This window comes from Budorcas taxicolor, chromosome 1, assembly GCF_023091745.1.
Source record: "Budorcas taxicolor isolate Tak-1 chromosome 1, Takin1.1, whole genome shotgun sequence".
Lineage (NCBI taxonomy): Eukaryota > Metazoa > Chordata > Mammalia > Artiodactyla > Bovidae > Budorcas > Budorcas taxicolor.
In genome coordinates this window covers 212539534-212683712 of record NC_068910.1, presented here as the reverse complement: position 1 = coordinate 212683712, position 144179 = coordinate 212539534, and the positions used below count along the sequence as shown (strand labels likewise).

The 144179-nt window shown below is 45.1% G+C and overlaps 3 protein-coding genes across 3 annotated transcripts; 1 reads left to right on the top strand and 2 right to left on the bottom strand.

The window, feature by feature from the left end:
* Positions 1-14836: 14836 nt before the first annotated feature.
* Positions 14837-15586, top strand: CLDN14 (claudin 14). Its single transcript, XM_052647562.1, has one exon. The coding sequence runs from the start codon at positions 14885-14887 to the stop codon at positions 15584-15586; it is 702 nt and encodes a 233-aa protein (XP_052503522.1). The 5' UTR covers positions 14837-14884.
* A 48279-nt stretch (positions 15587-63865) lies between these two features.
* On the bottom strand, positions 63866-90497 carry CHAF1B (chromatin assembly factor 1 subunit B). Its single transcript, XM_052646629.1, has 13 exons — positions 90372-90497; positions 89013-89145; positions 88197-88314; positions 87099-87202; positions 82765-82861; positions 80607-80691; positions 79054-79147; positions 70170-70239; positions 69945-70069; positions 66824-66971; positions 65626-66057; positions 64907-65001; positions 63866-64040 (listed from the first exon to the last, which is right to left on the bottom strand). The coding sequence occupies exons 1-13, from the start codon at positions 90495-90497 to the stop codon at positions 63940-63942; spliced, it is 1728 nt and encodes a 575-aa protein (XP_052502589.1). The 3' UTR covers positions 63866-63939.
* Positions 90498-101727: 11230 nt separating this feature from the next.
* Positions 101728-143174, bottom strand: MORC3 (MORC family CW-type zinc finger 3). The gene is made up of 17 exons (XM_052643403.1): positions 143099-143174; positions 128470-128542; positions 125810-125942; positions 124699-124913; positions 124014-124161; positions 122429-122576; positions 120289-120417; positions 119958-120080; positions 116794-116891; positions 115069-115173; positions 114387-114509; positions 114205-114279; positions 113279-113324; positions 111960-112126; positions 107713-108601; positions 104286-104443; positions 101728-101881 (listed from the first exon to the last, which is right to left on the bottom strand). Exons 1-17 carry the CDS (start codon positions 143135-143137, stop codon positions 101728-101730), a joined length of 2823 nt encoding a protein of 940 aa, XP_052499363.1. The 5' UTR covers positions 143138-143174.
* Positions 143175-144179: the final 1005 nt, after the last annotated feature.

Below are 144179 nucleotides of genomic sequence, written 5' to 3'. Positions count from 1 at the left end.
CATGGGCGCCCAGGACCCGGTGCCAGGGAGGGCACCTGCTGGGTTTGCTGGTCTGTGGTTACCGTCTTGAACTTCTTAATCATTTTTGAACAAGGGATTCATTTTCATTTTGCACTGTTTCATCTGCAAGCTCCTTATGTGGACTTCTGCAAGCTGGAATCCCAGATTCGGCCCAATTCATTCTAAACTTCTCAAACGTTTTACAAATACATACATCAAATCAGCACTGGCCTCTCTCCAGGACTGACCCCATCATTTCTTGCCACTGCAAGTATCATTCTTTGGAGCCAGAAAGAGTTTTGTCTTCAAGGGCCACCCAGTGAAAGCTAAATGCCCCGGGGGGTAACTTCTTGGCTGATATTAACACTGCAGGTGGGCTGAATGCCCAAGAGGGGCTGGAATCCCAGAAAAAGGACCCAGGTGGTAAGAACAAGTTTGGGGGTGGGATACTGGGAGGGCAGGAGCCAGAAGGTGGAGAGGTGAATCAGGAAACTGCCTCTTTCTAAGATGCTTAGCCATCAAAGAGGCAGCTTAGGGGTAGATAGAGCTGTAGGGTCAAGGATGGACATGGGACTCGAGTGCAGCTAGGAGTTGTGGATGGAGAGGTGGTTCTGATGGCAGAGGTGGTGTGAGGGTGAAGGCTTTTAGGTAGATGAATACAGCTGTCTCCATCTTGGGCTGCCCAGAGAAGGCCCCGAGTCAGCCAGCAGAGCCAGCAAGCAGAACAGACATCAGTACTGTGCCTCTTGGCTAAACAATTTCAAGCTCTCTTTTGGGGGAAGGTGAGGGGAGGATTTTGATAAATTCGACTTCGTATTTCTTTCGTTCTTGTTGTTTGTCTTTATCACTGATCAACAGTGTTGTGTTAGTTTCGAGTGTTTTTGGCAAAGTGATTTAGTTATACACCTGTATCTGTTCGTTTTCAAATTCTCTTCCCATTCATTACAGAATATTGACAGTGCTAGACGTTACGCCCTTGTTGGTGATCTATTTTAAATATAGCAGGAACTCTTTGAAAGCTCCTGATAGAACCTTTACAAGTCACATGAATTAAGGCACCGATTCTCAAACCTGACTGCACATCCCAGCACCTGAAGAGAGGGGGGATGTTAAAAGTTCCCATATTTTCTGAATGAAGCAATGAATGAATGGATGGACCATGCTGTCTGGAGTGGCTGGGCCTTTGGGGTCTCCTTAAAGCTCTCCAAGGGATGCTGACCCATCGGGAGAGTGGAGAGCTGCTGAATTCAATTTCCTTGGCTGGAATACTCAGAGTTGGGTGAGCAACAGGGTGAAGCCTAAGCAGCCTCCTACTTGGGGGAGGCCCGGCCACCTCTCACGCAAGCCAGGAAGCTCCCTTCCAGCAGAGACCTGCCCCGCAGTTTATTTGTTGAGCTGTCTGGGGTCGCACAGAGCACACGCAGTGTGTGCATTCCCGGCTTGGGTCATATGCAATCCCGCCCCTGTGTCTCCCAGCCGGTCTTCCAAAGTACGAAGCTACTGTCCTGCAGTTCCCTCTGTTCTGCAGAGAAGAACAGGATGTCAGGGGACAAGGACAGAGGGTGGCTTAGGAAAACACAAAGCGGAAGAGTGAGTTCCAGGGCAGGGTGTTTATCGCACGGCGCTCCTGTCGGTGAAGGGCCTGAAGGGCAGAAGGGAGAGCCAGGCGAAGACTGACTTGCCCGTGCCCAAGTGGGTACTTAACAGGCATGTAACTTGTGTGCCGTTCCTCTTTCTAGCCCTCTGTCTCTTTCTCTCAACTTCACGGGCAGAGAATAAGTCCTTAATTAGGGAAGATGCAACTTCTCAAACCACGCTGAAACCACCAGATTACAGACTGTTCTAAGTCATTCATGGCGGTTCCCTATCCACTGCTGGCTCTGCCCACCAGTTGCTGAGCCCGTCCCCTCCCCAGCCGTTCCTTGCACCATCACTGATGGTCCCACCCACCCCCGTTGTCTTCTTCGACCTCTCGCTGTGGCCCACCAAGGTTACCGTGCTTTGTGTCTCAGACTCCAGCCACAGCCTCCCATCCTTCCAGCTCATTCCTCCCTGTCGTTCCTCCCCTCCTCCCCAGCACCATCCTCCACCCACCATTACAGCCACTCCCCTGTGTGCACGCCAGTCTCCCTTCTGCTCTCTCCCTTCATCATTTCTCCTAGAAGAATCCCCAGTCCTTTACCCTCCCTGCGCCCATGTAGTCCCACTGGCTGGAGGAGGCTGTCCAGCGGCTGATGGTCACAGAACCCTCAGGGGCCCTGGCTTCACACGAGCATCTGCTGCTGACCTTGTCTTAGTCCATCAAGCTCCCGTTCTCCAAGGTAACCAGCACCTCCCTCTCCTCTGCGCAAACCTTAAACACCTTCCCCACCCTTTTTCTCTTCAGTGCATCTCCTTGCTTCCTCTTCCCCTGAGAAAACCAGGACACTCAGAGTGCCCCGTGGCCACGTCCCCCAGGCTCCCTGCATTGATTCGCTCTCCTGTTCCAGCCTGAGCCGGCCTCTCCAGACGTGTGCCAGGGTCCCTGATGTCCTCTGTTCAAGGACCTCTCTTCAGCATTATCAATATCTGCTTCTTACGGAGTCACTTCCGAAGGGAGGCAAACACGCTCTGGGTTCTCTCATCTTCAAATCGACAACAAAACAAGCATCCTCTCTTGACCGCACATCTCACCGGCAGAGATGCTTAACTGTTTTGTGTCTATTTATTGTGTTTTTGACATTGTTGTTGTTTATTGGACTGGTTGTTTGTTTTGCCTTGGATTCAATGAAATGAAGCCAGTGTCTCTTCTCCAAATAATACTTTAAGATGTGTAAAACGATACCCAGGATTGCGAAGGAAGCCATTTATATTGAAATTCGGTTATCAAACATGTTTTAAATTTATTATTTATTTATTTGGGGTTGTGCTAGATCTTCGTTGCTTTGCCTGGGCTTGTCTTTAGTTGTGGTAGGAGGGCTTCTCCTTGAGGTGGCTTCTTTGGTTGCAGATTTTAGCAGGCTTTAGGGCGTGCAGGCTTCAGTAGTTGTGGTGTATAAGCTCAGTTGCTTGGCAGCATGTCGGATTTCTTTTTTAATTGGGACTGTCTTATTTTTTTAATTGAAGGATAATTGCTTTACAGAATTTTGGGGTTTTCTGTCAACCAGCAACATGAATCAGCCATAGGTACACCCCTGTCCCCTCCCTTCCAAACCTCCCTCCTATCCCATCCTTCTCGGTTGTCACAGAGCCCCTGTTTGAGTTCCCTGAGTCATACAGCAAAATCCCATCAGCTATCTATTTTGCATATGGTAATGAAAGTTTCCCTGTCACTCTTTCCTACATCTCACCCTCTTCTCCCCTCTCATCATGTCCATAGGTCTGTTCTCTATGTCTGTTTCTCCACTGCTGCCCTGAAATAAATTCACCAGTACCATCTTTCTAGATTCCATATATATGTGTCAGAATACGGTATGTATATTTCTCTTTCTGACTTCCCTCTGTATAACAGGCTCTAGGTTCGTCTACCTCTTTAGAACTGACTCAAACGTGTTCCTTTTTATGGCTGAGTAGTATCCCCGGGATGGGGGAACCTGGTGGGCTGCCGTCTATGGGGTTGCACAGAGTCAGCCACAACGGACGCGACTTAGCAGCAGCGCACAGTGTTCTGTTGAATATATGTACCACAGCTTCTTTATCCATTCATCTGTCAATGGACAGACGGCTGCTTCCCTGTTGTAGCTATCATAAATAGTGCTGCAGTGGACACGGGTGCATGTGTCTTTTCCAATTTTGGTTTCCTCAAGGTATATGCCTAGGAGTGGGATTGCTGGGTCATATGGTGGTTTTGGCATGTGGGATCTTAATTCCTGGATCAGGGATCGAACCACAGTGTCCCCTGCACTGGCAAGCGGATTCTTAACCACTGGACCACCAGGAAAGTCCCTATCAAAGTATTTTAATATCATTTTGTCAATGGTAATTTATGCTTCTCTATCAGACCTAGCAGGGGTCTTATAACTAGCATAGTTTTGAAATAGCAACGATGGTAGCTGATCTTCCCAGATACCTGCAATGCTGGTAGAACCATGATTTCTGTTGGTGATGAAGTCACAGGCACTAATCAGATCACTGTAAGGGGGTCATTATACAAGGACATGCTTTTCAAGGAGAAGATAGTGAAATAAATCATGCAACTGTTTTTCCCATCCAAGCTGACTGATACCGTGAATTCTATGGGCCCTCGACCCCAGATTAAGAACCCCGATCCTGCAACAGTTGCCTCATCTCCTGGTTCACTTGATGGTCCAAATCTTGGAAAGAATTCTCCAGGCTCATTATGTCCTGTGCCCCTCTCTGTAGCTTATCCTGAAGCCACACCCATCACTTGGCAGAAACTGAGCTTGTCAAGGTCTCCAATGTCCTTCATGTTGCTCAATCCAACCATCATTTCTGGGGCTCAGATGACGTGATTCATCTGATGACTTGACCCAGTGGGTTGTGCCCTCCAAGTTGGAACTCTCCTCACTCACCATTCTCGCTCTGGGTTGCCTGCTCCCTCCCGCCACTCCCTGTGGTCCCCGGCTGGCTCCTCCTCCTCACCCCCATCTCTGCTGTTGGAGGCTTCCTGGGATCAGTCATCAGACATCTGCTCTTCCTGGTCCACACTTGCTCCCTAGGGGCTCTTACCCAGTCTCACGGCTTCTTTCCATCCTGCCCCTTTTTTTCCCCCCTATGCTATGAGGCTTGCAGTCTTGGTTCCTTGACCAGGGCTTGAATCTACGCTACCACAACGAAAGCACCAAGTCCTAACCACTTGACCACTAGGGGATTTCCTCAGTCCTGGCTCTCTGCTGTTGAGTTCCGAGTGGACTTCCCCACTTCCGTGCCCTCCCCGGACTCTGCACTTATACATCCAACCACAGTGTCCCCCTCCCCCACCAGATGGCAACAGCCATCTCAACCCAGCATGTCTAAAACCAAACTCCCCTTGTCTGCCCTTCACCCTCCAAACGCAGGTCCTCCCACTCCCCACTGTCTTCACCCTCAATAAATAGCAGCTCCATCCTTCCAGTTGCCCAAGACCTTGGAGCCACTCTCACCTCCAATATATCTCTTCTCAGCACCCACCTTTGTTACTGCTGGCATCTCTTACCTGGGTGATTGCAGGACTCATCTATGAGTCTCCCTGATTCAGCCCAGGTGTGACCTTGGACAAGTTACTTCACCTCTCCAAGCCTCCAAGTTTCTCCGTCTGTAAACAGGGATGCCACGCACGTTGGAGATTTGTTGAAGGATTAAGTTAATGCCAGTGAAAGCAGGTAGCCCGTGTCTGGAATATCATGAACACTGAACTGTGATTGTTTCTACCCTCATCATTAATAACTCACAGCTTCTGTGCACCTGGGCTTGAAAGGCTAAATTTACAGAGAACGTGCATTAAACATCATTTTTTAAATGCCTTTGTTTTTGGCTGTGCTGGGTCTTTGCTGCTGCTCAGGCTTTTCTCAAGTTGCACCAAGTGGGGTTTACTCTAGTTGCGATGCCCAGGCTTCCCATTGCGGTGGCTTCTCTTGTTGCAGAGCAGGGCCTCCAGTACGCGAAGGCTTCAGTAGCTGCTGCTCCAGGCCCCTAGAGCACAGGCTCCATAGTTGTGGCTCATGGGCTTAGCTGTTTAGCAACATGGAGGCTCTTCTCGGATCCGGGATCAAACCTGTGTCCCCTGCATTGGCAGGCAGATTCTTTACCACTGAGCCCCTAAGGAAGCCCTAAAGATCTTTTTTTTAGCAGTATTTAATTTAGCATTTGTACATCTCAGCCTTATGTTCTCATTTGACACCATATTTTTAGTCACTGCTGTATAATCCCAGTTCAATGGTCGAATAAATCATTTTCTCAGGTTTACAAAATCCATCACATAGTTACCTTGTTCATGGATGTTTCCAGCCCAGCTGGAAGTAACAATGTCCTGTTACTTATTTCTGTTTTGATGTAAGTCCTAAAGGGAGGGCCCTCTGAGATCTACTGGATTTCCAAGAGAAAGCTTGGACAACATAGGAGTTGCCTTATCCAAATCTGGCCTGGACCCCAAATTTGGGTTTTTATGGTCTATGAAACCAAGACATGTTGACTTAAGAAAACCAGACATGCAGGCCGAAAAGGTCTGCTATGTCCCTGAATGCAGCCCAGCCAATTACACAAAAGTGAAGAACTGAGCCCCCCAAACTCTTTGTGGGGTCAGTGGATTAATGCACTTTTCCAAGCTGGAGAAGCTGAGTCATCTGGCCGCTGTTTGGGTTACTCACGGTAGTTGGCACTTGCTCTGGAGTTTTTACAACCACAGAAGGGCTTCCAAATCCCCCTTCCCCATGTCCTCTCTCTCCCTGGATTCTGTCCTCCACACTTTGGGATGTGAAGCCATTAGACCCTGCTCAGTGTCTGCTCTGGAAGGGAACTCACTTCTCATATTCAGACATGGGTGTTTGTTTCTTTTTTTTTTCTGTAATTCCCCGGGCCGCCATTCAGTGATCCTCTGTGTTGGTTTCCCGGGGCTGCCTTAACAAAGCACTGCAAACTAGGTGGCTTAAAACAATACAGATGTATTCTCTCACAGTTCTAGAGGCCAGAAGTCCAAAAATCAAGCAGTCAGCTGGCCCTTTCTGCGGGCCACAAGGAAGGATCTGTTCCAGGCCTCTCTCCTCCTTTCTGACGGCTGCTGGTCATCCTTGGCTGTCCTTGGCTTGAGGCAGCATCACTCCAATCTCTGCCTCCGTCTTCAGATGGTGTCATCCCTGTTTCTTCATCTTCCCGTAAAGACACCAGTCTTATTGGTTTAAAGATCTACCCTACCCCATAGGTCCTCATCGTAACTAAAAGTTACATCTGTAACGGCCCTATTTCCCAGTAAGTTCACATTCTGAGGTCTTAGGGGTTATGGGGCTTCCCAGGAGGCTCAGTAGGTAAAGAAGCCGCCTGCAATGCAGGAGATGGAAAAGATGCAAGCTCCGTCCCTGGGACCCTGGAGGAGGGCATGGCAACCCACTCCAATATTCCTGCCTGGGAAATCCCATGGACAGAGGAGCCCAGCGGGTTACAGTCCATAGAGTCACCGAGTCAGACACGACTGAAGTGACTGAGCGCACGTACACAGGTCACGTTAAGACCTCGGCATCCCTTAGTGGGGAAACACAATGCAACCCGTAGCATCTCTTACATAAAGCTCTCCTAGAGAACACTCACACTAGCAGCTATCTAATCATCATCTAACACTTTTGAAAATAACCATATAACCTACGAGTTTGGGTTTTTTTGGTGTTTTTTGCTTTTCTCGTATTCTTCTTCTATGGCAGATTTTTTTAGTCACCTGTCCCCTGAAAAATGAATATAACATAGCCAATCTATACGACTATCTTGTCAGGAAAAAAAAAAAAAAAAAAAAACCTATGCAGAGGCACCAGGGTATTTTAGTAAATGAAATTCAATCACTTCATTTTAAACATGTTGATCTACTACATTTTTAATGGATTCTAATGAAATTTGGTGAGTTGAAATGAGAGAGAGAATGCCTCCTGGGAAACGGTTTAGGATTTTACGGTCATGGTAACTTAAGCTTGTAGATTTCACTAAATCAATAGTTGGTTCAATCTCGCTGAGTTGAAAATGGCCTCTGCAAGCATTTAACCACATCCCATGACTTTTATTCATATTATCACAGGATTTTCCCCAAAACCAGCTCTTGTTATGAAAAAATAGATTTTTCGTTACTCCTCCAAAATAGAGGGGAAGTTTTCATCTATAAACTGTCATTCTATATGATTTGAGCAAGATATTTCACATCAGTTTTCCTGAATAATATCAACTATGCAAGCAGTCATAAGTTCACTATATAATTCTTCTGTCTCTGCCTCTTATGGAAAGACTGCAGTTCTTCCACACTGTGTGTACATGGCATAAACGTCCTCATAAGCTTAAAATACAGATGCCTGCCAGTCTGAAAAATAACCCAAGGAAAGTTACAGAAAGCTTGGAATACTAATGAAGGAAACTTTGTTTTTAGAGCCAAAAAACCCACAGTCCAGCCCATCCTAAATGAATATGAAATGGTTTTTCCAAGGTACGGCTTGATCACTTTGTCATAATTTTGACATATTTGCACAAAAAGAAGTACTAAAATAGCACCTTTGGAGAATACCTAAGTTTCTAGGAAAGAGATCCCCTCCCTTTGCACATTATGAAGTAGCAAGCATTCAGCATGTGATTTAAGAATTACTGGCTGGAATTATTTCATTCCGATAGTGCATAAAAGCTCTTTTTCTTTTCTCCTGTTGGGTAGTTTGGGTAATGTAGCTCATATAGATGAATCCAAATTTCCCTGGAGTTTTTATTTCCCAAGGTTTAGCATTTATGAAATATCTAAGCTATAATGAAGTCTAATTGGCGTGACAGGAAAGATATTACATTTTGAATAATTTTATTTTATAATGCAGTATAGTTGACCCAGTGGTAAAGAACTCACCTGCCAAGGCAGGAGATGCCAGAGACACAGTTTCAATCTCTGGGTCAGAAAGATCCCTGGAGAAGGAAATGGCAACCCACTCCAGTGTTCTTGCCTGGAAAAGTCCAGAGGAACCTGGCAGGCTACAGTCCATAGAATCACAAAAGAGCTGGGCATGACTAAGGGACTGGGCACGCACGCATCATTGATATTGTTAAATACTGTGTTAGTTTCTGGTGTATACAGCAAAGTGATTCAGTTATACATATACATGTATCTGTCAGTTTTTCAAATTCTTTCCCACTTATCTTATTATCACAGAGCATTGAGCAGAGTTCTCTGTGCTATACAGTAGGTCCTTGTTGGTGGTTGTTGTGTTCAATAGCCCAGTCTTGTTGGACTCTTTGTGACCCCATGGACTGCAGTACGCCAAGCCTCCCTGTCCTTCACCATCTCCCAAAGTTTCCCCAAGTTCATGTTCATTGCATCTGTGATGCCGTTCAGCCATCTCATCTTCTGATGCCCTCTTCTCTTTCTGCCCTAGATCTTTCCCAGCATCAGGGTGTTTTCCAATGAGCTGGCTCTTTGCATCAGGTGACCAAAACACCGGAGCTTTAGCTTCAGCATCAGTCCTTCCAGTGAATAATCAGGGTTGATCTCCCTTAAGATTGACTGGCTTGATCTCCTTGCTGTCCAAGGGACTTTCAGGAGTCTTCTCCAGCACCACAGTTCCAAGGCATCAATTCTTGGGCATCTTGCCTTCCTTACGGTCCAGCTTTCACAGCTGTACGTGACCACTGGGAAGACCATCGCCTTGACTATACGGACCTTTGTTGGCAGAGTAACGTCTCTGCTTTTCAACACGCTGTCTAGGTTTGTCATAGCTTTCCCACCAAGAAGCAATCATCTTGTTGGTTATCCATTTTAAATACAGCAATGTGTACATGTTGATCCCAAATGCCCAATCTACCCCTCCAAACATCGCAGTTGGTTGAACCAGACATCTTTAATTGCTGAACATCAGAGCTGGGGCAACTCAGCATTCTTTCAGAGCCCACAACCATTGTGCTTGAAAGGCAGCTCTTCATTTTTCTGATAAAGCTCTAGGAAACAAAGTCCAAGGTGTCTCAGGGGATCCAACACGTGTCAGGAGCCTGTGGAGCAGTCCTATAGGGGATGGCCTGTTCTCAACTGGCTGTAGATCCACTGTGACTGCAGGGCAGCCAGAAGCTGAAATGAGGTGCAAGAGCTCAAGTCATCTAGCTCTTCGCCAAGGCAGGAAGGCCCCAGTGGTTCTGGGGTGTAGAACCTTCCACACACTTGGCTCGCCCCTGGCATCCCGGGTATAACCTGCACGGCCTCTGCTCCAGGGCTGACATGCCCTTCAGCCATGCAGGTGGAAAGGACAAAGGACATGTGTCCACTGCAGAGCTCTTCACAAGAGCGGCCGAAGAAGCCGGGGCAGTGAAGAAGCAGGAGCAACGGCCGGGCAAACAACCCGCACGTCCCTCGTCCTGGCGAAGCTCCCCGACTGGCCAGGGCTGTTGAAATGACCTAATTCAGAGGCCAGCTCCAAAGTTGACACAGCTGGGGTCCAGGCAGGCGGGGAGGAAACCCACCATGTGCTCTGGGTTCCTGTCTTGTTTTTGTTTTTTTTAAAAAATTCCTTCCTTTAAAAAAAAAAATGTAGCTCACAGACAACAGAGGAAGGAGACAACATAAAAGTTTATATGAAAAAGAAAAGAACCCTCGCCTTTCGGATGTGGCGCTCATGAACCGGATGCAGGGTAGGGGCCCACGGCCACTCTGCTGCACTTCACAGCTGCCCTTGGCATCAGTTTCCAGCCCTGGGCTTCCCTGAGACTTTCCCAGGGCACATCAGTGAGTCTTGCTGGCCCTCCTATTTGTGCTCATTCAATTCCCCCCAACATCAAAATTATCCTTTTAAAAAATCAACCCTCTCTCATCATTGTTCTATTAAACTTTCAGCAGACTTCCACCCTCTAAGCCCACTTGCCAAAGTGATCTGACTTTAAGCTGTCCTTTGGCAAAATCGGGGGGGAGGATGTCTCCAGTCAAATAAACTTAGGAAATGCCACACACGAGACTTTTCTGGGAGTTCAGTGCATGCTTGCATATGGCCTATGATGAGAGGCCCTACCATTACCAGGTTTTCTCCAACATACCTGTCAAAACCATGGTTTTTCCAGTAGTCAGGTATGGATGTGAGAGCTGGACCATAAAGAAGGCTGAGCGCCAAAGAATTGATGCTTTTGAACTGTGGTGCTGGAGAAGACTCTCGAGAGTCCCTTGGGCTGCAAGGAGATCCAACCAGTCCATTCTGAAGGACTGAAAGGACTGATGCTGAAGCTGAAGCTCCAGTCCTTTGGCCACCTGATGCCAAGAGCCGACTCACTGGGAAAGACCCTGATGCTGGGAAAGATTGAGAGCAGGAGGAGAAGGGGACGACAGAGGATGAGATGGTTGGATGGCATCACCGACTCGATGGACATGAGTTTGAGCACACTCTCGAAGATGGTGAAGGACCGGCAAGTCTGGCATGCCGCAGTTCATGGAGTGACAAAGAGTCGGACATGATTTAGTGGCTGAACAACAGCAACCTGGCATTTATGTCTTCCTTGAGACATCCTACCAACATAGCACCTCAAGAAGCAGCCACTGGGAAGCTTGGCCCGAAATCCTGCTTGCCTGTGTCACTAAGCCACACACTGCTCAGCCAGGGGGTGCTTCCAGGGCTGTGAACCCCAGCGCAGGGCCCAGTGTTTCTTCCTGGAAGTCGTCCTCTTGTTACATGCAGCCCCACCCATCCAGCTGGTCAAGGTCTTTTCAGAACCTGATCCTTAGAACCGTTATTTGTCCCAAACGCACATCTCTCTGAGCACGTGCACGTCTGCAGGAAAAGGGTAGCCCATGGGTGAAGCCAACTGCAGACCAGCTGACCTCTCCACACACCAGCCCCCCTTGGGAGGCCATGCTTGGGCAAGTTTCCTTCTGAAGCTCCAAGATGAGTGGTTTCCAAGGATTCATTCCTTTGAGGTTGTTTTTCCATCCAGGGGCCCTAAAGTGAAAAGTGGCTGGGCTGGGAAGTTGAATTATGACTTAAGACTAGTAGCAGCTGCTGGTAACTCCGGGGGAAGTGGGTGGAGAGCTGGGGTCTGGGAGTTGGGGGCTCATTAACACTCACTTTTAGCAACTCCTGCTGGCAGGAGTTTAAATATAGCAATCTAATGGTTTCTAAAATTAGCAGTCCTTGCTCTCCATAAATATTTAGAAGTCCAATAAACTCCGGTCCCCCTCCCTAGACCAGTGGGGTCAGCAGTCTTAGCGTTCATGCCACATTCTTTAGGCTCAGGATACTGAGCGATTGACCTTGACAAGCAAGATCCCGGAGGAGCCTCAGAAGGCCCGGGATCAGGGACAGACAGTGCAGCCACCCGGCTGGAGGTGGCCTTGAGGGAGGATCCCCGAGGTCATTTGAAGAAGTCCTCAGCCTCCGGACTCCCTGGAGTAACTGATCGTCCTGGTTTGCCTGGGACTGTCCCAATTTCAGCACTGAAAGTTCCCGACCCTGGCCACCTGAACCACTGTAGAAAGATATCTTTGGAAGAGGTGGGGAGAGTCAGCTACAGAGGATATACTCGTAACACCACTGCTAACCCTCACTCTAACTTCAGTCCTGCTGAATTCAAAAAGGAGGAAGTAAACCAGGGAAAATTCTAGCCAGGCCAGAAAAGGAATTTTCATTCCTGCACCCCTGTCCCCCCATGTGGAAAACAGGGCAGCGAACAGCTGCTGTTCCACGCATCTGCTCTGGCGCCCCCATATCAGAGCGGCCCCCTCTGCCGGCCCTGCCGCCTCCCTGGCAGTGATCTCAGCTGGCCCCCACCCTTCCCTGGGCAGCAGGGGCTGGGGGGGGTCTCCCCCACCCCCCCATCCCACCACTGCAAGCCCCGGATTTCCTTCCCATTTAGATCAGCACAGTGTGTTAAGCAGAGTTCCCTGTGTTATACAGTATGTTCTCATTATTTTTTATTTTATACATAGTATCAATAGTGTATATGTGTCCAGGCCCATCTCCCAGTTCCTCCCACCTCTAGGCATAGATTTTTAAATCCAGCAAGATTATTGTCGAGGTCCCCAGAGGAGGCATCACCTGTTACTAACCCAATCCTGCATTATGATTTAGTGGGAGGATTTCTTTACGACAGACTCAGGATTAAAGCCAAGAGGTCCTGGGGAACCCCAAAGACAGATCACAGGAGGAATTGCCTTGGGAGACTCCCTCTCAGCCCACTTTTGCTTCCTGCTTCCTTTCTGTGCTTAATTGCAGAATACTGCCCTGAGAAAGAAGGAAGATGGGGAGGGGGGGGTGCCTTCTGAATTCTCAGCAGTTTGGGTTGCTGTAGTGACTTGTCACCAGCTGAGACCCTTCCCTTTTCCTCCCTTCAGAATCAGAAGACACTTGGGGGCCATGAGGTCCCTCGTTGCTGGGTTTTTTTTTAATGGTTTATTTGTTTTATTTATTTTTAATTGGAGGATAATCGCTTTACAGCGTTGTGTGGGTTTCTGCCGTACATCAGCGTGAATCAGTCACAGGCATACATATGTCCCCTCCCTCTTGACCCTGCCTCCCACCCCCTACCTCTCCCATCCCTTGAGGCTGTCACAGCAGCTCCTTCATTTTAAAGACAGGCCCCTAGTCACCCAGAGGGTGGGGGTGGCCCTGCGCATAGGACTCCTGACTCTTCCAGCAGGAGAGAGGAGCTGGGGTGTCCACTCGGGTGCTTTCGCTCCCCCTCCCTTCCTTCCCTTTTCCCCCCTCCCTTCCATCCTCTCTTCTCCCTCCTCCGCCCCATCTCTCTCCTTCTTCCCTTCCAGTATTTCCTGAGTATCCTCTACATGCCTGCCACCACTTACTACACACGTGCTGGTTCCTTGCCCTCAAGAAGGGTTTGAGATTTTGCTGTGGTTAGCACATTTTGGGGGCTTCCCAGGTAACGCTAGAGGTAAAAAAAAAAAAAAAAAACCCGCCTGCCAATGCAGGAGACATCAGAGGCTCCGTTTCGATCTCCCGGTGAGGACAGTCCCCTGGAGGAGACCTTAACAACCCACTCCAGTTTTCTTGCCTGGAGAATCCCATGGACAGAGGAGCCTGGCAGGCTACAGTCCCTGAAGTCACAAAGAGTCAGACACGACTGAAGCGACTTAGCATGCGTGCATGCACGCACGCTCAAGTGTCCCAGATGCAAACCTTTTAAAAGGCAGTTCTAGGAATGGTCTTAAAGTGAAAATAGAAGAAAACTAAGGGATTGATTGAGCATTTGGCAAGACAAGGAATTAATTTAATGAAAAATGATTTCCTAATGAGGATGAAATGGCTCTGCACACCCCCACCCCGTATCTGAAAGCCAGGTTGCAGTCTCTGTCTGTGACAAGCCCACCCCTCTTCAGAGTGGTGTCAGGAGAGGTGCCCTGCCTTGGAGGGGAGGGCCATTGGTTTATGGTCTTGGCTGTAGCACCTAAGAAGCTGATGCCTTGGTAGTTCCTGACCCTTGGCATTAGGGGATGATCTCTAAGGTCATGCCTGGGATTCTGGAAGGCAGCATCTGACCTGCCCAGGGTGCCAACCCCCTCCCTTCCTGAGCACACAGGGAAGCCTCCCACTTTCAGAAAATGACTTGTCCTGACAGGCACTCTAAGCTATTTTCTAAACCATAGGCAGCACAGGCTTACGAGTCCATTTGTTAACAGTGATCAGTCCATTTGTCGATTTAGCAACCTCCAGTAAGTACATGAGTGACTCTTTGTGACCCCGTGGACTGTAGCCCACCAGGCTCCTCTGTCCATGGAATGCTCCAGGCAAGGGTTTGGAGGGCATGGGTTGCCATGCCCTCCTCCAGGGGATCTTCCTGACTTAGGGATCGAACCCAGGTCCTCTGCACTGCGGGCAGATTCTTTACCCTCTGAGCTCCCAAGGTATCCCTAACAACCTTAGTGAATCACTGATCGAACAGAACAAAGTGCGAGTCTGCAGCAGTCTAGTCTGAGGATAGACATAAGGCAGAACTTCCCACGTGCAGCTCGTAAGCACTGAGACAAGTGGGGGCCCTGGGCCCCTGGGGTCCTTGGAAAGCACAGGCCGGCCTCATGACCCTTGCTCCTTCTAGCTCTGGCCTTCCAGGGAAGCTTAGACGAAGCAGCTCTCCTTGCACCCAATCAAGTCTCAGAAGCTTTTTTTTTTTTAATATGTTAATCGTGGTACCAACGGCCTATGGAAGTCTGGCATGCCTGGAGATAATCTTTAACCCGTTTCCTGTCTCCCCGCCCCGCCTCCGGCTTCATCAGGACTCCAGCGGGCGCCCGAGCGAGCGGGCAGCAGCCGGCGAGGCCATGGCTAGCACCGCCGTGCAGCTCCTGGGTTTCCTGCTTTGCTTCCTGGGCCTGGTGGGCACGCTCATCACCACCGTCCTGCCGCACTGGCGTCGCACGGCGCACGTGGGCACCAACATCCTGACGGCCGTGTCCTACCTGAAGGGGCTGTGGATGGAGTGCGTGTGGCACAGCACGGGCATCTACCAGTGCCAGGTCTACCGCTCGCTGCTGGCGCTGCCCCGCGACCTGCAGGCGGCGCGCGCGCTCATGGTGGTGTCCTGCCTGCTGTCGGGCGCCGCGTGCGCCAGCGCCGTGGTGGGCATGCAGTGCACGCGCTGCGCCAAGGGCACCCCGGCCAAGACGGCGTGCGCCGCGCTGGGCGGCGCGCTCTTCCTGCTGGCGGGCCTGCTCTGCCTGGTGGCCGTCTCCTGGACCACCCACGACGTGGTGCAGAACTTCTACAACCCGCTGCTGCCCAGCGGCATGAAGTTCGAGATCGGGCAGGCCCTCTACCTCGGCTTCATCGCCTCGGCCCTGTCGCTCATCGGCGGCACGCTGCTCTGCCTGGCCTGCCAGGAGGAGGCGCCCACCCGGGCCCCGCCCCGGGCCGCCGCGGCCCCCGCGCCCGCCTACCGGCCCCCCGACGCCTACAAGGACAATCGGGCCCCCTCGGCCGTCTCGGCCTCGCACAGCGGGTATAGGCTGAACGACTATGTGTGAGTGCCCCCACTGGGGGTCGGGGTGGCCTGTCCTCCCCCCGCACCCCACCCCCCATCTTCCGGAGCGCCCCCCGCAACCCTCGAGAGGCTGCGAGGACCTAGCCTGCCCACTGATGGATTCAAGGCCCGCCTGCACCAGGTTTACTCGTGGACTGCTTTAGCATCCAAAGACATCAGGCTGAACGACTGTGTGTGAGTCCCGGCGTCGGGGGAGGGCTGTCTCCACCCCCCTACCCCACCCCCCATCGCCAGGAGCCCCCACCCCGAGAGGCTGCAAGGACCTAGCCTGCCCACTGATGGATTCAAGGCCCGCCTGCCCCAGGTTTGCTTCTGGACTGCTTTCACGTCCAAAGGCATCATGTGAACCTGAGGAAAGGGGCTTAGAACCGCAGGGAAAGGGGGAAATAAGAAGAGGAGAAAAGCTCTCCATACCGAAGGCTTAAAAGTAATCCTTGCTGGTTTTGTATTTATTCTATGTATTTATGTGGTGGTTTATGACAGCTGAATAAAAAAGCGACTTGGGAGTTTGGTCAGTGGAGTTTGTTTTGCAGTCCGGGAAGAAGGCTTTTGGATGTGGTTGTCTGTGAAATGGACAATACCCATGTCTGTTTCCAGGCTGTTATTCTGTCCCCTGAGATGCTGGTAACCATGGTCAGCCCACTTCCAGGCTCTGCCTGAGGCAGGATGGGAAAGCAGAGGAGGGCTGGGCTGGTGCTCATCCCAAAGATGCCCGAGAGACATCACCAGAAACTGCCACCCTGTCTTGGCTTGAGAGGCCGGGCAGGAAGTCCAGGGTTTTTTTGGGAAAAAAAAAAAAAAGGTAATTGCCATAAACCGCAGAAGAAGGGCAATGCCATTTTCTACCCTTGCACAGTAGGGCCCCACTGGTAAGGCAGCAAAAGTCAGAAGGAAAAAAAAAAGAGTGGAACGCGCCTGGCTTTCCAGGCATTGGAACGAGGCCCAGGTAGGAAGGCTGCTCACCCCCGGGGCAGGATGTCACGGGCTTCTTTTCTGGGGACAGAAGTGTGATGGCAGCTACTTCCAGAACAGACGTGGGAGCCTGCTGAGGCTCTTCCAGCTGGAAAGAACCGCTGGAAGGGCCAGGTGAGGCTGACTGCCTTAAGGACCCTGACCCTGCTTTCTGGCTGTGATCTAAACCACACTCACACACACACCTGCTGTTACCCCATTAGCCAGGGAGCTTGTCTCTGTTGACGTGCCCCGAAGGCACCCCACTCCAGCCTCTGTTTGAGCCTCAAGCTGTGATTCGGAAGAAAGCACCCCGTCCCGGGAAAGGGCTGTTGTTGTTGAGTCCCTCAGTCGTGTCCAGCTCTTCACAACCCTGTGGAGCAGCTGAGTCTGAGGGTTGTCCCGTGAAGCCCCTCCGTTCTCAAGGGGTCTTGGAGGAGGGCCACCAGGGCTCCAGCTGTCACTCTCTGCAGGGAAGAGAGCCACAGAGGGTCAGCATGAGCATGGGGCCAGGTGGCCAGGCTTGCTGGCCTGGCCTGGTGAGTCCCTGGCCCGGGGACCAGGGGGGTGGAAGGGGAGGCCCCCCCAGCCAGGATCAGGAAGCTGGACAGGCCCAGCCCTGCCACTCTGGATCCAGCAAGGCTGGAGGTTGCCGGATGCTCCCCTGACTGCACACTTCCTCCTGACCAGGTTGTCGGGGTCACTGAGAAGGTCACAAGAAGCCCAGCTGCCATGTGCTTCCCTGAAGGCAGAGCCTCCCACCAGGAAAGTGTGTGCACCCAGCTACCCTCTTCTGATTCCTTTAAGCCTCACCAGCTACACCTAATAAGCTGTACCATTGATGAGATCTCACAACAGGAAAACCTTTTAGCGACATGAAAAATCGGGGTGTAAAGGACAGTCCAACACAGACACATTTCTTTTCTATTTTGTGCTGACCTCTAGACCCCAGGCAACAGGGGCCTCTTCTGTTAGGAAGGAGAGGGTACCATACATTTTAGCCTCCATCTAACCCCGGAGATGCAGGAGACACAGGAGACTTGGGCTCGATCCCGGGTGGGGACATTCCTCTGGAAGAGGAAATGGTGACCCACTCCAGTATTCTAGCCTGGAGAATCTCATGGACAGAAGAACCTGGTGGGCTACAGTCCGTGGGATCGCGAAGAGTCAGATGTGACTAAGCGTGCATGCCGGCAATCCTGGAGAAGCTAAAAGGGTCTGAGATATGCTATCCTATTTAGGTCAGGGATTTAGATCAGAAAGATCATCATTTATTTATGAAAAAACAAGCAATTTCTACTCTTCAAATTATATCTGAATCAATAAAGAAGAGAAACAAAATTTCCTTAAAATAAAGTATATTCTACAGTCCTTACTTGATCACAATTTAGAATATGTTTAGTGAAGTTGTTCTAGTTAATGGATCGATTACAAATTTAAAGATAAAAATAGCTTTTAAAAATTTGAAGTATAGTTTATTTATAATGTGTTAACTTCAAGTGTACAGCAAAGTGATTATTATATATTTTTTCAGAATATTTTCCATTAAATGTTATTATAAGATATTGAGTATATTTCCTTGTACTATACAGTAAATTTCTCTATTTTATATATAGTAATTTGTATCTGTTAATCCCGTACTCTTAATCTGTCCCTTTCCAGCCTTTGGTAACCATAAATTTGTTTTCTATGTCTGTGAGTGTGTTTCTGTTTTGTATATAGATTTGATTGTATCATTTTTTAGATTCCACATGTAAGTAATAGCATATCTGTCTTTGTTTGACTTACTTCACCTCATATGAAAATATCTAGGTCTATCCCTGTTGCCCCAAATGGCAATATTCCATTCTAAAATAGCTTTACCAAACTCTTTCTCTGAATTCTGTCGTTCCTCAAGTAAAATATTTTTCTCTCTTCTTATCAGGTGAAAGACTAATAATAACATGATTATAATTTATTAAGCACTTACTATGTTCCAGATATACCTTTTATTTACTAATTTGATCCAAAAAAATACATGAGAACCCAATGAATAAAGACTATTTTAACTCTATTTTACAAAGTGAAAGTGAAGTCGCTCAGTCGTGTCCGACTCTTTGCAACCTCATGAACTGTACCCTACCAGGCTCCTCCCTCCATGGGATTCTCCTGGCAAGAGTACTGGAGTGGGTTGCCATTTCCTTCTCCAGGCCATTTTACAAAAGAGGACATCAAAGTTCATAGAGATTAAATTATTTGCCCAGGGTCGCAGAGCTAGTGAGCAAAAGACCCAGGATTCGAACCCAGACAGGTAAGCAGGAAGCACACACACTAATTCAAGTAGAAACGTGTGTGTGTGTGTGTGTGTGTGTGTGCACGCTCAGTCATGTCCAGCTCTTTGCAACCCCGTGGACTGTAGCCTGCCAGGCTATGGAAGCCTCCCTGGAGCTCCTCTGACCATGGAATTTTCCAGGCAAGAATACTGGAGTGGGTTACCATTTCTTACTCCAGGGAACCTTCCTGACCCAGGTTTCAAACCCGGTTCTCTTGCCTCTCCTGCAGTGGCGGGCAGTTTCTTTACCACTGTGCCACCTGGGAAGCCCACAGGCATGACCCGTAGCCTAATTACTTTGACGTTCAGACTATTTCCAAACAGGTGAATCGTTTCATGACTGTATCTAGTTCTTTCCAGAGCCATCACTCCACAAAGCTTCTGTTAACTGGGTTCTGGCTGGATTAGATGAAACGCAGAGGACCCATAGGTCCAAGCCTGAATCCTCATAAAAAGCACGAAGTGACACACACCTGACCCTGGCCCACAGCGGGCCCACCAGCGAAGACCTCCAGTCCCTCCTTCTCGTAAGTGGGTAAGAACGCTGCTCCCGGTTTTCTCTTGCTCCCTTGCTCTCATTCACACCCAAGACACGACCTCAGGTCCTGTGATTCCCCTTTCTTGTCACGTGACAACCACCAGGGCCAACCTGCGAATGCCTGTTTCTGCCCATAACCAAGGCTGTTTTGACTGAGGCATGGTCTCCTTTCGAGGTACAAAGCATAATCCCAAATTTCAGAATGAAAAGGAAACATGAGCCAGACTCTGATGTGTTCCAGGAAACTGCTGTTATGAATGTAAATTACCCTATGACCCTCATGGGATAAGGAATGCTATATGTCTTTGCTTCCCTAAATCAAATCAAATTTGGCTCCGATCCAGAGAGGTCTAAACCCTGCCATGTCTCCCTGTTCCCTCCCCTGCCTTTGGGAGGCACAGGGCCCCAGCTCTCCTGGAGGCCCTGGACTTGCAGGAGGGGGAGGCTCAGCCTTTAGTCCTTAGGGTTGCCCTGGTTACCTGCTGACTGCCAGGTGCTGAAACCTTCACAACCCAGAGCTGGCAATGCTGTTCCCAGGTCACAGCCCATCCGTCCTCAGCCACTACCCAGCCCCTCCCTTGCCCTTCTGTGTGAAGGGGAGCTGGAACCTTCTCCCCCAAGGAACACTAGACCCAGGCCCAGTCTCCAGGAATCCACTTCCTGAAACGGATTCACACCCCTCCCATACTCAAAGCACCAAGATGTCCTCCTTCTTGGATAAGACACCCTAATTGCTTGCTGCTGCTGCTGCTGCTAAGTCGCTTTAGTCGTGTCCTACTCTGTGCGACCCCATAGATGGCAGCCTAACAGGCTCTCCCGTCCCTGGGATTCTCCAGGCAAGAACACTGGAGTGGGTTGCCATTGCCGTCTCCAATGCATGAAAGTGAAAAGTGAAAGTGAAGAAGTCGCCCTAATTGCTTAAGCCTTCTGAAATCAATAGTGTTATGCCCTCCTCCAGGGATCTTACTGACCCAGGGATCGAACCCGCATCTCTTATGTCTCCTGCACTGGTGGGTAGGTTCTCTACCACTTGGACCACCTGGGAAGCTGAAGCCTTCTGAAATAAAAAAATTAAAAAAAAAACACACGAAAACCTCTGAAATCCCCAGAGAATCCTCCATTCATATCAGCCACTGTTGTCCTGCATAGAAATAATTTGTGAACTATGGTGCGTTCATAATGTGTACAATAAGTCCCCTACATACGAACCTTCAAGTCTCAAACTTTTAAAGATGCAAATATGCATTCACGTGCTGTCACCTAAGGCAGTTCACGTGTCTGTCGTACGTGGCCACATGTGTGCGCTTCCACTACGAGCGGCTGTGCTTCTGTGTGATTCCCTGGGCAGGACTGTATAGAGCACAGCAGCGCCGTGTCCTTAGTTCGAGTCCAGGATGCATGAAATCAGCACTGCTGTAGCCGGCACTGCCAAGATGCCTCAGCTGGTGTACTGCACTGCTGGGCTTTCCAGAGTACTGTACTGGAAGATTACAATGTTTTCTTTAGTCTTTGATCGTTCTTTACGTATTATTGGTATGAAAAGTGTATAGACCTGTTACAGTACAGTCCCAGATGGCCATTTGTGTTAGTTGGGTACCTAGGCTAACTCTGTTGGAGTTGTGAACAAATTGGACTTAGGATCTAGTTCTCAGGATAGAACTCATTCATATGTAGAGGACTTACTGTGTACCAAAGATGAAACTGGGGTCTGCACCCTAATTGGCCACAAAGCCCCGGGGCCATTCTGCGTCTCCTGCCTTGGGCCCTCTGTGCTTCCTCGCTCCCAGGTGGCGGGAACATCGCCTGTGACGACTCAGTTCAGTCGCTCAGTCGTGTCTGACTCTCTGTGACCCCATGGACTGCAGCACACCAGGCCTCCCCGTCCATCGCCAACTCCCGGAGCTTACTCAGACTCAGGCCCTTTGAGTCGGTGATGCCATCCAGCCATCTCATCCTCTGTCGTCCCCTTCTCCGCTTGCCTTCAATCTTTCCTAGCATCAGGGTCTTTTCCAATGGATGGTGACAATCCGGGCATGAGATGGGGGCCTGGACCAGGCAGCAGCCGTGGAGAGGGGAAGAGATTGGCATGTGCCTGAAGGCGCACAGAGGTAATCACATTTGCTGATGGCTTGGTTGTGCGGTGTGCAAAAAGAGGCTTAAAGGGGGGGTGCCAAGATTTGGGACTGAATTAAGTGGAAGAATAGGATCCCCATTTCCTGAAAGGAGACTCTGGAAAGAAAGAAAGGAAGAAGGGAAGGGGAGGGGAGGGAGGGAGGGAGGGAGAGCAGGAGGGAAGAAAGAAAGGAAGAGAAAGAAAGAAAGGGTTCGGTGAGGTAAAATTGTTTGGCGTGTGTTTGATCTGAGCTGCCTCGAGAGGAGATGGCCACTGGGGCCTCACACGTGTGAACTTGGAGCTGAGGGACAGCCCCACGTGGGGCCTCAGCCCCGGATGCGATTAGCCGCGCAGCTAGAAAGGGTCCCGTGGGACGCGAACGCAGATGAGCCACCAGAGAGGCTGAGGTTCTCACTTCTGGGGCTGGGAGGGCGAGGGGCATCCGGCAAGGCAACCAGAAACACCCCGTGAGCTAGGAGTGCCAAAGAGGGGCGGCTCGGGAAGCCAGGAGAAGGGAGCCATCCGCAGTGTTCAGCCACCTCCCTCTGTCTTCAGGGAACGCAGGACTTAGCCACCGCGATTGCTGCGTTTCCCAGATGAGGAAATGGGGCTTTGGAAAGAAAGGCAGTGGCAGACTTTCCTGGTGGCCCAGAGGTTGGGAGTCTGCCCGCCAGTGCAGGGGACGTGGGTTCCGTCCCGGGTCCGGGAGGAGGCCACGTACCACGGGCAACGGAGCCCATATGCGCCACAACCACTGAGTCCTCGCGCCCCAGAGCCGTGCTCTGCAATAAGGGAAGTCACTGCAATGAGAAGCTCTTGCGCCACAACTAGAGAGCGCAGCAGTGAAGACCCAGCACAGCCAAAAAGAAAACTAAACAGATGTATAACGTCATTAACATGTAAGTCCACAAGGACCATGTTTCCAGGACCTCTTAGTCATGGATTTTATGTTATATATATATATATATTTGAAAGAAAGGGACTTGCTGAGGACTGCTCCATGAAAAGAGTAAGCTGCCTGGTAGGGAAACATACACACAAGATTAGAAAATTCTCATTTACAGTTGCAATAACCCTTAAGAAAAAGATGCATGTTCCTGCTCTTTCTGCAGAAACATTAAGACAGGCCTAGTTACAGGTTCTTCCCTAGATAATAGAACTGAGTCCTCTCACTGAGGTTTATACTGTGCACTTCTAGAAAGGTTTAGTGATTATGGACTCGCCTCAGATTAATATTTTCAATATAAAGGGAAAAACAAGGTAAATATGTAAGATTTCAAGAGGAAACCATTATACTGAAATATGTTATCAAGATATTTTTTAAATATGGCAATAGTAATATTCGGACTCCTTTATTTATGCACGAAATGACATTATCCAGAAAGAAAAGTCTAATAAACACTGCAACTTCAAAGCAATAATGAGTATAAAGGATATTTTAAGAAATTTGCAACAATTGCAATCTGATATGAAAATATTTGCAATTTTTGAAGTCTCAAGGGTTGGAATACCAAAAAAAAAAAAAAATATGTAAAGCAACTTGCTCAGGTGACTTGAAGACACTTAAACTCCTTGAGCGTGAGAAGACATTCCTGAAACCGGAAATCCAAATCTCCTTCTGCACATAAGTGATTGTTCATTAAATGCTGCCTGGGGGCCCTGGGATGGGGGCAGCAGGACCGCAGGGGAAAGCTGAGCACTGTTCTTGAAGACGCAAAAGCCTGGATCCTCCATTAATGATACCAGGCAGGGCCGGGGGGGCACAGGGGCACAGAGCCTTCCTGTGTCCCTCATCTCCTTGATTACAGGAAACAGCTGACTCATTGGAAAAGACCCTGATGCTGGGAAAGATCGAAGGCGAGAGGAGAAGGGGGCGACAGAGGGTGAGATGGTTGGAGGGCATCACCGACTCAATGGACATGAGTTTGAGTAAACTCCGGGAGTTGGTGATGGACAGGGAGGCCTGGTGTGCTGCGGTCCATGGGGTTGCAAAGAGTCAGACATGACTGAGTGACTGAAATGAACTGAACTGAACAAGAGATGGTGAAGGACAGGGAAGCCTGGCGTGCTGCAGTCCGTGGGGTTGCAAAGAGTCAGACACAGCTGAGCAGCAGTAACACAGGAGGAATGGGGAGACACTTGCTAAACCAAATCAGGCCTCCGGCCTAGGCAAGCCCATCGCACATTTTTTCTGCAGAAAATGTCCATTTTAGACAAGTGAAATCATAATTGGCAGAGCTCTGAAACTGAACGGCCACCGAGGGGAGAGAGAGAAACAAGCAGAGAAAACCCAGGCCGGGGGGTGTGGGGTGGGAAGGGATGACAAGTAAGTGAAACGGATTTAACTAAGACTTGGAAGTTTTTAAAAAAAAAAAGCCACCGCACTTCTCCTCTACAGTATCCTCACTCTTTCCTACCCAAGAGAGACAGGAGTGTGTGTGTGTGTGTGTGTGTGTGTGTGTGTCTGTGTGTGCCTGCGTGTGTGTGTGAAAGAGAGAGAGAGAAGGAAAGAGAGAGTGAAATCTGAGGTCCTGTAATACTTGAAGCCATTTCTTGAATCACAAGCACAGAGCCATTTGCTGGGCAAATATCCAAAGGAAAACAGAAATTTCATTCTAGTAAATTATTTTAAAACTGGCTTTTGCAGGTGCGGGTGGGCAAGGCATTAGCAAACAGCCCATTTCCTGCCAGAGAAAGGCCAGTGGAGGTCACCCCGTAAATGTGGAGGGCCCAGCCCCCCCGGGGCATGTCACCTGCACCCTCCCCTCCCCTCTCACTGGGCTGGTTCTGCCCCAGGAAAGCTCAGCGCCATGCACACCTTAATTCTTCTCTCTTGAGGGCATTTCTATTTATGAAGCTCAATAAATGTCAATAAATGATTGACAGCCTGGAGCTTTCCAGCACACGGGAGCCCCTGCAGGGAGCATCACCGGCCTCCAGCTCTAGGGAGGTCTGGATTTTTTTTTTCAGTCATCCCAGGCATTCTTCCAAACTAAAGAATTTGCATAGGATTCCTATCCAGCATAATAAATAGCAAGAAGGCAGGACTTAACAGCCAGGAAAACACTGGAGAGTTTTGGTTGAGTGGCTTCAACAGGTGTCTGGGAAGCTGGTACCTGCCGTGGGTAGGAGCTCACTGTGACCTTGCTGATAAGGAATGGAGTCGAGGGGCTCCCAGGACAGAGGAGAGGTTGTGGGAAGGGGCAGACCCAGTGCTGCCCTTGGGAGTGCTTGACCCCAGCCCTCTGCTCGGACAACCCTCTCAGCAGGAGGGGTCGTCTCCTTTCCATCCGTAGCTCCACGGATATTTCTGCTATGACATTCATCATTCACCTTTGTAGGGTTTATGAATTGCTGCATAATACCCGAGCATAAGAGGAGGGCATGGCAACCCACTCCAGTGTTCTTGCCTTGAGAATCCCATGGACAGAGGAGCCTGGCAGGCCACAATCCATAGGACACAACTGAAGCAACTCTGCACGCACGTAAGCGCCAAGCGTAAACATATCACCTGCCTTTGTTTTCTTTTTTAATTAAAACGTGTGGTTCTGTTTAAAACCATAATGAGATACCACTACATGCCCATAAGAATGGCTAAAATTTAAAGGATTGACAACATCAGATGTTGACAAGGAAGTGAAGCAACTGCAGCTTACATTCTTGGGAGGTGGACTGTAAATTTGAACCACTGCTTTGGTAATTCCGAGGGGGCACTTGGGGGTGCTTCTGGGTGCTGGTAACATCCCCTCCCTCGACCTGGGAGGTAGCTACACAGCTGTGCTCATTCTGGAATCATGTATCCAGATGGACACCAACAATTGAGGTACTCTCTTTCAATGTTTCTCTTCTTTACAACTCACGCTATGCTTGTCTTCTTTCTCCACTAGACTGTTCTAGTCCCTTTTTGTACTCCCATACCCTTGTACGGGAGTGAGGAATCATAGTTCCTCCACAAGGGACTTGTGATTGAAGGCATGGCTTTGGGCTTTACAAAAGAATGCCGCTATTGAATCCCTTCAGATATGCCACGCATACATTTTACCTAGGACATTATTTTATTCGAGGCTTCCCTGAGGGCTCGGTCAGTAAAGAATCTGCCTGCAATGCAGAAGATCCAGGTTCAATTCCTGGGTCAGGAAGACTCTTCTGGAGAAGGAAATGGTTACCCACTCCAGCATCCTTGACTAGGAAATAAATCCCGTGGACAGAGGAGCCTGGCAGGCTAAGGTCCATGGGGTCACAAAGGGTCAGACACAACTTAGCGACTAAACCACACTGCACAGTATTTTATTTTAAAAATCCATTTGCACAGAATTTCTTGGGATCACATTGTGTGGAACACAAGGCCTCCTAGAACCATGGGCCACTCCACTAATGGAAACTCCACTAGAGGGGAGGAGAAAGAGCAGGCTGATGGACTTTATACGGTGCCTGAGAACCCATCCTTTTTCCCAAGTGGCGATTGACCCTCATTTCACCAGGGGAGCCAGTGGTAGACCGCAGAAATATACACATGCTCCTTCCATGCCCAAATGCGGCCAAGGCTATGATTAAACCGGGGTCTTTGAAGAGAAGCTCTGAAGTATGATTCTGGTGCTCGAAAATACCTGCATACAGATGCCTTTACACAAAATTTTTTTCATGAAAGCAAAGGCTTTCCATTCATATGAAAAGAATTTAAGCTTCCCCCATTTGATCATCTCCAAATCTTCAAACTTATTTACGGCCACTCCCATCTCCTGCTTCCTTTGTGCTCCTCTCTCCCCCTCTCAAAAGCCGTCTTCACACGAACTAGGGTCCCCAGCCCTCCAGATTTCTCTAGACTGCCTCCTCGACTATCTCTCTCTGTCCCGTGTTGTTCAATTCTTTCACATCTTTCCTGATTTTCTATTTGTTCTATCCATTATTGAGATGCAGCTTTCCGGGTGGCTCAGATGGTAAAGAATCCGCCTGCCAATGCAGGGCACTCAGGTTCGACCCCTGAGTCAGGAAGATCCCCTGGAGAAGGGCATGGCAACCCACTCCAGTATTCTTGCCTGGAGAATTCCATGGACAGAGGAGCCTGGTGGGCTAGTCCTTGGGGTCATGTAGAGTTGAGGTAGCAATATTGAAACCTCTGACTGTAAATTGGGGACCTATTTCTCCTTACAGTTCTGTAAGCTTTTACTTCATGTATTTTGAAGCTCTGTTATCAGCTGCATAAACTAAGAATTATGCCCTATTCATCTAAACTTAACCATATCAGTAGTCACCTTAAATGTAAATGGTCCAAATATTTCAATTAAAAAAAAAGAGGTTGTCAAAGTGGATTAAAAAGCAAGACCCAACTATAAGATGCCTATGTAGAAATCCACTTTAAAAATAAAGACAAGTCCATTCTCTATGTCTGTGTCTCTAGAAGAGGGTAGAGTGAATTGAGAGAGAAAGTAGCATTGAAATATGCACCTTAAAATGCGTAAAATAGAGAGCTAGTGGGAAGTTGCTATACAGTATAGGGAGCCCTGTGATGACCTAGAGAGGTGGGATGAGGGGATGGGAGGGAGGTTCAGGAGGGAGTGGGTATGTGTATACTGATGGCTCGTTCATGTTGTTTTACAGCAGAAACCCACATAACATTGTAAAGCAATCATCCTCCAATTAAAAATAAAATCTTTTTTCAAAAGACAAAGTAAGTTAAAGGCAAAATAATAGGAAGATACACATTGTTAACACTAATTTTTTTAAAAAGATGGAGTGGCTATATTAATACCAGACAAAACAGGTTTTAGACCAGAGAAAATTAACATGGATGTTAAAAGGTTAAAATAATGATGACGGGGTCATAACAGTTTTGAACTCTTCTGGATACTATTCACTCTTCCAGCTCCTTCTCATAAAACAGCGAAAGTAATCTTTTAAAATTGGGAGCTGCCAGCAGATGGTGATTGCAGCCATGAAATTAAAAGACGCTTACTCCTTGGAAGGAAAGTTATGACCAACCTAGACAGCATATTAAAAAGCAGAGACTTTACTTTATCAACAAAGGTCTATCTAGTCAAGGCTATGGTTTTTCCAGTGGTCATGTATGGATGTGAGAGTTGGACTATAAAGAAAGCTGAGCACCGAAGAATTGATGCTTTTGAACTGTGGTGTTGGAGAAGACTCTCGAGAGTCCCTTGGACTGCAAGGAGATCCAACCAGTCCATTCTAAAGGAGATCACTCCTGAATAATCATTGGTTGTACTGATGCTGAAGCTGAAACTCCAGTACTTTGGCCACCTGATGCAAAGAGCTGACTCATTGGAAAAGACCCTGATGCTGGGAAAGACTGAGGGTAGGAGGAGAAGGGGGCAACAGAGGATGAGATGGTTGGATGGCATCATCGACTCAATGGACATGAGTTTAGGTAAACTCCGGGAGTTGGTGATGGACAGGGGGGCCTGGCGTGCTGTGGTTCATGGGGTCACAAAGAGTCAGACACGAATGAGCAACTGAACTGAACTGAGTTCAGGACAGCAGACTAAATTCAAATGTTTAAGTGCCTTGCCCTCCCAGGACCTCATAAAAAAAAAAAAAAAAGGACAAAATATAACAACAAAGAGAATAGGAGAGGGGACATCAGGGTTTTTTTAATTCATGAAGATAGAAAGCTAATATGAAAAATATAATTATTGAATCAGGATGGTGAGAGACACAGCTGAGCGTACAAGTGAGAAGTCTGCAGTTAAGAAGAGGGACTCACCCTATGGCAGACCCTAGGGATATTCAAAATGAAGGCTTGCAGAAGAGGAGAAAGGAGGTGAGAATGCAAAATGTCAGGGGATTCCTTGTTTATTGCCTCTCCCTAGCCCCACCACACACACAGAGCACATGAAAGCAAGTGGACAAACTAGGGAAAGAATCATTACCTGGGAAGAGGGAGGTAGTGTGGGTGCTTCTACTTTGGGTATTTGAGAAGTCCTTGGGGGTAAAACCAGCTTCCTGCTCCCTCTGGCATAAGGGAAGACTTCCTTTTGCCAAGCCCTGCTTCTGCAAATAACACTTCTTGCCAGCTTCTGTATTGCTTTACACTTCAAAGAAGCATCAGACATTTGAGGAAAGCCTGCAACGTGCAAGAGAGAAAAAACTGACACCAGAGGAAACAGATAGTTCAGAGAAGAGAAGGTTTTAAAATCGCTATTCTATATTCTCGGAGAAATTCAAGATCTTATTCCATCCATAACAACAGAATGCCATGTAAAAGATAAGAAAATGGAAAAGGCTCTTAAGCGAAAGCTTTTCTAATAGAATACATTTTTAACAGTTAAATAGAGGAATTGGAACATAAAGTAGAGAAAATGTTCCAGAGCATAACAAAGATTAAAGTACAAATAAAATTGAACCAGAAACTAAAAAAAGAATATAAAACATATGAAAGACACAAAGCATCATTTTAAGAGGTGAAAAATCTGACAACTAGGAGTTCCTGAGAGCAATAAAGGAAAAGGATCAGTGGAAAAAAACGGTGGAAAAAATTTCCCGAAACAGAAGGGAGACCTGAATTTTCCAGATTGGAAAGGGCTTAGCATGTGTGAAATGGAATGAATAATCAAAAATTTACACTAATAAGATACATCCCCATGAAATTTCAGAACATCAAAGTAAAAGAAGAAAAGACTTTAAAAAAACCCAGAAAGAAAAAAAAAAAACCCTCCAGATCATATAGAAAGAATAACTGGCTTTTTCTCATTCAAAGCAGCCCTACGTTCTCGTTAGTCCCTTTCTCAGCGTTCTGTCCACTCCCCTATAGGCCTTCTTAGACTGTGTGACTGTCTTTATTAATTTACATATATGGGTTTTTTTTCTGTCTCCTCCATTAGATTCCAGGTCCTTCAAGGCAGAAATTTTGTCCATCTTATTCATTGTTGTATGTGTGAGACCTGGCAAATGCCTAGGCTGAAAATAAGTCTGTGTTTGAATCGGAGGGAAGCAGAGAAGGCAGGAGGCATGAGCCCCTCTCTGGAAAGTTAGCAAACCAGCACTGACTCATGCTATGGTGTAAATGACTGCTATCTCAGCAAGTTCAAGTGCCTGAGGGTGGAGGGAAAGGGGCACCAAGATTTACTTGGGTCCTTACACCACATGACAGCCTATCCAACGAAAGAACATTTTTGGAAGAGGTCTTAGCCCAAAAGCTGCCTTTGGAGCTTGAGTTAAATTCAGTCCCTTGTCTGCCTTTTCCACAATGGCCAGGCCACACTGGCATAGAAATCCTCCTCTCTGATGCACCCCTTCCATTTCAGCCACCTGCTTTTTTCCACTCCTGAAACACCAAACTGCAAAGCCCAAGCAGTGTATGAAGGCCTAGGTCTTACAGGATTAAGAAACTCTACCAGCACACACCATGGGTTCCACGGGAATATTTCAAGCAGGTGAGACTGGAGGACTGAGAAACTGAGAAAGTGTTAAATGATGGCTGGTAATACTATAGGAAGCCACAGAAAATTGCAAGCAACACATTTTGAAAAGAAGAGAATCTTTTTAATTAAAATGTAATAATGACCCAGTAATTTCACCCCTAGGTAAATACCCAAACTAATTGTAAAAGGCTAAAAAAAAGAAAAAAGAAAAAAAGAAAAGAGATACTTAAACAAACCCTTGTACATGAATGTTCATAGCATCACTCACATTTTCCAAAATGTGGAAAAAATCCAAATGTCCATTAACAGGTGGATAATTAACAAAATATGGTATTGGGTTGGCCAAAAAGTTTGTTCCGGTTTAAAACCCTGAACAAGCTTTTTCTCCAGGCCAGTGTGTCCATACAGTGGAGTATTACCCAGCCACAAAAAGGAAGAAGGGACGAACACATGCTTCAACGCGCATGCGTGTGTGCATGCTCAGTGGTTTTAGTCGTGTCTGACTCTTGGCGACCCTGCAGACTGTAGCCCGCCAGGCTCCTCTGTCCACGGGCTTTTCCAGGCAAGAATACTGGAGTGGGTTGCCACTTCCCCCTCTAGAGGATCTTCCCGACCCACGGATAGAACCCGCGTCTCTTTACGTTTCCAGCATTGCAGGCAGATTCTTGAACACTAGCGCCACCTGGGAAGCTTTAATGTTAATGCACCTCAAAGAAAACATGCTAAGTAAAAGGGACCAAACACCAAGGTCACTCACTGTATGATTGCAATTATATGAACTTGCATGATGTCCTCAGGATTTATCCACATGGGCATGTACCAAAACTTCATTCATTTTTAAGGCTGAATAATATTCCACTGTATAGCTAGACCGGACGTGCTGTGTATGTTCCCTGCTGGACCAGCTCAACCAGATGGGAGGTTCCCAGGGCTTACGGGGGAGAAAAAGCCTGCTTCAAGCCTTAGAGAAAAGGCTCTCAGCTAACTCAGCATCGAGCTTTCTCACAGCCCAGGAACTCTTTATCCGTTGTTTCTTCTACCTGGAATGCTCTCTCCCCTAAATCGTCAAATGGTTTATTACTCTCCTTCACTCACGCTCCTTCTCAAATGTCAGCTCCTCAAAGATGCCTTCATTTCCTCTCTAGGAAGATCTGGAAGCTGCTGACCAGTGGCAACTGTTGGATAAAATACGTGCTAAGAGGAGAAAAATCTTGCAAACCAGGCTGCTCCAACTCAACCTCTCTACCTGATGCAGAGGAATAAACTGAAATCCAAGGGTAACCCCCTCGTGCACAGAACGACATCAACCCAGGTTCCAATAGAGTCAACAAGTTCAGAATGAAAACACAGGGTGAGAGTTTCCAGAAGGCTGCTGTCCACAGCCTTGCTCCCCCTTCCAAACCCCCAAACAACTGAAGATCTAAGCAGAGACTAGAAACTATCAGCATGCCACATTCCAGAATAATACTACGGGGATGGCTCAAATAGTGCTCAGGAACACAGAAAGACAAATTCCTCGAATGTTACTTTTGAACAACCCAGATAATAAACATGTCCAAAAGTTTAGTCAAGCCTCTTTGCAGTGTACCCATCTCTCCACCTTCACCCACAGGTAACTACTATATGGTGCTCTTTATAGAAAACTCCAGACAGATCTTAATGTTCTCATCACACCCAGAAAGATAATTAAGTGATATGATGAAGGTATGAGCTAAAGCTACAATAGTGATCATATTACAACATATAAATGTATCAAATCAACACGCTGTACACCTTAAACTTTATACATAAATTATATATCAACTTTGAAAAAGAAACTCTAAAAAACAGGAACAGGGATAATTATACTTTGTCACTTCTTATCATTATGACTTTTATGTTCTTTTTTTTTTTTTTTTTTTTTTGCCTTACTGCAAAATTTGTAACCTCCAGAACAATGTTGAGTAGAAGTGTTGAAACTGAGAATCCTTGCCTTATTCCCAATCTCAGAGAAAACAACTGTCTTTCACCATTGGATACAATATTAGTTTGGGCTTCCCTGGTAGCTCAGATAGTAAAGAATCTGTCTACAATGCAGGAGATCCATTGGGTCGGGAAGATCCGCTGGAGAAGTAAATGGCTACCCACTCCAGTATTCATGCCTGGAGAATTCCATGGACAGAGGAGCCTGGTGGGCTACAGCCCAAGGGGTCACAAAGAGTTGGACATGATGGAGCAACTAACACACTAGCTTCAGTCAAGTATATTTTAGAGAAGACTATACGAATGGATCAGTTCAGTTCAGTTCAGTCTCTCAGTCGTGTCCGACTCTTTGTGACCCCATGGACTGCAGCACGCCAGGCCTCCCTGTCATCACCAACTCCCGGAGTTCACTCAAACTCATGTCCATTGAGTCGGTGATGCCATCCAACCATCTTATCCTCTGTCGTCCCCTTCTCCTCCCACCTTAGAGTTCATGAATTCATGACTGTTTGATAACATATTTCTGTTGCCTTGTCATAGGAATGATAACTTGACTGGGTGTGGAAAATTGGGCCATACAGAACTCCTCAAACAAAACCTTCATTAGACACTGTTCCATTTTCTTTCTTTCATTTAAAACTGCTAAGGATAAATCTGAAGTTAGACAATTTTCTTTTAGTATATAACGTTATTTTTGCTATATGCCCTTTAACCTTACCCTTTCAGTAATTTCACTCAGACTTTATAGTTCTTTATTATTTTTGTCCTAAATAATGAAGGACTCAGTGTACAAATGTGTCTATGTTTTGCTTCATTTCAGGAAATTCTGGTTTTTATTATACCTTTTAGTTTTTTTTCTACTCAACTTGTTCTGTTATATTTTTTAGGTCTACAAAATTAACTGTATGTTGGATATTTGGGTTGTCAGTCCTCCACATTGAGCACTGCTTTTTTCAGATGGAAAGGGTTATTATCATGATCACAGTGACAGCTTCATAGAAGTGTGTGTATGTGTACCTAGACAGATCAAATGGCATGCTTTGCAGATGTGCAGTTTGGTATACTTTAATTATACCTCAATAAAATTGAAAAAAAATCACTTAAAATGTAAGCTGTTTGAGAGTTAAAATAAATATAAGTAACTAGAAATGAGGAAGTCATAAGATAAAATATCAGCTTTGAGTCTTTAATCTGTTAAATATAAATTACCTCTAAATAAGGCAGACATTCTAATTGCAAGAATATAATTGTTTTAATTCCTGGAAAAGAAGAAACTGTTTTTAATTGACAATAGTATAAAGTAGGGAAAAAAACTCCAGAACAAGCAAATAAAATTGGAGAAGAGGAGGACAGATGCTCTGTTTTTCATCTGTCATAAGAGAAAATAAAAAAGAGATAATTGTGTTACTGAAACTGATATATTGTGAGAAAATAGGCTTAAGTATATTGTTTAAGTTATAAAGGTAAATTTGAAATCCAAACAGACTATATGCCTTCTAAATTTAAAGGAGAAAAAAAGTTAACATAGCAAATGATTAGAAATAGGAAAAAACAGAAAGGAAATATTAAATACACACACACAAATATTTTTCAGTTAGATGTGATCATTTAAAAAATAATCAGGCAAACTTACTAAAAGGTAAGAATTTTCATACTGGAAGGCAATGGCACCCCACTCCAGTACTCTTGCCTGGAAAATCCTATGGACGGAGGAGCCTGGTAGGCTGTAGTCCATGGCGTTGTTAAGAGTCAGATATGACTGAGCAACTTCACTTTCACTTTTCACTTTCATGCATTGGAGAAAGAAGTGGCAACCCACTCCAGTATTCTTGCCTGGAGAATCCCAGGGACAGGGGAGCCTGGCGGGCTGCCGTCTATGGGGTTGCACAGAGTCAGACACAACTGAAGCGACTTAGCAAGTATATGCCCATATATTAATACTAAAACCAAATAACTTAGAGAAGCTGAAAGCAAAATTACAAGCAAAATGATAGATAAATGGTGAGTATAATCATGGCAAATAAAAATAAAGCAGGGGAAAACATATAATATTAAAACTAAGGAAACTTGAATTTTTTGAATGAAAACTAGGTTATACATAACGGCCACTTCATCATGGTCAATTTTATAGTCCATAATGAAAAAGTCTCTCTCATGAACTGGAAAGAACTGGCAGGAGCACATTCATAGAAAAACATTTTAAGTCACTATTATCAAGTAAGGCCAAATAAAACAAAGTGGGGAAAAAAAAAACCCTCAGATATAAATGACCTGAATAATAGGATGAAGAAGGTTGATCTTATACATATATGTCTAATTCTGCATCCTGAAAAGAAAGAGAAAATACAGTACTCTGTCTTTTCAAAAACAATGGCAGTCTTATACAATTTTATAATATGCTGCTACTGCTGCTGCTAAGTCGCTTCAGTCATGTCCGACTCTGTGCGACCCCATAGACAGCAGTCCACCAGGCTCCCCGGTCCCTGGGATTCTCCAGGCAAGAACACTGGAGTGGGTTGCATTTCCTTCTCCAATATATTAGATCACAAAGAAAACCTCAATAATTTCCAAGAAGTGAAATAGAAACCACATTCTAAAGCTATAATAAAACTAAAAATAATAAAGTTGAAGCAAAAAAAATATTAATACCCAAGCTATCGGAAATGTTAAAAAAAAAGTCTGTTTTTCCTTGTTTCAAAAAGGAAATCAAACTAGAACTGCAGCCTATCTAGGAAATTACAATAATGAGGGTATTAAATATCAAACCCCAGGGGATAGGGTCAAAGTTGAAGGCAAAGTAATAATCATATCCTTAAACACTTCTTGCAAAAATGAACCACGAACTTGGGTTGGGGGGGACTAGAAAAATTAATACAAAACTTATTGAAAACATAGAGAAAAAAAAATAGAAGAATTGATAATGAATTCAAGATTTAGGGTTTTTGCAAAACAAAGTACAAAGACCACAAACCAGCTTGATCACTTTTAGGAAAAGAAAAAAAAAGATAAGGATGAGAGAACACAAATACATAAAATCGAAATTAAGCAAGGGAAGAAATTATTAAACAGTACTTTTGGCAACTCTTGCCAGTTAATGGTCTTCTGAGAAAGTGCATCTTACATAGACCTGGACTGAAGAAAAGATGGGAAAGCTAACTCAGTAATTTGGGGAAAAATAGTAAAGGCTGACAGTGAACTGTTCCCCCACAAAAGCCTCATGCTCAGATGGGCTGATGGCAAGTCTTTCAAACTTTGAAAGAACAAGCACTTTCTAGGCTGTTTAAACTTTTCAGTGGCTGGTGGTTCCTCCCACTCAAGACAGTTGTTAAGTGTGGAGGATAAAGGGAGGCAGAGTGCCCGCTGAAACTTATCAGCACATTTGAATTTGGAACGGCCTTCCACACTACAGGTTCCGATCGCAGAAGAACCATATAACCAGCCAGTGATGCAGCCTGGGGAGTGTGAGCTCACAAGTGGTAGCTGATGCCGTACAGGTGACCTACTAGCTCACCCCTGTGAAACTCACAGGAGAAAAAGGCAAGAGGGGCTTCTTCTCTGGTGGCACAGTGGATAAGAATCTACCTACCCATGCAGGAAACATGGGTTCCATCCCTGATCTGGGATGATTCCCGCTTGCCTCTGAGCCAGGGAGCCAGGGGCTACAGCTGTTGAGCCTGTGCTCGAGAGCCCAAATTTGCTGCAATTCCTGAGCGCACGTGCCGCAACTAGCGAAGCCCTTCCACCCAGAGCGTGTGCTTGGCAATAAGAGAAGCTGCTGCGATGAGAGGTCCAAGCACTGCAACTGGAGACTGACCCCATCACCACCACCACCAGAGAATAGCCCGCAAAGCAACAAAGACCCAGTACAGCTCAAAATAAAACAAATAAAGTCATTTTTCAAAAAAGGAAGAGAAACATCAACACAGAAGGATGGACGGAAGAAAAACAGCCCAAGAAAGAAATCTAGGAGGACTGAGCAGAAATTTAGACTCAGTGTGGCTTGACGCTCAAGTCACTGAAACACAGACCCAGGAGAAGTGACCAAGGGCATGAACTTGATGTGGGCCATTCAGTAGGGAGGTTGGGGTGATGGTAAGAACACAGTCAACAAGCCCCAAATGGAAAGCATGCCTTTCACAGTTACTGAGCACCTGTGGGAGGCCAGGCACAGAAAAAAGGAAAGGGTGTCATTCCCACCAGTCGGCAGTGGCGGCGGCGGCCGGTGCACTAAGCGTGGCCGAGAGCTACCCCACGTCCGAGATCAGGGGCAGTGGCCTAGAGTGCCAGGCTGCGACGGCCCAGGAACGGCCAAGAGGAGTTACCCCGCGTCCAAGGTCAGGGGTGACGGCCAGAAGGAGCAACCCCACACCCAAGGCCAGGGCGGCGACCGGGAGGAGCAACCCCACACCCAAGGAGTAGTGGCTGCTTGGGCGCAGGAGGGCCTAGAGGATCCATCCCACATTGAAGGTCAGGAGGGGCAGCGGGAGGAGATACCCCTCATCCGAGGTAAGGAGCAGCGGCTGTGCTTTGCTGAAGCAGCCGTGAAGAGATACCCCACGCCCAAGGTAAGAGAAACCCAAGTAAGATGGTAGGTGTTGCAAGAGGGCATCAGAGGGCAGACACACTGAAACCATACTCACAGAACTGTAGTCAATCTAATCACACTAGGACCACAGCCTTGTCTAACTCAATGAAACTAAGCCATGCCCACGGGGCAACTCAAGACGGGTGGGTCATGGTGGACAGGTCTGACAGAATGTGGTCCACTGGAGAAGGGAATGGCAAACCACATCAATATTCTTGCCTTGAGAACCCCATGAACAGTATGAAAAGGCAAAATGACAGGATACTGAAAGAGGTACTCTGCAGGTCAGTAGGTGCCCAATATGCTACTGGAGATCAGTGGAGAAATAACTCCAGAAAGAATGAAGGGATGGAGCCAAAGCAAAAACAATACCCAGCTGTGGATGTGACTGGTGATAGAAGCAAGGTCCAATGCTGTAAAGAGCAATATTGCATAGGAACCTGGAATGTCAGGTCCATGAATCAAGGCAAATTGGAAGTGGTCAAACAGGAAATGGCAAGAGTGAACGTTGACATTCTAGGAATCAGCGAACTAAAATGGACTGGAATGGGTGAATTTAACTCAGATGACCATTATATCTACTACTACAGGCAGGAATCCCTCAGAAGAAATGGAGTAGCCATCAGGGTCAACAGAAGAGTCCGAAATGCAGTACTTGGATGCAATCTCAAAATCGACAGAATGATCTCTGTTCGTCTCCAAGGCAAACCATTCAATATCACAGTAATCCAAGTCTATGCCCCAACCAGTAACACTGAAGAAGCTGAAGTTGAACAGTTCTATGAAGACCTACAAGACGTTTTAGAACTAACACCCAAAAAAGATGTCCTTTTCATTCTAGGGGACTGGAATGCAAAAGTAGGAAGTCAAGAAACACCTGGAGTAACAGGCAATTTTGGCCTTGGAATGTGGAATGAAGCAGGGCAAAGACTAATAGAGTTTTGCCAAGAAAATGCACTGGTCATAGCAAACACCCTCTTCCAACAACACAAGAGAAGACTCTACACATGGACATCACCAGATGGTCAACACCGAAATCAGATTGATTATATTCTCTGCAGCAAAAGATGGAGAAGCTCTATACAGTCAACAAAAACAAGACCAGGAGCTAACTGTGGCTCAGACCATGAACTCCTTATTACCAAATTCAGACTGAAATTGAAGAAAGTAGGGAAAACCGCTAGACCATTCAGTATGACCTAAATCAAATCCCTTCTGATTATACAGTGGAAGTGAGAAATAGATTTAAGGGCCTAGATCTGATAGAGTGCCTGATGAACTATGGAATGAGGTTCGTGACATTGTACAGGAGACAAGGATCAAGACCATCCCCAAGGAAAAGAAATGCAAAAAAGCAAAATGGCTGTCTGGGGAAGCCTTACAAATAGCTGTGAAAAGAAGAGAAGCGAAAAGCCAAGGCGAAATGGAAAGATATAAGCATCTGAATGCAGAGTTCCAAAGAATAGCAAGAAGAGATAAGAAAGCCTTCTTCAGCGATCAATGCAAAGAAATAGGGAAAACTACAGAATGGGAAAGACTAGAGATCTCTTCAAGAAAATTAGAGATACCGAGGGAACATTTCATGCAAAGATGGGCTCGATAAAGGACAGAAATGGTATGGACCTAATAGAAGCGGAAGATATTAAGAAGAGATGGGAAGAATACACAGAAGAACTGTACTAAAAGGAACTTCATGACCTGGATAATCACGATGGTGTGATCACTCATCTAGAGCCAGACATCTTGGAATGTGAAGTCAAGTGGGCCTTAGAAAGCTTCACTATGAACAAAGCTAGTGGAGGTGATGGAATTCCAGTAGAGCTGTTTCAAATCCTGAAAGATGATGCTGTGAAAGTGCTGCACTCAATATGCCAGCAAATTTGGAAAACTCAGCCATGGCCACAGGACTGGAAAAGGTCAGTTTTCATTCCAATCCCAAAGAAAGGCAATGACAAAGAATGCTCAAACTACCACACAATTGCACTCATCTCACATGCTAGTAAAGTAATGCTCAAAACTCTCCAAGCCAGCCTTCAGCCATACGTGAACCGTAAACTTCCTGATGTTCAAGCTGGTTTTAGAAAAGGCAGAGGAACCAGAGATCATGGAAAAAGCAAGAGAGTTCCAGAAAAACATCCATTTCTGCTTTGTTGACTATGCCAAAGCCTTTGACTGTGTGGATCACAATAAACTGGAAAATTCTGAGAGAGATGGGAATACCAGACCACCTAACCTGCCTCTTGAGAAATCTGTATGCAGGCCAGGAAGCAACAGTTCGAACTGGACATGGACCAACAGACTGGTTCCAAATAGGAAAAGGAGTACGTCAAGGCTGTATATTGTCACCCTGCTTATTTGACTTCTATGCAGAGTACATCATGGGAAACGCTGGACTGGAAGAAACACAAGCTGGAATCAAGATTGCCAGGAGAAATATCAATAACCTCTGATATGCAGATGACACCACCCTTATGGCAGAAAGTGAAGAGGAACTAAAAAGCCTCTTGATGAAAGTAAAAGAGGAGAGTGAAAAAGTTGGCTTAAAGCTCAACATTCAAAAAACTAAGATCATGGCATCCGGTCCCATCACTTCATGGAAAATAGATGGAGAAACAGTGGAAACAGTGTCAGACTTTATTTTTGGGGGCTCCAAAATCACTGCAGATGGCGATTGCAGCGATGAAATTAAAAGATGCTTACTCCTTGGAAGGAAAGTTATGACCAACCTAGATAGCATATTCGAAAGCAGAGATACTACTTTGCCGACTAAGGTCTGTCTAGTCAAGGCTATAGTTTTTCCTGTGGTTATGTATGGATGTGAGAGTTGGACTGTGAAAAAGGCTGAGCGCCAAAGAATTGATGCATTTGAACTGTGGTGTTGGAGAAGACTCTTGAGAGTCACTTGGACTGCAAGGAGATCCAACCAGTCCATTCTGAAGGAGATAAGCCCTGGGTGTTCTTTGCAAGGAATGATGCTAAAGCTGAAGCTCCAGTACTTTGGCCACCTCATGCGAAGAGTTGACTCATTGGAAAAGACTCTGATGCTTGGAGGGATTAGGGGCAGGAGGAGAAGGGGACGACCGAGGATGAGATGCCTGGATGGCATCAATGACTCGATGAACACGAGTCTGAGTGAACTCCGGGAGTTGGTGATGGACAGGGAGGCTTGGCGTGCTGCGATTCATGGGGTCACAAAGAGTCAGACACAACTGAGCGACTGAACTGAACTGAACTGAACATGAATAAAGAAAAACAGTTTATTCATCAATTTAAAAAAATTATTGAAGGGCCAGGGAAAGAGGGAAAGTCCCTGGATTCTTTGTGCTGGGCTCAGTGTCCAACTCTTGGTGACCCCATGGACTGTAGGCCTCCAGGCTCCTGTGTCCATGGGATTCTCCAGGCCAAGAATACTGGAGTAGGTTGCCATGCCCTCCTCCAAGGGATCTTCCCAACCCATGGATGGAACCCAGGTCTCCCCCATTGCAGGTGGATTCTTTACCATCTAAGCCATCAGCTCGGTTAAGTTCAGTCACTCAGTTGTGTCCGACTCTTTGCAACCCCATGAACTGCAGCACGCCAGACCTCTCTGTCCTTCACCAACTCCCGGAGTTTACCTAAACTCATGTCCATTGAGTTGGTGATGCCATCCAACCACCTCATCCTCTGTTTTCCCCTTCTCCTCCTACCCTCAGTCTTTCCCAACATCAGGGTCTTTTCCAGTGAGTCAGTTCTTTGCATCAGGTCGCCAAAATATGGGAGTTTCAGCTTCAACATCAGTCCTTCCAATGAATATTCAGGACTGATTTCCTTTCGGATAGACTGGTTGGATCTCCTTGCAGTCCAAGGGATTCTCAAGAGTCTTCTCCAACACCACAGTTCAAAAGCATCAATCCTTCAGCACTCAGCTTTCTTTATAGTCCAACTCTCACTTCCATACATGACTACTGGAAAAACCATAGCCTTGACTAGATGGACCCAAGCCATCAGGGAAGTCCATTTCTCAAGTCTAAAGCTACCCTTCTGTGGTCCGCTAGATCCAAGGGCTGGGACCCCTTTGCCATCAGACTCCAGCAGGAGGTGCCAGAGGGAGCCAAGCCAGTGTAATTAACTGCCCCTAGTTCTGACTCCGGGCGCCTCGGCTTGCCTTGTATCTCTTTGTACCTCTTCAGAGTGGCATGGCAGCCAAGTAGATTCTCCTCAAGATCTAAGCTCTGACTCCGAGGGGACCCAACTTGTGCCCTCTCTTTTCTCCTCATTTCCCTAGTGGCTCAGGGGGAAAGAATCCACCTGCAGTGCCGGAGATGCACGTTCAGTCCCTGCGTCAGGAAGATCCCCTGGAGAAGGAAATGGCAACCCGCTCCAGTACTCTTGCCTGGAGAATCCCATGGACAGAGGAGCCTGGTGGGCTGCAGTCCACGGGGTCACAAAGAATCAGACAGGACTGAGTGACTGACCATACTCGCAGGATAGCAAAGACAGCAAAATATATAATATACACACACACCAGGCCAAGCTCAGTATCTCAGTTATGCGTACTGATACAGTCCCTTAGTAAAATATTAGCAAACAGATTACATAAATATACACTGTAAATAAAATGATTTATTCTAAATAGATCTCAGGTCTCAGTAGGTCAAAAAAAGTAAGACTACCACAAGGAACATTAAGACAGACAGACTTTCACAGCCTGTCCTTTTTTTCAGTGGTTTTTTTTTTTTTTGAATTGTAGTTGGTTTACAATGTTGTGTTAGTTTGAAGAGTACAGCAAAATTATTCATATATATATGTATATCCTCTTTTTCAGATTCTTTGCCATTAAATAGGATATTGAATATAGTTTCCTGTGTTGTACAGTAGGACATTGCTATTTATATTATATGTAGTAGTATCTGTTAATCCCAAATCCCTAGTTTATCCCTCCCTCTCCCTTTCCACCACCTTTTCTAGCTACAGAACGAAGCAGAAAACAAAGTCAGGAAAAAAAGCATTTCTTTAGATATCAAACTAGGGGACCGGCCTTGTTGTTGAACATTATTATGGAAGCGTTGAACTAGACTATTGAACAGTAGAATCAAGAAGAGAAATAAATCACTGAAAATCAGAGGGAAAGTTATACTTATTTCCTGATAACACGGTTGAAAGCCTAGAAAATCTAGTTCAATAAGATGGTTGGTTAAAAAAGAAACAGACTTCCCGGGTGGCCCAGCGGCTAAGACTGCAGTCCCAGGGCAGGGGGCCTGGGTTCGGTTCCGAGGACATTGGAACCCACATGGCGCAACTAAAGATCCCACATACTGCGACTGAGACCTGGTGAAGTCACATAAATATATAAAAAACAGATAAATAGATAGATGAGAGGGAGATAGAGAGGGATGGAAAACTTTTAAATAACAAGCAATAGCCATTGTATTCAGATCAAGGCAGGCTCTGCAGAAACTGCGGCAGTTGTTGTAAGAGAGAGCAGTTAACACAAAGAATTAGTTAAACAGGTATTGGAGGGTGGAGAAAAGGAGATGGTGATCGTAGTAGGCAGATAATGTCCCCCAAAGATGTCTGCATCATGACACCCAGAACCTGTAAACAAGGAGGGTGACAAGGCAAGAGCAACTGAGGTTACAGGTGGAGTTAAGGTTTTAATCAGGGGACTCTAAAAGCCTCTGATGCCGGGAGGGATTGGGGGCAGGAGGAGAAGGGGACAACAGAGGATGAAATGGCTGGATGGCATCACCGACTCGATGGACATGAGTCTGAGTGAACTCTGGGAGTTGATGATGGACAGAGAGGCCTGGCGTGCTGCGATTCATGGGGTCGCAAAGAGTCGGACACGACTGAGCGACTGAACTAAACTGAACTGAATAGAGGCAGTGCCCTAGATTCTTCAGGTGGGCCCAGTGTACTCTCAAGGGTCTTTATAGGGGGATGGGGTGGGGGGGATGCAAGGTGGGGGACACGCTGCGGAGGGGACGCGGGGAGGAGGCACCAGCGGAGAGCTGGCAGCCTGAGAAGGACTTAGTCCAGCGTTGCTGCTGGCTTTGAAGGTGGACGAGGGGAATGAGCTCAGGAATGAGGCATCTGGAAAAGGCAAGGATTCTCCTCAAGAGCCTCCGGGAGGAGCCAGCTCTGCCAACACTTTGACTTCAGCCCAGGGAAAGCAGCATGGGACGCCTAACCTCCACAACTGTAAAATGATAACTTGGTGTTTTTCTCGATGTTTTGGCCATGCCCTGCAGCACGTGGGATCTTAGTTCCCTGTTGTTGTCATTCAATCGCTGAGTCACGTCTGACTCTTTGTGACCCCATGGACTGTAACATGCCAGGCTCCTCTGTCCTCCACTATCTTTCAGAGCTTGCTCAAACTCATGTCCGTTGAGTCGGTGATGCCATCCAACCATCTCATCCTCTGTCGTCCCCTTCTCCTCCTGCCCGAAATCTTTCCCAGCCTCAGTGTTTTTTCCAATGAGTCGGCTCTTTGCATTAGGTGGTCAAAGTATTGGAGCATCAGCATCAGTCTTTCCAATGAATATTCAGGATTGATTTCCTTTGGGATTGACTGGTTTGATCTCCTTGCTGTCCAAGGGACTCTCAGGAGTCGTCTCCAGCACCACAGTTTGAAAGCATCAATTCTTTGGTGCTCAACCTTCATTATGGTCCAACGCTCAGATCCATATATGACTACTGGAAAAACCATAGCTTTGATTAGACGGACCTTTGTCAGCAAAATGATGACTCTGCTTTTTAAGATGCTGTCTAGGTGTGTCATAGCTTTCCTTTCAAGGAGCAAGGATCTTTTAATTTCACAGCTACAGTCACCATCTGCAGTGATTTAAGAGCCCAAGAAAATAAAAGCCAGTCACCGTTTCTGTTTTTCCCCCATCTATTTGCCATGAAGTGATGGGACTGAATGCCATGATCTTAGTTTTCTGAATGTTGAGCTTTAAGCCAGCTTTTTCACTCTCCCCTTTCACCCTCATCAAGAAGCTCTTTAATTCCTCTTCACTTTCTGCCATTAAAGTGGTATCATCTGCGTATCTGAGGTTGTTGGTATTTCTCCCTGCAATCTTGGTTCCAGTTTGTGATTCATCCAGCCCAGCATTTCTCATGATGTACTCTGTATATAAGTTAAATAAGCAGGGTGACAGTATACAGCCTTGATGTCCTCCTTTCTATGACCAAGGATCAAACCTGTACCCCCTGCATTGAAAGCATGGAAGCTTAACCACTGGACTCCCTGGGAAGTCCCTATTTTGCATTGTTTTAAGCCACTAAGTGTGTGACCATTTGTTACCAGAGTCACAGGAAACCAGTATGGACAATGAGTTAATACAAAGAAAGTAACTGCAGGAAGCAGCTGAGCTCTGCGGTGCTTGGGAGCAGGGGAAGAGCTGAGAGGTCTGGAAGCTCAAAGCACAGGTCTGCAGAGCTAGGACCACTGAGGGTTGCAGGGGGCTGGCTCAGGGGGTGCAGGCTGGCACCAACACCAGGGCCCTTGAGGGCCCTGCAAGGTGTCACCAACAGGATGGCAAGCAAAGGAAGATGTGAGCTCACCGTCTCTAGCCTTGTGGTCTCCCTCTGAGCCACTGCTAACAGAAACGAATGCACAGTCAGCTTCCAAGGGAGAAACGTCATGAGAATCCCCAGGTGGTCCAGTGGTTAGGACTTGGCACACTCCCTGTGGGGGGTGGGAAGAGGAGGCCCAAGTTCGATCCCTGGTGGAGGAACTAAGATCCCACAAGCCTTACGGTGCAGCCAGAACAAACAGAAAAAAGGAGAAATGCAAGGACGAGCATCCCTGTCTCGCCCCTAATCGGAGAGGTGAAGCTTTCCGTTTTTCTCCACTGAGTATAATGTTCCTTGTGGATTTGTTGTACGTAGCCTTTATTAGGTTAACGTTATGTTGCTTCTGTAGCCAGTCTATTGACGATTTGTATATGAAAAGAGGTTTTTTGTCAAATGCTTTTTCTGCATCTGCTGAGATAGTTGTGTGATTTTTATCTGTCATTTTCTTAGTGTGAGGTGTTATGCTTATTGATTTGCATCCACGGCACCCCAGCGATGAATCCCCTTGGGTCACGGTGTGTAATCTTTTCTATGTGTTCCTGAATTCGATTTGCTAATATTTTGTTGAGAATTTTTGTATCTACATCCATCATGAATATTGGTCTATAGCTTTTCTCTTGGGATGTCCTTATCTGGTTTATCAGGGCAGTGCTGGCCTTGTGGAAAAAGTTTGGAGGTACTCCCTCCTCAATTTTTTGGAAGTGTTTAAGAAGGATCTGCGTTAATTCTTCTTTGATGTTTGATAGAATTCGTCTGTGAAACCATCTGGGCCTGAGGTTCTCTGTGTTGGGAGATGTTTGGTTTCTGATTTAATCTCTGCTCATTTGGTCTCACCACTCTCACTTGACTGTGTTGGAAGGGCTACCTAGAGCAATTAGACAAGGCCAAAAAAAATCAGGAAGGAAGAAATAAAATTGTGGTTTGCAGATGATCAGATTCTGTATACAGAAAATCCCAAGAGTCAGCCCCCAAAAAAAAGCCATTGAAAGTAATCAATGATTTTAGTAAAGTTGCAGGATACAAAATCAACGTGCAAAAATCAGTTTGAGATGGATCTTTCCATCACTGGCAACAGAAACACACCCTCACTGATACATAAAGCTGCAGTTATTAAAACAGTATCAGTAGACATATCCCTAGGTAGATTTATGGGACAAAAAAGAGAAAGAGATTTATGGACATAAGGAAATGTATGAAATAAAAAAAAAGTGACTTCAAACTAATTGGAGAAAGATAAATTACTCGAGGAAAGGTGTTGAAGTGCCTGGCCAACTTTGGAAAATAAAGCTTAACTTTCAACTTCACTTCTGACACTGCAATAAAATAAATCTCATAGAGATCAAAGATTCACTCTTAAAAATAAATGATAAACCTAGAAGAGAAAGAGTGAACATTTTTATAGTCTTGGGGTGACAAAGGCCTTTCTAAGCAGAAAGAGAAAAAACAAACTTAACTATATACAATGTAGAATTTAAAGCTAGCAAAAATTACACATAAAAAATCAAGACAAACTAGGGAAAAAATAATAATACATATGTAAAGGCACTCAGATAAACTGATAGGAAAAAAAGCTAAAAAGAAAAATGGGGGAAAGATGGGCATAAAAACGGCCAACTAAAAAAAATTAATGGGTGACTTCCCTCATGGTCTAGTGGGTAAGACTTTGCCTTCCAATGCAGAGGGTGCTGGTTTGATTCCTCGTCAGGGAGCTAAAATCCCACATGTCTCATGGCCAAAAAAACAAAACATAAAACAGAAACAATATTGTAACAAATTTAATAAAGTCTTTAAAAATGGTCATCATCAAAAAAAAACTTTTAAAAACTTAATGGAAATTCCAAATGAAAGCAAAGTATTTTTTAACTACCAGCTTACCAAGGATTTCACTGTGTGTTAAACTGACACCTGCATGGCGGGTGGGAGTGTGGACCGGTATGAGCACTTAGTAGGCATTTGATGACACAGGTCACCCTTTGACAGATGCGTATCCTTTGACTTGGTGGTTTCTAGGCCTTATCCAGAAGGAATACTTTCACATGGGAGCAAAAGTAGCTGCACAAGATATCCCTTGTGGCATGTGTCTTCACTCGTGTGTGTGTGTGTGTGTGTGTGTGTGTGTGTGCTCAGTCGTGTCTGACTCTTTGCAACCCGATGGACTGTAGCTAGCAGGCTCCAATGTCTGTGGAATTTTGCAGGCAAGAATACTGGAGTGGGTTGCCATTTCCTACTCCAGAGGACTGACCCAGGGATCAAACGCGTGTCTCCTGAGTTGGCAGGCAAATTCTTTTACCTCTGAGCCATCTGGGAAGCTCTTGTTTTCTTCATTACCAAAAAAGAAAAGGAAAAAAGTGACAAGATGACTCAGGGGAGCCTAATGGGGGGAAATGATTAAGGAAACCATGCTAAGACCACTAAGCACCTATTAAAAACTCTTCCCAGGCTTCCCTGGTGGCTGAGTGGTCAAGAATCCGCCTGCCAATGCACGGGACATGGGTTCAATCCCTGGCCTGGGAAGATCCCACATGTTGTGGAGCAACTAAGCCTGTGCACCACAAGAGCTGGTCCTGTGCTCTAGGGGCCAGGGGCTGCAACGACCGAGTCCACATGTTGCAACTGCTGAAGGCCATGTGCCCCAGAGCTGGTGCTCCCCACAAGAGATGCTCGAGCACCCCAACTCGAGAGTAGCCCCTGCTCGCTGTAGCTAGGGAAAGCCCGTGCCCAGCAATGAGGACCCCATAGACTGTAGCCCACCAGGCTCCTCCGACCATGGGATTCTCCAGTCAAGAATACTGGAGTGGGTTGCCATTTCCTTCTCCAGGGGATCTTTCCAGCCCAGGGATCGAATCTGGGTCTCCCACATTGCTGGCAGACTCCTTACCCCCTGAGCCACAAAGAAGACCCAGCATAGCCAAAAATAAACGAAAAATCAAACTCTCCCCAAGGTCACAAATGGCCATGACTTTGCAAAAAACCACTGGCCAGTTTTGCTGTCCTTAACCTTGCTCGTTATGGTCACATGAGAACCACCCCATCCTTTCCGGAACTCTGTTCCTTCGACCCTAGACACGTGGTCGCCAAGCCCTCCTCCCGCTCGCCACCTGCTCTACTGCAGTCTCTTTGCTCTTCTCTTCCAGACCCAGATCTTCTTCTTTGGCATCTTCCTCTTCCTCGACTGGTGAGCTTGTTCAGTCCCTGATTTTAAAATTTCATTCACATGCTGCTCTTCCAGAGTGCCAGGTCTGACTACTCCACAGCCTCCTCCATTTCCCTACTCACAAGTCTCCTAGCCTCTCCAGCAACGCGGCTGAAAGAGAAACCAGGCTCTCTTCCCAAACTGAAAGGTTCCCCCATCTCGATCCATGGTGTCATTGGCCCCTTAGTCCTAAACTTAGTGTCGTTCATGTCTTCATCTTACAACAGTTAGGCAGTAAGACGCTGGACAGATGCTGCTAGTTGTACACCTGTTGTCCTTTCTACCGTTTCTCCGTACCAACAGGATTCCAGTCTTGTTGGGAGGTAGCCCTGGGCTTCGCTGGTGGCCCAGAAGGTAAAGAATCCGCCTGCAGTGCCGGAAACCCAGGTTCGATCCCTGGGTTGGGGAGATCCCCTGGAGAAGGAAATGGCAACCCGCTCCAGTATTCTTGCCTGGAGAATCCCATGGACAGAGGAGCCTGGCGGCCTATAGTCCATGGGGTCACAAAGAGTTGGACACGACTGAGTGACTAACGTGATGATGACCAATGTACCCAGAAAAACACATTTATATTTCCAAGCCTCATATCTAGACCTGGGCCAATTAAATATAAGTGGAAGTTGCTAAGGCTTCTGGAAAGCCATCTTTAGCATCTTTTTTATCAGTCCCTGGGTCACAGATGTGACATTGGTGGTATGCAGCCGCTTTATGACCACAAAGAGACATACATGATGTAGTTGTGCTTTGTGTTTAGATCTTTCAAATATCCAATAGCAAGTATATACAGTAAGGTGCCTTTTTAAAAGTGACAATTTAAGCTTAATTGATTAGTTACCATTTGTCCAGAAAATTGATGTTAGCCATCCTTGTGTTTCTGCATTCCAGGTCCAGCTTCTTTGTCCTCCTACACTGGAAATTAGGGAATTTCCTGGCAGTTCAGTGGTTAGCACTCTGCACTTCTACTGCAGGGGGCCCAGGTTTGATCCTTGGTCAGGGAACTAAGGTCCTACAAGCTGCCTGGTGCAGCCAAAAAAAAAAGGAAAATCAGCTACGAACAGACTAATCAATGTCCTCAAGACTCAGTAAACCATAGGATCCTCTCCTGTTCCCTTCATCTTGAATGTTGGCTGGCTGCAGAGTGATTTTTTTTTTTAAGGAAAAAAAGGAAAACTAATAAATCTGAGAGCTGTCTGAGCATCCAGCAGTTGACACCTTCTCTGATCCCCAGGTTGGAAAATGGGAAGCCAGTAACTGATGTACACAGGAGAAATCCCGACTGTAACTGGTTATGAAGCTCATAAATATGCACCTCCAGGCACCCCGGGAGGTGGCCACAGTGTTTTGTGTTTCAGAATGTCATTGCAAAGGGGGCCCACTTGTAAAAACACTTTTTTCCACTGAGCATTAGCACCACCGAGAGGGGGATCAATCCGCTGGACTCGTTACAAGGGAACAAAAAAAGAAGAACCTTTCAACCAGGCATTTTATTGACTTTTTAACACACGCTGGTCACCGCCTTTTGGTTTTTGCATTTCCACAGTAATTTCCTCTCTTTACTCCACTTTTTATCTCCAAAGGTACATTTTCTTTTTTCTAAGTGGACTAAATAAATAAGTCTGTGAAAGGTTGACTTCGTAGCAGGATATGGGGGACATGTTGAGCTCTCCGAGCAGGAAATGTACTTGCCAGGGAGTCGATAAAGCATCTCTCTTTGGAGGTGTGTTTTGGAATCTGGGAAACAGCCCGAGTCTGTCTGGCAAGAGGAATAGCATTCAGCAGCCCTGGGGCTCGGCAGGACGCTCAGACGCGGATGCAAGTCTCAGCAGAACAGCCTAGAAGGTGTTAGTGATACGCTGAGAGCCCGCAGGGAGGGGAGTGCCTGGTTATATATGATTCCCGATGATGGGGGCTTGTGGGGCCTCCCACCACCTGCCTAATTCTTGGAAACCTTTCTCTCCTGAACCAAGGCTTTGGCTTCCATTTGATCTGGACGTTTCCAGAAGGTGCTATCTTAGGGATAAGGTATGGCCGTGCAAGTTAAAACCCCAGATGGCATCCATGTGATTTATGTAACAGACGCCATCCTCCTGGTGTTAAAGCTACAGAAAAAAAAAAAAAATAATAATAAGAAGAAGAAGTCTGTTTGCTCCCAGCTGCAGGGCACATTGGCAGGTGCTGTCTCTGGCTTGGATGTCACGTCAGGCAAAGGGAAGCCCCCACAGGCAAGAGAACTGGGCCTCCTTTGAGCTTGAGCTTCTGCTTCTTCCTGGCAGGGCCCCCGCCCCAAGTCTCAGGCTGGATGCTGGTAAGAGCAGCTCCCCGCTCAGAGGACCTTGAGATGCCCGGGCCCAGGTTTTCTCCTCTGTAACCGAGGGCGCTGACAGAGCAGCCCTGAAGTCCCAGCGCCCTCTGTGTTCTCCGGCTGCCAACACTTCCTCATTCTCAGGAGGCAGGGAGAGCGGTGGGTGTGCAGGGAGCCCTTCCAAGGGCCCCTGAGACTCGTGGCATCTCTCCCTCTGGAGGGAGAAGGGCAAGCACGGAATCACTAGATCCAGACAGGCCTGCAGGCTGACCTTCAGAATACCCAAACCAGTTGCTATTTGTATCCCCAAACTGGTGTGGTCTGGGGGAAAACCCCAGGAGCCTCCTCATGGGTTTGTTCTTTTTTCTAATTGGAGGATATGCTTTATTGACTCATTAGAAAAGACCCTGATGCTAGGAAAGATGGAAGGGGGGAGGAGAAGGGGACAACAGAGGATGAGACGGCTGGAAGGCATCACCGACTCGATGGAAGTGAGTTTGAGAGAACTCCGGGAGCTGGTGATGGACAGGGAGGCCTGGCGTGCTGCGGCCTACGGGGTTGCAAAGAGCTGGACACGACTGAGCGACTGAAGGGAACTGATGGAATTCCTTTACAACGCTGTGTTGGTTTCTACTGTGCAACAGGGCGAATCTCTCATAATCATATATGCCTTCCCTCTTGAGCCTCCACCTCTGACCCCCCCAGCCCAAGCCATCACAGAGAGACAGGCTGGGCTCCACGTGTGATACAGCAGCTCCCCACTACCTGTCTATTTCACACGTGCTCATCTGTATGTGTCAACGTAACTTTCTCAGTCCTTCCGACCCTCTCCTTCCCCTTCTCTGTCCACGAGTCCCTTCTCTACGTCTGCATCTCCACTGCTTCCCTGTAAATAGGTTCACAGTATTCTTTTTCTAGATTTCACACATATGCATTAATATATGATTTTTTTTTTTTTTTGCCACATTGAGTCTTAGCTATTGCATGCGGCATCTTCCCTTGTAACGTGTGGGCTCTTCACTGTGGTGCACAATTTCCTCCAGTTGTAGCTCAAGAGCTTCCCTCTAGTTGTGGTGTGTGGGCTTAGCTGCTCCATGGCTTGCAGGATCTTATTCCCTGACCGGGGATTGAACCCATGTCCCCTGCATTGGAAGGTGGGTTCTAAACCACTGGACCTCCAGGGAAGTCCCTCTCTTTATTGTTTTGAACGCAGGTAACCTTCATCTTCGGATGACTCGAATGGGCACCAAGCTAAAGCAAACTACTGTTCCTCCTGCTGGAGTGATTTGTTCAGAGCCAACAGGACTACATGTCCAAGCCCAAGTAACAGGGACAGGGACCTGGGTAGGTTGGTAGGAAGGGAACAGGTGATGGAAGGTGAGAGGTAGATGAAAGGGACAGGGGAGTATGGTTATATGGCAGGGAAATGGTGCATGGATGGATGGATGGATGTTGGTTGGATGATGGCTGGGTCATGGTAGGTGGATAGGTGGATGGGTGAGTGTGTGGCTACAGGAAAGAAGCCATTCTCATAATAGGTTTTTTTGGCCACATCGGGAGCAGCATGCAGAATCTGAAGCTCCCTGACCAGGGATAGAACTCCTCCCCCTGCAGTGGAAATGCAGTGCTTTAACCACTGGATCGCCAGGGAAGTCGCTTCATAATAGCTGTTAGAGAGAAACGATCAGTGTTCACAATGATTCCAAAAAATCCTCTGGCTAAAGAGCAGGTTAAGAGACAAATGTTCCTCATTGGTTTAATGTTTTCCACCTTGTGAGTTTGCTCTTCGCAGAACTTGTCTCTTTCAGCAAAGTTTTTATTATTTCCCAGCTGTCCTTTGTAGAGTCGCATGACAGAGCCTTTCTTACCTTAATGGCTCATTCATTCAACAGCTGGAGAAGGCAATGGCACCCCACTCCAATACTCATGCCTGGAAAATCCCATGGACAGAGGAGCCTGGTAGGCTACAGTCCATGGGGTCTCGAAGAGTCCAACAGGACTGAGCAACTTCACTTTCACTTTTCACTTTCATGCATTGGAGAAGGAAATGGCCACCCACCCCAGTGTTCTTGCCTGGAGCATCCCAGGGACGGGGGAGCCTGGTGGGCTGCCGTCTATGGGGTCGCACAGAGTCGGACATGACTGAAGCGACTTAGCAGCAGCAGCAGCAGCCTTCAATAGCTATTTATTCATTGTCTCGCTTTTGACAGGCAGCCCATGCAATACGTTTGTTCTATTTTTTTTACCTCCAAATAAAAGGGAAATCCTGACAGTCTAGGCAGACAAAAAACATACAAGCAAATTAGTTTATAATCACACACCGTGATCAGTGCCATGAAGTCATGACAGAATGACAGGCGGGTCTCATCCGGGAAGAGGTCAGTGAGGACCTCTTGAAAAGAAGACCTGAGGGTCAGCAAAGAGCCAGGTGGGAGTACAGCAGCGAAGGGGCCTCCAGGCAGTAGATGTGGTCTATGCAAAGGCCCTGTGCAGGCAGAGAGCTCGGTGTTCAGGTTAGATGGACAGCCAAGATGGCCCCAGTGTGCTGTCCAGGCTGACCTCATATATGGTGCATTGGCACCATCCCAGGGTCATCAGTTATCCTAATGTATCTACCCAAAGTGCCCTAGTTGGGGCAATCTATTTCAGGGTCACCCTGAGGATGAGAGGCAAGTGATAAACACATCAGAGGGGACTTTGGGAGCCAAGCGCGCTGGCTGCATGAAGCATTCTGTCTCTGCACACTGAGAAACCACTGGATAGGGCTCCTGCAACTTTCTCAGGTACCAGGTACACGCAAAGGCAGCTGGGAGACCCAAGACCAGGAATTCCTGTCTGTCCATAAGTCAAAATATCTTTCCTGAGCATATCAGACACTATGCTATGCACTGGAGATTTTAAAAATGAAAAAGAAAAGACAAACAAATGGCTAATAAGCACATGAAAAGATGCTCAGCATCCTTAGTCATCCGTGAAATGTAAATCAAGAGCACAATGATAATTACCATATGTACTTGTTTCTTTAAGATTTTTTTTTTTTTTGGATGTGGACCATTTTTAAAGTCTTTCCTGAATTTGCTACAATATTGCTCCTGTTTTATGTCTTGGTGGGGGTTTTTTGTATGTTTTTTGGCCACGAGGAATGTGGGATCTAAGCTCCCCGACCAGGAATCGAACTCACTGATTGACCCGGTGCATTGGAAGCGGGAGTCTTAACCACTGGACCACAAGGAAGTTCCTGTATTCATTTCTTAGGACTGCCGTAACAAAGAACCACGAACTGGGCAGCTTAGACGACAGAAAGGTCTGGTCTCGCAATTCTGAGGCTGGAAGGCCGAGACCGTGGGTGTGGGCAGGGTTGGGTCCCTCTGCGGCTGTGCGGGCCCCTGAGGCCTTTCTCGCGGGCTTCTCCATGGGCATCTTCGCCCTGGGTCTTCATGTTGCCTGCCCTTTGTGCATCTCCACCCCTGTGTCCAGGTTTCCCTTTTTCATAAGAACACAGGCGTGTTGGATAAAGGCCCGCACTAATGACCTCGTTTTAACTCGGTTGTCTCTGTAAAGATCCTATTTCTAAATAAAGATCCTATCTCTAAATAAAATTGCATTCTGCGGTGCTGGGGTTAGGGTCCCAGCGTACCTTTTTGGGGGGCACAATTCAACCTATTGTGCTATTGTTGTTGTTCAGTTGCTCAGTCGTGTTCAGCTGTTTGCAACCCCATGGACTGCTGCACGCCAGGCTTCCTTGTCCTTCACTGTCCCCTGGAGTTTGCTCAAATTCATGTCTGTTGAGTCAGTGATGCCATCCAACCATCTCATCCTCTGTCGTCCCCTTCTCCTCTTGCCTTCAATCTTTTCCAGCATCAGGGTCTTTTCCAATGAGTCGACTCTTCACATCAGGCAGCCGAAGTATTAGAGCTTCAGCATCAGTCCTTCCAGTGAATATTCAAGGTTGATTTCCTTTAGGATTGACTGATTTGATATCCTTGCTGCCCAAGTGACTCTCAAGAGTCTTTTCTAGCACCACAATTCAAAAGCACCAATTCTTCAGCGCTCAGCCTTCTTATGGTCCAACTCTCCTCTCTGTACATGACTACTGGGAAAACCATAGTTGACTATACGGACCTTTGTCTGCAAAGTGATGTCTCTGCTTTTTAATATGCTGTCTCGGTTTGTCATAGCTTTTCTTCCAAGGAGCAACCATCTTTTAATTCTGCGGCTGCAGTCACCATCCGCAGTGATTTTGGAGCCCAAGAAAATAGAACTGATGACGGACTCAGATGGATACTTGTATCCTAGGGTTCATAGCGACATCATTCATACCAGCCCAAAAGTGGAGACAGTCCAAGTGTTCATAAACCAATGAATGAACAAGCACAATGTGTTATGCCTGTACACTGGAATATTATTTGGTCATAAGAAGAAGGTAAGGTCTAGTACATGCTGAAACATGGATGAACCTCAAAAATATTATGCTAAGTGAGGGAAGCCAGTCACAAAAGGACAGATAGTGTATGATTCCAGTTATATGAAACATACAGAATAGGCAAATTCATACAGACAAAGTAGAACAGAGGTTGCCAGAGGCTGTGGGGTGAGAGGAGTGGGGAGCTGCTGTTGAATGAGTATGGAGCTTCTCTTTGGGGTGATGGAAAAGATCTGGAGAGGGCGGTGGTGGTAACAATATTATGAATGTAATTAACACCACTGAGTTGTATGCTTTAACACACTGTTGCTCAGGGGATTTTTGCAGAAATTAATGTCTGTGGTGATTTGTTACATAAGTGACATGATGCTTCAATAGTATTGAAGCATCTCTGGTGAATAATGTTCTGGTAACAAAAAAACATTGATACATCTTTGACCATAATAAGTTAAAATGGCTAAAAGGACAAACCTTATGTTTTATATATGTTATCATAACTTTGGGCTTCCCTGATAGCTCAGTTGGTAAAGAATCTGCCTGAAATGCAGGAAACCCCGCTTTGACTCCTGGGTTGGGAAGATCCCCTGGAGAAGGGATAGGCTACCCACTCCAGTTTTCTTGGGCTTCCCTTGTGGCTCAGCTGGTAAAGAATCCTCCCATAGGTGGGAGATGCATCCCCCTAGGCTGAGCAGGGATGGAGCACAGGGTGGAGAGCTCCCCATCTCTGGGAGGGTCCAGGTTAAGGCTGGGTGAGATGAAGCCTCAACGCACAACAACCGCGCTTTGGAGCAGGGGGAATTACCTGAGCAGGACTGCTGGTGGTGGTCAAGGGCCTGGCCCTGGGGCTCAGTTTTCCTTGAAGCCAGTTCAACCTCTGCCCCTCATACAGTCCAGCGTGGGCACCTACCCCTCCTGGGCCTCGGACCCTCCTCTTCCTGTAAGAAGGGCAATTGGCCGAACATGCGGGAATCCCACCACGCTGACGGCTTCCAGCGCTGCAACTCCAATCTCTAAGGCCCTCCTGGTGTGCAGTCTTGGAGTTTCATATCACAAGTGAATAACCACAGTCATCAGAGCCAGAGTCACTACAAGGACTGTCATCTTGATCTCTGGAATGCTCCTCGATTGTGGGCTCCCCTTATTCCCACCCCACGCCAACATTCTGGCCCAGGCACATCACCACTGCTCGGACCATTGCAGTCGCCTCCTGACTGGGGTTCTCTGCACCATTCTCAGTGTGCATGCAGAGGGCTCTTTCTAAAACACAGCGGGGAGTGGGTGCCTATGAGGGGTTCCCCTTTGTACTTTGAATATATTCAGGCTCCTCTCCATGCTTAACCTGCCCCCATCTCTGAACTCATCACACACCATCTACTGGCTGGTTCGCAAAGCTCCAGCCACATGAGTATCAGTCCTATCTGTCTATTCCTGAAAGGTCAGGCCTTCCCACCTTGGGACCTTTCTGGCTGTTTCTTCTACTCACACCTCCTCATATTTCAAGCCTTGGCTTAAATATCCTTCAAGTCAGTACTTCCCCTGCTGCTAAGCCTGCTAAGTTGCTTCAGTCGTGTCCGACCCTGTGCGACCCCATAGATGGCAGCCCACCATGCTACCCCCGTCCCTAGGAGTCTCCAGGCAAGAACACTGGAGTGGGTTGCCATTTCCTTCTCCAATGCATGAAAGTGAAAAGTGAAAGTGAAGTCGCTCCATGAAAGTGAAGGTGAATTCATGTCCACTTTTAGTGACTCCACGGACTGCAGCCTACCAGGCTCCATGAGATTTTCCAGGCAAGAGTACTGGAGTGGGGTGCCATTGCCTTCTCGAAGTCCTTGCCCTACCCAATCCTAAAGCCCTGTAGCGTGCACGCACGAGGAGGCGTCACACTCAGTGGTGGAGGCGATGGAGGTGTTACAGGAGCAGGAATGGCTGATGTGTTTGAGGCTCGGCAGGTGGGGGGCACCTACTCCATGCTTCTCACTGAATCGGCATTGCAAGTCTGTGAGGCAGGGGCTCACTGTCATCTCATGTTACAGGTGAGCAAGACAGGAAAGGCTCAGCAAGGCTGAGCAACAAACCCTTGGCCACACAGCAAGTGGCAGAGTCAGGGTTCAAGCCCAGACAGGCTGGCTGGCCCCAGAGCCCATGACCTTCTAACCCTGCGATTGCTGAGAACCTGGGTTCTGCTGGGTCCAGCTGCCACAGGTTAACTCACAGGTGCTTCCGCTTGTACCTTCTCATAGGAAACCAGCTCCATGCTATTTTAATAGTTCCTCAATTGCTCTTCGAGGAGCTGTCAGAATATCGTGTAGTCTCATAGATTAGAGTTATTTGGGTGGAGAGAGGGCATTCTACCTAAATATCTAAGAGATAATAAACTAACCATGAATTAGGGACCCAGATCTCCCGCTCTGCAGAGTCCAGTCTGCTGGTCTGCTCGCCAGACCATGAGCATTCTGTTTCCACGGTTGGCACAAACTGGTGGTTGTGGTGGTTTTTTTATGTGAATTTATTTCTTAGGGAAGTGGAGTTGACTTGTAATGTTGTGTTGGCTTCAGATCTACGGAGAATTGATTCCGTTGTCATATTTTTTTTTGCAGATTCTTTTCATTATATGGAGCTTCCCCTGTGGATCAGATGGTAAAGAATCTGCCTGCAGTGCAGGAGACCCAGGTTTGATCCCTAATATATAGATATCAAATATAGTTCCCTGAGCTATTCAGTAGGCCCTTGTTATTTACATGATGGCTAATTTTAAGTGTCCATTTAGAGAGTGTTTTGGGGTGAGAGTTACATTTAAATCTGTGAACTCTGAGTAAGTGGATTGTTCTCCCTAACCTGGGGGTGGGGCTCGTCCAATCAGTTGAAGAGCTGAGTAGAACAAAAAGTCCAGCCTCACTAAGCAAGAGGGAGCTCTTCCGGGTTTCCACTTGCCAGCCTTTGGACTGGAACTTCAGCATCAGCTTTCCTGGGTCTCTAGGCAGCTGGCCCACACTGCAGATTCGGGACTTGCCAGCCTCCATAATCTTGTGAGCTAATTCTTATAGTGAATCTCTCTCCTTCTCACTCGTGTATTTATACATATGTATAAATTGACATGTATGTATATTTATATACACATAAGTGTGTATAGTTATATACATACATGTGTATGTATACTTGTATACATAAATATAAATGTGTGTATATTTACATGAATGCATGCTCAGTCAACTAAGTCATTTCCAACTCTTTGCGACCCCATGGACTGTAGCCCACCAGGATCCTCTGTCCGTAGGATTTTTCAGGCAAGAATACTAGAGTGGGTTTCCATTTCCTTTTCCAGGAGATCTTCCCGACCCAGGACTCGAACCTGCATCTACTGAGTCTCCTGCACTGGCAGGTGGATTCTTTACCGCTAGTGCCACCTGGGAAGTGTGTGTATATTTATATGCACATATATATAAAGATATGTGCATATTTATATACACACATATTCTATTGTGTACTTGTCTGGAGAACCCTAGTATAGTGATTAAATATGTCCCCAGGGATTGCAAAATTTCTCCCCTGAGAAAATGGAAGTCTCAGTTTAAGAGGAAGGTACATTTCCCACTCAATCCTTTCAACCACTGTTTGAGGCAAAGGCTGGATTCCTATTTTACAGATGGGAAAACTGAGGCCTAGGGAGATGACGTAAAATGTGCCAAGTCATACAGCAGTTTAGCAGTTGAGCCAGAATGGAAACTCCACCCTTTCTAGCCCCAAAGTCCATGCCTGGCTATGCTCCCCCCAGACCCCCTTCACACCGCCTCATACACTCTGGTGGCCACATTTGTGGTGAGAACCCCACAGTCACGTGGCCTGCTGGCCTAAGCTCCCTGCCACCATCTAGGACATCGCCCTCGTCAGTCTCACGTGCACTAGCAAGTGGAACGAGAGCTAAAATTGTTAGGTGCTGGCTTGAAATCTAAAGCCAGAAGGGTTCATGTTGATATACAGCAGAAACCAATGCAATAATGTAAAGCAATTATCCCCCAATTAAAGATAAATAAATTTAAATTAAAAAGGGGCTTCCCTGGTGACTCAGAAGGTAAAGAACATGCCTGCAATGCAGGAGACCTGGGTTCAATCCCTGGATTGGGAAGATCTGGAGAAGAAAATGGCAACCCACTCCAGGATTCTTGCCTGGAGAATCCCATGGACAGAGGAGCCTGGACAAATTTAAAAAATAAAACTGCAAGGGCCTCGAGTGTCCTAAGCAGAAACTACCCTCTCACTCGGCTCCCGAGGAAAAGGTTCAGAGCCAAATGCTCCTCCGATCCCAGCACGCTGACTGCTCACCTCTGAGCCTTTCGGGTCAGTCGCCTGTCAGCTTGCAGGGAACGTGATAAATTGAATCTCATCTTTGTTTCTGCACTTGCCACATTATTGAACAGGGGATTTTTGCAGAAACTAAGGACTGTGGCCAATGATTTGTTATGTAGGTGAATACCGAAGCATCTCTGGTCAGCAATATGCGGGTAACAAAAAGCACATTACTACGGTCAGTATTAACATTTTTCCACAGCAGTGACAAGGTCCATCTAACAGCTGCATCACATATAGCTACACCGTGACTTAATCTCCTTTTGGCAGACACTTTGGTGATTTTCAGTCTTGTTTTCCATTTCCAAACATTGCAACGAATCTTTGTGTATATGTCTGTACAGTTGGGAGGCATAGGGGATATTACATTTGCAGCTAATGTAGAGAAATGTCATTATTAAGGCTGTATTTATTTATTTATTTTCTTGGTTTAAAAATTTTAAAGCCCTTCTGAAGTTAGCGTCTTCAAGCTCATTATACTTTTGGCACGGTGACTATAAGTGCCTTTTCAACCTAACTTACATGTATGTGAAGTTCTCCTGGTGTGCTCTGAGTCGGCATGTGACTTGGATTTATAGAGCTCTTTGAGAAGACAAAATAGCATTTAATTATCTAGAAAGTAATAAACGTGAAAACTGTATTGTAATAGATAATATACTACTTCCATAACAACGGGATTAGAAACCCTTTCAGTGAAAATATTTGAAATGAGTTAATTAATTTGACAGTGGAGCTAAGGCCTAGCAATATCGCCCCCTAGTGGCTTGTTGGAGCGCTCGTCCCACCGGTAACAGAGAGCTAGTTCCGGCTTTGGGGAGAGGCTCCAACAGCAGGGCATTAACTCATTCCTGTAACTTCTGGATTAGAAGCAGAGCGCCACTGGGGCGCGGGAGAAGAGCAAAGTTTTCTTCAAGATTCGGCCTCTTCTTGAGTAGTTGAATATGGAGCTTCTTTATGAAATCAGTGAGTCCAAAGAACTTTAACGCCAATCATTGGCATATCGTCCGGATTTCACAACTCCTACCCATTCCCTTGGACCCCAAGGAGATCCAACCAGCCCATCCTAAAGGAGATCAGTCCTGAGTGTTCATTGAAAGGACTGATGTTGAAGCTGAAATTCCAATACTTTGGCCACCTGATGCAAACAGCTGACTCATTTGAAGACCCTGATGCTGGAAAGAATGAAGGTGGGAGAAGGGGATGACAGAGGATGAGAAGGGTGGATGGCATCACCGACTCGACTGATGTGAGTTTGAGTGAACTCCGGGAGTTGGTGACGGACAGGGAGGCCTGGCGTGCTGCAGTCCATGGGGTTGCAGAGTCAGACACGACTGAGTGACTGAACTGAACTGATCCCATTCTCAATGCCAAGTGAGCTTGAGGCGCCAAGGGAGGCCGAGGAGCTGGTGGTGGGGCTCCTCACCAGCAGGGTACTGCCATCTGTCCTCACCCCCATCACTCAGGAGCTGCCTGAGCCCGGGGGATGCTCACTGGATGCATCAGAGATGAGCTGAGAAGTGTGTCTTGCTCTTGGGAACGCCTAGAAAGCCTGAGCTGCCTCCTTCCTTCCTCGCCCCCTCCTTTGTTGTTTTTTCCCGTCTTCCCAAGAGGCCTTCCCCACTGAAAGCTGCAGCCCACCCTCCACTCAGCTCCCGTTAACGCCCCTCACCTTTCTCTTTTTTCCGTAAGTCACCTTCTTATACGCGCTAGCTCTATGGTTGGCCTCCCCCAAGCAGAACGTGAGCTGCGGGAGGGAGGGCAGAGCTTTGTCTGTTTCGGGCCCCAGAGTATCCACTGGTGTCTGCGTGCTGTGCTGCGCTTAGTCGCTCAGTCGTGTCCAACTCTTCGTGACCCCGTAGACTGTAGCCCACCAGGCTCCTCTGGCCAGAGATTCTCCAGGCAAGTATACTAGAGTGGGTTGCCATGCCCTTTTCCAGGGGATCTTCCCAACCCGGGGCTCGAACCCACGTCTTCCACATGGCAGGCGGATTCTTCACCAGCTGAGCTATCAGGGTATCTAGGTGTCCAATGAACAGATGAACCAAGTGAGCAGATGAGGACACGTGGATTACTTTCATAATCCACTCCCTCCTCCATCTGTTGCTCTGTCTGGCCAGCAGGGGCTGAAGCTGGCATCCAGGGACACTCATGTCAAGCCTGACAGGGATGTGGACCCCTCCGGGAGAGGTGGGACTGGGTGGGCAGCAGAGACTCTGAGCCAGGCAGTACCAGACTCCAGTACCAGCCCAGACTCTAGTATCAGGCCGGGTCAGTGCGGACAGCGCCCTCTAGTGCCCATGAGAGTTCATACCTAGGCGAGACCAGGTGTCTATTTAAAGTCGCTCAGTCAGTCGTGCCAACTCTTTGCAACCCCATGGATTGTCCATGGGATTCTCCAGGCCAGAATACTGGAGTGGGCAGCCTTTCCCTTCTCCAGGGGATCTTCCCAACCCAGGGATTGAATCCAGGCCTCCCGCATTGCAGGCGGCTTCTTTACGAGCTGAGCCACCAGGAAAGCCCTTGTGTGACCCCCACACAGAAGGAGACGGGATCTGGTTTACCCTCCACCCTTTAATTCTGTTTCTCATTTCTGCCCTCCTGCCTTTTCTCTGACCCTTCTCCCCTACCAAAGGAGGCATAGTCTTTAGAGCTCTGAAGAAACTCCCTCAGATGAAGTAGTTTGTCTGAGGTCCTGCCTCTCCCATACAGACCGACAGACAGACGCACACACACACATCAGGGGAGAGAGAGCTGAGACTGCAATATAGCAAAAATAACCCAAAAGGGGAGATGCAGGAGTGCTGGGAGAGTCTAGCTGGGACGGGGGGCCAGGCCCGTTCATCCTGCACCCCTCACTCACCCCTAGGACTCAAGACCTGCGTTACTTAAATGGACACTGACCAATCATCTTGGTAAGAAAGGTCCATAACATCAATCCAATGCAGACAAGGGTGCTTTCAGCAAGGACAACAGTGTCTGGCAGGGGGCAGAAATGGGTCAGAGGACTGGACGTTGACTCGCCCTCCTGCCTCTTCCCCACGGGGGGCCCTGGCCCTGGTGGGCATCCTGATAGGCCTGGTCACCCAGGCCTGGTATGATGAAGCCGTCACCTCTGCTGCCGGCTGCCCCGCGGGCCTACAGGCCACTCCTCCCCAGACTCCAGGAAACTTGTTATCAAGTTCTCCCAGGCCTCACTCCACCCAGCAGGCAGCCGGGATTCAGACACAAACCCCACCCGCCTACAGATCAGAATGGCAGGCAGGTCGCTGCACTCAGTAGGGATATGGGCCCCCCAGCAGCTCCCCCGCCACCACCTGGGTGGAAGCAGAAGGCTTTGGATCAGGATGTGGGGGTGGCACTGCTGGGGCTCTTATTGCCATGTGTAACTTACAGTCAGGGTGGCAAACGGGTAATAACTGTGCCTATAAACACGTACCCCGCCTCCTCCCCCCTATTCCTGTTGTCGCCCCTCTGCTGGGGGTGGTCAGAGAAGCAGACCTGCTTACTGAGGCACGCGGGACCCACAGTGACTCCTGTTTGCACGGGACCAACCCCTAGAAAAGAAACGTCACTCCAGCTGCAGGATACTTTTATTTTTTGGCTGAGCTGCCTAGCACATGTGATCTTAGTTCCCTGAATAGAGGTCGAACCTGTGCCCCGCCCCTGCACTGGAAGCACGCCGGAGTCTTAGCCATCGGACAGCCAAGGAAGTCCCCAGCTGCAGGAAATTTAAGGTCATTTTTCCTCTGAAGAGCTGATGGCATCTCCCACATTGTTATCCTTTCGGTTTGGACAGAAGCGCTGCTGTCCCTCAGTGATAGATCAGAGAAGCAAGAGAAAGCTTTCGGTGCAGATGCATTTAACCGGCAGAGACTGCCTCCAACGGAAGCTTCCCTCTCTTGACTTCTCAATCCTGGCTGCGCCTCAGATGGCCAGAGAAGCCTTCAAGAATCCTGAGGTTCAGCCGGTGCCCCAGACCAAGGAGGCCAGACTTGAGTGACAGGACCCAGCCATCAATGTCTGACAGCTCTTTGGGAGACCTCAAGGTGAAGAACCCCGGGTCAAAACAGCTGCTCTTTGACCTCTCAAAACGTCTTCGTATTGGACGTGACCCACACCTGCGTTACTACAACTCTGTATCGATTCACCTGCAAGCTCTCCACGTTGTAAATCACCCCCTTTGCCTCTTTCCCGTGGAGAGGGAGGCGGGCTCTTTTTTCCGTTAACTGGGTTGTGGACAGAGCTTCCCAGGTGACTCAGCGGTGAAGAATCTGCCTGACAATGCAGGAGAGGCAGGTTGGGGAAGATCCCTTGGAGGAGGACATGCAACCCGCTCCAGTATTCTTGCCTGGAGCATCCCATGGCCTGAGGAGGCTGGCGGGGGCTACAGTCCACGGGGTCGCAGAGAGTTGGACACAACTGAGCACACACACGGGCACAGGCTGTGGAAGAGGCAACAAAGAACCAAGTTCTTTCCAACTCTCTTGCTTGCTGCTGGCCTGAGCTGAGGAGGGTCGTTCTCCCACCCTCAGGGGCTCCCCGCCGGAGGCGGGATGTGCGGGTCCTGAACTTGCCCTCTGGTCTGGCTCAGACGGGGCAGGGGGCGCTGGTGCAGCCTCGCCTGGGGGCTTCATCGTGCCGGGGTGCCGGCACCAGGTGTCGTGGAAGCAGCTGTTAGCTCCACTCAGCGTGACACAGCCGCACCGGCGTCCGGGGCCGTGCCGGTCACCACCTCTCGGTCATGTCGCCATTGTCTCTTGTGCTAAGAGGAGCCTCCAAACGTGTGATGCCCGCTGCAGGGATGGCACATCACATCTCAGCCCGCAAGGCCCATTTAACCCCAGGAGGGAAAGGACCACACCAGCAGCCCAGGTGCTGAGCGAGCAGAAGCACAGGCCACCGAGGACAGGTACTTCTGCTTTGAAAAATCAAGAAGGTAACCTATGTGTTAACCAAACTTCATAGAAAGTAAAATCACAACCCTTCCTCCTCCCAAAAATAACATAAAAAAAAGATTTTTAAAAGGAAATATGCTGAAACAGTAGCAAGGGTTTCCTTCCTCTCCATTTCCTTCGGAGATGGGTGATTTCCACCTCCAACCCCATTTTTCCCCCTAATTCACTCTAGTTTACTATCTTTCTAAAAAGGGCATTATTACCTTTAAAATCTGAAAGCAAACATAACAAACTTCCAAAAGTTAATTAACTATTTAGAAGCTAAGTTGATCAAATAATCCAACACACTAAAACCCAATGGAATAAACCTTCTCAAAGTACTGACTCCTCTAATTCCGGCTGTAGGAGAGTCCACCGTCAAGTGTCTGTGTTTTCATACAAATATTCCGAGGCAGGAGTCACTCATTTTCACATCAGGGAACACTGAAAGTAAAAGGCGCTCAGTCGTATCCAAGTCTTTGCGACCCCACGGACGATACAGGGCTCTCATCTCAGAAACTCAAGAAAAAGAGAATGCAATCTATTAAGATGTTCGCATCTCTGAGGTAAAAACAAATCCTAAATACAAGAGGCGGCATATCTCTGGAGAAGACCAGGCCACATGTATCTTCCGTTGGAGAAATCCACTTCCGACGGACGGCACTGCTCTCAGCTGCCTTCAGGCCCACCTCTCGCTGGCACCTGCGGGCCCCAGAGCTAGCCAACTTCAGGCACAGGACAGGTCTCATCGAGGGTCTGTGACTCGGGGTCCTTCTCTATGCTCACCAAGTCGGGGCCGCTTCAGTTCCGGGGGGCTGACCTGAGGGTCTGCAGGCGTCTCTGAGGCTTAAACACACACAAGGTTGGTGGGTGAGTGAAGACGTCTCTAAGTTAAGAGCTGAAGTTTACGAGATAAATTTCGTGTCCAGACAAAGGAACTGGACTGCCTGGCCTGGTCCTTCGTGGATCTGAGGGGGAGATCTCACCCAGTGGTTTGCAGCCAGGGGTGGCCGTGCCCCTCGAGGGGCAGTGGGCAGAGTTTGGTGACACTGCAGATGTCACGAGGAGGGGGAAGGGATGACAGCGCCCGGGGTGCTGCTATGCCGCCTGCATCCACAGGACGGCCCCACGGCGAGGACTGACGCCCACAGCACCAGCAGGGCCGAACTGAGAACCAGCTCTACACCATCTCCCCGCCTCAGGTTTAAACGACAAGCCTGGTAAGATGCATCCTTTTTTAAAGCCAGATTTTATTTACTTTTATTTATATGACTGTGTGGGGTCTCAGTGGAGACACACAAGATCTAGTTCCCCAACCAGGGACTGAACCCAGGCCCCCTGCATTGGGAGAGTGGAGTCTTAGCCACTGGACCACTAGGGAGGTCCCAAGATGCATCCTTGATCTCTCGGAAGTGACTTAAAGTCATGCGGTGTTCATTTCCAAAAGAGACAGTATTCTCATTAATTATATTAGACAGTGTCGCTTAAAAGTGAAAGTGTTAACTCACTCAGTCGTGTCTCTTTGTGACCCCATGGACTGCAGCCCACCAGGCTCCTCTGTCCACCGGATTTTCTGGGCAACAATACTGGAGTGGGTGGCCATTCCCTCCTCCAGGGGATCTTCCTGACCCAGGGATCAAACCTGGGTCTCCCGCATTGCAGACAGATTCTTTACCAGCTGAGCCACCAGGAAAGCCTGCAGTGTCACTCACCTGATGGAATTTCCTCTGTGGAAGGGCTGGAAGTTATAGGGGTTGATATGGAGTTCAGTGGAGAATCTGTCTTTAAGGGTATTAAGTTTATTCTCCTGGATTAAAAGAGAAGTAAAAGGTCGTGAGCGTCACAGAGGTTGACTGTATATGGTACCAAGGTTCCTAGGAAAAACAGGTATGAGGTGACCTCATGCGAGGCGCTGAATACTATGTCAATGTGCCTCCTTACTTAGTAACTAAGGATCATGCACTCAGTTAAGTCGTCACATAAATAATAGTCAACCAGCCATCTAAAAACTTCAAAATCCATGCTTTGTTAATTTCCAATGACACACTAACCACCCTGCTAGATGCTTCATATTAAGACTATCAGACATGGCTTCCAGTATGGAAGCTCTAAAACACGGACGGTTCTTTTTAAAAAGAATCCACAGTCTCAATTCTCAACAGTTACTTTTTAAAAATTCTAACTGCAAGAAGCTCACAAGAAATTAAGGGGGGGAACTTTAATATCAAAAAGACTTCAAACATTATCCTACTCCCCTCCCCCACCAGAAGCGAGGTGGACGGAGGTCTGAGCAAGACCAGGGCCCCTCGGACGTCAGGAAACGCTTCTCTGGCCGCCGTGTGGGAGCTCGCACAGTACAAGGCGGGGGGCTTTCAGCTCGTGCTATTTTCCCAACTGCAAGGACGCGTTCTTTCTGCGTCTGAGTGCTTACCGGGGTGTGGGCTTGCTCCAGGCCTGCAGGGTGTTCAGCGTGACCCTCCGGGACGGCTGGGCCTTGGCGTTCTGGCCGCTGGGCTGCAGGGGCTTCTCCTTGGGGGGCCCTGCTGGGGAGCCTCTGGCACCAAGCGCGGCCGCGGGGGTGTCCTTGGCCGCTGGGGGGCCCGGAGACTGTTTCGCCTGCGGGGGGGTGGCGGAGGGGCTGCTGGGGTCCTGGATTCTGCTGGTGGGGGTCCCCTCCCCCGGCCTGGGTCCTGGCGAAGACCCAGAGGGGGTCTGACCCTTGGTTTTCTTCGCTGTATCAGGAGTTCGCACGCTCAGAACCGGCTTCTCTTTCAGGGGGATTCCCAGCTCATCTTTCTCGAACGTCACAAAGGAGCAATAACCGTCCGTGGAAGAGATGGCCAGGAAGGCCCCATCGCTGGACCTTCGTTCCCAAAATAGAAGCAGAAGGGAGGAAGTTTACCAAACACTGTTGGCCACTCTGGGCACGCTCATCACCAGGCAGGAAAACAGAAGTGTGAGCACCGTCCCCAGCTTTGTTTGAAGACAAGAGTCGTTGTGGGGAAGGGGCCCGGCTGAGAAGGGGCTTGTGTGACCCCTTCCCTGCCCCCCATTCCACCCGCCTCGAGCTTCTCAGGGCCCCAGCACCTCTGCCTTGTCATGAACTTCACCAGGGAATCAAGGTGAGACGGCCTCCTCTCACCCACCAAGATCAAAAGAGGACTAAAAGAAGATCAAGAGTTACAAAGAGCAAGAACCGGGTGGCGGGGTGGTGAGGCCCAGGCTGGGCCCCAGTGGGCAGGAGAGATGGAGGAAGGTGCCCAGGGTGCTAAGAACCCCAAGCAGGAAGGCCAGGGCGGTGATACCCCCGGACGGGCCCACTTCCAGGGCCCCCTGTGTGTCTGGGCTTCCTTCCTCCTGGGGGCCTGGCAAGTCCCCAGACAACCAGGGAGCCCAGGAGTCTTCCTCTCGGTTTATGAGAATGAGAAGAATCCACAGGGTGATCCGTGTGGCATCAATACCCACCAAGGTGACCACCAGAAGCAGTACTGTAGCAAGTGAGACCCAGCTTTCCTTTTAATGTTAATACTTTTTTTCAAAAAAAAAAAAAAAAGCTGGTAAATAAGAGCCAACCAAGCCAACTACAGGGCTACCCCAGGAGAGGGTACGAGTCCTCACTGTCCACTCACCAGGAAATATCACTCAGGGTGTGGTAATGGATGTTGGACACGTAGCCGAATGGGAACAGCTGCTGGGTGTCATACAGAAGCACCGAGTCCTCGGAAGCCACAGCGAACACCAGGCGGTACGGCAGGCTTACCAGCTCCATGACCGGTTCTGGTGATGGGTGAACACAGGGGCAGAGAAGGTCAAACAAGCCAAGCTCTCAGAGCAAACACATCTCCACCCGACCCCCACCAAGCCCCGCCCCTGGGGACGTAAGTGACATAATTTCACAAAAGACTGGTTTGCTGTATGCCTTACAGAATTCAGTTTTGTCTTACTTTATATATGAATATCAGAATCCAGGGCTTCCCAGGTGGCTCAGATAGTAAACAATCTGCCTGCAGTGTGGGAGACCGGGGTTCGGTCTCTGGGTTGGGAAGATCCCCTGGAAAACAGCAACCCACTCCAGTATTCTTGCCTGTAGAATCCCATGGACAGTGGAGCCCAGTGGGCTACAGTCCATGGGGTCACAAAGAGTTGGACGTGACTGAGCGACTAACACACACCTAAGAATCAAGGAGAACCATGCATGAACCAATGAGGACACCATGTTTTGATCTGAGACTCACGGGCACCTGAGATCCGAAGAGAAGGGAAGGAAGATGTGTGGATGAGGCAAGTCACCCTGGGGTCATCGCCTGATGAGGAAAAGTCAGGGTCACATAGAAACGCCTTATCAAGGGATGTTTTCATGCTGTCTGCGCTGTGCTAAGTTGCTCAGTCATGGCCGACTTTTTGCGACCCCATGGACTGTAGCCCGCCAGACTGCTCTGTCCTTGGGGATTCTCCAGGCAAGAATACTGGAGTGGGTTCCCATTTCCTATTCCAGGGGATCTTCCCAACCCAGGGATTGAACTCAGGTCTCCCGCACTGCAGGTGGATTGTTTACCAGCTGAGCCACCAGGGAAGCCCAGGAATACTGGAGTGGGTGGCCTATCCCTTCTCCAGAGGATCTTTCCGACCCAGGAATCGAACCGAGATGTCCTGCATTGCAGGCAGATTCTTTACCAGCTGAGCTAGCAGGAAAGTCATTCACGTAGAGGTTTAGAAAGTTGAAAACAGCTTCTGCATCTAGCCTTGGAGGAACAGGGACCAACTGACCCTTCCCCTGAAAGAAGTGAAATACCTGGCAGAACACTGAAACCAGGGTCCGGGGGACACTGTCCATGAGCCCATGGAGGACAGCAATCTCACAGAGACGGGAAGCAAGAGATCTGAGCCCCGCCACCGCCCCTGCCTTCTGCCTGGAGTTTCCAGGCCCTGCAAAGGTGGAGGAAACTCAGGCGGCGCCCAGCAGACGCCCTGAGCTGGGAACCAAGAGGCTTGGTGGAGCGTGCGGCGGCGGGGCAGAGAGACAGGTGTGGGGGCCTCCCGAGTGTTCAGCCGACGCTGGCAGTACATGCATGTGAGAAAACTACGGGCAAGAAAGAACCATCCCTAAGAAGGCCAGCAATCAGACAGACAATCCACAGGATGGGAGGAAGTATCTGCAACTGATGCTATGGACAAGGGCTTCATTTCCAAAATACACAAACAGCTCATGCAACTCAACAACAACAACAACAAAACAACCCTATCCAAAAATGGCCAGGAGACCTAAATAGACATTTCTGCAAAGAAGACATACAGATGGCCCATATGAAAAGATGCTCAACATCACTAATTACTAGAGAAATGCAAATCTAAACTACCGTGAGGCACCACCTCACACTGGTCAGAGCGGCCATCATTAAAAAGTCTATAGACAACAAATGCTGGAGCCAGGAAGCACAGCCAAACTTAAAAAAAATAATAATAAAAGAATGAAAATACATCTGCATCCACTAAGGTAAAATCCCCACAATGTCTAAAAAAAAATTATCAGGCACGCCAAGAAGCAGAAAAATATCCATAATGAAGAGAAAAAAGTCAATCAAAACCAACCCTTTGTACACAAAGCCATTAAAAGAGTTGTTTTAAAAACTGTAGTCCACGTGTTCTAGAAGCAAGAGGAAAGCAGATATGCATAAGGAAGAGCCAACTTGAACTCTGGAGATGAGAACCACACTGTCACAGGAATGCACTGGATGGCACCAAGGGCAGGCGACAGAGAAGAAAAGGTACGTGAACTCAAAATACAGCTGCAGAAACCATCCAAAATCAAACACTGGCGGGCGGGGGGCGGAGCTGGGGGAGCCGAGTGAACAGAGCCTCAGCAAGCCGTGGAGGCTTCAAGCAGCCGGACACACGTGTGGCTGGAGCCCCTGAAGAAGGGGGAGAGAGAAGGTGACAGCACAAAGTCTCTGAAGAAGTAACTGGCCAAGTTCCCCATATCTGGGCCTTTCCTGGAGGTCTAGTGCCTAAGATTCTCTGCTCCCAACACAGGCGGCCTGGGGTTCAATCCCTGGTCAGGGAACTAGCTCCCTCGTGCCGTAACTAAAGATCCTGCACCCACAACTAAGACTGGGTGAAGTTGCTGAGTCGTGTCCGACTCTTTGCGACCCCATGGACGGTAGCCTATCAGGCTCCTCCATCCATGGGATTCTCCAGGCAAGAACACTGGAGTGGGTTGCCATTTCCTACCCCAGGGGATCTTTCCGACCCAGGGATCAAACCCAGGTCTCCTGCATTGCAGGCAGATGCTTTACCATCTGAGTCACCAGGGAAGCCGCTGATCAGGTACAACCAAATAAATAAATATATATATTTTTAAAAGCTCCTCTAATTTGATGGAAACTATAAACCTGTAGATCTAAGCCAGTCAATGAACCCCAAGCACAGGAAACACAAAGAAAACTGAGGCAGGCACACTGTGATAGGACTACTTAAAGCCACCGACAAACAGAAAAATCTTAAAAGCAGCAGTGGAGGGAAAACAGTTACACAGAAATCCAGTTCATGTATCAGTTTTACTGCACAGGAAACTGATGATGAATGATAGTTGACCAAGCAGCAGAGAGACAAAGCTACTACCTTCATTCCTTTACAGTTGCTTGTAGCAAAAGAAAGAGTGTATTCTAGACAATGCGTAGGCTGACACGTTATTTTGATAACGTCAATCTTTGCTCCTAAGACTGGTCAAATGGAACTAACCCCCATACTCACCTCTTCCCTCCCCGCCCCGGTCACTTAACACACCTGCTTCTGGCACCGGCCTCAGCTCGAAGTAGACGGGGCAGCAGCGGACAGCGAGCGTCGCCTTCGCAGGACACGGGAGGTGGGCGATGGGCCTGGAAGATGAATTCAGGTTTTGCAAAAAGGCACCGTCGCTTAACAAAAGCAATAAAAAAAGAAGGGGTAAACGTTTCATATATTTCTTTAATTGCCTACCTTTTAAGATTTTTCCTGGAGAATACGTAAGTCGTGTTCGTTACATTTTCACCGGATTCCACGCACCCAGCTGGAGAAGCAGGAGAGGAAGGCAAGGCCTGTGTTATCATCAGACTGTTTACCAACAGAGATGCAAGAGCTTCAGTTCTGGTTTATATAAGATTCCCCAGAAAGATTATTTCCCGGACAATGTTTGATGACTAAGGACAAATGCAAACATTTCGTCCCTGTCTGGCCTCAGCCCTTACTGCAGTTCTAGCCACCTGTCACCCCCCTGAGTGTCACCTCCCAAAAGGCTCAGGCGCCTGGGAGCCCCTACCAGGCCTGGGCAGGAAGAACAGAAAGCAAGGATTCTGGCCTCAGCGACCTCTGCCTGGGAATCCAGCCAATCCCTGTGGTGAAGCGCTGTGATCAGACCCTCGGCTTGCTGTCCCCCCTCCCCGATTCTGACCTCAGGTGCCACCCAAAGGCTGAGACTTGGGCTTCTTTAATCTGCCTGATGGTACCCTGAGGCTGCCAGAAGACCAGCCCTCTGCTGACATCTCCAGCCCCTGCAGAAGCTGCCTTTGCCCTGGGGAGCAGTCCACATCTGAGAGCTCACTGCAGGCTATACTCAAAACCAGGTCAGACCCTGTTGGAGAATGCCAGTCACGCACAGCTACTCTTGGGAACATCTCCGTGTTTTATACTAACACTTCCACACACCTATACAACCACACAGTCTTCCACATGACCATTCCATACCCCAGGGGAGGGCAGCAGATAGAGCCAGTGTCTCCCTACCCTCTCCCGCTCACCCATCCTTCCATCCCCAAATAATCCATCTTAACAAACCACTGGGTCATTGCTAATTTCCTCCATGCTCACATAATCATCGGGCTTCCCTGGTGGCTGAGAGGTTAAAGCATCTGCCTCCAATGCGGGAAACCCGGGTTCGATCCCTGGATCAGGAAGATCCCCTGGAGAAGGAAATGGCAACCCACTCCAGTATTCTTGCCTGGAGAATCCCATGGACAGAGGAGGTTGGTAGGCTACAGTCCATGGGGTCACAAAGAGTCAGACATGACTGAGTGACTTCACTTTCACATATCATCACAACCAGTTCTAACTCAACTGCAGGTACATTATACAGTGGCTTTTTAAAATCTGTTTTACAAAATGGGATATTATTCACACTTGTGCTCATTACCAGCATGGCACCAGTGGATGCTTTCTTTAGTAGCTGCCTACTGTGCACTGGTATGAAAATACCGCAATTCATCCTCTCTAAGTGAGTATTGCTTTTTTTTTTAACAACTACAAACCATGTTTGCAATAAACATGCTTGGACATATACCCTATGTACTGTTTTCATTTTTTAATGAAGTGAATCTCAGATGACTCAGCAAAGCTGATGTGCTGGTCAGTTACCAGACTGCTTTCCAGAAAGGCTCTGATAATCCACACTCCCTCCAGCAATAGCCACACCCACACCCTTCAGCCATAGGTATTTTCAGTTTTTCCGTGTGAAATAAATAGAGCCATACCTTACTTATATCGAGGTGACTGGCACTGCCTTGACTGCTGCTGGGTTTCTGAACATTCTCTTGTGTGTGCTGATATCACCCAAAGATCTGCTTTTCTACAAACTGCCTTTTGTATTTGGCTCTCATTTCTCTCTTCCAGATTTTTTCCCTTTGTTTTTCTGTTCTTCTTGCCAATTGGCAGAGTGCTCACATACGATATCATTTAGCACTCTCTTCCCTGTTCCGTGAACATTACTTTCCCGCTCCATCATCTGACTACTGATACTGTCTCCTGCATTTCTTGCCTGTAAGGCAAGCTCTACATTCTACAGCCAAGTAGGTCTATCACTTAAGAGCTTCTGGGTCTCCAGTCTTTTGCTTGGTCTTCCCCAGTCCTAGAAAGGCCTTCTAGATTTTCTTGTAAAGTTTTACATTTTCATGTTTGATATTTAAGTACGGAGTTCACCTGAGATTTATTTTTATACATAAGCTAGGAGTCCAGTTTCATTTCCTTCCATACATCTGGACATTCCAGCATTCTTCACTCACTAACCCCTTCTTCCCACTGAAATACCCTCAGGTTACCTACTAAATTTCCTTTTATCCCAAGATCTATTTCTGGATTCTGCTCTGGTCCACTGATCCATATGCTTATTCCTATACCAATACGGGTAGAGAGGAGCCTGGTGGGCTGGGCCATAGGGTGGCAGAGTTGGACACGACTGAAGTGACTGAACATCCATACCAATACCATACTATTTGGTAACAGTTATTATTGTTCAGTCACTCAGTTCTGTCCAACTCTTTGTGACTCCATGGACAGCAGCACACCAGAATTCCCTGTTGTTCTTCAATATCTCCCTGAGTTTGCTCAAACTCATGTCCATTGAGTTGGTGATGCCACCCAACCATCTCATTCTCTATCATCCCCTTCTCCTCCTGTCTTCAATCTTTCCCAAGATCAGGGTCTTTTCCAATGAGTCGGCTCTTAGCATCAGGTGGCCAAAGTATTGGAACTTCAGCTTTCACATCAGTCCTTCCAATGGATATTCAGGATTGATTTCCTTTAGGATTGACTGGTTTGATCTCCTTGAAGTCCAAGGGACTCTCAAGTGTCTTCTCCAACATCACAGTTGAAAAGCATCAAGTCTTAAGCACTCAGCTTTCTTTATGGCCCAACTCTCACATCCATACGTGACTACTGGAAAAAACCATAGCTTTGACTAGACAGACCTTTGCCGGCAAAGTACTACCTCTGCTTTTTAATGTGCTGTCTAGGTTAGTCATAGCTTTTCTTCCAAGGAGTAAGTGTCTTTTAATTCCCTGGCTGCAGTGATCGTTCACGGTGATTTTGGAGCCCAGAAAAATAAAGTCTGTCACTGTTTCCATTGTTTCTCCAACTATTTGCCATGAAGTGATAGAACCGGATGCCATGATTTTCATTTTTAAATGTTGAGTTTTAAGCCAGCTTTCTCACTCTTCTCTTTCACCTTCATCAAGAGGTCCTTTAGTTTCTCTTCACTTTCCGCCATAAGGCTGGTGTGATCTGCATATCTGAGGTTATTGATATTTCTCCTGGGCAATCTTGATTCCAGCTTGAACTTCATCCAGCCCAGCATTTCACATGATGTTCAGTTCAGTTCAGTCCAGTTGCTCAGTCGTGTCTGACTCTTTGTGACCCCATGAATCGCAGCACGCCAGGCCTCCCTGTCCATCACCATCTCCTGGAGTTCACTCAGACTCATGTCCATCGAGTCTGTGATGCCATCCAGCGATCCCATCCTCGGTCGTCCCCTTCTCCTACTGCCCCCAATCCCTCCCAGCATCAGAGTCTTTTCCAATGAATCAACTCTTCACATGAGGTGGCCAAAGTACTGGAGTTTCAGCTTTAGCATTATTCCCTCCAAAGAAATCCCAGGGTTGATCTCCTTCAGAATGGACTGGTTGGATCTCCTTGTAGTCCAAGGGACTCTCAAGAGTCTTCTCCAACACCACAGTTCAAAAGCATGAATTCTTCCGCACTCAGCCTTCTTCACAGTCCAACTCTCACATCCATACATGACCACAGGAAAAATCACAGCCTGGACTAGACGGACCCTAGTCGGCAAAGTAATGTCCCTGCTTTTGAATATGCTATCTAGGTTGGTCATAACTTTTCTTCCAAGGAGTAAGCGTCTTTTAATTTCATGGCTGCAATCACCAACTGCGGTGATTTTGGAGCCCCCCAAAATAAAGTCTGACACTGTTTCCACTGTTTCCCCATCTATTTCCCATGAAGTGATGGGACCAGATGCCATGATCTTCGTTTTCTGAATGTTGAGCTTTAGGCCAACTTTTTCACTCTCCTCTTTCACTTTCATCAAGAGGCTTTTTAGCTCCTCTTCACTTTGTGCCATAAGGGTGGTGTCATCTGCATATCTGAGGTTATTGAGATTTCTCCCAGCAATCTTGATTCCAGCTTGTGTTTCTTCCAGTCCAGCATTTCTCATGATGTACTCTGCATAGAAGTTAAACAAGCAGGGTGACAATATACAGCCTTGATGTATTCCTTTTCCTATTTGGAACCAGTCTGTTGTTCCATGTCCAGTTCGAACTGTTGCTTCCTGACCTGAATACAGATTTCTCAAGAGGCAGGTTAGGTGGTCTGGTATTCCCATCTCTCTCAGAATTTTCCAGTTTATTGTGATCCACACAGTCAAAGGCTTTGGCATAGTCAACAAAGCAGAAATGGATGTTTTTCTGGAACTCTCTTGCTTTTTCCATGATCTCTGGTTCCTCTGCCTTTTCTAAAACCAGCTTGAACATCAGGAAGTTCATGGTTCACGTATTGCTGAAGCCTGGCTTAGAGAATTTTGAGCATTACTTTACTAGCATGTGAGATGAGTGCAATTGTGTGGTAGTTTGAGCATTCTTTGGCATTATCTTTCTTTGAGATTGGAATGAAAACTGACCTTTTCCAGTCCTGCGGCCACTGCTGAGTTTTCCAAATTTGCTGGCATATTGAGTGCAGCACTTTCACAGCATCATCTTTCAGGATTTGAAATAGCTCCACTGGAATTCCATCACCTCCACTAGCTTTGTTCGTAGTGATGCTTTCTAAGGCCCACTTGACTTCACATTCCAGGATGTCTGGCTCTAGATGAGTGATCACATCATCATGATTATCTGGGTCGTGAAGATCTTTTTTGCATAGTTCTTCCGTGTACTCTTGCCACCTCTTCTTAATATCTTCTGCTTCTGTTAGGTCCATGCCATTTCTGTCCTTTATCAAGCCCATCTTTGCATGAAATGTTCCCTTGGTATCTAATTTTCTTTAAGAGATCTCTAGTCTTTCCCATTCTGTTGTTTTCCTTGATTTCTTTGCACTGATCGCTGAAGAAGGCTTTCTTATCTCTTCTTGCTATTCTTTGGAACTCTGCATTCAGATGCCTGTATCTTTCCTTTTCTCCTTTGCTTTTTGCCTCTCTCCTTTTCACAGCTATTTGTAAGGCCTCCCCAGACAGCCATTTTGCTTTTTTGCATTTCTTTTCCATGGGGATGGTCTTGATCCCTGTCTCCTGTACAATGTCATGAACCTCATTCCATAGTTCATCAGGCACTCTATTTATCAGATCTAGGCCCTTAAATCTATTTCTCACTTCCACTGTATAATCATAAGGGATTTGATTTAGGTCATACTGAATGGTCTAGCGGTTTTCCCTACTTTCTTCAATTTAAGTCTGAATTTGGTAATAAGGAGTTCATGATCTGAGCCACAGTCAACAAAAACAAGACCAGGAGCTGACTGTGGCTCACATGATGTACTCTGCATATAAGTTAAATAAGCAAGGTGAAAGTATACAGCCTTGACGTATTCCTTTCCCAATTTGGAACCAGTCCATTGTTCTATGTCTGGTTCTAACTGTTGCTTCTTGACCTGCATAACAGGTTTTGTAGGAGGCAGGTAAGGTGGTCTGGTATTCCCATCTCTTTAAGAATATTCCAGTTTGTTGTGATCCACACAGTCAAAGGCTTTGGCGTAGTCAGTGAAGCAGATGTTTTTCTGGAATCCTTTTGCCTTTTCTATGATCCAGTGGATGTTGGCAATTTGATCTCTGGTTCCTCTGCCTTTTCTAAATCCAACTTGAACATCTGGAATTTCTTGTTTCATGTATTGTTGAAGCCTAGCTTGGATAATTTTGAGCATTACTTTGCTAGGGTGTGAGATAAGTACAACTGTATGGTAGTTTGAATATTCTTTGGCATTGTCCTCATTTGGGATTGGAATGAAAACTGACCTTTTCCAGTCCTGTGGCCAATGCTGTTTTCCAAATTTGCTGGCCTAATGAGCGCAGCACTTTCACAGCATCATCTTTTAGGATTTGAAATAGCTCAACTGGAATTCTATCACCACCACTAGCTTTGTTCATAGGCATGTTTCCTAAGGCCCACTTGACTTCACATTCCAGGATGTCTGGCTCTAGGTGAGTGATCACACCATTGTTGTTATCTGGGTCATGAAGATTTTTTTTTGTATAGTTCTTCTGTGTATTCTTGCCACCTCTTCTTAATATCTTCTGCTTCTGTTAGGTCCATACCGTTTCTGTCTATTGTACCCTTGTTTGTGTGAACTGTTTCCTTGGTATCTCTAATTTTCTTGAAAAGATCTCTAGTTTTTCCCATTCTGTTGTTTTCTCTATTTCTTTGCATTGTTCACTGAGGAAGGCTTTCTTATCTCTCCTTGCTATTCTTTGGAACTCTTCAGATGGGTATATTTTTCAGCATTCAAATGGATATATCTTTCCTTTTCTCCTTTGCCTTTCACTTCTTTTCTTTCTCAACTACTTGTAAGTCTTCCTCAGACAAACATTTTGCCTTTTTGCATTTCTTTTTCTTGGTGATGGTTTTGATCACCACCTCTTGTACAATGTTACAAACCTCCATCCATAGTTCTTCAGGCACTATATCATATCTAATCCCTTGAATCTATTTCTTACTTCCACTGTATAATCGTAAGGGATGGGATTTAGGTCATACCTGAATGGCCCAGTGGTTTTCCCTACTTTTTTCATTTTAAGTCTGACTTTGACAATAAGGAGTTCATGATCTGAGCGACAGTCAGCTTCCAGTCTTGTTTTTGCTGACTGTATAGAACTTCTCCATCTTCAGCTGCAAAGAATATAATCCATCTGATTTCAGTATTAACCATCTGGTGATGCCCATGTTTACAGTCTTTTCTTGTATTGATGGGAAGAGAGTGTTTGCTATGACCAGTGCATTCTCTTGGCAAAACTCCGTTAGCCTTTGTCCTGCTTCATTTTGTATCCCAAGATCAAACTTGCCTGTCTCCAGGTTGTCTCTCAACTTCCTACTTTTGCATTCCAGTCCCCTATGATGAAAAGCACATCTTTTTTTTACACTATAAAATCTCTGACATTCAGACAAAGAGATGCCTGCTCAAGTGTTATTCTTCTTTCATATGTGCTAATGCTCAGTCATGTTTGACTCTCTGTGACCCCATAGACTGTAACCTGCCAGGCTCCTCTGTGCATGGAATTTTCCAGGCAAGAATACTGGAGTGGGTTGCCATTTCCTTCTCCAGGGGATCTTCTGGACTCCCTGGATGAGAGGACTCCCAGGATTGAACCTGCATCTCCTGCATTGCAGGTAGATTCTTTACCACTGAGCCACATGGGAAGCTGGTTGCATTATTCTTTGCATTTACTCTACTAAACAAACCTGAGATGTCATCCAATAAAAAAACAGAAAACCAAAAGAAACAACCAAAAAACCCTAAATGGGATCCTTAAGGGAACATTTAAATGGAAAACAATGAGTATGTTAATTTTTAGAACACAAAATATCTATTTGTTCAGAACTTGTTTTATAACCATCAATAAGACCTTCTAGTCTTCTTCACCAAGGCTCTGTGCCTTATTAAATTTTTTCCTATGTAGTCCCATGTCTTCTGGACTTTGTACTATTATGAATGGAACAACTGTCCTTTTCACATTTCTAAGTACTTATTCTAGTGTAGCAGATAAAGAATTTATGTATTTTTACAATATTTAGCCACCTTATCAAGTTTTTTTGATTCTGATAGTATTTTTTTTAATCTCTCGGATTTTCTAGAAGCATAACCCTATCACGTTTTCTTTCTTCTTTTCCAATCTCTGTCATTGCATTTCCTGCATTTATTAACACCACTGAGAATCATTAACAGTGACAGCAGATACCCATCGGGTATCTGATTTGAACTGAAAATGTCTTTAAAGCTGCCATTAAGAAAAAAGATTTGATACTGAGTTTAGTAAGTAACTTTTAATTTACTTAAACAATTATTTGCTCTTGGTCCTGGTACCACCCCCAAGCCAATGTCATTCCCACATGTTCTCTGTTGTCCTTTTACAGTCTAATCCACACGTCTGCGTGATTCACACACTCTTGGGGGCCCCCACTCAGCCTGGCTGGAACACGTAGTGGCAAACCTGACCTGCGCCCTCCTGTTTGGTGGAGCCCTGGTTCACATCACTGAATCACACACAGGATGGTGCCCGAGCAGTGGAGAGCAGGGGTCTCTGAGACCACGCTGGCCATAGCACTGTCCTTGCTGATTCTGCTAGGCTCACCCTCTCGCCCTCCTGCAGACAACGAGCCTGACATGTCCTCGCTGATTCTGCTGACCTGTCAGACTTCACCACTACACACCCACAAGTTATTCCAACCCAACTTGTCTGTGTCTAGACCCTGTCACAACAGGATGCTTCATTACTCAGAATAAACATGATAAGGGCACTTTCTCGTTAGTTTTAGAACTATGACCTCGGTATATATGTCTAGGGAAAAGGAATTTGTTAAAAAATTTTTTTAATTGAATTTATCTAAGAGAATACATTTATCACTCTAGTCTAGTAGCTCACAAACTTGTCTGTGTGTTAATACCACTGGGGATCTTTCTGAAATTGCAAAACCCAGACCACACACTCCAAACCAGTTAAAATACAATCTCTAGAGGGGTGGGACCCAAGTACCAGGACTTTCGGAAGCTCCCTGGAGGTTTTGGAAGGGCTTCCCAGGTGGCGCTAGTGGTAAAGAACCCATCTGCCAATGGAGGAGACCTAAGAGATGTGGGTTCAATCCCTGGGTCGGGAAGATCCCTTGGAGGGCATGGCAACCCACTCCAGTATTCTTGCCTGGAGAATCCTGTGGACAGAGGGGTCTGGTGGGCTACAGTCCATGGGGTTGCAAAGAGTCAGACACAACTGAAGTGTGTATGGACGGGTTGGGACCACTGGTTTCATCAGAATTCCCTGAGCTGCAAAAAGCATCCCAGAATGAGGAGCCCAAACCCCAGCACTGCTGCCCTCCTGCCCTCAAATCCAAAGCTTCGTGAAACACACCTGGTGTGAGAAGCAAAGATCCATCAGGAGTGAAACTCAGTCTACGGAAGAACGACTTCATGCTGTCATCGTGGAACATCCGGTAACTTCTCGCCTGCAGCACACAAACTTTACATGTTATCCTGAATCTTCACATTCACAATAAAGGCTTACCAATTCCTACCTCTTCACTACATATTGTCATCTATTACTGACATAATAATAGGTATGAAATTGTAACACATTACAAATCAAATAATCACACAGGACTGCAAAGGCCATCAGTCTTGAACTCATCTCCCATTGTTGGTAAGGAAAGCTGTGTGTGTGTGTGTGTGTGTGTGTGTGTGTGTGTGTGTGTGTGTGTGTGTGTGTGTGTGTGTGTGTGTATCTACGTGTTTGAAAGTGAGACTGCAAAGGCCATCAGTCTTGAACTCATCTCCCATTGTTGGTAAGAAAAGCTCTGTGTGTGTGTGTGTGTGTGTGTGTGTGTATCTACGTGTTTGAAAGTGAAAGTGTAAAGCTATTCAATTGTGTCCGACTCTGTGACCCGCCAGGCTCTTCTGTCCCTGGGACTCCCCAGGCAAGAATACTGGAGTGGGTCTATGTGTTTGTGTCGTTCAACAATTATTAAATGCATATACCTCTGTAAGAACACACCATGCTGTGAGCAGTGCTTTGCCTGGGAAATGAGACTGGGAAAAGGCAGGAAGTTAACTAGGAGCCCTTTGGTTTGTTATCTGTGTGTATATATTTAGAATCTCCCACCAAATGAACCCTTTTTAAAAAGGAAATAGTAACCCCATCATCTTCCCAGACAACACTGCTTGAACACCTATGTGGAACAGTTTTTGCTGCCATGCACCTGACACTTTAGAAACACTAAGCATTTAATCCTCCAGACCCAGGCCAGCCCATAGCCCACTCTGCCTTATTAACCTGCTGCCCAGGACCGCTTTGTAGTCATCCCTCCTTTGGTCCAGGAACCACTTCGCTCCCTTTCAGCTCCTTGCCTGCCTTAGTATTCAGTCATCTGACATCTCGAGGACCAGGGTGCTACCTTTATTTGCTGCTTCTTCCCAAAGATCAGAACCCTTCCCATTCCTGGGTACCAGCCCAGTGGCCCACATTGCCCCTCTACCTGCCTGGAAGGTGCTGGACCCACCTGCCCTCCTGTTGCCTAGGGCTGGGATGTTCTTGGTCAGTGGTTCCTGACCCTCACTGCACCTCAGACCCCAGGGCCCTGGCTGCCTCCAGCCATGTGAAACACATCTCTGGGGGTGAGGCCCAGGCACCTGTACTTTTACATGCTGCCCAGGTGACTCCATAGCTCATGAAGGACTGGAAACCCCTGAGATTCACCACCTACTCTTCCCCTGGCCCCCAGAGGTCCCCACTCCCACTCAGGTCAGCCCAGCACCCCCACACTGAGACTTGGCAGTCTGAGAGGAAGTCACACCGCAGTTCAGGTGTCGGGGCCTGGCCACCAGGGGCTTAGCCGCAAGATACAGAGGCGCTCATGACTTCCTGGGTCCCAACTTAAGCACAGGTGGGATGGAATGTCAATCCTGTACCTCTCCTTCGGCCCCCACTCCAGACAGCATCTTTGAGACGTTAAAAGCCACACGTTTCTTCTGCGTGCTGTACACCCTCAGGATCCTAAACAAAGAAGACAAGTCTGACCTATCTCTTCTAGTAAGTGAATTACGTTTCACATAGAAACAATCTAATACCAGAACTAAAGACTGCTTCAACAACTTGTGGCCTGCAAAACCACTGACCAAAGACTTTCACACTTAACTGAATGACACGGGCAAATATTAACAACTGAAAGGCTACTGCTAATGAAGGGGGGAAATACACCGTAATTTCACTTTTTTACGGAATGTTTCAGCTTGTCAAGGGTGATGAACTTCGGGTCTTGGACGTGTGGCTCAGTGGCCATCTGCACAACTGTCGTGAAGTTGATTTTGTGTGGAAGGGTCTTGGCCTCAGGGATTTGCAAGAATAAGGAAAACACTAGCAGGTAAACTGGTTGTTGGTAATTCATATTATTCCCCAAGCCAATCAGACTGTTTCACTCCTGAGTGTTGAATAAAACACATACACCAGGGGATTACCCTGGCAGTCCAGTGGTTATAACTCGGCCCTTCCACTGCAGAGGGCATGGGTTCAATCCCTGGTTGGGGAACTAAGATCCCACATGTCATTGGGGCAAAGCCAAAGAATTCGCCCACATATACCAGAAAATAAATGACATCTGGAATGTTACAGGAGATTCTACAAAAGATAAACACTAATTCTTCCTTAGTGTTTTCGTTCCAGGGTTATCTGAAATCCAGTTTGTTATACTTAAAAGTAGCTGTATGTACTTAGTCACTCAGTTGTGTCTGACTCTGAGACCCTATCAGGCTCCTTTGTCCATGGAATTCTCCAGGCAAGAACATTGGAGTGGGTTGCCATTTCCTACCCCAGGGGATCTTCCCAACCCAGAGATTGAACCCGGGTTTCCTGTACTACAGGCAGATTCTTAACCATTGGAGTCACCGGGGGAGGCACTTCTCAATTATGGCAGTAATAAACCTAACAAAAGACTTCATGGCTCTATACGCGCTATACTAAAAATGTCATTATGTACTTTTTTTCTAGTGATAACTTTCAACCTGAAACAAATCTGCAAATGGCTAGAGCAGGACCATTACAAATCTGAGAAGAAAAGCTGAAGAGACTTGAAAAAGGACTATTATGACAGGTGAGCAATATGATTGGTACCTCTGTGTTTTTGTTTTTTTTTTTTAAATTTAGCTACACCAGGTCTTTGTTGCAGCATGTAGGATCCAGTTCCCTGACCAGGAATTGAACCCAGGTCCCCTGCAGTGGGAGCACAGAGTCTTAACTACTGGACCACCAGGGAAATCCTCCTGGCTTTTTTTAAAATTCTTTGTTCCAAGAACACAATTAAATTACTGTATTTAATTATACCAGTAAATACAGCAACAGGACCTCCTTGAAACAAGGAGGAAAACAAGATAAAATATCTTTTCAAATTAATTTAAATGGAGTTGTTAAACTCACTGTAGCAGTAAACACTAATCAAAAAAATGAAAAAAATATCCAACCTTACCACTAGGTATCTCTTCCTTCCTAAGTCATATTTATAAAAGACTTTTTCTTTAAAAAAGTTCAGATTTAACTCAGAGCTATTTCTGCATTCATTCACCCATTCAATAAAGATTTATTAAGTACTAACTTTGTGTAAGGCTCTTGTCCTAATCCGTCTCCAATTTCTTACTCTGTTTTAAGAATGCTGCTGTTGCTAAGTCTCTTCAATCATGTCCGACTCTGTGCGACCCCAGAGACGGCAGCCCACCAGGCTCCCCAGTCCCTGGGATTCTCGAGGCAAGAACACTGGAGTGGGTTGCCATTTCCTTCTCCAATGCATGAAAGTGAAAGTGAAGATGCTCAGTCGTATCCGATTCTTAGTGACCCCATGGACTGCAGCCCACCAGGCTCCTCCGTCCATGGGATTCTCCAAGCAAGAGTGCTGGAGTGGGTTGCCATTGCCTTCTCCAGTTTTAAGAATAACAGAAAAATAAAATGCTTTCTATGAAATCAGGGACAAAAGAATCAAAGCTAGATTGTGGTTTATATTGGTTAAGCTGTAATAAAAATATCTCTGAAGAAAACTTCAAGCTAACAGAGGTGAGGACAACTCGTCAAATACTAACTTACCTGTCACAGCTCAGGGTAGCAACATATTGACCCAAAGGATCCCAGGTTACTCCTTGTACATAACTTTTATGTTCATTAAAAATTGAGATCTTCTGGCCTATGGATAAAGCACACAACACACTACTAAAACCCACTAATACACAAATGGTACAAACTACAATTTAAGTATTATTACTTTGCTGTTCCATCATTCAGCAGTGGGTGATTGAGCCTCTCTACCAAACCCCAAGTCAGGCTCTGGGGTCAAAGATAACCACATGGTACCCCCTCCTAGGGAGCTCAGAGCTCCCAGTGGCAGCTATGCACACACAGTCCCCTTGGAGAGCAAGCTGGACAGAAAGAATATGAGTGGCAGGGGCATGGGGAGGGGAGAACAGACCACCACTGGGCACGCACACTGACACCATGGGGAGGACGAGGGGCAGCCAAGAAAGCAGGGGGTGAGGGTGGAGAAGGCGTGAGCTCAGAGTTCAGGTCTCCAGGTTAGGCAGGACATAGGGGGCCAGCGGGGAGAGAAGGCAGCATTCTGAGCAAACCCACGGAGTGAAAGCCAGCTTGGTGTTCGGGGAAATGACAGGCAGCTGAGATTGCTGGTGTGTGCGACACCCTCGTGTGCAAGAGAAAGGTTCTGGGGGCTCACAGTGCAGCTCGGCGCAACGCTGAGCTGGGAAGTGACCTGCATGTCAAGGATGAAGCCGAGGGTTGAAGAGAGCACACACAGGAAGTGTCACTAGTCGGGAGGGGACAGGAGACCGGGTGAGAGCCAAGGGCCTGCCCCAGAGCAAGGCAGGCCCAGACGGGAAAGGGCTTTGGGGGAGAAACGTGGAGGATAAAACCAGTCACACACAAAGACGACCTGGAAGAAGTGAAGAGGGAGTTAGGAAGCCTTGGCCAGTCTTTGAGAAACAAAACCCTCTTCTGGAGGGAGCACTCTACACCTGGTCACTCACTCTGGCGACCTCCTCGCCTCTCACTCACTCAACCTTCTGCCGGGGGCACCTGCTCCCCACACCCACCACTGCCCCAACGTTACCGCAGGCCCCAACGTTACCAGGGACCTTCGTGTGCACACCACAGATGTCAGACTAACTGCGTCCCCCTCCCCTTCATGAGGCTCTTCTCTGGGAGTCTGCTGGGATTAAGTGGCTGGGGATGAAGAAGCGGCTTCGGGAGATCTTTGGAGGTTTGTGGGGGAGGCTGCTGGGGAAACAGGGGTGGGATTGGACCTCACAAGCGAAAAGGGCAGGGACCTTGGGACCACCCACCTGCCCCCAAAGGCTGCTGGGGACGCATCTGCAGGGGCTTGGGGTGCAGCGTGTGGGTCTGTGACCAGCTGTGTTCAGCCTGGGACCAGGACCACAGCCGATCCTGGGCTGGGGTTTGTCTTGGTGGGGCAGGTGGATGAAGACGGTCTGTGTTTGTACATGATCCCCTTGGGAAACAAGCTAGACAGGGAGGATACGAGAGGCTGGAGGGGCCGACAGACCAGGAAGCAGAGGGCTCAGTGGACCGCAGGGCTCCTGAAGGCAATGAGCAAGAATCGGACGTGCTGAGGGACCAGGTGGAGATGTGCTGATGGGGGGCAGGCCACCTGGCCCGAGGTGTCCCTGTCAGAGCTGTCGGAGGACAGGCCTTCAGAGACAGATGCCCAGCTCTGGGACAGCGGACAGCAGACAGGACAAGTGCGGACCAAGTAGGCATTCTTCTTCAAGGGCCATCTTGAAGATGATGACTTCAACTCTGGAGTCAACATCACTGCAGATGGTAACTGCAGCCATGAAATTAAAAGACACTTGGCTCCTTGGAAGAAAAGTTATGACAAACCTAGGCAGCATATTAAAAAGCAGAGACATTACTTTGCCAACAAAGGTCCGTCTAGTCAAAGCTATGGTTTTTCCAGTGGTCATGTATGGATGTGAGGATTGGACTATAAAGAAAGCTAAGCGCCGAACAATTGATGCTTTTGAGCTGTGGTGTTGGAGAAGACTCTTGCGAGTCCCTTAGACTGCAAGGAGATCCAACCAGTCCATCCTAAAGGAGATCAATCCTGAATATTCATTGGAAGGACTGATGTTGAAGCTGAAACCCCAATACTTTGGCACCTGATGTGAAGAACTGACTTATTTGAAAAGACCCTGATGCTGGGAAAGATTGAAGGTGGGAGGAAAAAGGGACAACAGAGGATGAGATGGTTAGATGGCTTCACTGGCTCAATGGACATGAGCCTGAGTAAAGTGGGAGTTGGTGATGGATAGGGAGGCCTGGTCTGCTGCAGTCCGTGGGGTCACAAAGAGTAGGACAGAACTGAGCAACTGAACTGAACTGAAGGTGATGGGCAGGAGACGGAATCACAGCATGTGCAAATCCACAAATACAAAAACTTACTGACTTTGAACAACCTTGCCCATGTTACACATTTAAAACAAAGGCTTACAATGAAGTCTCGATTTCCACACTCCTTAAAAACTGCTCCTCCCCCTGCCCCCTTCTGTTGTCCCAGGATCAGCATGCCACGTGCTAATAAGTAAAATCAAGTTGCTCTACTGCTCAAAGCCCTTTGGCAGCTCACGATCACACCTAGGATACAACCTGAGACCCAACCCGGGTGGCCGGGCCCACCACCACCCTCCAGCCTGGGGTCCTCCTTTCCCCTCCTGCTCCTACAACCCTCGATTTCCTGTTGCCTGGACACAGCAAGCTGTTTTGGCCACAGGGCCTCCGCACCTGCTGTTCCCACAGGCAGGAACACCATTCCCCAAAACAATGCACACAGTCTTCATTCCCCAACTTCATTCCAGTCTCTTTTCAAACTCCACGTGTTCAGAGAAGCCTTTTTGATCACCCGACCACTCGCTGACCCCCTCGGGGCACCATCACTTCCTAACATCAGATGGACGGTTGCGCACTTATTCACATCCTGCTAGAACGGACCATCATATTTGGGTATTTTCCAGCACCTGCAAGAGTGCCCAGCGGGCTGGCAGTGTTCAAGGTCATTACAACTGGTTTCAGAGGTGCTGGATGGAGTGTCTGCAGACACCAAAATATCAAGGTTTGGGAAAAAGAAGATGAGGATGCTGGTCACACCGGTCTTCCCCTTGGCCGAAATGTTGGGGACTGATTAGAAAGAGTGTGACACAGAGGAGGCAAGAGAAGCTGCTTCAGGGAACAGCACGGAACTATTAACACAAGAGAGGCGTTTGCAGTATGGATGGGAACCGGACGGATGCAGCGCTGAGACCACAGAGGATGCCAACAGCCATAGCCTGACCCCTGACCTGGGTATCTGGGCTGGTGGAGAATGACCAGATAAAGCAGAGGAGAGGAAGAGGTTTGGGAGAAAACACCAAGCTTGACTGCAGGACTGTGGCGGGAAAAAGTTGTTAGGCATTGGCCACCACTGCTATTTTCAAACTGTAGTTAACTTCTCATGTGTTTACCTCCCACCTCCTCCCACACCCCTCCAAAACAGGTTCTTTCAAAGCAGTGAGGTATCCTTTGCTTTACTTGACGTCCTGAAATGTAAAGCTGACCATGAAGTGAAGTGAACTGAAAGTTGCTCAGTTGTGTCCGACTCTTTGTGACCCCAAAGACTATACAGTCCATGGAATTCTCCAGGCCTGAATACTGGGGTGGGTAGCCTTTCCCTTCTCCAGAGGGTCTTCCCACCCCAGGGATTGAACCCAGGTCTCCCACATTGCGGGTGGATTCTTTACCAGCTGAGCCACCAGGGAAACCTGATCAAACCTACCGCTATATCGAGCAGGAAATGCCCCACTAATAAGGATGACTGATAACCTTCCAAGATCCTCAGGTCTGTGAAGGCCGGGATCAGCCCTGTCCCTCCCCAACTGCTCCCCCGTCATGTCTGCACCCCCAGGCGTGTGGTGTCAACCTTGCTTTGGCATCAGCAACTCATGACTCATAACACCACTGCTAAACCTCATACATTCCAACTGCATCCCTGGCATATGGGGATAATCCCTAAGCTGTCCAGCTAAACTTCTGTTTCAGTCCGCTAAAGAAACTCTTCTGAAGCGTTTCATGGTTCGACTTTTCAGCCACTTGGAATATCGTTCCCCTAATAATGGGCTTTCCTGGTGGCTCAGACAGCAAAGACCCTGCCTGAAACGCAGAAGACCTGGTTCCAGCCCTAGGTCGGGAAGATCCCCTGGAGGAGGAAATGGCAACCCACTTCAGTACTCTTGCCTGGGAAATTCCATGGGCAGAGGAGCCTGGCGGGCTATAGTACATGGGGTCGCAGAGAATTGGACATGACTGAACAACTAACACTTGCACTTTTCCCCCGACAATAGCAAAAACACATCAGCTACCTTTACTAACGTCCCACATGATGGCCGTGTTGTCCACAGAGGCAGAAGCCATTAAATTCCCGTCAGTTGCCCAGCAAATATCATACACGTCTTCTAAGTGGCCCCTAGAACCCAAAGAGGAAAAAGAAAAGAAAAAGCAATTCTTGTCTTGAGGAGAGAAAAAAAAAAAAGTCAAAAATTTGAAGGCAAACTCAGGGCCCACACAATGGGATTGTAGAATCCCCACTAGAGCTACATTAGCTATATAGCTATATTAGCTGTAGCTATAAACTACTACATTCAAGGATATTTCTATCTTTAAAATTGATTCAAGTTTACTAAAGAAAATTTTATAAGAGAAACTAGGGAACTCTATTTTAATGGCTTTTAATGGAAAATCCATTTCAATCCATATTTTTCTTTTTTAGCCAGGGGTCCCCAATCCCTGGACTGCTACCAGCCAGTGGCCTGTTAGGAACTGGGCTAGCTGGCAGGAGGCTAGGAGGAGGCAGGAGGAGCTTCCTGTGTATTTACAGCCACTCCCAGGCGATCACATTACTGCCTGAGCTCCACCTCCTCTCAGGTCAGCAGTGGCTCTGGATTCTCACAGGGCCGTGAGTCCTACGGTGAGCCTTGCGGTGAATGGTGCTTGAGAGGGACCCAGGTGGCAGGCTCCTTGTGAGAATTTAATGCCTGATGATCTGAGGTGGAGCTCAGGCCATGAGGTGAGCTCTGGGGAGTGGCTCAGGGAGGAGGACCTCAGGAGACCATGATGAATCAACTGCCTGCATACTCTATCACTGAGCAGCAAGTGACAACTGTATAATTATTTCATTATATATTATAATAATAATAACAACAGAAATAAGGTACACAAAAAATGTAATGCACTTGAATCAGCCAGAAATCACCCCTCACCCCCAGTCTGTGGAAAAACTGTCTTCCACGAAACCTGTCCCTGGTGCCAAAAATATTGGGGGGCCGCTGTTTTAAACTATGCCTGCATTACTGTCTTGCACGAGTAAAAGTTTTAAGTGAGATATGAAAGTCTAAATGCCTATCAGCTGAATGCACTCAGGTCCTAAAGCTAACCCCTCTGCAGGTCCCTCCCAAGGTTACCTCAGGGTTTTTACGACAGTCCAATTCTCCTTGTTCAGCTGAGCCTCATCCTCATCCTGAAAAGCAACCTGTTCCGGCTCCTTGTTATCATTCACCTTCCAGAGCAGAATGACAGCATCTGCAGAGTGAGTCGATTAAACGCAAATCACGCTTTCCTGTGTGGCTTCTTCACTTCTGGATTTTTAGGACATTAAATAATATCTACAGACACTATGGCCATGAGGATTTACCTCTAAGAATTTGGGCAGGAACAGCAAGTTTCCCTTCTGAACAAAAGCTTTCTACTAATTTACTGTGTTCTTATATTGTGTTTTTCTGTATCAGATATTTTAAGCTCTATAATGGAAATCTGGGGGGTTTTTTTGGGGAGGTGCATACTGGGTGGCTTATGGGATCTTATTTCCTGACCAGCAATGGAACCAGGGCCCCCAGCAGTGGAAGCACAGGGTCCTAACCACTGGACCACTAGGGAATTCCCTCTATAATGGGAATTTTCAAATGTATACAAAAGTACAGAAACCGTTCACTGCAGCACTGTTTACAATAGCGAGGACATGGAAGCAACCTAAATGTCCATCAACAGAAGAATGGATAAAGAAGATGTGGTACATCAATGCAACGGAATATTACTTAGCTATAAAAAAGAATGAAATACTCCCCATAACATATCCCCATAACTCCCCTAAACTATCTAAATGACAGATTCAGAGGGTCAAGCGACCTCTGAAATGAGAAAGTATATCTAGCTCAAATCTCAGGATTGGCTATGAGACATGTGTGTATCTGGTTTCTACAGATTCGAAGTAAAATACTCACCGTCCCCTCCTGATGCTAAAATTTCCCCATTTGGAGAAAAACGTACGACATTGACCGCTTTGGTATGACGAGCAAGATTGGACAAAAATTCAACAATGGCCTTTCCATCTGGTCCTTTTTCTACCTTCCAGATCTGTTGATACAAAAGCACTCATTCAGAGAAACATGTAGTGAGCAGGCTTCATACTGCACCTACTAAAGCAACCCTGCACTGATTTTCAGAAAGAAAATTTAGTTTCTCTTTTGAAACGTAAGAGGAAGTAATTCCTATCTGAAATATAAACCTCCAGTGCCACTGCCTCCCACCTCTTTCTTGTGCAAACTCTTCCCCTAGAGGAAACTGGCTCAGGGTTCTGAAATAATAGCATCACCACATCCAGTGACATCAGTCTATGTAACAGGACCCTAGGAAGAAAGGTGCTCGCTATTGCCTCATTGTTGACTCAAGATCCTGAAAATTTATCCATCTGGGCGAAATACACATATACATACACTTTGTCACTCAGTTGTGTCCGACTCTTTGAGACCCCCAGGCTCCTCTGTCCATGGGATTTTCCAGGCCAGAATACTGGAGTGGATTTGCCATTTCCTCTTCCAGGGGATCTTCCCCACCCAGGGATCCAACTGGCACCTCCTGCCTTTGGCAAGCAGATTCTTTACCGCTAGTGCACCTGGGAAGCCCCTGGACTAGGTAACTTAGTACAGTAATTTGTGATGATTGCCTGCAGTGTGCGTGCTCAGTCCTGTCCGACTCTTTGCAACCCCAGGCTCCTGTGTCCATGGGATTTCCCAGGGGAAAAAAATACTGCAGTGGGCTGCCATTTCCTCCTCCAGGGGGATCTTCCCGACTCAGGGATTGAACCTGCGTCTCAGGCATTGGCAGATTCTTTACCGCTGAGCCCACCAGCTGGGAAGCCCTGCGTTTAACAGTCATTATAAAAACACAAGAGTGCCCTGCTCGGGAAAACCATCTAAGGGTTGGAATCTGCGGTATCTGCTCGCGTTTACCGATCCTGCACTTCATTACTGACTCAAGTCGGAGATTCTGTCAGCAACCAAGGACATCTGTTTAGTCAATGGTGGGTTTTACTTCCAATTCTGGGGCTTTTGTCTGTGTAATCTGACGTGTTCAATATGTTGCTCCATTAAAGGCTCTGCCTATTATAATTTTATTTCAACAATCATTTGCTTTCAACATTAAAAGCTCTGCCTATTATAATTTTATTTCAATTATCATAAAATTGGTTTAAATGTTAATGAAACAGTATACCTAAAAAAAAACAAAAACACAAGAGTGGAGGGAGAATGCCACTTCAACGTTGCTTCCAGGGCCCTTCCCACTCCCCATGCCCCGCTTACCCTGACAGCCGTGTCCACCCCCGCGGAGGCCAGCCGGTGGATCCTCCCGGCGGCTCCATACTGGAAGTCCAGGCTGTACACCGGCTCCTTGTTGTGCCAGGCGATCTCGCAAGTGATGACTTTCATCCTCGGGAGTCTTCAAGGAGCGAAACACAGTTCCTCAGGGGGTGGTGCGTGGGGGTGGGGGTTGGGGTGCCCCTGTTGGTTCTCCAAAGACGGAGGAGAGACAGCTGCAAATGGTTGGTGATGAGATCAATCTTCGAGCCAGGGACCAGGCACTGAACGCTCAAGCCTGAGCCAGGAGCCCTGCCGACCATGGGAGAGGATGTCAGTGCGGCCCTCTGACGCAGCCCTCGCAGCTCCACCTTAAGTGGTTCGCGGAGTCCGCGGCTGTTTTCAGTTTATTCTCCGGGTACGTCCGGAAAAGCACCGAGGGACGGACACCCAGGGAGGGGAAAGCAAGGCCCGGGCCGGGCCAGGCCAAGCTGAGAGGGGGCGAGACCGGGTATCTGGGGGTGGGCGCCCCGGGGAGACGGCTACCGGGGCTGAGGGAGGGCAGGGGCCACGGCGGAAGGGCTGCTCGGCAAGCCGACCGAGGCCGGGGACGAGGGGGCAGCCGGGAAAGCCGGAACCGGACCTGACTGAGACCTGGCTGAGAGGAGGCCGCCGGGGGCGCTTCTCCTAAGCTCCCCCGGGTCCTCGCGGCTGGCCCTCGACGAGGGCGGCTCGCCACCCTCACCCGGCTCCTCACCCCTCACCCAGGCCCGGCCGGGAAAGCGCGGGGACGCGAGAGGCCGCGCGAGAAAAGCAGTACCTGCAGGGATGCGTTCAGGCCGCTGGGCCGCCAGCTCCCGCCGCCGCGCGCGCGCCGCTTCCCGCGCGCCGCAGACCCCGCCTCCTGGTGGGCGGGGCATCGGGACTCCCCGCCTCCGGGTGGGCGGGGCTCTAGGGACTTCCCCCCACCTCGTAGGCGGGGCTCCACTGAGGCCCCGCCCCACCACGGAGGCGTGACCAGCGCCCCTGGACGCGGCTGGCTCCCGCCGGTTTATTATTTCCCTGCGGAACGACGCATCGGTGGAAGAATGAGGGAGTCCAGTCACTTCTTCCCTTGTTAATTTAGCAAACATTTACTGAGCATCTGCTATATGCTGGACCCTATGCTGGACCTGGATACACAGTGGAGAGCGAAGCTGACGCAGACTTCAGTTCAGTTCAGTCGCTCAGTTGTGTCCGACTCTTTGCGACCCTATGGACGGCCGCACCGCCAGGCCACCCTGTCCATCACCAACTCCCGGAGCTTACTCAAATTTATGTCCATTGAGTCGGTGATGCTATCCAACCTTCTCATCCTCTGTCGTCCCCTCTCCTCCCGCCTTCAATCTCTCCCAGCATCAGGGTCTTTTTCAATGAGTCAGTTCTTCGCATCAGGTAGCCAAAGTATTGGAGTTTCAGCTTCAGCATCAGTCCTTCAATGAATATTCAGGACTGATTTCCTTTAGGATGGACTGGTTGGATCTCCTTGCAGTCCAAGGGACTCTCAAGAGTCTTCTCCAACACCACAGTTCAAAAGCAGACTTACTCTCAGGAGAATTTGCAGTCTGCTAAAAGAGAAAGGAGGGCCCTTCTGTAGGACAGGTGGGGACACTGTAACTCTGAGACTCACCCAAGACTTTCACTAGTGCAGTGACTACCTGACAGCTGTAACCTGTTTTGGTCACTAGTGATAGATAGTGAAGTCGCTCAGTCGTGTCTGACTCTTTGCAACCCCATAGACTGTAACCTACCAGGCTTCTCCATCCATGGGATTCTCCAGGCAAGAATACTGGAGTGGGTTACCATTTCCTTCTCCAGGGGATCTTCCCGACCCAGGGATCGAACCCGGGTCTCCCGCATTGGAGGCACTTTAACCTCTGAGCCACGAGGGAAGCCCTTTGGGTCACTAGTGTTTCAAAATAAACCACAGAAACGGTCTTCAGGCCTCCTGTCATGTATCCAAATAATAATTTAAAAATAAAGTGAAAAGGAGTATGTCAAGGTTGTATATTGCCACCCTGCTTATTTAACTTATATGCAGAGTACATCATGCGAAATGCTGGGCTGGAGGAATCACAAGCTGAAATCAAGATTGCTGGGAGAAATATCAGCAACCTCAGATGTGCAGATGATACCACTCAAATGGCAGAAAGAGAAGAGGAACTAACGAGTCTCTTGATGAACATGAAAGAGAAGAGTGGAAAAGCTGGCTTAAAATTCAACATTCAAAAAACAAAGATTATGGCATCTGGTCCCATCACTTCATGGCAAAATAGATGGGGAAAAAGTGGAATCGATGACAGATTTTATTTTCTTGGTCTCCAAGATCACTGTGGACAGTGACTACAGGCATGATTAAAAGACGCTTGCTCCTTGGAAGAAAATCTGTGACCAACCTAGACAGAGACATCACTTTGCCAGCAAATGTCCATATAGTCAAAGATATGGTTTTTCCAGTAGTTGTGTATGGATGTGAGAGTTGGACCATAAAGAAGGCTGAGCACCGAAGAATTGATGTTTTTGAATTGTGGTTGGAGAAGACTCTTGAGAGTCCCTTGGACTGCAAGATCAAATCAGTCCATCCTAAAGGAAATGAGTCCTGAATAGTCATTGGAAAGACTGATGCTAAAATTGAAGTTTCAATACTTTGACCACCTGATGCACAGAGCCAACTTATTGGAAAAGACCCTGATGCTGGAAAAGATTGATGGCAAAAGAAGGGGGTGACAGAGGATGAAATGGTTGGACGGCATCAACAACTCAATGGACATGAGTCTGAGCAAACTCTGGGAGATAGTGAAGGGCAGGGAAGCCTGGCAGGCAGCAGTCCATGGGGTTGCAGAGTCAGACATGACTTAGCAACTGCACAAAAGCAGCAGCAAAACACAGTGAAAAGAAACATGAAAGGAACAATGTGCTTTTACAGTCCTGAATGTGAACTTACTTTAGACTTGAAGGATCAAAGAAAGTTTGAAGAGGAGACACTTAAAGTGGGTTTCAAGTGATAGAGTTTTGGAATGAACAGCTCTGGGAAATGCGAACTGAAGGTAAAGAAACTCACTGTCAACAATAGAGATACAAAGAAGCAGTGCGACCTGGCCATGGGAAAGGATGGGTGGATCAGGGACCCAGAAGTCTCTGGACATAAACAAGCCGGTCATGTGGACAAGTGTGTTTCATGTGCGAGCATGTGTGCTCAGTCGCTGCAGTTGTGTCTGACTCTTTGTGACCCTATGGACTATAAGCCCACCAGGCTCTTCTGTCCATGGGATTCTCCAGGCAAGAATACTGGAGTGGGCTGCCATGCCCTCTTCAGGGGGTTTAAATTCTCCTTCTAAATTAATTGGAATCCTGATTCCATACATTAGTCTGGGAGCTTGGTTGAAATGAGATTGGTCCAGATAAACAGACAATCTTCTTGTGCTGACTGACAGCAGGTTTCTGGGCCTTCAAGGACAAGGGGTTTTGTGAAGCCAGTCCTACCCTGTGCAACCTTGCAGAAGACAGCTCAAGAGCCTCCCCGACGTGACTCTCCCACTCCCCACCTTTCCCGCCTTCTCTCTGGATGTTTTGGCCCTGAATTCAATCAGGTCTCTTGCTCCTTTGGCAAACAAAAATTGGGATTTGGGTTTTTTATGTATTTTTGATGTATTTATATAGTCTCTAGATAACTTTGGAGAATTCAAAACTATGTGATTATTCAGTACCTGGTGCTTACAGTATACCTCAATTAACAGATGCGCTTATGAACACTTCCTAAAAATAGAATTTAACATTTTAAAGTGAGGTCGTTAATCAGAAGGCAGAAATGAATGTAGCAAGGCCTTTAGAAATGGGTTAATTTTCCAAATGTGACATCTTACCTGTGAGTTTCCTGGAAGGGAAGGAAACAAATATCCTGTGATGCAAAGCCTTGATGAAAGGAAATACAGGTTTGTCTGAGGAGCCAACTCTTGCTTTTAAAAAAATTTTTCTTTTCTAGCGTTTTTAGGAAAGAGTTGTCATGGATTCTTATATAAATGCTAGTCAAACGCTTTTAGCCAGTTTTACAAAAGGTATACAAATCATCTACAAACGATGTCTCATGTTGATGAATATGACTGGATGCTCCTTAAGTCGAGAGGAAGCTAGGACAATGTAGTTTTTAGATGTTCTCTGAGTTATGGCTAGAATTTAGAGAACTTGGGAGTGGGAATAACTAATATGTGCTGTAGATAATCTAGTTGTTTGAAAAGCACAGGTAAGAGGAGGGAAAAAAGGAAGATTCCACTCCTAGGTATGTACCCGAAAGAATGAAAAGCAAAGACACCAATAGATATTTATACAATAGTATTCATAGCAGCATTATTAATAGTAAAAAGTGGAACCAACTTAAATGCCCATGGATGGATGAATGGATAAAATATGGTATATCCATACAATGGAGTATCATTCAGCCTTAAAAAGGAATGAAACTGGTATCTGCAACAATATAGATGAACCTTAAAAATGTTATGCAAAGTGAAATAAGCCAAACACGAAAGAACAAACACGTTATGATTCCACTTAGATATTTAGAATAAGCAAATTCGTAGAGACAGAAAGTAGAGGCCACCAAGGGACAGGTGGGAATGGGAAGTTACTGTTTACAGGATATACAGTTTATGTGAAATGATGAAAAAGTTCTGGAAATGGATGGTGGAGGTAGTTGCCCAATGATATGGTACTTCATGCCTCTAAATTGTACACTTAAAAATGGTATATACTTACACAATAAAAAAATTAGTTAATACAATCACAAATTATTACCAGAGGGATAAGTTAATGGGAATATAGATAAAACAAGATTGACCATGAGTTGGAAACTGTTGAAGTAATGGGTGCACATGAGTTCATTATAATAGTTTTTCTACTTTCCTTTTTATTGGAGTATGGTTGATTTACAATGTTGTTTTAGTTTCAGGTGTACAGCAGTGAATGTTATACATACATCCATTTTTTAGATTCGTTTCCCCTATAGACCATTACAGAGTACTGAAGAGTTCCCCGTGCTATACAGTAAGTCCTTGGTTATCTATTTTATATATAGTGGTGTGTATATATATCAACCCCAATCTCCCAATTTATCCCTCCCTCTTCCTTTTACCCCCTGGTAACCATAAATCTGTTTTCTACATCTATAAATCTATTTGTTCTACAGATAAGTTCATTTGTATCCTTTTTTTGGTTCCACATATAACCAACATCATATGTCTTTCTCTTAGTTCGCAATGACAGTCTCTAGGTCCCATCCACATTGCTCTACAAGGCATTATTTCATTCTTTTTTATAGCTAAGTAATATTCCATTGCATTATGTACCACATCTTCTTTATCCATTCTTCTGTTGATGGACATTTAGGTTGCTTCCATGTCCTCGCTATTGTAAACAGTGCTGCAGTGAACGGTTTCTGTACTTTTGTATACATTTGAAAATTCCTATTATAGAGGGAATTCCCTGGTGGTCCAGCGGTTAGGACCCTGTGCTTCCACTGCTGGGAGCCCTGGTTCCATTGCTGGTCAGGAAACTAAGATCCCATAAGCCACCCAGTATGCACCCTCCCCCCAAAAAAACCCCCAAATTTCCATTATAGGGCTTAAAATATCTGATACTGAAAAAAACAATTTAAGAACACAGTAAATTAGTAGAAAATGAGAAACTACTGGTTAAAGTGATTACAGGGAATACTTTTATCATATAGTTTACATAATGGAATTATAGATACTATATAATGATACATAGTATTTATTATTGCCCTGCTGCTGCTACTAAGTCGCTTCAGTCGTGTCCAACTCCGTGTGACCCCATAGACGGCAGCCCACCAGGCTCCCCTGTCCCTGGGATTCTCCAGGCAAGAACGCTGGAGTGGGTTCCCATTTCCTTCTCCAATGCATGAAAGTGAAAACTGAAAGTGAAGTCATTCAGTCGTGTCCAACTCTTAGCGACCCCATGGACCCTCAGTTCAGTTCAGTTGCTCAGTCGTGTCCTACTCTTTGCGACCCCATGAATTGCAGCACGCCAGGCCTCCCTGTCCAGCACCATGGACCCTAGACCCCTCTAATTCTATGCCCAGGAAAAGGTCAGACTGTGAGCTGCTTAGACAACTCCCAAGTCACACAGCAAGTTGGGAAGAGCCCCCTCTAGTGTCTCAGCTGTCTGCACAGAGGGACACTCCACCAAGGGACTCGCAAAAACATGGGACAACTATCTATTCAGAAAAAGAAAACAAAAAGCCCAAACTTACTTCCAGTCAGCCCTGGTTCAGATCACAGCAAACACTTTGAAAACTGGCCACACAGTTGAAAACACAGGCCAAAATTTTCCACAGTATTTAACAAGAAACCCATAGGTAAGACTGTTGACTCATGTACTCAATACTTCGTGGATATAAAGCACCATTACACTGTTCTGAGGATACAGCTGAGTTCTGGATAATACCTACCTACTGAAGACACTCAACCTAAGGATTAGCCAGGTTGGGGTACAAAGTTCTTTTGAGTCTATGTATTGTTACCATAATACTGAGTCCTGACTGCTTTCCAAGAAATTAACACTGAATCTTCAACTTGTTTTATCTGTTTGAAATAGGTAATTGAATTTACTCAGCCCATTCTTAGCAGAATGCTTGTTCAGGAAATTTAACTTGTGATTCACACACTGTAATGGTTAATTCATTCTCTACGACCCCATTCACCTAAAAACTTCACCTGCATTTGAATGGCTTGAATTTACGACGACTGTCTTCTCTGGTCTTGAATTTCTCTCTAGAGGCCAGTATATGTAAATTAACTTTGTGATCACAAAATTAATCCTGGAAAACAGTATATATTTTCCTCTATGCCAAATGGAAGGATATTAATGGCATTCTTTGTGAGCTGTGACCAACGTCCAAAAGACAAATATTGTTGACCTTTGAACACGGGCTTGAACTGCCTGGGTTCACTTATATGTGGATTTTTTTCAATATATTGGAAATTTGGGGGGGAGATTACAATTTAAAAATACAGTTGAGCTGCATGACCCAGAAATATCTAAAAATCTTAGAAAAAGTTGGAGGAGAGGGCTGAATTAGTTGGCTGGCATCAATATATACACATTATGTAAAACAGATAACCAAAGCATACCTACTGTATAGCACAGGGAACTATACTCAATATTTTGTAGTAACCTGTAAGAGAAAATATAAAAACATACATATATAACTGAATCACTATGCTGTACTCCTGAAATTAACATGGTGTAAATCATTTATAATTCAGAATTCATATGTAACAGTGCATGATTTATTTAATAAGGAAAATTTAGGTATGTCATAAAAATATAAAATATACAGAGATACTATAGGGTGAGTGAAACTTAATGTAAAATTAATGTGTTGTTTCCTATTTTATAACTTTGCTCTCAAAGAATTATATTACCATACAGTATGTTTCTAACTGGAAGAACTGCTTATCATCACAGGTAAGTTTCAAAAAAACTGCAACATTTCCAATACTATCTTAAGAATATGACTATAATACTGTATGCCATAATGACTATAAAACTGTATACCATAAAAATTTGATAATAATTAGTGTACAGAATAGGCTATCATGAAGCAATTATATCAGTTACACTAGGCTGCCATAAAGCAATCATATTATTGCTTCTTCATTATCGGTGCATGAATCATTATACCTGTAAATAAATATGAATTGTTCACATTACCTTCCCATTTTCAGTATCTTTCACACGAGACAATACTGAAGTACACACTGAGATGGTCCATCTTTTTGTAAACAAATGACAAGTTTTGGTAGTACAGTGCTTTAAACATTTTCCTTATGACTCCTTCTCTAGCTTACTTTAAGAATACAGTCAATGATACATATAACATATGCTACTTGGCTATTCATCAGTAAGTCTTCTGGTCAAGTGATTAGTAACTTTGGGTGGGTCAAAAGTATGTGGATTTTTTAACTAAATGGGGGTCGGCACCCATAAAGCTGTTCAAGGGCCAGAAAAACATGACTCCAGCGAGTCTCTCACTCCATCCCAATGAATCTATGTGACACCGTGCAAAGTAAGATTTAACCAACAGCAGGTTTTCTGCAAGCTTGGAGCCATTTGTGGCCACAGTAACAGACACTCACAGCTTCTTTAAAACAATAAACTGAAGAATCCAAAAGAGGCGGCAGAGTTATGACGGGGACACAGGAAAAGGAATTAAAGTGGCCAATAAAACATGGGAACATGTTCAACCTGGGGCAAAGAAATGCAAGCCTCCATTTTCCCACATATTAGTAAGTTTGATGGAGATAGGAAGAAACACACTCGTACGTTTATTTTTCATAGGAGTTTAAGTACAACGATTTCTGGATGGCAACATTTATTAAAATTAACATACCATATACTCTTTGACCAATCAGTATTCATGACAAGGAATTTACATTCTGGATACGCTTGAAAAAGTGTGTGTGGTGGGTATTTATTTTCACAGTAGTGTTTTTTCCAGAAAGAAAGAAAAGGAGCATTGGGAGCGTATTCATGTCATTTTAAAATGCTACTAAAGCTGTTCAAAGAGTAATATGGAAATGTTACCAATTACATGGTATAATACCTGTGTAGATTTGATACAAATATATAATCAAATATAAAGATATAAAATTTAATAGAAACTGAATGCATATATATGAATGTGTATATGTATGCAGCTAATATTTTCTGGAAGGACATACAAAAAAATACTGGTCACCTTCAGGGAGGCAGTGGGGAAGTCTTTTCACAGTATAGCATTCTGTTGTTATTTATATTTCTAACTTGGGCACCAGCTCTGCTTCCCTTTCCCTGACCTTGTACCCCAGGAGAAAGTGGCCATGCAGATTCTGGGTTGGTTTCAGGAACCACTTGATTTCAACACTTACACTCATCACTAGAGGGTGTAGATCAATGGCTCTTGGCTCTGATGGTGCACTGGGAGGCCTTAAAAACAGTCTGACAATTGGTTCAACCCTCAAAACTCTTATAGTATGGGGAGCATCCTCACGCTGGGATTCCTAAGAACTCCACAAGTGGTTCTAAAATGCAGCCAGTGGAGAACCACTAGTACGTATCTAACCTTTGATTATTCCTCCATGTCAAATAATGACCTAATGGGTCATACGACAGTACAAGTCAAGTGTCTGAGACTGTGGGCAGTCACCAGCGCCTCCTGCTCACAGTAGGAATTAATACCAAATAAAGGAAACCTCAATATGCCCCACTGGCCTTGCCGTGTGAACACTTAGCATTCACTGAGTTTGTAGTCTCTGCTGAGGTCTTGTTTGTAGGGACTGTGGACAATTCTAGTTTACGTCCTCATACTGGTTTTGTTTTAAAGCTTTAAACAATTGGTTTAAGCAACACACTCCTCCCACACTAGCCTTTTAACAAATTTAACAAAAAAAAGAGGTAGAGGTACCTCAATATATGCGATGTGGGTCCATGTTGTTCTCTTAAATTTGCTAGCCACATTCTCAGTCTTTTCTTGGCAATATTTTCTTAAAGAGTGAATATTAGGTTAAATATTTTCAAAGAATCAACTTAGCAAGCAAGTTTCTCTTACTAATTCTATGATTAATTTTCCCATTAAGCCAGTTAACAGCCATATAATATGGATTTCTGCAAGAATATAGCTGACCAAAAGGAAGGGGAAAATTGCAAATTCCAGAAATAAGTGCTACATAAATATTCACAAACTTAGACATGCTATACACAGCTGCTCTCATTTAGGCAAGGTTTTTTTAAATGATTTATACAAAGAAAGTTTCTTTTTCAGTGTAAAATGCACGCACACACTCTCAAGGTGAGCCCAGTCTTAGAATCTTAATGGAAACAAACAGTATTAGTCTTCTAAATGTAACTTCTAATGAATATAATGAGCTCAACTTGAGGGTCTTAACAGACACAATCTTAGTTTTCAAAATATAACTTGAATATAGAATTCCTTAAAAGTAATATCTGAAATGTTAGCCATCATATATATTTTTATTACAAGATTTTTAAAATCTGAGGAGATACAATTGTGACAGAAAACCAGCTTCATACCAAAAATACACTTTCAATTACCTTATCAAGCAAATAAAATTTCACTTATTTGCTTTTTCTAGAAGTTAATGTACAATAAAAATTTAACATTGTACATGACAGACATGTAATTAAGCATATAAAAGGAACATGTATTCAATGTTCAGAAACAAAAGTAAAAATAAATAGCAATGATAAAACTTTGAAAAAAATAATGCACATTTTAGTTGTGGAAAATACGATTCTTAATTATATACACAGTTATACTTAATAGAAAGCCATCTCTTTATAATTGCACAAAACAAGGGACCAATCAAGCATAATTTTTAGGGCATGTAATACTATAATCCTAGGTTGTTTGTTGCTTAACTCCAGGATATAAAACACTTAGGTTTGTAATATAATAAAAATATGCAGTACTGCTGGAGAAAGCTTGTCTTCCTCAACTCATATTAACCTGTAGTAATTCTACAAAAGGCTGTACAGGAAATTTCACAAAAAGAAATATTAAACAATTATTGTGCCCACTCCATGCGAACTAAGCAGCCAAAAATGGGCTTCAAGGTAAATGTAGTGGGACATTTAATATTTTTGATACTTTTATACTAAAAATCACCACTTTTTTCTGCAAAAAACACTTTGCATTTGATCATGATTGGCAATCTCAACACACAAAACATCCCAGCAAAATGGAGTTTCTGCTTTACTTTCTCTTAATGAAAAAAACACTTCAGGAAATAAGAATTTATAAAAAAGAATCATTAATGCTCAATTCACTGAAAACTTATCAGGAATGTTATTCCATTTTAAAAAACCCTGTTTTAAACTTTTCTGTAAGAAAATCAAAGGTAACATTTCCATTCGTATTATGGCACAGCCCTCAAGTCAGAGAAAAATACACTTTAGGGAACCAGAAAAGATTGCACAAAGGTTAGGGGTCAACCTGAAAACCTCTTGGTGAAAAACACTTGAGTCCTTTAGGGTTATAAAAAAATATGTGCAGACTTAATTATAAGTATTTACATTTCAAAGCAGAATCATGAGTTAGCTGTGTAGCTGCTCAATATCAATGATTCACAGGCATTTCAAAGGTGTGATAATGTGTACACAGTATTTGTGTCCACACTTGAATGCATAGAATACAGCAAAGAATACAGTTCTTCAGTCTGTTACCTATCATACCTATAACAAAATTGTTTACATTTTGAAAGCTGTACAACCAGAAGACTGAGCAAATACTTTTCATTATCTCAAATACACTTTAAGTACTACTGATTTCACTCATTTGTTCCACAACTTGTCCTAAGATCTCATCAACTACATCAACATCGTAATTCACTTGCTGAAGATCGAGATCAGGTACAATCATGGCCAGGAGCTGTCCTACATTAACTCGAAGAGATCGAAGTTTGAGGCTGAAAACACAAACATTATACCTATTAGATGAACATTAAAATAATACAGCTTAATATTTACATAGGGCTTAAAATTTAAGAGAAATATTAAAATGGAATCTCTAGAATGGCACACAAACTAAATGAAAAGCAAAACTTCCTCAAGAGAACTGGATTTAATAATTCACTTAATAATTTATAATTTAACAACTAAATATTTATCTGTTGGTAAATACAATGTTTCATAAAACTAGTGGCTCTGTTTGGTTCCAACTAATATAATTTTAATTCGAGACTGGAAAAAATGTGGACTGGTAAACACATAAATAACAAGATGCTATTTACAACTGAAAATATTGGTATTACCTGGAAAACAGTATTTTTATACTAGTGAGAACACTGGTCTAAGAATAAGATGTAGCTCTTTGAATTTCAGCTTCCTTCTGAGGAAAGTAAACTGAACTGTTCCCTAAACCATGTTCTGTGAGATATCCATAGTTGTATAAATGGATGTGTGGTTAACTAAGCTTAATAAACTTTGGCTTAAATAATGTTAAACAAGATCTTTTTTAAATGCAGAATTTCTCTGAACCTGTCATGTACTAAAGTTCACTATCAACTGTACTATGAATTCATTATAAACACTGGGAAACTCTAGATTAAATGATCATTATGATTCCTTCCTGATTTCCATACATGTAGCTATCTGCATATGAACATTCTGGACTTTAGATACATACCTACAACTATTCAGCAAGTGGTCTTTCCTTGAAGATTGACTGAAAACACGTGGATGAAGAGAATGTTACAGTTGTTTCTATTCTGTCCCCTCCCAAATATAGGAAGTCTGTCTTTAGTTTAGATACTGATCTTTCTAGGGTAGAAATCTCTGAAGGAGCAAGATGCTCATCTTTAGGTTGACAACACACAAAAATGTGATTTTACATTTGGTTTCTGAGCTTATCTTAGGATTCCATTGGCTCTTGGATAAAATTTTACACCATTCCCATAACAGTTGCTTTCTGTCCAAGCTTACCCACTCATCTTCAATCAGATGCCTAATTTCTATATAAAAAACAGACAAAGCGCCAGGATAACCCTACAGCCATCTCTGACCCTCCTATCCTTTAAGTCTTTGGAGTGTCCTGGCTAACTTCCCTTCTCTACAGGACACATCACAAGACCCTATTTCAGTGTATGTAACAGCACTGAGAGAAAGCACTGTGAGCTCCATATGCAATTTTAAAGAATGTAGCCACATTAAAAACTAAAACGAAGCAATAAATTAAAGTTACATATGAAATATCATTTCATCATATGATCAAAATATTGAGGCGTTTTCTTCTCCTTTTTTTGAATATGAGGGCATCAAAATCCAGCATGTTATTTTATACTTAAAGCACATCTCAACTCAGACTAGCTACGTTTCAAGTGCCAGTGGCCAAATGTGGCTATACTGTCTTGGAAAGCACAAATATAAATGATCATCAATGACTCAAAGTTCAGTGTGCAAGTGGACCATCTGGAAAACTGTTTAAAAATTTCCAACTCAATAACCCGTACTTTGGCCCAAGGATCTGTATTTTACAAGTACTACAGATGTTTGTGGTTAACATTTTCCAAGACACCAATTGGGAGTTTATTTTCTGAAACCTTGGCCCCATAGTTATATGTACTAATCTATTCATTCTCTTTCCATAAACAGGTTTAATGAAATCCTTCAAAAACTTAAATGTCAGGTAAGGATGGTAAACTATTTCCCAACAATAGTATGTTTTAGGTACCAAGTCTTATTATATTAGTAGGAAGAGTTATACAATTTTATCCCTTAATGACCATTTTTTTTCCTTAATGAATATTTTTGAATGATAAGCTATCAATAGACCACCAATACCGTCAGAACCCCAAGTCCATTTAATACCTTGTTTTCTTATTTTCACAGAACTTCCTCCTTATCATCACCTGTAATGGCAATTTTCAGTAATTGTGGATTTCCTAAGTTAAAACTGCGGAAGGCATGTAGTAAAATGAGATAGCAAACCATAAATAAGTGGTGCCAAGTAGAGACAGAAATCAAGGTTAAAAACTAAGTTTCATGAAATGGACCCTTATCCTCTAAGTCACTACGTAATTCAACCCTTCTTTAACATCTGGGACAATTTTCACTTTCTCACCCCAAAATATTCCTAACTACTCTGACCAATCAGAGCTTTATTCCTTTGAAATTCCTATTTCACTTAGGTTCACTACACTGTTAGTTCCCTGAAGGAAAGGATGACGACATGTACTTCTTTTTGTTATCTATCATAATGCTGGGATCACAGCAGTGAGCAACTTCTTTTGACAGAACAACCTTTGAGGAATACTAGCAGTATCACGGTAACCAGAACTGCAGCCCCAGCCAAACTGCCTCATCTCACATTACCTTTCCCCATCAGTGTAATTTACAGACTCCTCGATGTTACTTGAAGTTGACACATCAGCTCCTACTTGTCCACTTGCAGATTTTAACTGTTCAATTTCAGCTTTTAGTTCTTCACACTGCGAACGGATTTGTGATTTTTCCACTTCCAATAATTCAATCTGATAAAAAATTAATTTTATAACTGTAAAATTTTAAACTACTACTCTCAAAGTACAAATTTAAGCTAAGAAATGTACAAAACTCTGCTTGATGAAAATCTCCATCAAAAAATTAAGACACTACCCTAGTGGCTCAGACAGTAAAGAATCTGCCTGCAATACAGGGACCTGGTCTGGAAAGAACCCCTGGAGAAGGGACCGGCAACCCACTCCAGTATTCTTGCCTGGAGAATTCTATGGACACAGGAGCCTGGCAAGCTACAGTCTATGGGGTCGCAAAGAGTCGGATACGACTGAAAGACTAACACTTTCACTTTACACTCCAAAGAGAAAACCAAGAAAATGTAGACAAAAAACAGCATAGTATAAATAAAGTTTCACTTGTTTAGTTTCACTTAAATGAAGACCTACAAGACCTTTTAGAACTAACACCATGAAAGATGTCCTTTTATCACAGGGCACTGGAATGCAAAAGTAGGAAGTCAAGAGCTTGGAGTAACAGGCAAATTTGGCCTTGGAGTATAAAATGAAACAGGGCAAAGGCTGCTTTTGCCAGGAGTTTTGCCAAGAGAACACACTGGTCATAGAAAATACCACTTCCAACGACACAAGAGACGACTCTACACATGGACGTCACCAGATGGTCAATACCGATATCAGATTGATTATATTCTTTGCAGCCAAAGATGGAGAAGCTCTATACATTCTGAAAAAAACAAGACTGAAAGCTAACTGTGGCTCAAATCATGAACTCCTTATTGCAAAATTCAGACCTGAATTGAAGAAAGTAGGGGAAACCACTAGACCATTCAGGTATGACCTAAATCAAATCCCTTATGAATATACAATGGAAGTGACAAATAGATTCATGGGATTAGATCCGATAGACAGAGTGCCTGAAGAACTATGGAGGGAGGTTTGTGACATTCTACAGGAGGCGGTGATGAAAACGATCCCCAAGAAAAAGAAATGCGAGAAAGCAAAATGGCTGTCTGAAGAGGCCTTACAAATAGTTGTAAAAAGAGAAGCTAAAGGCAAAGGAGAAAAGGAAAGATATACCCATCTGAATGCAGAGTTCCAAAGAATAGCAAGGAGAGATAAGAAGGCCTTCCTCAGTGAACAATGCAAAGAAATAGAGGAAAACAATAGAATGGGAAAGACTAGCGATCTTTTCAAGAAAATAAGAGCTATCAAGGGAATATTTCAAGCAAAGATGGGCACAATAAAAGACAGAAACGGTATGGACCTAAGAGAAGCAAAAGATATCATGAAGAGGTGGCAAGAAAACACAGAACTGTACAAAAAAGATCCTCATGAACCAGATAATCACGATGTGTGATCACTCACCTAGAACCAGACATCTTGAAATGTGAAGTCAAGTGGGCCTTAGGAAGTATCACTACAAACAAAGCTAGTGGTGGTGACAGAATTTCAGCTGAGGCATTTCAAATCCTAAAAGATGATGCTGTTAAAAGTGCTGTACGCAATATGCCAGCAAATTTGGAAAACTCAGCAGTGGCCAAAGGACTGGAAAAGGTTAATTTTCATTCCAATCCCAAAGAAGGGCAATGCCAAAGAATGTTCAAACTACTGTACAATTGCACTCATTTCACATGCTAGCAAAGTAATGCTCAAAATCCTTCAAGCTAGGCTTCAAAAGTTTGCGAGCCAAGAACTTTCAGATGTACAAGCTGGATTTAGACAAGGGAGAGGAACCAGAGATCAAATGGCCAACATCCACTGGACCAGAGAAAAAGCAAGAGAATTCCAGAAAAACATTTACTTCTGCTTCACTGACTATGCTAAAGCCTTTGACTGTGTGGATCACAACAAACTGTGGAAAATTCTTAAAGAGGTGGGAATACCAGACAGATTACCTTACCCACCTCCTGAGAAACCTGTATGCAGGTCAAGAAGCAAAGAATTAAAAATAGACATGCAACAATGGACTGGTTCAAAACTGGAAAAGGAGTACGTCAAGGGTGTATATTGTCACCCTGGTTATTTAACTTACATGCAGAGTACATCATGCAAAATGCCAGGCTAGATGAAGCTCAAGCTGGAATCAAGATTGCGGGGAGAAATATCACTAACCTCAGATATGCAGATGAAACCACCCTAATGGCAGAAAGCTAAACAGCCTCTTGATGACGGTGAAAAAGGAGAGTGAAAAAGCTGGTTTAAAACTCATCATTCAAAAAACATAAGATTATGGCATCTGGTCCCATTACTTCATGGCAAATAGATGGGGGAAAAGTGGAAACAGTGACAGATTTTATTTTCCTGGGCTGCAAAATCACCAGGGATGGTGACTGCAGCCATGAAATTAAAACACACTTTCTTCTTGGAAGAAAGTTATGGCAAACCTAGACAGCCTATTAAAAAGCAGAGACATCACTTTGCCAACAAAGGTCCATAGAGTCAGAGCTATGGTTTTTCTAGTAGTCATGTATGGATGTGAGAGCTGGCCCATAATGAAGGTTGAGTGCTAAAGAACTGATGCTTCTGAATTGTGGTATTGGAGAAATCTCTAGAAGAGTCCCTTGGACTGCAAGGAGATCCAACCAGTCCATCCTAAAGGAAATCAGTCCTGAATATTCATTGGAAGGACTGATGCTGAAGCTGAAACTCCAATCCTTTGGCCACCTGATGTGAAGAACCAACTCGTTTGAAAACACCCTGATGCTGAGAAAGATTGAGGTCAGGAGAAGGGGATGACAGAGGATGAGATGGTTGGATAACATCACCAACTTGATGGAACGAGTTTGAGCAAGCTCTGGGAGTTGGTAATAGACAGGGAAGCCTGGCGTGCTGCAGTCCATGGGGTCACAAAGAGTTGGACACGACTTAGTGGCTGGACAACAACAACAAACATTGTCATCTACCTCATATGGTTATTTTCAGGCTTATAAATAACAGACATAGAACTCCCAGCATATTAGTAACTGACTCTCTCAGAGCCACTGAGCAGGATGATCCCTCATGGTACAGTAGGGTCCTGTGTATACAGGGCATTTACCAGACCTGGTCCCCACCCTTTCAATTCCATCACTGCCCATCCCTTCAAGATGCTGAAAGAACCACAATGACCCTTTGCATTTCCAGATGCCCACATCAGGACCACTCCCAGTCGAGAACCAGTGGACTAGCAGGTAGTCGAGAAATGGAAATATTATGAAGTGATTTATTCCAATCTAGCAACTGAGGAGTTAAGGCTGGGATGCCCCTGGACACCGACACCTCTCATTATGCTGAGGGATATAACTCACCTCACTTTTATACTGGTCCCTTTCAACACTGCATTTGTCCAGCTGTCTAAATACATCATCAAGCTGCACAACCATTTCGTCCATCTCACTTTTACTCTCACTACTGGAACACTGACTGCATTCAGCCTTTACATGTTGCAAAGCGCTACACTGCTTTTTCAGCCTTTCAATTTCTTCCAAGGCTTGACGATACTGAGATACCACATGGTCTGGACTTTCGGGTTTACCATTAATACTTTCCAGTAAAAATACAGCATCCGTTTCAGTAGACTGATGGCAAGTTTCCTTCTTCACATATTTGTTATTCATTTCCAGTATTCTCTGCTGTAACACGTTGATTTGGTCAGTGAACATGTGGCACTGTCTTTTATAATTCTCTTTTTCTTGGGTGACGAGACGCAGCTCATTTCTCAGTTCATTTAACTGGCAACTAGCGTCACTAGCAGATTTATCCGAGGTTCCCTGGGTTTCATGTGCCTTTCCTTCAGTCCCCACACAGGCTGGCAGTGCGGCTGCGTCCTTCTTTACATCTACCTCATCTTCAGTGGCCTCTTCCTTTTTAACGACTAAACCTGGCACTTCAGTCTGGGTGGCTGTAGTGGTTCCCTGATCACACCGGGATGCTGAGGTACCTGTGGAACCAGGCTGGCCACAAGGTTCATTATCACCCACAGGCTCCACTGCAACACCGCTTTGCTCCATGGGACTCTGCTGCAGTTTCCCTTCAGTATCGTCATCTCCTGCAGGCTTGGGAGTACTATTCTCTTCTAAGATGATGACATCTTCATCATCATCATCATCTTGATGAGAATTTTCAAATACTTGATTACTCAATCTCCGATTCTTTGCATTCAAAATTGAGGAGCGAGTAGGGAGTCTCCGTTTCAGGCTGGAAAAAATTTCATATGTGAAATATAGGATTATAAAATGTAGATATGGAAAAAATAAGATGACCTTGAAGTAATCTATCTTGAAATTCTAAGAAATGCCCACATTCACTTTTTTACACAATATATTTACAGAATACTGCTCAATGATTTAATAAAGCAGAGATTATTTTCTCCTTTTACAGATGAGGAAACAAGACTATTAAGACCTCTTCAAAGTACCACATCGTTATACTGCCAATTTATCTCATTTGATGTCTTCTGGCATTTCAATTTAACATCTTGAAACAGAATACCACCACTCGCCCCAGGGGTGCTCTCTGTAACCCAGGGGTCGCTGAATGGCACTGCCATGCCCGTCTGTCCATCGTACTTCCATCAACATTCAGGGATCAAAGGTGGGTCACAAGGTGAACCAGCACACCCTACCCTTTCATGGGAAACAATTTCCCCTGCACTAAAAACTGCCTTGGTTTCTTCATCTGATTAGTTTTCTGTGAATTTATCACCAATTGATCACTTTTTGTCCCACCTAAGAGGGATATTTGTACTGATGTGCCATTTGGGTCTTATGTGTTAAGACCTCATTTCTCGAGAAAGATCTCCCCTTTCCTTAGGCTTACTCTCTCATATGAAGAGGGCATAATCTTCAAGAAGAACTTAAGAAAGGGTACACGACATAAAAAATGTGAAATATTACACAGTGAAAATATTCTTTTCACCTCTCAAGTTCACTGATGGTTTGGTTTTTATACAGACTTCCAGGTTGGGAATTACTTTCTCAAAACTCTAAAAGCATTATCCCATCATTATCTACCAGTCACTGTTCCTGCTGCTCTGACTGCTGATCTTCTGAATATAGCCTGCATTCTCTCTTCAACAAAAAATTCTTTTCCCCAAGTGCTTCAAAACGTCATGATGATATTTCTTATCTTCCCCCAGACATTATGCTGTGGAAATTACGCCTTTCTCCCATTATTTCCTCCCTTTTCTGATGTCCCATCCTGGAACACCCTTACTCAGAGGTTGGTCCCTCCAGTACACTGTCTTCTTTTTCCTGTCTTCCATTTATCTCTTCATTCTGGGATAGTTATCTGTTAAACATCTGCCCAGCTCTCAGTTAGCTCCGCGTGGTCTCTTCTGCTCCCTTTGTTTGAGCTGTGTGCCTCTGGGGACCCTCGGCTGTATTTCTACTTCGGACCGGAAGCAGTGAGGGCTGGCTGTGGGAGCCCAAGGATGCCATCATCACCACCCAGGGCTTTCCTCTTGGGAGCCAGGGAGGGGAGGAGGGGAGACAGGCTCCTTACCATTCAGTATTCAAATGTTCCCCTACTCCTTCTGCTTCCAAAACAGTGGCAGTGAAAGCTGCTCCAGAGAGTAAGCTCCTACCTTCTGACAGAGGAAGAGCAGCGGCACTTCTGGCCTTTGCAGGCTGTGAAAAGGCCCAGGGGACTATCCTCCCCTGAACTCATACTAGCCTCCTGGTCTTACCCCCAGTTTCCCACCTTCAGAAATGTCCAGTGCTTCCAAGTTCTGAGACAGTCTAGTGATCCAAGCAGTTAAGCATTTAATTAGAAGTTACCCTGTTCTTTTTCTTACCAGGCGAATTCCTATTTGTTTGTCAAGACTTAGTTTAGGGACTATCTCCCCACAGACTTTGGCTCTATGAATTTAGGAATAGAGGTTTACAAGTGAAAAATCTCGCTCTGTTCTCTTCTACCATTTTGGTGGCTATATGTGTGCACTCAAGTTGCTTCAGTCCTGTCTGACTCTTTGCGACCCCATGGACTGTAGCCTGCCAGGCTCCTCTGTCCACGGGATTCTCCAGGCAAGAATACTGGAGTGGGTTGTCATACCCTCCTCTAGTGATGGCAGTCACTTTCAAAGATAAATTCCATTACCTTGTCTATAAACATTACAAAAATTTTACTTTTTTCTTACTTTGTCTGGAACCAGCTTTATGAAGAAAAGCCAAGAATATCATGGAGACTAGTTTAAAAAAATTCACACATGTTCTCAGTTAAGCAGCAATCCAGGCACAAAACAAGACCTCAAAATGTAGGCTATATATAAACAGCAAACTATTTCAAAACATGACCCCCATGACATATATATGCATAAAGGCAGTTATTTTGAATCTTTTCTCAATTTTCAAAAATTCTTTTGAAGGGCTTCCCTGGCGGCTCAGTGGTAAAGAATCTACCTGCCAGTACAGGAGACGTGGGTTTGATTCCTGCCCGGGGAGGATCCCACATGCCTTGGGGGCAGCGGGGCCCACGCAAAACTGCTGGGTCCACATGCTACGACTACTGAAGCCCGCCAGCCCCGGAGCCTGCTCCACAAGTAGAGGGGCCACTGCATGACAAGAGGCTCGTGCACCGCAACTAGAAAAAAAGCCCTCGCGGTGGCCAAGACCCAGCACAGACAAAAAGAAATCAACAAATTAAAGAAAAACCTCTCAGAACGTCTGGTCTCACTATTTCAGAGAATCTCGTTTCAGTGTTTCTCTTCAAATCCAGACGGAGTCTAATGTATTAGTTAACTGACATCAGTCTTCATTCTTCACCTGTGTTCCTTCTAATCACTTTGTAAGGGCAACCTGTGCAGAGTATTGCTTTTAGAATTTCAGGAACCAACCTAGCACCGTCTCATCATAAAGCATTCCCTGACCATTCCGGTCAAGAGTGCTAACTGTTCACTTCGCGTCATCATACATCTTTCTCTCCTTTTTCCATCCACTCGTCCACACACACAGCATGTCGTGGGCTACGCTGAGAACTCATGGGCCACAGCAACATGATACTGCTGTACTGTGGACTGCCATGGCTTCGCGTTCTTCTTTACTCAGATGCTGATCATCTTAAAAGCAGGAATTTTCTCACTATACAGAACTGCAAAGAGGTGACAATATGATTAATTTTCACAATGAAAAAAAAACATTCTTTTAATTGATTTAAACAGTAACAGAAGTAGGGTAGAGGTAAGTTTAGACAATAAAAGCAAAATACCTCATCTTTATGGCTTCCCTTACGGCACAGCGGTAAAGAATCCGCCTGCCCATTCAGGAGACATAGGTTTGATTCCTGGATTAGGAAGATCCCCTGGTGTAGGAAATGGCAAGCCACTCCAGTATCCTTGCCTGAGAAATCCCATGGACAGAAGGAGCCTGGCAGGCCACAGTCCATGGGGTCGCAAAAGAGTTGGACATGACTTAGCAACTGAACAAAAACCAACTCAAGACTTTTTAAAATATGTGTATAAACTACACTTTCTTAGAAGTGCATTACTGCCATCAAAGTGTCAAGTAAAGGCTGTCTCAAACTTGTTTCCCAAATGGAAAAACACATTTTAGCCACTGACCTGTTATTCTCAGGTTCAGATTGGGGTGAACCTCGATGATGGTTTAGAAGCCTTGTTGAGTAAGTATTTGCTACTTCTGAAAGATGTCCTCGTGGAATACTTTCCTTAACGGGAGTAAAGGTTTGACTTGACACAGGGGTTTTTGGAAACAGAAGTTCGGCAGGAATCTGTTGAAGGAAAAAAAAATTTGATCTTAAAAAGAGATTTTTAAAATGTGTCCTGTCCAAACACAAAGTACTCTTCCCCTGTCCCCCTACCCCAGAGGCACTGAGAACTATCCTAACCACGTGAGCTTGTGCTGTGTACACTGAACCACGGAGTGACAAAGAGCTGAGTCCAGCCTGCAAGTGAGTCAAGACTGGTTTCACATTTTTAAACACATGAACAAAACAAAGAATGAATACACCACGGAGACTGTATGTGTGGCCCACAGAGCCTAAAATACCACCTGGCCTTGTACAGAAAGATTTGTTGACCTTGGATTATATAGAGAGCCTACACAGGTACATAATAAAAACATTTTTCCAAGAGAAAGAAACAGAAGATAAAGTCACAAAGACACTACCTTTAAAAAACCTAAACCCACTATTCTTTTCCTCCCATTTCTGTTCTCACTCTCAAACCCTCAGCCTTTATATAAGAAAACATTCCAATGTATTGATAAACATACATATACCAACAGCCCACAACTTCCAATACAAGAAGTACAACTACCTACTTACACACCAAAAAAAAGCTCAACACCATTAAGCATTAAGCAAGATAGGGCTATGGGATTAAGAGAGGCAAACTACTATGTATAAAAGAGACAAGCAATAAGGATATATTATTATACAGCACAGGAAATTATAGCCATTGTTTTTATTGGAGTATTATCTGTAAAAATTCTGAATCACATGCTGCACACACAAAACTAATATTACAAAATAAACTAAACTTTCAATTAAAAAAAGAGAGAGAGAGAACAGGAGGGAGGGTCAATGATGTAGCTTTGGTCTAAGTCAGTACTAGAATGCAGTGCCCTAGGTGTTTCTGTTAATTTTTCCTTGACTGTCTATCTAACAAGAAGATTCTTAAAAGAATATCTGCCTTTCCCCAGATGCCCAACTTATGAATAAAATTGAACCGTCTGAGTGAAGTTGTTGGGTTAGGAAGTCAGGGCTGGGAAGGAGGGTAAGAAGCAGGTACATGAAGAAAAGAGAATGTGAACTCAATGTTGACTGCTTCAACCTGCTACGCAACTCCTGAGTTTAAAGTTGAGTACTAAGTTAATCACCACCCAATGCAGGACACAGCTGTAATTCGGAAGGCCTCATTACCCGAGGGACTGTTTCCGGTTGTCTGATCCTGAACTTTTCCCTGTCTCTTAAAAAAAAAAAGAGAGAGAGAGAGAAAAGAAAAAGAAAAATGAACAACTTTAAATTTATTTCATTTTTCAATTGTTTTCCAATGACATACTTGCCACTTCACTGCTAAGTCACTTAGACAGGTAGGTACACTGACCTCTGCTTCAGTGTCATTAAAATCAGTGTTAAGCCCTAGGCAGGGAGGTGCTTTCTGCCTCTTATCTCAGTAACACCCTCATGTCTGCCAATCTTGCTTCAAACTTTATCTTCAAGAATAGTGCACTATAAATCTTCATGAACTTGACCTTCCATGAGCAGTAGGTAAGCCTAATGTTCCCCGTGGCTCACCGCTGTTCCCAGCTTCTCTCTCTACCTCTATACTCCATTAGGCCCATTCACATTATTTACTCTGGTTAAGCTGAACAAACCATTGTTCTCCACCCAACAAATTCCACTGCTCTCCACCCAACAAATTCCACCCATCAGGAATTTTCCTGATCCATGTCCCCAACCAAAGGAATTTATCCTTATGGGCTTCCTCACAGGACAGAGTCAGGCCTTTTACAGGAGTTGTCAACTTCACACTGGTAACGCACACACGTTTCACTTTCTCTGTTAAAAGGGCAGTACTCACTTCTGATTCATTGGTGTTTTAGCCCCAAAAGACAAAACTATACCGCATATGCAAAGTATCTTGTAGCCAGGACAGCCATAACCAGCAGGTATGCACAGCATAAACTTAGAAAGCACTTGATGGCATACAGCATACACTCCACATCTTGGACTCATCTTTTGTGGCTATACTGCTGTCTCTCAGAGACGCACTGACTGATGCTGCAGGCAAAGCACTGCGGACGGTCTGGGTTTTATCCTCCCACACACGTTAACACAACACTCACTTCTTTTTATAGGTTTTCTCATAAGTGGGATGCACCACATCTTCATCTTCAGGTTCTTCTGGAACGTCACAATTTCTAGTCAGAAAAACCACACGGGAATAACACGTCACCAGCGCCTATTCATACATCTTGAACAGTACTTTCTGCCTTTCCAAAAAAGGGTACTACCAACTATATGGTACCTGAACTGTGGGTCAGGGTTATTGGAGCAATACCATTTTTCTGGAAGTTGATCTATCCCATCTGGTAATTTTCGCCACTTTAGACAGGAATCACATTGAACCCATGTCTGATCAGGACGTTTCCTGTAACAAAATAACAACTCAATATTAACATGGAAATACCGACCTAAGGACTTCATTGGACTTTCTCCCACAAAATTCTCCTATTAATTTTGTCCCTGAAAATTCCATAACTACTTTGGTGGACAATTAGTTTTTAAAAACAATTCTGGCTACTATTGAAGTGACAGACTAATTTAAACAAAGTGATTTAAATCTCTTGTTTATAGCACATTATTAATTTTTTCTATAGTAAGAACTCAAAAACCTAAGAAAATACTACAAATGACTCACTCTGAAATTTATATTAAGTTAGCATCTGTAGTGTCAAATCCAATATACTTCTTAGCACAATAACAACTCAAGTACAGAAAATAGGCAAGTTGTGTTATTGCAATTTAAGCAATTTTTATAACTGTATTACATTTTACCCTCTACTATAGCATCTCTCTCGGAGAAGGCAATGGCAACCCACTCCAGTACTCTTGCCTGGAAAATCCCATGGACAGAGGAGCCTGGTAGGAGCCAGCCCTCCAATATCACATCCTGATATTAAAGTTAATTATTTTTTAAATGTACTTACTGAATATCTTCAACTGGCAAGTTCAGAGGATATTCTGCATGTTTTTTCACTTTCATTTCATTCCAGTAATCATTCAGCTTATCTCCTAGTGCTGTTATTGTTAGCCTCAAAAATAAGTAAATTATAAAATCAGTTCAAGAAAAAAAAAAGATAAATATTAAATCTCTGTCAAACACAAAGAAAGCAGAAGCAACCTAGCATTTATTATGTGAACACTAGGGGGTGGGGCGGAGAAGGCAATGGCAACCGACTTCAGTACTCTTGCCTGGAAAATCCCATGGACAGAGAAGCCTGGTAGGCTGCAGTCCATGGGATCGCTAAGAGTCGGACACGACTGAGTGACTTCACTTTCATTTTCATGCATTGGAGAAGGAAATGGCAACCCACTCCAGTGTTCTTGCCTGGAGAATCCCAGGGACGGGGGAGCCTGGTGGGCTGCCATCTCTGCGGTCGCACAGAGTCGGACACGACTGAAGTGACTTAGCAGTAGCAGCAGGGGGTGGGGAGGGCAGGGTGGAGGGTTCTCCAAAACGTTAAGTAAGAACACTCAGAGTCATGGCAATCTTCTCTAAGTATCTTTAAAAGGTCATAGAACAGAGCCAGGGTCACCAGGAATAAGACAGAATATACTAGTACTTCAGGTCCTCTGCTGAGAAAGTATGCTGCCAACCAACCCACCAACTACTTTCTGAATCTCAACCCTGCGGCCCTTCCAGAGGAGCTCCAGCTGTGCTCTCCAGCCACACTCTTCCCTCCAGCAGCAGAGACTGTTCCAGCCTATGCACGGCCCTGGGCAGAGACAGGTTTCCTCTAAGGACAGCTCAGCCCTACATCCCCTGCCGGCAGCAGGCCATGTCTACAGACAGAGACTGATTGGGCCTTTTGGCAAGCTCCTGCCATGGCAGGTAGTGTGTTCTTAAGGCGGTCACAGCCTCTACCGGGATCTGAACCTCTGACTTCTGGGACTGGGAACCCTCTCCGAGTTCCTTTACTGTCTACTCTTTTTCAACCCAGAGGTAACAGTTGTTGTATTTGCTCCTGACAGTTCTGGATAAGCCACTGTCCTTTTTAACCCTTTGAGCAATCACCTTCTACTACTGTGGTTAACAGCTCCTTATATTTTGTTTAAATAACAGAGGTAGCTGTAGTCTCAGGACTGCACTCTGAATGATATATTTATGATTTTCTCTATCATGTGTTTCCTAATTTGCTGATTCTGCTATTATTCCTTTCCTTCCACTTTATTTGTTCTTTATTTATAAGAAGTTTGCATTCTATTCTGTAATATATGCTCACTAGGACAGCTGTTGGTACTTCCTAAATTTACAAGTAAAATTGATGATCATATTTATTTTATGGCTTCTAATCATTCTTAGAAGATAGGAGTATTTCTGTCTAAAGTACAGAGGACTAAAGTTTCTTTAAGTTCCCATCCAAGATGGAAATTTCTAGATTTTGTATTTCACAAAAAAATGTTACCAAGAAAGCATGAACTTCCTCTAACACAAATCTCAGAAATATTTCATTAGTAAAGACAGAGGAGAGTATATTTCTATTTGTGATGGAGTAGGATATAATTCCTAGGGTGGAAAAAAATGATTACATGTGTTTTCTAGGTAAGCCTCCCACAAAAGAGAAACAAATTCAGCTTAGAAAAACTTAAGGAAGTATTTCCAAAATAAATTGTAAAAAGTCAGTCATCAATCATTTTAATAGGTAACATACCTGTATTCATTAGTATAATCGAAATCTTGTTTATTATGAGTTGGTTTTAGGAAATAGCAGTCTATAATCCCCACTACTCCAACACCCATGTTGTTTGCCTGAAAAACAAAATGAAATTGACATTTTAAACATTAGATATGATACTTCTGCACTGCAGGTGGATTCTTTACCAGCTGACCCACAAGGGAAGCCCTTCATGATGCTCAAAACAATTATTCCTTCACCAAAATTTAAGAACTTTATGAAACATTTTCCTATATTTTATCTCATGATTCTTATGACATTTAGATTGAGTAACAGTATCTGGAATCTAACTTACTTCTGGGGGAGATAATTCATAAAAATAGAATAGCGTTCCTCCAAAACCACTTCCACTGTCAAGCATTCACTTAAGACAAGTATAATCACTCCCGGTTTTATACAAGGGAAAAAAATCCTCTCTACTGGGATGCAATATCTTAGCAGGTAGAAACCACAACTCACTCCTTCCTATATCAGGGCCTAGCAAAGGCTCTGGCACATTAATATTCCATAAGTCTGCTAGACAGAAATTAAAGTCATTTATCCAAAGTTATATATTCAGTTGCTAATTGTGATGAAATAAAAACTTTAAATTCAACTGACCTAATTTATTTTTAAACCTGCTAGCTAAAATATTGAACTCAACATATCTGAATCATATTCTGATTATCTACATATGATCAACATGTATATTTTGTTCATAACTGTAGCTGAGTCTAAGTACAATGATAAACAGTGAAATACTGACATATAAAAAGAAAGTTTTCATAGATACAGCTATAGATAAAACCATAAAAACCTAATCTCAATGTGCCTCTACTAAAAGCCATCAGTGCTTTCTTATTTCATACAAGTTGTAAATCACAGCACCCTTCACTTGTAGTTCTTTTCATGTTCTTTCTGGCCTTACCTTCCTCTTCCCCCATTATTGCATTCCCAATTACCATCTGGTCCAAAGTGAAGTGAAAGTCATTCAGTTGTGTCTCACTCTTTGCAACCCCATGGATTATACAGTCTATGGAATTCTCCAGGGCAGAATACTGGAGTGTGTAGCCGTTCCCTTCTCCAGGGGATCTTTCTAACCCAGGGATTGAACCTAGGCCTCCCGCATTGCAGGAGATTCTTCAACATTGTTGGGCAGATTCTTTAACCACTGAACCACCAGGGAAGCCCATCTGGTCCAAATAATCCCTTCAAGATTGCCATTCTCTCAGAAGCCTCTTTCTTTTCCTTTGCAGACCTTCTTTTCTGGGCTTAGAAAACTCTTGTTAGACTTTCCAAAACAGTAAATTAACTCAGTCTCCTCTCAATCACCACTTTCTCCAAGAAGCCCATTCTGATGCTTCAAGTGAAAGTGAAAGTTGTTCAGTCATGTCCAACTCTTTGCGACCCTATGGACTATACAGTCTATGGAATTCTCCAAGCCAGAATACTGGAGTGGATAGCCTATCCCTTCTCCAACGGATGTTCCTCATCCAGGAATCGAACTGGGGTCTCCTGCACTGCAGGCAGATTCTTTACCAACTGAGCTATCAGGGAAGCCTGATGCTCCAAGGAGATACCATATTCCCTCAGCAAACAGAACTCTGGGGGCATGTGTATCTTTTCCTCTTTTTCTGCTGACATCTAGCATGGCAAATCATACCAAATACTTAATAAATAAATAGTTTACTGAATCCAAATACTAGAACCAGTTCATCTTCTGGTACAGAAAAACATTAAAAGTTGGCTGTAAAAGCTTATTTTTTTATGAGTTCAAACTTAACCAAAAATAACACAAATTTAGCTGGGTTGGAAAAATGAGCTACACATCTTACTTACATCAAATTGATTAAAAGAAAAAAAATGTGTATTTTGTAGCAGACACTATTGGTTCTTTTGAATCCCAATTTGAAAAACTGAAGTATAGCTGATTTACAATACTATGCTAGTTGCAGGTGTATGACACATCCAATATTTTTAATTATACTCCATTTAAAGTTACTATTAAACACTGGCTACATTTCCTCTGCTATACAATACAGCCTTATAGCTTACTGTATACACAGTAGTCTGTACCTCTTAATCCCCTGCCCCATCTCTCCCTGCCACCCTGTCCCCACTGGTAATCACTAGTGTCGTCTCAATATTTGAGTCTATTTCTGTTTTATTACATTTATTGAGTTGTTTATTTTTTTGATTCCACACGTAAGTGATAATATACAGTCTTTTGTCTTTTTCTAATATATTTCACTAAGCATAACACTCTTCAGGTCCATCTACACTGTTGCAAAGAATTCAGAGTAAAATAAAATGAACAGAAAATGAAAATCATGGAACTCGAAAACAAAATACGCCTAGACTTAAAATCTTTTTAACAAAGCTTAATTTTAGAATTTAACACTAAATTCTTAACACACACACATCAAAAAAACATTTCTGTGGAAACAAGTAAAAGATAAACAGACTAACACAGTAGGCAACGTTCATCATCCTAAACTGAACTCTACAAAAATGAAAGTGGTTTAGAAGGAAAATTCTAACATATTTAGGAACTAATCCAGAAAAGTAAATCACCTATCAGATACTATTTTTTACGCTACTGCAGCAACAGTGAATTAAAACCAATCAATTTTATTCTCACATAAAATAATCCAGGATCCTTATCCAAGTGTAGCGACAGGATCTGCATCTGTACCTGAGAGCCACACTCATCTTTAGGTCTAAGGCAAGCTATGTATGGGCCCCAATTCCTCATCTGTAAAACACAGAAAATGCTCTGTCCTCCTTGTAAGATTATTCAAAACCAAATGAGAAAATAATACACGAGTGCTCTACGGTCAAGCTCCATAATGCTGTTAAAAACACTAATATGAGAAGTTGAGGCAAAGGCAGGGGGCTTCCACGGTGGTCCAGCAGCTAAGACTCTGCACTCTCAATGCATGGGGCCTGGGTGTGATCACTGTTCAGGGACCTGGATCCCACGTGCCACAACTAAAGATCCTATATGCCACAACGAAGAAATCCCACACCCCAAAACTAAGAAACGGTGCAGCCAAATAAATACATATTTTAAGACAAATAAATAAAAATCATTAGGTAAAAAGCACATTATTTCACGTTTGACCTGTAACATGTTCAGACATTTTCAGATTTAAGCTTACCCTTAACTGACATCCAACTTTTTCATAAGCTTTGATGAGTCTGTTTCTGTGATACATCATTATTCCGTAATGATCTTTATTTCTGCAATTGAATCCAAAAGTAATTCTCACAGTTTTATTAGTCTTAAATGTTAAGGAAAATTCTGAACACACCATCTCACTTCCCTTAATTCATCCTATTTCACTGAGTTCAACGGTGCATAAAAAAGGGCAAAGTTGGACAGGATTAGAATCTGTTGTCAGGATAAAAAGAGAAATGGGGAAGGGAAATACACTTGATATCTCTCTATATATATATATATACACAGCATCTTAAGAAAGTAAAGGATACTAAAAACTTGGGTCGATATATATCACGTTCAATGTAGGCAAGGCTCTTCGAAACTAGCTGGGTCTTTACTTTCTGTCCACGCAAGATGATCTGCATTCGTGGCTTTAGATATAATATACTGCAGTAAGCCTGCAAAGACACACAACAACTGACTGTCGTTTCCGAATAATTACCAATGGATTTGTTCAACATTACTTAATGTGTTTTTAAAAAGAAAGCTACCGCAGTGCTTTGACAATAAAATACGACAGACTAAAAGGTGCTTTAGTTAGTATTTGATTACTGTATTAAAAACAAGCTCAATATACTGGAGCCAGTAAAAAGGGTTTGCAGAAAACAATCAACTGACCCACGTAGATGTTGATAAGTTATGTGGAAACAAGTTTAAAAAAGGCATGTATGGTATAATCTCATTTTAATAGATGACCAGTGCAAGTTCAATGCATGAAGCAGGGCACTCAAAGTCAGTGCTGAGAGGTGGTAGGCAGGGATGGGGGGTGGGGAATACATGTGCACCCGTGGCTGATTCATGTTGATATATGGCAAAAACCAATTAAAATAAATAAATAAAATTTTAAAAAATGTCTATATATAGAAAAAAGGACCTATATTTTCTGACTCTGCTGTCAAAAACATATACTGTTATTATAATTTTAAAGCATCGATAAATTTTACTTGTGCAGAAATAAGCAAAAATCTAATATAAAAAAGGGGACTATTATAAGTTTGAAAAGAAAAAAAATGCAGCAATATTTAACGGGAGTGGACAGACAACACTTTTTCCATATGGAACTGTAACAATCAGCAGTCATCCAAATGTGCTTTTAATTCCTTTTTATTTTTTAGTACCCTGACCAGGGACTGAACCTGAACAATCACAGTTTGAAAGTGCCGAGTCCTAACCACTGCACTGTGAGGGTAAATGTGTTTTCAATTCTTAATGCATCAAAGCTTAGATACTTGAGAATCATAACCAAACTTAGCATCCTAATACATGTTAGAATATGATCTCTTGTGCCTGCCTGCAAGCTATCAGAAATCTCTAAAGGAAATGAATTGAACAACTCAATAAGGATATATTACTATGAAAAATTCAATACAAAACTAAAATTTGAACATTTCTCTCACTTTTTTCCTTCTGACTCCTGATTTCAAAAGTAGTGTTTTGTCACTTATAAAATAAATTTATTACTGATATTTTGAAACATTTTACTTTGCGGTATACTAAAACTATTCCATCTGCTCTGGCTGTCTCTGGATATTCTTGAGCAAGACTTTCTTAACCACTAAGATATACTTCCCTATCACACTGGGGTATGGCAAGAAATAGGAACATCTGCCATTGTAACTGCTGGAATCTCAGAACAAGTTACATAGTAAAGCTGTCAATGTTATCCTTAGCTTGGGTTGTGAGATAATTTTATTGCAAAAAAAGGGAACGGGGCAAGTCCCTGGAGGTCCGGTAGTTAGGACCCTGCACTTCCACTGCAGGGGGCACGGAAGGCCTGTGGCTCCTGGCTGGGGAACTAAGATCTGACACGTCACAATGTGGCTGACCAAAAGGAGAAAAGGGCGGGGGGGGGGGGGGGGGGGGGGCGGAGTCAGTACTGCATGTCTCACAGTGACTAAGAAACAGCAGTATTATCATATCAACATTGTTATATTGAGACATTAATTCTTTCAATCTTAAAAGCATATTCCACTTTAAGGTCAAATCTGAGAGATATTTACCACAAAATTATATTAAGGCGCATTTTCTGTAGGCTACATGTAAAATTGCTTTAGAGTACCAATCAACGCATGCGTTCTAGAATATTTTAATTTTTTAAAAAGACAGTTTGGTATTTTGATTGAATTAACCAATATGGTCACCGGGGCATCTTGATTCAAGTAGTCCCAATCCAAATAATTAATCACACAGTAAAAGAACTTTTACAACCACTACAGACCTGATGACTTTGCAATTTAAAAACTTTTCTAAGAAAATAAAACAGCCAATGAGCATGACAAATTTAATACACTGTTTCATGTCTGAGACACTTTCATTTAGAGATTTCTGGCAGCATTTGTAACACAAGTGGATAATGTAATTTCCATCATTTGCTAGTTTTCTCACTCCCACAGACAGCAGAATACGCACCCTCAGGGAATAGTCACTCTCAGGGGCAATTTGGTCCATTCTTTCTTGCTTCTTGTACCCTTTCTTCCCTGCTGTCTCATCTAAATCTTCTGGAATTCTGATGTCATATTTATCCTTATCAAAATCAAACTCTGTTGCACTTTTGTAGCTGTAAAAAATTTTTTTAAAGAGCTAAATATTAACTTCACCATAAGAGAAGCAAGGAAGTAACCTTTAGTTAACAAAATAAAGCACAAACAAATACATGGTAAGAGTCAAGATCTGAGGAGTTGGAGGCAGGAAGGAAGACAAGGAATCCAGGAAGGTGCAGAAACTGTATTTACTCACATATTACCAGTGGGAATGTCAAATGAGAGAGCCACATTCTGATAGCATCTTAAAAAACTAAACTAGCAACTGCCATATGATCCAGCAATTACACTCCTGGGCATTCATCCAATAAAATGACGACCATATTCCCACAAAAACCTCTCTGCACTTATTTCACAGCTTTATTTGTAGTAACTGAAAATTGTAAACAACTAGATTGGTAAACACACTGTGGTCCATGTATACCATGCAATACTAAAAAAGGAAGCAAGCAGAAACACACAAGAACCTGTATCAATCTTCAGAAAATTAAGCTGAATGAAAAAAGCCAATCCCAAAAGGTTTCATACTATATGATTCCAGTTATATAATAATATTCTTTAAAATGACAAAGACATAGAGATGGAAAAACATGTTAGCAGTTGCCAGGGATTAAGGAAGGAGTGGGTGTGGATATAAAAGGGATCTTGAGCTGATGAAAATGTCCTTACTGTATCAATGTCAGTATCAACAGTACTATCTTAGTACAGTGTTCCAAGATGTTACCACTGGGGGGAACCTGGGGAAGGAGTACCTGAGATTTCTTACAACTACACAGGAGTCTGCAAGTACCTCAAAATTGAGTTAAAAAAAAATGGGGGTGAGGATGGGAGGGGCAGGGAAGAAAGGAAGAGAAAAGAAGAAGGGAATGCAAGAGGTCAGAAAAGCGTAAGAATGAAAGGACTTTAAGATTATCACTCTTTCAGCTTAACTCCTATGGTTCAACAGATCAATTAGATCTCTCAATATTATACACTCACCCTAAAGTTCATAGCTTCATTTGGAAAGGATTTTATCCTCAGAAAGATTTAGCAACACAGAAGTCTCATCTATATTACTTTTCTCAACAGATGCTGAATCATGCTTAGCTTTATGTAATGAACCAAAAGGATTTTTCTAACTTTACTAAGTTGGGATTTGTTGGCTGGGCTTTATCTTGCTGTGTCTTTTTTTTTGAGGAGAGGGATGGTATAACCAAGAGCAAAAAAACAGTGCTATGTAGATAGAGTGGCAGAGCCAGGAAATTTATTTATAATAATATAAAATTATCTCAAATTGAAGCCAAAGAAGCCTCAATGAAACACTCTTGGGAAAAGGTAAATCATTAAATATGCCATAAAATGAGGACCTTCCAATACAGTTCTACTCGGTGTAACAATGGATGAACATAATGAAATTACTCCATGCACTTTACTTCCCAAATGGTTAACCAGCTGAGGGTTACCGTTTCATTTACCTTCTGAGATTCCAAATGATGATCCTGGTTCCCTTCTTGCCTATGATAGCATCAAGTTCTGCCAGTAACTGCTGTTCCTTAGAAAATAGAGAATGTTCCAGAATTGCAGCAAGGCTCGCTTTTGATTCTGTTGAATTTAATACCTGTCGTATATCCTAAGTTAAAGACTTAGACCAATAACATTTTTCAATTATAATATGGAAATCAACTCAAACTGAAAAACTACTAAATTATCCTCTAAATTTTAAAATCACAGTGTGATTTCAAATGTGTAACAAGAAGTATGAACAAGTATATTATGACTCCTAACGAATTTAATGATTTCAAATATTTGAATGTTTATACAGAAGACATTTTCCTAAAGACATCTTGTTTTCCATGGTTGTTGGTGAAAATTTCAAGCCAGACGGTAAGTCTTACTGACCACAAAAAGACTGAAATAAAAAGGTGAGCTCTGGGAAGTTTAATAAAAATGCAATCACCTTATGTTGAGTATTTCCATGGCACAATTCCAACAGAGACCAGAGAGGGACAAACATTTAGCCCAGATACAGAGTAGAAGCAGTGAAGAGGAACAAGAGCTAGAATGGAAGGTATGATTTAAAAACAAGAACCAGAAGTGGGCCAAAAGGATGGAATGGTCCAGACCACTTCCTCAGTTTCCATTTCAAAATCAAAAGGATATGTTCTTTGTTGAATGCCACGATTGGGACAACAACATGTTCTGCTTTTATGACTTCCAAGTACGTCTGAGACAAGAAACCCACGCTCATGCTGTCTCCATTTTTGGTAAAAACCATTGCATCTTTACCCAAACGCATAGATCCTGACTTGAAGCCATTTCCATACAATCCAACTGGGACATGATCATTCATGGTGACTTTCTCACTGAAGCCAAAGCTAAAAAGAAAAAAGTATGAACTTCATTTATTTTAATTCAAACGTTGTCAATATCAAGTAAAATGCCTAAGTTTGAATGTTGGCCCTATCCTTCCTTGCTGGAAGATCTGTACTGATGTGTTTCCCATCTCTTAAGTGAAGGAAGCCAAATCCACACTATAGGGATGTAAGGATTGATGCTGTTTTTAGTCGCTCTTTGTGATCCCATCGACTATAGCCCACCAGGCTCCTCTGTCCATGGGATTTCCCAGGCAAGGATACTGGAGTGGTTGCCATACACACACTAAAACAGGAGCTCATTGCCTGGCACATCCTAGCTGAATGGATGAACTAATTGAGGCTTCTAGGACCTTGAGATTTCACCTCTTCCTCCTGCTGGGGAGAACCTGCCTTTTCTGGCGGCATACGGAACGCTGGAGGACAGCAGAAGCACCTCTGCTCCAAACCCTCCCTCCATCTCCATCCTGTACTACGTATTTTAGCTTCCATGTCATCCTGTTCTTTGACCCTAGAGCCCAAGGCCTTACGGCTATGCTACTTCCTCATCCTTTGAATCACTTTAAATTTACCAGTTCCCATTCCCCAAAGTGTTAGGTTTTATTGGATATGGTAGCTAAAACGATTTTTCTACTAAAGCACAAACAACAGAGGACAATGTGCTTACAGCTCTAAAGGAATGGTGGGATCTTAGGTCAGGGGAGGGATGATGAGAATGGCCAGGATTGCCGAATAACGTGACAGCAGTGGAAACTGATAGAAGGCTTAGAGAACAGAGCACATTATGGGTACAACATTTCATGTTTAACTAACAGGAACTACAGGCAATGAGAATGGCACATGAAACACTTCAACTAGGCAACAACAATGATTTTAAGGAGTGTGACCCTTTTACATACCTTAGCATTTTATGTAATTTGTCTGAAGTCATACCATTCCCATTATCAGTGAATGTCAGGCATATACAGTCATTTATTACTGTTTTGTCAATCCATATCTGTTTAGCATTCACATCAGGATCATAAGCATTATCTGGGAAATAAAGGTTAGAAAAATTTTGATTTTGGTTTTTAAAGAAGAGCAATCCATTGTGAACAACCCTTTATAACCAGCAACAGAATAATATATTTTAAGGAAAATTTAAAAGCTGAAATATTTCCGAACTCCTAAGATTTGATGACATGAAACTAACCTGTGCCATGCTATATATTGCTCACTGACTCTTAAAGAATTAACTCTATCTAAAGCCCTCCATCTGTTACATGAAGAATGGAGACAGGAACCCACTACAAGCGTAAAGCCAAAAGAATCACAGCCATGAAGAGGTGATCAAGACAGGAAGGTCTCTGCCCAAAGAACTAGCCTAGCTATCATAAAGGAAACTGAGCTGAGTATCAACAGCACTTCAGGCTGACATGGAAAGTCCACACAGGATCACTCAATGAATGAGAAAGCAGTATGCTAACGTACACACAGATAAGTTTACCTGCTGCACATTTCTTCAAATTTTAGCCCTTTTTAATCTAACATAAGCTTCTGACTACAGGTACATTTGTATCATCTTCGTGAAAGTGACAGGCGCCTAGTGGTATTTACTCTGCAACACCATGAACTGTAGCCCACCAGGCTCCTTTGTACATGGAGTTCTCCAGGCAAGAATACTGGAGTGGATAGCCATTCCCTTCTCCAGGGAATTTTGCCAACCCAGAGATCAAAGCCGGGTCTCCAGAATTGCAGGCGGGTTCTTTACCATCTGAGCCACCAGGGAAGCCATCTCTGTACACCTCATCATTTAACACCCTTGTCTAGCATACTTGTTTCTCTCAGAACAGTTATTAAGTATTAAGGACTACAGCAAAGAAAAAGGAAAAAAATTTCAACAGTAGCAGTAATAACATCAACTTATAAACTATCTAAAATCTATCTGAATATTTCTGACTGACTAAAAATACTTTTAAGGTATATTTTGAAGACTTTATTATAATATAAAAAGTGGCTCTCAAACTCCTGTTAAGCCTTCAATTAAAATAATCTTTCTCATCAACCACTTCAGCATTATTAAAAACAACACACTTAAAATGTGATACACCACAAAGAGCATAATGGCTTTCAGTTGCCCTATCCCAAAACTAGACAAGTACTATGTATGAATGAACAGTCCCAGCTGAGTAGTTCCTCTGGGTTGCCATAAAAAGGAAAAAGAGTGACCGTGAATAGCTGTAATGTTATCTCATTTATACTTCAGAGTTTACATCTCAACAGAACATGTTAGGGACTCTGGAAAATCTAACCACACCAAAGAAAAGAAGGAAGTGAAAGCCACTCAGTCATGTTTGACTCTTTGTGACCCCATGGCCTATGAAGTCCATGGAATTCTCCAGGCCAGAATACTAGAGTGGATAGCCTTTCCCTTCTCCAGGGGATTTTCCCAACTCAGGGATCAAACCCAGATCTCCCATATTGCGGGCAGGTTCTTTACCATCTGAGCCACAAGGGAAGCCCAAGAATTCTGGAGTGGGTAGCGTATCCCTTCTCCAGAGGATCTTCCCGACCCAGGAATCGAACCTGGGTCTCCTGCATTGCAGGCGGATTCTTTACCAACTGAACTATCAGGAATAAATAAAAGAAGGGTTCTCAAATTTTCTTTCTTTCCTTATTCTTGGTGCATCCACTTTAGAACCATTCCTTGACAAATAATCTAAAGTGTATCTAAGAATTCCCCCAAAATACAGTTTTCCTTTATTATCTGTTTCACAAACACGTTTAAATCAAACAATTCATGTGTATGAATTTCACCAAAGAAAAACCATAATGCAAATCCGATCATGACCTCGCCTCTTTTCTCATGTTCACTAAAACACTTTTAGGACTTCCCTGGAGGTCCAGTGGTTAAGAATCTGCCTTGCAATGCAAGGGACACTGGTTCGATCCCTGGTCGAGGAAGACCCCACATGCTTCAGAGCAGCCAAGCCAGCAGACCGCAACTACCAAGCCTACAGCCCGAGAGATGCAACTGCGGAGGCCCGTGCACCGAGCGCCCGTGCTCTGCAACGGGAGAAGCCCGCACACCGCAAGGAAGAGCGGCCCCTGCTCGCCGCCTCTAGAGAAAGCCTCCATGCAGCAGCAAAGACCCACCACAGCCAAATACATATACACATGTATATAAAACCTCCTAATTACTAACAGCAGAAAAATACTAGAAATAATTTCCAACTTTAAAATAAACATAATTCTCATTTTTCGGCAACAGACCTATTTCTTTTATGATGAGACTAAAAATATTTTCAACATAAATGCTTCAGGAACTCTGCAAATTAAAATACTTTGCTCTGACAGTAGTATAGGAAAATACTTAAAACAACAGTATACAGGGAAAGCTGGGCAACGACCGATCGGAGTCTAGTTTGAATGGTTGTGATGCTAGGTAACCTTTACTAATGTTATCACTGACACATTTGGTTTTTTTAAAAAGCACGTCTTCATGTTACTTTTCAATAAAAAGCTTTCTAGAACTTCAACTGCCAGCAACAGATTATATATGAAACATCAATTTACTTACCTATTAATTCAGCAACTGCACTAAATGGCCAAGTGTGACTTGTAGAATTTGTATGTAAAAACTTCGGGCAAAGCTGAAACAAATCAATGATTCATGTAAATTAATTAAGGTCTCACTTTTGCAAATAGAAGCCAAAATAATCTTCCGTCACAGTATTAACACCAAGATCAAGCAAAAAGGACTTAACTGCTTGTGCCAGGAGATACCTGGAAGATAAAACCCATATTAGATTCCTGGAAAATAAGGCTGAAAATCAGCCAGTTTCTCATTAAGATGGGCGGCAAACCCCTTGCCTCTTTGCGCCCACCAATCTAGAGTCGTATCAGAAAGGGCCCAGTGCCAAGATGCTCCACCCTGCTGGAGCTGCCTCAAAACTGAGAGCATTAGTTGCTCAGGTGTGTCCCATCTCTGAGATCCCGTGGGCCCACCAGGCTCCTCTGTCTATGGGATTCTCCAGGCAAGAATATTGGAGTAGACTGCCATGTCCTCCTCCAGGGGATCTTCCAGATCCAGGGATCGAACCTGCATTTCTAACGTCTCTTGCATTGACAGGTGGGTTCTTTACCACTAGAGCCACCTCAAAATTACCATGAGATAAAACTAAGACTTTGTCAAGGGATGTTTTCGCCTTTTGTGCATTAGGCTTAATAAACATATCTATAAAGTCCTCAAACAATGCCAAGTAACAGCTCAAATGCAACAAACCTCCTTGACTTCCAGAGATTTTGTCTGATTCATCATAATAAAGGATGGAAGAGTATGTTAATCATACAGGGCACTCTCTTAATCCTGAGTAATGCAGATATCAAATGTGTAAAAATGTACAAATGGTTCAAAAAGGCTGAGGCTTGGATATTTCAATATGCAGAGATTTTCATGAAATGAGGACTTTTCTGTGTTCATTTTGAACAGATTATCTCATATTTAAGGAAGAAAAAACAGGCAATTTAAGTGTTTCATGTAAAGAGCCTAGAGATATGACTATAACCAAACATTTGTAGTGTTCAGCTGCTCCCACAAGATGTCAGAAAAAGCTCTGCTTTTCCTCTGTCCACCCTCAGTTTTAGGCAATCCTCAAGCATGTTTACCATCAGGGTGAATTACACATGTGAGAAAAGGTATTCTGTACAAGAGTGGTTTGCAAACTGGAGTATATGGAATTCCGACTTTCTGCAGCATTTATCTATGTAATAACAGAGTATAAGGAATTATAGAACTTTCTAAAGCAGAGTTTTTATAAAGAAAATCAATTTCCAGACCTTCATCTTCTACAAGAACCCTCCTGTCAATTAGTCCACCTGAGTCCTATCCTAGCCCCTCCTTTTGTGCAAGCATCACTTCTCCATTTATGAAAGAACACTCCTCAGCCAACCGAGATCCTGCTATGGGGGATGGTCTTGGGGTGTCAGCTACCAAAGGAGAGAATGACTGATCAACACCAGTACCCGTAGAAGAGTTTGTCTTTGTTCTCTATTTTATGAATTTGTTAGGTGTGACGTCTGGAGTTAGAAATTGGGTATTCTGCAGCAGATGCAGGTTTAATCCCTGGGTTGGGAGGATCCCTTGGAGTAGGAAATGACAATTCCAGTACGCTTGCCTAGAAAATCCCGGGGACAGAGGAGCCCAGCAGGCTACAGTCCACAGGTTCAGCCGGACACAACTGGGCACAAATGACACAGGGGTGAAGTCTGGAGTTAGAAACTAGGTATTCAGGTCCCTGTTTAATACTTTTAGAATATCTGGCAGACTGTGCAGATTGTCAACTTTCATTTAGTGACTTCACTCAGTCGTGTCCGACTCTTTGTGACCCCATGAATCGCAGCACGCCAGGCCTCCCTGTCCATCACCAACTCCCGGAGTTCACTCAGACTCACGTCCATCGAGTCCGTGATGCCATCCAGCCATCTCATCCTCGGTCGTCCCCTTCTCCTCCTGCTCCCAATCCCTCCCAGCATCAGAGTCTTTTCCAATGAGTCAACTCTTCGCATGAGGTGGCCAAAGTACTGGAGTTTCAGCGTTAGTATCATTCCTTCCAAAGAAATCCCAGGGCTGATCTCCTTCAGAATGGACTGGTTGGATCTCCATGCAGTCCAAGGGACTCTCAAGAGTCTTCTCCAACACCACAGTTCAAAAGCATCAATTCTTTGGCGCTCAGCCTGCTTCACAGTCCAGCTCTCACATCCATACATGACCACAGGAAAAACCATAGCCTTGACTAGACGGACCTTAGTCGGCAAAGTAATGTCTCTGCTTTTCAATATGCTATCTAGGTTGGTCATAACTTTTCTTCCAAGGAGTAAGCGTCTTTTAATTTCATGGCTGCAGTCACCATCTGCAGTGATTTTGGAGCCCAAAAGAATAGTCTGACATTGTTTCCACTGTTTCCCCATCTATTTCCCATGAAGTGATGGGACTGGATGCCATGATCTTCGTTTTCTGAATGTTGAGCTTTAGGCCAACTTTTTCACTCTCCACTTTCACTTTCATCAAGAGGCTTTTTAGTTCCTCTTCACTTTCTCCCATAAGGGTGGTGTCATCTGCATATCTGAGGTTATTGATATCTCTCCCGGCAATCTTGATTCCAGCTTGTGTTTCTTCCAGTCCAGCGTTTCTCATGATGTACTCTGCATATAAGTTAAACATTGCATAGGAACCTGGAATGTCAGGTCCATGAATCAAGGCAAATTGGAAGTGGTCAAACAAGAGATGGCAAGAGTGAACATCGACATTCTAGGAATCAGCAAACTAAAATGGACTGGAATAGGTGAATTTAACTCAGATGACCATTATATCTACTACTGTGGGCAGGAATCCCTCAGAAGAAATCGAGTAGCCATCATGGTCAACAAAAGAGTCTGAAATGCAGTACTTGGATGCAATCTCAAAAACGACAGAATGATCTCTGTTCATCTCCAAGGCAAATCATTCAATATCACAGTTATCCAAGTCTATGCCCCAACCAGTACTGCTGAAGAAGCTGAAGTTGAACGGTTTTATGAAGACCTACAAGACCTTTTAGAACTAACACCCAAAAAAGAAGCATTATGTATAGGTATTATTAATTCTCATCTCTAAAACAATTAGCTGGAAAGAAAAACTCCCTAGAACAGCCCACACACACCCACACACACCCACACACACACACACCCCCACACCAGACAGACTATGGAGTATCTGATCACACACACACACACAGGTCATATACACTGATCACACACACACACAGCCCTATAGAGTATCTTTAACTAGATGCGTGATCCTGATCTCACACACACAGCCTCTGGAGTATCTTTAACTAGATGTGTGATCCTGATCCCAGGTAAGCAATTGAACCTTCTGTGCCTCAGGTTTTATCGTCTGTGAAAATGAGGATGATAATAACAGCAGCTTACCAAGATGTTAGAAGAATTAAACAATTTAATATTTGTAAATACTCAGAAAAACACCTGGGACATAATAAGCATTATAAGTGTGTGTTGTCTTTTTTTTTTAAGGTAAGCATATCTTTAAAGTCCCAGGTGGCACAGTGGTAAAGAATCCCAATGCCAATGCAGGAGATGCAAGAGACATGGGTTCAATTCCTGGGTCAGGAAGATTCTCCTGGAATAGGAAATGGCAACCCATTTCAGTACTCTTGCCTGGAAAATTCTTTGGAATGAGGAGCCTGGCGGGCTACAGTCCATGGGGTCGCAAAGAGTTGGACACAACTGAGCAACTATGAATGAACTATGAACATACCTTTAAAGGCACAACTGAGCTCACATATAAATAAAGGAAACACTCAAGGGCCTCAAGTCAAGAAGAAATTAAAAACAAAAATAAGATTTGAAAATAGGGATACCCTAGGGACTAGAGTGGGGTGCTTAACTGGAATATAAAGGTTTCCATTTTAATGGTGACTGTGGATTGGAAATGTGGCAGAGAAGCATGTACTTGAAGGTAGCTGCCCCCTCCTACCTCAATACAAAGGCGGGCAGGGGAAATATGCTCAATGAGAAGCTTGTCTGTTTCCGTCTGCAGTCAAAGTTAAAAGAAAAAAGTGTACCATGAAGTTCTGTAAAGAGGCGGGTCTTTACTTGGGTTAAGTGTTTCAATTTAACCTGCAGAACCACTGTGGAGACACAGCCTCAACCAGACTGCACATGATTCTCTGGGGTCATTCAGTTCAGTTCAGTTGCTCAGTCGTGTCCGACTCTGCGACCTCATGAATCACAGCATGCCAGGCCTCCCTGTCCATCACCAACTCCCGGAGTTCACTCAGACTCACGTCCATTACTTGGGGAATACTTGAGTACACAATCTAAAATAATCTAAAATAATTGTTTAAGGAAACAATCCACCAGGAGAAAATGTTTTCAGACAAGACACAGTAGTCTTAGTGCACCCCCAACTTCAACACTGGATAAAAGAAATATCAGCCTATAAAACTGCTCCTGCTGCTGCAGCTCGCTCAGTTGTGTCCGACTCTGTGAGACGCCAGGGACTGCAGCCTGCCAGGCTCCTCTGTCCACGGGATTCTCTAGGCAGGAGTACTGGAGTGGGTTGCCATGCCCTCCTCCAGGGGATCTTCCCAACCCAGGGATCGAACCTGGGTCTCCTGCATTGCAGACAGATTCTTTACCACTGAGCCACCAGGGAAGCCGTATAAAATAAGAATCCCTTGAAATAGCTAGACCTTTAAAAAGTAAGACTCCCCTCCAAAAAACACACGAAAAGGAGATGCAATGAAGACCATATAGATATTTTAAAGAATCAACAGAATTTTTAGAATCAACAGCATTTTTAGAATCAACAAATGGCCCCAGATTTTAAAAATCCTTTAAATATAAGACTTTGAATGTGGACGCCTGAACACAGGAGTGTTTACCTTGGCTCCCTCTTGGAGCTGCTATCTAATGAAGGAAAAGGGGTGGGGGGCATAAACCCAGGAGAACAAAAAGAACCAAAGCAGCGATTAAAAATAGTGGACAAAATAGCAGCTTGGAGACTGGGAAGTACAGAGTAGTGACAACTGCTTCAATATCCTGGAAAGAGCGAAACCCAAAGCCTGCAGGAGATGGGAAAACCAACAAGAAGTAGGTCAGAAACCCTGGCAATCCCAGGAAGACTTAAGAAATAAGACTTGCTCCTTTGAAGTCAAAGATACTAGATGTCATATGAAAAATGGGAAAGGCTGAAAGTATTTAAAGAAGATTCCCAGATCCTTTTACCCTGAGCAAGTCCTTCAACTACACTCAGCAAACCATGGGAAGACAAGAGGTCTGTTCTCTGGAGAAACTGATGGCCGTGGACTCGGAGACAAGTGAAAATAGGTGGGTAAAAGCAAGCCAGGCAACAGGCCAGAATAAATGCTCAAACGATTTTCCACAAGGGTGTAAAGACCGTTGAATGAGGAAAAGACAGTTTTGCAACAAATAGTGCTGGGAAAACCTGATATTCATAAAAAGAATCAAGTTGTACCCTTGTCGCTCAGTCACTAAGTCGTCTCTGACTCCTTGCGACCCCATGGACTCTAGCACGCCAGGATTCCCCATCCTCCACTATTTCCCAGAGGTTGCTCAAGTTCATGTCCACTGTGCCGATGATGCCATCCAACTACCTCATCCTTTGCCACCCTCTTCTCCTTCTGCCTTCAACCCCCTTCATGGATCATACCCCTGTCATGGTGAAGGGGCTTACATAATAAAGCTACGAGTCATGCTGTGGAGGGTCACCCAAAACAGACGGGTCATAGAGGACAGTTCTGACAAAACACAGTCCACTGGAGGAGGGAATGGCAAACCACTCCAGTGTTCTTGCCACAAGAACCCCCTGGACAGTACAAAAAGTCATACCCTTCCCCTACACCATAAACAAAATTAACTCAAAATGAATCAAAGGCCTGACCTTCAGAGCTGAAACGCTAGAATCTTTAGAAGAAAACAGAGGAAACATTTTATGACATCGGGTTTGGCAATGATTTTGACATGTCACCAAAAGCACAAGAAACGAAAAAAGAACCTGAATTGTACTAAAATTTAAAACTTCTCTACATCAAGTGACACATTCTACAGAGTGAAAAGGCAACCTACAGAAGAGGGGGAAAAACCCAGCAAATCAAGTAATATGCAAAATATATAAAGAATTCTCACAACTCAATAAGAAGATGATAAACAGATTTAAAAATGGGTAAAGGACTCAAGACATTTCTCCAAAGATGCTCAACATTTCTAATCATTAAGGAAATGAAAATCAAAACTACAGTGAGATACCACCTTACACTCAAAGGCACGACCATTATTAACAACAACAACAACAAAACCCCACAACAACAAAAACAGAAAATAACAAGTATTGGAGAGGCTGTAAAGCAACTGGAATTCCTGTGCACCCGACCACAGGACTAGAAAAGGTCAGTTTTCCCTCCAATCCCAAAGAAAGGCAATGCCAAAAAATGTTCAAACTACTGCATAATTGCACTCATCTCACAAGCTAGCAAAGTAATACTCAAAATTCTCCAAGCCAGGTTTCAATAGTACATTAACTGTGAACTTCCAGATACTCAAGCTGGATTTAGAAAAGGCAAAAGAACCAGAGATCCAATTGCCAACATCCACTGGATCACAGAAAAACAAAGGAATTCCAGAGAAACATCTGCTTCATTGACTATGTGAAAGCCTTTGTGTGGGTTACAACAAACTGTGGAAAATTCTTAAACAGATGGGAATATCAGAGAGACCATCTTACCTGCCTCCTGAGAAATCTGTATGCAGGTCAAGAAGCAACAGTTAGAACAAGACATAGAACAGACTGGTTATTGGGAAAAGAGCATGTCATGTAAAATACCAGGCTGATAACTCACAAGCTGGAATCACGATTGCCAGGAGATACACCAACAACCTCAAACATGCAGATGATACCATTCTAACACAGAAAGCGAGAACTAAAGAGCCTCTTGCTGAGGTGAAAGAAGGGAGCAAAAAAGCTGGCTTAAAACTCAACATTCAAAAAACTAAAATCATGGCATGTAGTCACATCACTTCATGGCAGATAGGGCAACAATGGAAACAGAGACAACTTTATTTTCTTGGGCTCCAAAATCACGGCAGGCGGTGACTGCAGCCATGAAATTAAAAGACGCTTGCTCCTTAGAAGAAAAGCTATGACAAACCTAGCTTTGCAACCCCATGGACTGTAGCACACCAGGATTCCCTATCCTCCACTATTTCCCAGTTTGCGTATTAAAAAGCAGAGACATCACTCTGCTGACAAAAATCTGAATAGTCAAAGCTACAGCTTTTCTAGTAGTCGTGTACAGATGTGACAATTGGACCAAACAGAAGGCTGAGTGCTGAAGAATTCATGGTTTTGAAGTGTGGTGTTGAGAAGACTCTTTGAGAGTCCCTTGGAGAGCAAGGAGATCACACCAGTCAATCCTAAAGAAAATCAACCCTGAATATTCACTGGAACGACTGAAGCTGAAACTCCAATATTGTGGCCACCTGATGAGGAGAGCCGACTCACTGGAAAAGACCCTGATCCCAAGAAAGACTGAGGGCAGGAGAAGGGGACGACAGAAGGTTTAGACAGTTGGATGGCATTATCAACTCAGTGGACATGAGTGTGAACAAACTCCGGGAGATAGTGAAGGACAGGGAAACCTGGTATGCTTCAGTCTATGGAGTCAAAAAGAGTCGGACATGACTTACCGACTCAACAACAAAAATGGTGAAGCCAGTGTGGAAAACAATATGGAGGGTCCTCAAAAAACTAAATGTAGATGTACCATATGATCTAGGAATTCTACTTTTAGGTATAAACTGAAAAGAACTGACAGCAGGGTCTTTTTCCCCTTAACCAAAATAGAGCTGATTTACAATGCTGCGATAGTCTCAGGTGTACAGCAAGGTGATTCAGTCTTATATGTATTTCAAAGTGATTCTACATACATACATATACACACACACACACACATACTTTTTCAGACTCTTCTCCAGTATCGTTTATTATCAGATATTACATATAGCTCCCTGTGCTGCTATACAGTAGGTAGGTCCTTACTATTGATTTTGTGTACAGTAGTGAGGAGGGTCCTGAAGAGATATCTGCACACCTGTGATCAGAGCAGCATTACCCTAACAGCCAAAGTGAAAGCAACACAAATACCGATTGATGAACAAATGAATATATGTGGCACATCTGAATATACAGCGGAATGTTATTCAGCCTCAAAAGGGAAGGAAAATTTAGCACACGCTACAGCATGCATGAACCTTGAGGACGTTATGCTGAGTGGAATAAGTTAACCACAAAGAGACAAATGATGTATGATTCCACTTATATGATGTACCCACAGATGTCACATTCACAGAAGGTAAAATGGTGGCTGCCAGGAGCTGGTGGAAAGTGGAACGAAGAGTTATTTTTTCATGGGTTGAGTTTTAGTTTTGCAAGATGAAGGGTTCTGGAGATTGGCTGTACAACAATGTGAATGTACATAACGCTACTGAGCTGCACGTTTAAAATGTTTCGGTTCAGTTCAGTCGCTCAGTCGTGTGTGACTCTTTGAGACCCCATGAATCGCAGCACACCAGGCCTCCCTGTCCATCACCATCTTCTGGGGTTCACTCAAACTCACGTCCATCGAGTCCGTGATGCCATCCAGCCATCTCATCCTCCATCGTCCCCTTTTCCTCCTGCCCCCAATCCCTCCCAACATCAGAGTCTTTTCCAATGAGTCAACTCTTCGCATGAGGTGGCCAAAGTACTGGAGTTTCAGCTTCAGCATCATTCCTTCCAAAGAACACCCAGGGCTGATCTCCTTTAGAATGGTTAGGATGGTAAATTTTGTTATGTGTATTTTACCACAATAATAAACAAATAAAAACCAAGTGAGCAAACTGAACAACGTGACACTCCTATCTCCTGTCCCCTGCTGAGCTACCCGAAGAGCTAGCAGCCAGGATTATCTATGCCATGGCGGAGACCAGATGTAGAATTCCCTCTGGAAAAAAGGAATGATTTCTAAAATTTTTATCTGCTTCTTTTACAATTGTACCATGCCACTCTGGACAGCATTTTCCCCTCTCACTTTAAAAAAAATTATTTTAAAAGTTATTTTATTGTTGTTTAGTCACTAAGTCGTGTCCGACAATAATGGCGCCCCACTCCAGTGCTCTTGCCTGGAAAATCCCATGGACGGAAGAGCCTGGTAGGCTGCAGTCCATGGGGTCGCTGATGGTCGGACACGACTGAGCGACTTCACTTTCACTTTTCACTTACATGCATTGGAGAAGGAAATGGCAACCCACTCCAGTATTCTTGTCTGGAGAATCCCAAGGACGGCGAAGCCTGGTGGGCTGCCATCTCTGGGGTAGCAGAGTCGGACACGACTGAAGTGACTTAGCAGCAGCAGCAGACTGTAGCCCACTAGAGTCCTGGGTCCATGGAATTCTCCACGCAAGACTACTGGAGTAGGTTGCCATTTCCTTCTCCATGGGATCTTCCTGACCCAGGGATCAAACCCAGGTCTCTTGCACTGGTGCGCAATTGCTCAGTCATATCTGAATCTCTGCAACACAATGGAGTGAGTTGCCATTTCCTACTGCTGGGATCTTCCTGACCCAGGGATAGAACCCAAATCTCCTAAGCCACATGGGGAGACAGATTTGGGGAATGATAATTCCTTGCTTTTTGACTGCTGCCCCCCCTCACCCTGTCCCGTTGTCCTACTGAACTCCCGCATTGGTAGGTGGATTCATTATCACTGAGCCACCAGGGAAGCCCCAAAGTTATTCTAAACATCCTTATTTTCTAGTCCAACATTTTTATTCTCTAGGAACAACAGATTCTGACACAGAGTACCTCAACGACAAGCTGGCTCTTCCTACCTGATCACCCAATACTGAAACTCACCGAACGACAAGCTCTATTCAGGTATGAACATCCAGCTTTTAGTGTCTCATCTGGAAATATAAGCACACTTGAGAATGTGTAAAATTAGAATAAAAAACAACACACAGTAAAAAGAACATAAAGAAGACAGAGGCAATGCAGTGAACAAAAGAAAACTTCAAAAATACTATGAATAATACAGCCAGTGACAAGAACAAATATTTTGTCAAGTTTTTTAAAGATTTTCGGAGAACAAGACAATGTTTCTAATAATTAAATACATGGTAAAAGGTAGGAAATCAAATGGAGAAAATGTTTTTAAAGATATTCGGAGAACAAGACAATGTTTCTCATAATTAAATACATGGTAAAAGGTAGGAGATCAAATGGGGAAAATCTCCCCAAAAGAAAAGAAAAAGCAGTGAGAAGGAAAACAGAAGATGAACAATAACAGAAAAACAGATGGGAAATTGCTGTCAAAAACCTGAGAAAATTTCCCTGATGTTATTACAGGTTTCTAGCCTAAGTACTAGAACAATGTACTGCATGTGTACTTAGTCACGCAGTTGTGTTCAACTCCTTGAGACCCCATAGACTGCAGCCCAGCCAGCTCCTCTGTCCATGGGGATTCTCCAGGCAAGAATCCTGGAGTGGGTAGCATGCCCTTTTCCAGGGGATCTCCCCAGCCCAGGGATGGAACCCAGGTCTCCCTCACTGCAGGTGGATTCTTTACCATCTCAGTCACCAGGGGAAGCCCAGTATAATGCATAGGACTCTATTAAACAATAAAGCATACCTTGAAAACTCTGACAAGAAATCACTTCCAATCTAGAATTACAAGCCCAGCCAAATTATATGTAAAGAAAGAGCAAGGATAGCATAAACATATTTCCAAGAAAAGACACATAAATGTTCTTCCCATGTACTCTGTTCTCAAGAAGCTACACCTGTTTTTGGAAAAATGGATAGGCTTCACTGTTAACAGTAACAGAGACAGTAAATGTTTACTGAGTATTTACGGCATGCAGAGGACCGTTATAAGACTTTTATGTGTACTGGTTCAGTTAATTTTTAAAGCAGCCCTTTTAGATGGTAAGATGATTATTCTCTCTTCAGGTCACACATTCAGTTATCTGTCAGACTTTGAACCCAGACACATGGGCTCCAGAACCCACGTTCTCAGTCACTAAGCTACTGCTGGCGGCCAAGAGAAAACCCCAGAAGAGGAATATGTGATGGGAAGGAAAAACAAAGAAAAGGGGAAGGAAATGTCCATAAAAATGATAAACGGAAGTCCCCAACTCACAACTAAGCCAGCAAAAATGACAAAATTTGGGTGTGCTTGAACACATCTGGAAAAGATTTTCCAGTTGTCTGAAAGTTTGGATGAAAGAGTAATCAGTACAGAGAAAAACTAAGCAAACAAATACAAATCAATTACTAACTTCAAGGAAAACACAAAGCTATACAGCAAAGAAAAAGCAATCATAGTTTTGGCTGGCTCATTTCTGAGTAACGCTGAGTGATAATAAATCAAATGGTAATTCAACCAAAAGAAAAAGTGAACTGAAGACTGTGCATATGTGTCACTTAAATCTACAGCAGGATTTCTGGAAAACAGCAAAATGGTATCAGCATTTACTTAGAATCATGGAGGCAAAAAGCAAAAACTTAAGTTTCTGTCACTCTGCATCCCATTTCAGAATTTACAGAGCTAATGATTTTGCACACATTATGGGTCACTTTATGTTCTATGATTTCTGACAAACCCATAAACAGCATCTGAGAGCTATACCAAAGGGATGATCAAACCTTCAAAAATGAAACTATTTATGGGAACTGAAATATCTATTTCACATAATTTTCACGTTACGAACATTAGTCTTTGATCTTTTTTTTCCCCAAACATTTAAGGATCTTGTAGCCATACAAAAACAGGTGGCAGGCTGGATTTGGCCCATAAACTGCAGTTTGCCAACTCCTGTCCTAAAGCAACAGACCACTTGGAATACAGTCCAGAAGCTGCAGATAGGAGATTTCCATCACTGAGCTTCAAAACAGTCCGTATTACCCATAAAACAAAGATGGACAGCTGCTACACCCAGAGAACCAGCTAACCACAGTGCCAGTCTCTCAAGATGGTATTGGCCCTTATCTTTGCTCTCCTTGTCTTAATCCTGAAGAGACAGAGACAGCAACTCGGGAGGGGCTGGGGAGTGGGGAAGAGAATCAAAGTGCAGAAATAGCAAGGGAAAGAAAACAAAAACAAAAACAACCCAGTTCACTTTTCCTCACCAGTTTTCTGGACCAAAATTTGGCCCAATCTGAGGGGAAGGAGCGAGCTTTAAACTGAAGAAGAGCTTCTCAAGTAATTTAACAATGCTAAAGTGCTTAGTCAGTCAGTCGTGTCCGGCTCTTTTGAGATCCTATGGACCATAGCCCTCAGGCTACATTCATGGGGATTCTCCAGGCAAGAATAACTGGAGTGGGTTGCCAAGCCCTCCTCCAGAGGCTCTTCCCAGCCCGGGGATCTGGGATCAAACCCAGGTCTCCAGCATTGCAGGTGGATTCTTTACCATCTGAACCACCGGGGAAGCCCGGTGATTAAACAGTGAAAGTGTAAGTGAAGTCTCTCAGTCGTGTCCGACTCTTTGTCACCCCATGGACTGTAGCCTGCCAGGCTCCTCCGTCCATGAGATTTTCCAGGCAAGAATACTGGCTGCTGCTACTGCTGCCAAGTCACTTCAGAATACTGGAGTGGGTTGCCATTTCCTTCTCCAGAGGATCCTCCCGACCCAGGGATCAAACCCGGGTCTCCCGCACTGCAGACAGACTCTTAACTGTCTGAGCCACCAGGGAAGCCCAGATTAAACAATACCTGAGGCTAACTGGTGGAGAAGGCAATGGCAACCCACTCCAGTACTCTTGCCTGGAAAATCCCATGGATGGAGGAGCCTGGAAGGCTGCAGTCCATGGGGTTGCTAAGAGTCGGACATGACTGAGTGACTTCACTTTCACTTTTCACTTTCATGCATCGGAGAAGGAAATGGCAACCCACTCCAGTGTTCTTGCCTGGAGAATCCTGGGGACGCGGGAGCCTGGTGGGCTGCCATCTATGCGGTCGCACAGGGTTGGACACGACTGAAGCGACTTAGCAGCAGCAGCAGCAGCAGCAGAGGCTAACTGGAAATCACTAGGATATGCCCAGATTCACTCAGGTTAATTAGCAACAATGTCTAAGGCCAGAGGTAGGAAAGAATAAAATTGCTCTCTGTATTCCATCTACTTAATACAAGCTCATTCAAAAAACCACTTAGGAACCCAGGAGCATTTATTAAAGATATGTAAAGAATGCTCATAAACCAATTAAAAGTTCCCCTCAAAAGAAACAGAGAATAGAAAAACGGGCATAGAACATGAAGGGCTTTTTTTCTTTTTCTTTTTACGAAGGTTTCTTTTAACCCAAAATCAAAAGGGTGAATGAAGTGTGACAAACTTTCAGCTTCTCAGTCAAACGTAAAGTAAAATTTCACACTAATCAGGAAAAAATGTTAAAAGTCAGATGATAGCAGGGGTCTGTTAGGAATCTCGCCAAATGAAAGTCAAAAGGCAAAAATACCATTTTAAAGCAATGGTATTACCATTCGAATAATGAGACTGGCACAGCCATTCTCTGGCCTGAGCAAACACCCTGACGAGAAGGGGTATATTTTTGCATAACAAGGCAAACTTTTTCAGGAGAATCAGGTAGGGAGAGCAAGCCCACACTCTTGAGGCAGAGAAATTTTAATTTATTGTGACTGCTCCCTTCGGAAAAAAAAAAAAAGACGCACAGGTACAAAACACGCTCAAGGATTTCCAAGAGGCCGAGATGCTCGGGAACGAGACACCGCCAGGAGACAAGACGGGGGAAATCGGAGAGCTCGGTGACCACCTAGGAGCGATCTGGGCTCCCGTTGGATGAAGTGGAGGGAAAAGTGAAGTCGCTCAGTCGTGTCCGACTCTTGGCGACCCCGTGGGCTGTACAGCCTACGAGGCTCCTCCGTCCATGGGATTTCCCAGGCAAGAGTACTGGACTGGGTTGCCATTCCCTTTCTCCAGGGGAATCTTCCCCACCCAGGGATCGAACCCGGGCCTCCTGCATTGCGAGCGGACGCTCTGACCGTCTCAGCCACCCAGGGAAGCAGGAGGGAAGGCGGCAGGAATTGAAATGAATGAGGAAGACGAGTCCCAGCTCGCAGCACCCCGGGGCCAGCCGCCAGGAGGTCAAGGCCGCGGGGCATTTCTGGCCGCCGACGGCCACTCCCCCAGCACTCCGGGACGCTCCGAGGGCCCGCAGAGGCCGGGAAAGGGTCAGGGGCCCCCGCGGGCCGAGGGGCGGGCTGGCCGCCGAGGCCTCGCCCTCGGACGACAGCTGCGGGGCAAACCGGGGGAGGGAGCCAAGGAGGAGGAGCCGCCCCGCCCCGAAGCCGCGGAGGCAAAACAGAAACCCAAAGCCCAGGAAACGAAACGAGACACCGCCCGGCCCTGCCCGCCGCCGCCGCCGCCGCCGCCGCCGCCGCCGCCGCCGAGCGTCTAAGCCGTCGGGAGAGAGATGGCCGCCGCCGCCTGCCCCGGCCCCGCCGCGGCCCCAAGCCGCCGCGCCGGGCCGACGAGCCGCCCCCGCCCACCGCCGGCCTCCCCCCCCGAGCGCCTCGCTTGCCCGCCTGCCCGCCCTCCTGGGACACGGCCCGCTCCACCCCTCGCGGCTGCTCACCGCGCTGAGGCGGATCCCGCTGGGTGGCTGCGTCGCCATCTTGAGCGAGTTACAAAGCCAGGACCGGCCTCAGCCGCAATCAGACTGGGAGGTGGCTGCGGAGCGCCCGCCTACTTCCGGGGCGGGGCGCGCGTGGCTGACCCCGCCCCCCGACTTCCGCCTCCCGGCCCCTTGTAGTTGGGAGAGTAGGGCAGGTAAATTCCCAGTAGGGGTTAAGGAAGCCGGGACCGCTAGAGAGGGGTAGGCTTCAGGCTCCCGGCGGGAGCCTTCAGAGTAAGGCGCATACGTGCCTACAGGCTTTGCCAAACAGTAATCGGTATTTTGTTGTTCACTCGCTCAGTCGTGTCCGACTCTTTACGACCCCGTGGACTGCAGCACACCAGGCCTCCCTGCTCATCACCATCTCCCGGAGTTTGCTCAAACTCATGTCCATTGAATCAGTGATGCCATCCAACCATCTCATCCTCTGTCGTCCCCTTCTCCCGCCTTCAATGATCCCCAACATCAGGGTCTTTTCCAATAAGTCGGCTCTTTGCATCAGGTGGCCAGAGGATTGGAGCTTCAGCTTCAGCATCAGTCCTTCCAATGAATAGTCAGGGTTGATTTTGTTTGGGATTGACTGGTTTGATTTCCTTGTAGTCCAGGGGACTCTCAAGCATATTCTCCAGCAGCACAGTTCGAAAGCATCAGTTCTTTGTGCTCAGCCTCTCACATACGTACCTGACTACTGGAAAAACTGTAGCTTTGACTAGACGGACCTTTGTAGGCGCAGTAACGTCTCTGTTTTTTAATATGTTGTCTAGGTTTGTCATAGCTTTTCTTCCAAGGAGCAAGCGTCTTTTAACTTCCGTCCACAGTGATTTTAGAGCCCAAGAAACTAAAGTCTGTCACTGTTTCCCCATCTTTTTGCCACGAAGTGATGGGACTGGATGGCATGATCTTAGTTTTCTGAATGTTGAGTTTTAAGCCAACTTTCTCAGTCTCTTCTTTCACCTTCATCAAGGGGCTCTTTAATTCCTCTTTGCTTTCTGCCATAAGGGCGGTGTCTTCTGCATATCTGAGGTTATTGATATTTCTCCTG

What these genes read in the sequence shown, in the direction of transcription:
- CLDN14 (XM_052647562.1), top strand. Translation starts at nt 14,885, where the DNA reads ATGGCTAGCACCGCCGTGCAGCTCCTGGGTTTCCTGCTTTGCTTCCTG.
- CHAF1B (XM_052646629.1), bottom strand. Translation starts at nt 90,497, where the DNA reads ATGAAAGTCATCACTTGCGAGATCGCCTGGCACAACAAGGAGCCGGTG. An exon ending in TTTAGCATCAGGAGGGGACG is followed by an intron (nt 88,315 to 89,012) that starts GTGAGTATTTTA and finishes CTCACTCTGCAG; the next exon opens with ATGCTGTCATTCTGCTCTGG. An exon ending in ACCCTGAGTGATATTTCCTG is followed by an intron (nt 66,058 to 66,823) that starts GTGAGTGGACAG and finishes TTGGGAACGAAG; the next exon opens with GTCCAGCGATGGGGCCTTCC.
- MORC3 (XM_052643403.1), bottom strand. Translation starts at nt 143,137, where the DNA reads ATGGCGACGCAGCCACCCAGCGGGATCCGCCTCAGCGCG. An exon ending in GATTATACTAATGAATACAG is followed by an intron (nt 115,174 to 116,793) that starts GTATGTTACCTA and finishes CTTATTTTTGAG; the next exon opens with GCTAACAATAACAGCACTAG. An exon ending in TTGCCAGTTGAAGATATTCA is followed by an intron (nt 114,510 to 115,068) that starts GTAAGTACATTT and finishes ATTTTGTTACAG; the next exon opens with GAAACGTCCTGATCAGACAT.